The sequence below is a fragment of the Trematomus bernacchii genome, unplaced genomic scaffold (genome assembly GCF_902827165.1).
Source record: "Trematomus bernacchii unplaced genomic scaffold, fTreBer1.1, whole genome shotgun sequence".
Lineage (NCBI taxonomy): Eukaryota > Metazoa > Chordata > Actinopteri > Perciformes > Nototheniidae > Trematomus > Trematomus bernacchii.
In genome coordinates this window covers 5,476,078-5,586,921 of record NW_022987828.1, presented here as the reverse complement: position 1 = coordinate 5,586,921, position 110,844 = coordinate 5,476,078, and the positions used below count along the sequence as shown (strand labels likewise).

Genomic DNA, 110,844 nt, shown 5'->3' with positions numbered 1-110,844 from the left:
AATACATCTTATTCTTACCTTGAATATACTGAAGGCTACACACTTAAGTATTCTCCTGATGTCTAAAAAGAGAAGTGGGATGGAAAAAAACACAGCAGGTTTGAGCTGCACCTGTAAGGGGAACAACTTTCCAAAGAGTGCACAAGTTGCCCCATAAACATTTGTTCTTCCAGCAGCGTGCAGGCGGCACACAGGCAGGCGAGCAGCAGGCTTCTACACCACTGAGCAGTGAAGAAATCAAAACAACAGCGGCTGTCGCCCATCAGGAGAGAATGGAAAAATTACCAAATACACCAAATACACGCTTCAGGTCCCACTGATACATGCGAGCAGGATTTACCTCATGTTTTTCTCATGCCTTCCCTTTTCCCCCCTAAAAAAAGTATATAAAAGTCCATGAAATATTCCTGTTTTGGGTTAGGCTGCAGCAGCAAAGCGTGGCGTTGTCTGAGTACAACTGAGAGGGTCCAGTTCAGGGGGGAAACCCTTTTGACTCGAATTAAGGGGAGGCATACAAGAGAAGAAAAAAAAAAGGAAGGAGGAGGGCAGGGAAGAAAGTATTGGTGGTGCCAGACGCAGCGGCAGTAAGAAGCGTACGTACGTGCTTTATCTTAGCGGCTGAGTGTGTGACGTGTTATTGCAGCCTGCTCCTGGAGCTCTGCAAGCACCAAGCAAAGCGCGTCTATTTCTCTCTCTGTTGTAACTCACTGGCCCCCCAACATCTCACATCCACCCACTACGGATCTTTTTTTTCACCCCCTTATTTTTTTTCAGAGGGGGGGTTTGCGCGATTTGCTGGAGAAAACACATTGGAATAGAGACGTGGAGTCTGGCGAATTTATTTATGGTAATACTGTAAGAATTGCCTCTATTCTTTTTATCACTCCAAGAATTTCTTTCTCTCTGTGTCTCTCTCGGTCTCTCTCTCTGCCTCTCTCTCTTTCTCGGTGGCTGTCGTGCGTTGTTGCGCTCCGTTTTGATGGGAAAAACCCAGAAGAAGAAGAAGAAGACGGGGGGGATATGAACGGGCAGACCGGAGTGTAACGCATTTTATTTTCATCCATTGAACCATCTTGTTGCGCCGGACTTAGTGCTATCGGGAATGGGGAGTACTGATTCACTGGAGGGCTGCAGAATTTATTTATAAAGGATGTGGTCAAGTATGTTGGAAAAATAGCCATAGCTTCCGCAGTGTAAGGTAAGATTTCTATCGTCATTATTACAATTATTTGTTAACATTGCATGGAAAAAGATCATTTGTCATGTCATCCCTCAGTTTAAAGTTTAGTCTCCCCATGTTTAATACGTGCCCAGTCTATTCAACATGATGGCTTTGGAGCTTTCATCCGCTCACATTAGTCCAGGGTGCTTAACAGCTGATTTTTTAAGAGCTGATCTCTCTCCTAAGAGGCAAAAATCACTTTAAAGCGCCGTGCGTCGAACTGACACTGCATGAGATGCAGCCCGTGTCTCTATATTCAGATGTCCTCTCGAGACCCAATTGCTCATAGAAGCCCGGCAATAAAATCAGCGTCTCTTGACGACCGATCACTCGTCTCCAGAATACAGATTTTTGTGTTGTGTGTTGCGTAGCCTTGGCTATGAATCTTGCGGAATCATATGGATTAATCGCGACTAAAAGCTGATTTCACTAAACACTGCTGCTACAAATTCTTATGTAACTCATATTATCCTAATGTGGTCTGCTGGGCAGGTTTTTATAATTAAAAAAAATAAAAATAAGTTAGAGGCATACAATAAGTGCGATATTCGTTGGACTCTCGTATCTATAGCCTACTTCGTATATTTCAACGCCCACACACACACACGCACACACAGTTTGAGACACACGCGCACGTTCTGCTGTGACACTGCTCACAGCTGCATTGCCTGTAGGATTAAAGCAATCAGGACATCGCATTGCATTCTCTCCCTCTCTCTACCTCCCTCTCTCCCCCCACAAACGCACTTACACGCGCACGTAAACACACACAGAGGCACACACCACACATTCACACACACGGGCTCTTTATCAAATTGCATTGTCAAACATGTCAAGCCTTGAATTTTCGGAGACATGCAGGTCGTGTAGTGGACCGAAAGCGCGCAGAAGGAGAGAAAAGCCATGATGACCAGGCAAACGCAGAAAGATTTTTTTTTTCTGTCTATGCATTTGTCTTCCTCACATTATCTAACTGTCGTGTGAGGAAACAGGCTAAATCACCAAGAAAACCGCTTGATTTGAAAGAGATCTTGGTTACTGCATGCGTAAAAATGAGCAGTTGCATCCCTCAGCTCGTGGGTACGGCACTGTGACTTTGGATACCTCTTTCACAGTTTATCTTGTTGATGTCAGATAATCTAAACAGCTTTATTTGAATATCTCCAGGGATTGTGCCATACCAAATACGACCCAATTAATAACGTCTAAATGACTCACATTATTGCACCCAACCCCAACACCCCCCCAAATAAATAAATAACTTAATAAATCACGACCAAAGCAACCACAAGGTGGCAATGTTTGCACAAAGTACAGTAAAGAGGGAGGCAGGATGGAGATGCAAAATACATGTTGCTGAGGTTAAGTGCCCCCCCCCCCCCATTCCATTTTCATGATAGGGCGTGATAAGAAGTGTGTGAAGCACATCAATAAGACTTGACAGATGATCTCTATCAAGTGTGATTGATGTGCTTCACGTCCTCTGGTTCAAACATTCTCTTGTGTGACACTCTCCATCTCTCTTTGCAGGCCAAATGACATAGGATGAAGGCTGTTCGAAACCTGTTGATTTATATATTTTCCACCTATCTTCTGGTTATGTTTGGATTAACTGGTGCCCAAGATTATTGGTGTTCCACTCTGGTCAAGGGGGTCATCTATGGATCATATTCGGTGACTGAAATGTTTCCTAAGAACTACACAAACTGTACATGGACGCTGGAGAACCCAGACCCTACCAAATACAGCATCTACCTGAAGCTATACAAGCGAGACTTGGGCTGCTCTGAATATTCTTTGCTAGCTTATCAGTTTGACCATTACTCGCACGAAAAGATCAATGAGTTGCTGAAAGTCAACGAATCTATAGTGTACCTGTGCGATTCAAAGAATATATATGTATTTTTGCTGTACGACAAGAATTTCGCTCAACTACGGAGAGTTTTCCCATATGATTACAACGGATTGACAACACAGAAGCTGGATGAGGAGGAGAAATCCAATGTGGAGTTTTTGGTCTTGAATAAGGCGAGCCCCAGCCAGTTTGGCTGTCAAGTGCTTTGCACGTGGCTGGAAAACTGCCTGAAGTTAGAGAAAGGGACAGTGGAGACATGTGGGATCGTGTACACAAAATGCACATGTCCTCAGCATTTAGGCGATGGAGAATCAGAGAGCGTGCTCATGCTCAACAACGTGGTTTTACCTTTAAATCCACAAACGGAGGGTTGCTTGTCACCTCAACTAGAAGCTGGGCAGGTCTGCAATCTGAGTGCAGAAGTGAAGCGTCCTCCTAAAGAAGGTGAGTATCCACTCATTTTCCCCTAATGGTGAAATAGATGTAGACTTAATGGACTACTGTATGCATAGACGAGATAGTAATCATGTCAAATGTGCACGTCAATCACTCCCTTCTCTGCCCTTATTGCATGTTTGAAGTGTGATGGCCCATGAAACAAAGAGCACACATAGACCTTTAGACTGCAGTTGGCTCAGAAATGTGTCAACTTCAAAAACAAAGCTGCCAGAGGAGTTGGGTGTAGTAATGACCACAGCAGCACAAATCAAACCACCAACAGGGGGTCTTTTTTTTTGGTTGGACTGAGTTCAAAATGCACTATCATTGCTGTGAATTTAAAATGGCTGTTTTTTCTACACATCAGCACAGAGTTAAAATGGCTGCAAATCTAAATACACAATTTTTAATGTGTTATACATTTATGTCAGTTGTCATCTTTACAAAGATCAACAGTTGCCAATATGGACGCATAATTTGTTTTATTGGCTTATGGGACATGGAGCGACGGAGGCAGCAGCATCAGGTTGGATAACATTGCTCATGCAATGCAACATTGATTTTGGTGCTTTATCAAATCTGACATATTTAAATATATTTTGAAATAAAAGAGAAGTAGTATTTTCAGAAGCTGCTCTATTATATAGGGATGCTAATTGTCCAATGTTGCCATAGCGCAATGCAACGTGTTTATATGTTGGAATTGAGCGATAATTAACATCAAGTCGAGTGCTTACAGTAACAAAAATAATGTTTTCAGCAGACCAGCTTGCAGATATAATTATGCATGTGCACAACTGCATACATAAAACCCCTAGACATCCATATGTAGACATCTGAATGAACATTTAATATGAAATGATAATGTTAAGGTTATAATGATTCTGTTCATTAGTGTCACAGTGTAGCAGGGAGGAGTGTTTTGTAGTTACTGTGTAGGCCTTTGAATTGCAAAGGGAGCCCCTCTCGACACCTAGCTGCTTGCATATTAACAGATAGCAGAGGAAAAACCCCAGAGGAATATGCTGCATACTTCAGAGGTGAGGTGCGTTTCACCGTGAGACTTAAAGGAGGGGCATTCATCACGGCACACATAACCAAAAATAATGAGTCAACCTTTAGATTTTGGGGAGGAAAAATAATGATAGCAGAAATGTTATGGAGTTATCTCCCTTGTGGCTCTCACCAAAATAACAGTTGCTATAATAGCTCCCTTGAGAACAGGTGGCAGTTTTCTAATCAAGAAGAACATGTGAACATCGATTTTAGGAGTTCAGCCCTTTGGTTGACTCTTCCTGACTGTTACACCACATTTTTAGACAGGTTCTTGAATACTAGGAGGTACAGGTATTTTAAATGCTCAAGTTACTCTGCATATTTCTAAATGATTTATTAAGGGGCTTGCCTCCATCAAATCAGATGATAAACTCATTTTCAGAGTATCGTGCACCCACCCTTTCACTATAGCCCTTAAGCAATAATGCATACAGTTTCTAATTCAATCTAGCATTACAACTCACCCTGCAGTTAACAGCATCATAACGTATGACTCAGCTGGGTGTTTTTGGTGAATTATTTCATCATTTTATGAATCTCACGTTTAAATTACAACTGACTAGGAAGCATTATGCTTATTTCCATAGATTTGTTTTGCTCCAACATAACATTTGACATTTTTTTCTATCAGCATGTTAATAACGGCTTAAGAGCACAGCTTATTTTTTTTTCCCTCAGAAGATTTTCCACTAGCTTCTATTTATAGGGCCGGTTGATGGGAGGTTTGAATAAATCCGTTTTCATCTGGATAACGGGGAGATCACCACTGGGTTTAAAAGAGCACTGTGTCTCCCGTGGCATCACAGCGACAGACTGGGTGTTCCTGATGAAGAATAAAGCATTACAAACAGTCGACAAGGGCTCCATTTGATAACATTGCTTGTCTTTGATCTTCTCAGTTCCTGGTAGAGGACGGCTTCAGAGCACATCAAAGAAAAGCAGGGCTAGAGGTTGTATACTCCAGCCATGCCACTGAAATGCCCCTTCAGTGTTTTCCTGAGGACAACATAATTTTAAAGGTTAAAGCTCCTAACTATTTGAGGTGATTATGCAGACAAAGAACAGACCTCATTCTTTGATATGTGACATTTTGGAAACCAAAGAGTCACCAGACTACTAGGATGACTCATTTATGCAGTCTTATTTTTGTCACATTCACCCGTTTCAGGAATACAATTGTAAAAGAGAATCGAAAGGATTCAACACAGATTGAATTCGATGTCTATTCTCTTTTCTTTGTGTTTTGTGTTTGCCTGGTTTTCCTCCCACATCCCACGCATGCAAGTCAAGTGGGCTGCTGACTAAGGCGGTGTTTACACGAGAACGAAACGGGTTGTATCTGCTACTTTTCTCTCGCGTATAGCCCGTTCGTTCACACGAGGCCGTAACGGAACCGCGGAAACGGACCCCGCAAACGATAACGGGTCCCAAGGTGGATAGATCTGCAAACGGAACGCTCTGGGGGGCCAAACGGCTCCGTGTGTACGCCCTATACGATCATTTCCTGATAACGATGAAGCCATAGCCCCACCTCTGCTGCTCACTGCTGTAGCATGGTCAGTAGCTACTGTCAGTAGCTACTGCTAGTGCTACTGCTACTGACCATGCTACAGATGTTAGTGCAAAATCTACAGCTCGACCATGCTACAGATGTTAGTGCAAAATCTACAGCTCCTCTACCACAACCATCAGCAACAAGTGGAAATGGAGAATTACATGAACTACATGTTGCTAAATCTACCGCGGGGCATAAACAGAAGGGCAACCATGGCAACCATGCTCGGGGGTCTTCTTCACTGCTTTTGGTGTATTTTGTGGCAGAAGTACAGCGCCAATTACAGGCCCGGCATATGTACTACAGCGTCTCCAGCGCTTACGAGCGGTCTCGTGCGGAAGTACAGCGCCACTTACAGGCCCGGCATATGTACTACAGCGTTTCCAGTGGTCTCGTGTGAACGGACACGTTAAATGAGCCGAATGCGTGTGAACGGAAGACTTTTTTGCTAACGAATTTGGTCCGTTTGCGTTTGCGCTCCCGTGTAAATGGGGTCTAAGATACTCAAGGTGAATGAGAGACAGTCTACGTTAGCTCTCTGATGCCATGCTGATGTGACCGGGCTCTTTTTGGCTTTTGATCCAATGAATGATCAGATAAACTCAAGCTAGAGGGAATTTTTTTGTATTTTTTTATAAGTAAAAGCTATCAGCTGTCACATATGTAAATGTCCCTGCTGAATTTATACTGAAAAATATATCAAATGCATAAAGAGGCTGCAGATAGCAACTACAACCAGACATATTCGACTTTTAAATTCCCCTTCCCTGTGCAATCCAGTGCAGATGCCTGTGTTTACATGTATACAAGCTCAAAATCCACATATTCACAATGCACTTTTCAAATCATCCAGAAATTGAACTTGGCTCCAGGAGATAAACAACAAATGATGCATTGTCTTGTTTTGTGGCTCAGTATACTGGAATGTCCTCGGCTGCAGAAAAGTGTCTCAGTTTCTTTTAGTTTGGTTGGAAATTGAACGTTTTCAAGGATCAGGGTTGAGGAGTGTCATTGCTTGGGAGGACTCAGCTTTGTTGCATGTCCTCCGAGCTTGGATCTTATTGTAACTAAAATAAAATAAAATAAAAAAAGCAGTGAAAATATTGACTAAATAGATCAAAATCAATACCATATTCCCAAGAACCACCCAATTAAAACCCAAACTATATTGCCATGTTAAATAACAAATAGAAATGTGTTAAAAGTCATTGCTACACAATTAATCACTGTTGTTTTTCTCATGATTTCTTGAAGAATTAAACTATAATAACTTTTTTTTTTAAATTGTAGAATATAAAATGCAATTCAACCAAGCTACTCAGTGGAAATCTAATGTTAATAAACTGGGGCCAGGATGACATCATGGGGGGAGTTTTTTGTTAGTATTGTAGTAAAAAAGTACTTAAATGTATTCCTCATAAATAAATAAAATGGTCAGTTTATCACCATTTTCCAACAGTGTATGTTCTATATGTAGCTAGATACTTAAAGGTAGGGAAGGTAAGTTTGAGAAACCGGCTCGAGATACACTTTTTGTTATATTCCATGGAATGCTCTTAACATCCCGATAGCAATGAATATCTTAAGTGCTTTGACAAAAAATCCATAAAAAAAATGTCATCTGTGGAAGCTGTGATACTGTAAAAAGCACGACCAATCATTTTAGCCGGCCCGGCTAAAATAACTGGATGGCCTACCTGCCTGTCAGCCTTCCATCTGTGCACAAACTTATCTCGTGCCCTCATTGGTCATGTGCGCGTTCGTGTGTGTTGGAGGAGGGGCTCTATAAGGAAGTGGCAGATTTTCTCCGGTTGTGTATTTTCAAATTCTAGCGATCTCGAGCCGGTTTCTCAAACTTACCTACCCTACCTTTAACTCAGATATTTTACGTTTAAAAAACTATGTGAAAGGGAAATTTGAGTCAATTAAAATAAAATAAAAATAATTAAAAAAATATAAACTATTATAGTCAAGTACACCTTGCTGTTCTCTAATAATGTTGCTGAAAAGCCAATACACCAAGTAATTCCTTTAAAGTAAAACGTGCAATCATTTTTCACTCAAACCCTATTTAAAGTCTATCAGATATTTCAGTCTGTGTAACTGCACCCATCTCTGCCCTGACTTTCCATTTCTGTGTTGTCATTGACGTATACTGTAATCGTGGGCAAAGATGATAAATGTGACAGTGGCAGCAAGATGCTTTCTGGAGATAAGGCTTCATAATTTGTTTCAAACCTGATTATGCTACAAAGAACTGGAGCTCATATGCATGCAAAAATATTCAAATACATATTTTATGAGTCCACAAAGTAGGCCTCTAAATGCATTGTTAGTACAAGAAGAAGATTAGCATTGACTGTGACATCACCGATTTACAGAGTCCCCATATTCAGTTTTCTTCTTGATAGAAACACCAATTGACACATTGGTGTTACTGTATATTATATAAATCCTTGCTTTGTTTGACAAGGGGGATTTAAGTCAACCGTTACAGAACGTACAAAGAGGGAAAGGAATTTAACAACTCCCAAAGGTTTTCATCAAATCTAACGTATCCACTCAAAGAATAAACGCTGATGCTTATTTGTGCAGTTGCAGATGCTTATTTGATCATTGCGGTATCTGACGGCACAGAGCGCGTGCCATGTGGCAAATGGCAATAGGATTTTATTGGCAAATTAAATGTGTGTGAAGCGTTCTAATGCACTGTCACCCGCCAAAGTCCTGAGCACTGCAGCTCAGCCTAGCTGCCTCACATAGTGAGGCCTTTTATTCACTTTGGATCTCAGTCAAGTCACTCAGTAGTCACACTGCATTATGCTCACCCCCATTGTTCAGTACACTTGGAGGCCATTTTAGTTCCAATTCAGTGGAGGAGAGCGCTCAGTTCAACAGCACAAAATATGTTTAATCTTAGACATGCTTTATTTGTCTTTAACTATAGTAAATAATCCTAAATAGCCCATGTCCCAATTCCCCCTAAAACCCTCTGAGCCTACTGTAAATAATGTTGCCGTGAATTTTTAAGAAACAGCATTTTATTGCTGGTGTTGTAGCTCTACCTGTGTTCTTTTTTCTGTAATCAAATGCAGCTGTGTTGAGATGGAAATAGTAAAGAAAGAAATTAAGGTCAACACATTTTGCCTTAAAAAATTGAGGACATTGCAGGGTGGGGAACGTTCAAATGTGTTTCATGCAGCGATCAACAAGAAGCTTTTGGTCGATTCCAGTCAATTTTGAGAAACATATAAAGAAAGATTAGGTCAAACATTCCACCAAACTGCCGGATCTCAGAAATGGAAGTGAAGGAAGTCATGGTCAAAAATACATATATTAACTGTGTCTTCAAATGGCCAAAGACACGGTTTCTTGGTGTAAAAATTCATGAGGCTTGGAGGTGACTCCTAAGTCATTTAACGCAGTGATATAAAACCAAAAATAATTCTGCTAAAACCACTTACACTGGAGGCAAATGGGCTCTTTGGAACCACAAAAGTCTCTGTTTTCCAACCATTACATATTTATGATATGATAAAGTATATGGTCAACCACATGAGGCCTGGCATGGTTTCTTAATTTTGCACAGCAAGTGAAAGGATTAAAAGGTAAAAATCACAAGTGGCAATCTCTAGGAAGTGACATCCATAAACGGATCTGCAATTTCCGCTTAACATCATGAATGCCGCCAAAGAGAACAAAAACCTTTTCATTTGAGCAACTTCGAATCAAAATCGATGACAGTTGTGTATCTGCCTCACTGTCAAAATATGATCAATCCACATCACGCTATTGCAGCTGATATAATACTTAGTACGAGACACAACATGTAATTCAGATGAAATAATCTGAGAGTTACAATATGTAGTGAGCCTGCTTAACATGTTGAGGACAGGTAAAACTGCTGGAATCTCCATAAGAAAGCTTTTCAAATTTCTAAACTTCTTTTTTACGTTAAAGCTGTGACATTTCAAAAAGTCAAAAGTTGCATTTAAATTGAAATTGCACATATGGCTGTGTAAAATGAGTATGTATTTATGCATGAGGAATAGCTGGTTCTGTTCTTAGGTTGTACAGTACAATATATTGACATAGACATTGACTCAAATTGAAAATTATTCTGGGTATGTTGCTCATTCAATTTAGCACCAGCTTTGATGCTAACAATGTTAACCTGGCAGTGGGGATGGGGGGGTGATCAGCTGTGTATACTGTGGTTCATTTGACATGGATTTGTGCTGCTGTGTTTCAGCAGCATGGCAATTGAAAGTCAGAGTGAGACCCACTATATCCACTATATCCAGACTGTGTACTGCAACAGCCTCCGAATAATTAAAGGCTTGTGTTGTCACAGCTGTACTGCGGAGAGGGTGTTGTAATGAAATGCAGTACGCCTGGAAGAAAATCTAAAATACTATTTTGAGAAGTGTGGACATGATTCATGGTTTCTACACAGGAAGATTATTGGTGGCTACATATACTCAAAAATCACTGCATGATAACTTTTTAAGCTTAAATGTTCCAAAGTTGCTAAAATGTTTACAGTAGCTTTGCCTCTAAAGCAAAAATAATTACTTTAGTATTCATCTGAATCTAAAAAAGGGAAAAGTCCATAACTGTTATTAGTTTAATTAAGTTAAAGTTAAAAAAAGTAACTCAACATTTCAGAAATAAATGGCTCCTGTGAGTGTTATACCATTAGTTATTATACATTTTGTAAAACATTATTCAATAAAATAACTATATTTAGTCATTCTTGTTCTTGAATATATACAATAATTGCAGTAAAGGTCAAAAGTACAATTTGCTGTCTGAACTACAAAGTCAGATTAAATGGACTTAAGTAAAGTACCTTAGACGTCTTCTTAAAGTCTTAAAGTACTTGATTAATTCATTAATAGCATTATAGCCTTTCAGTTGAAATGAAATATCACAGAAAGTGCCTTTAAAATACCCAGAAAGGTCCAACCAGTGCATCAACCACAAGTGCACCTCCATCGTTTCTGCTGTGTCATGTTGGTGACAAATCCACCTCTTTAACTCTACTGTTTACAATAAATACAATTGTAGTGAAACCGGCAAAAAGCAGTTGTTGCCCATAATAACGTCATACTGTATTACAGTAGAAATCGTAATCAGAGTAATGGGTCACGTAACATAGTATCTAATTCTCTGATGTGAAGCAGCCACTCCTCTTGTCTTCTAAATTGTGGAGCGTCACCAGTAAAATCCCGCTTAAGCAATGAGGAAGTATGCGTGACGGATTTATCAGCGTGAATACTCCACCTATGTGCATGTTTATGAAGGCAGATTTGTGAGCCAGTATATGTGCGCTGCACCAGCTCCCACAACTATTCATGAGTTCCTCCTGAAAAATGCAGCAGATTCCCCCGTTTAACACTCAATCCCTTTGTCAACTCTTCAGCTTTCACCATACAAATAACACAAAGCAACAAACCTTAACTGCCAATGATTGTAGATGAAAGTATTGAATGAAATGAGGCTGGTTCGATACACAGTATAAAGGTTCGACATTACAAAAGAAAAGTGAATTTGTATTTGAGTATATAATCTTTTTAATTCAAATTGTCTATCACTTTGCATACTTATAAATTACTTACTTTTACATCTGAAACATACTTATTGCATGTGGTCTTGTGAGATTCAATGCAAAAAGAAAATGTTTGGCGTAATAAATAATTTGCAATGTTTAAGTCTTATGTAAAGCGTGTTATCCTATAGCTAAATATGTAGCACACGGGTGCTGCATATACTTTTCCATGATGGTCTTTGTCATGCTGGCTCAAGACAGTATGATAATGTTTCATCCCTACAAAAGCAAAGTGTACTTATCATGAAACATTTCCATATGTAATTGCATGTCTTGCTTTGACATCAGAGCACCCGGTCCCTATTTTGCAATTTATGAGTTAAAGATAAGTGAACCTTGTAAATCAAAGGAGCAGCCATCGTTGTGCTCTTGTTTCCTTTGACTTCAAAAAGCTTTTCTATATGAATGCAAACACAACACGTAATGAGTCTCTGTAGATGAAGAAGAGTGTCTCATCTTCCTATTATACAAATTTGATTTGTTCACTGCCATCATATGCATAATTCAGTAGTAACCATCATATCTGATTTTCTGCCATGAAAAGTATTCCTGCAGTCTCATTCAGGAGAAAAGAGGGAACACCATTTTTCCATTGGATCAAACCAGAACTGACTGCGAAATGAAGGTTTGGTATCTTTGCAGCTATTCGTCTCTTTGTAAAAAATACAATTGGACAAGTACAAAAGTGATTCTCGTGTGACAAATTCATTTGGAAAACAAAATCCTTCAGAGTGGGCTCAGCAAGAGGGATATTCATCCTTTTAAAAAAACATGAACATTCACACGAGTTACAGCTTTGCTCCACAGTTCTGAAGCGAGGGCGAGTCTTTGAAGCTCTTAGGGTGGATAAACACTGTCAGATGTCTAGAACATTTATTGTCACTTTGGAAATAGGCTAAAAAAATCATATATTCAAACTTTTGTGTGGGCTTGCTTAATGTTGTAAATGTTATAAAGCCCTTGTTATGCGGTGCCAGATATGTAAATGTAAATTATGCGCTGCGTTCAGCCTCTCAGTAGCATGTTCCTGCATTTCAACGCAGTTCGTTTTGGCCTGTCATTGGATGGCTATTTCAGCCCACAGAGGAGAGGCATTTGCATAAACATCCACCCACAAACCTGGCAAATGAGTCTGTCACTCAGAGATACGGTCTATGTGGTAAAGTGGAGGCAAAATCCTTTTTTACTCTCATGGGGCTTTTCTCAGTGGCAGCCCCTCTGCAGAGTATGGCAAGTGTCTTCATGTAGCTGTAATGGATGCTGCCTTTAAACTTACATGATCTAGGGCAGCATACACACTTACATAATGAGTGTTGCATAGTAATATCATGTCCTATGTACATATTCCACATGGAATTAAGAAGAAAAACTGAAACGATAGAATCTACATATTGTGTCAAATATAACCATCTATTACAGATCAAGTGCAGTTTAATGGAGGTGCATTTAACTCAACTCAGGTATGTTTTCTTTATTCCAGATTGTTCAATAAAGACATGAAACTGTCCTCCTGAGACTAATTAGTCAGGATCAGGAGACTCCAAGTGTACCATAGGCACCCTTTACTTATTTTATAGAATAGTCACTTGTCACTGATGGGGTCTGTTGCATCTCTACTGGCTATTGCTTTAGTCTGCTGCAGGCTGGTCTGACTACGGCCAGCCACTTAACATAGCTACACACTACTAAGCCCTTACTATAGCAACCAGTGCAGATGGGTTAACAATGCCTGAACATACAATTCCTAATCAATCTCTCACACATAGCAGTGTGGACAGTTCCTCTTTAAATTGGATATCAGAAACAAATTGGATCTTACAGCTGTCTGGGTATGGTCTTTTTGCCAGAAAGCTTTTATCAGCTGTCTTTGGTATTCCTGCCGTGGTTGTCAGGGCCTACCCATGCCATGACGTTCCTATCCCATCTTACAATAAGTGGTCATAACCATAGGCAATTAAAAGTCCTTGAATCAGTTTAAGGGATGATTGTGCTCATGAGAGTCTGCAGCCCTGCTAGCGGCTGTGCTCAGGCTTTGCACTAAATGGTAACCCTGGTAGCATGCTATCATTTACTGTATATCTTACAATGAAGCATAGCTGGGCTGATGGGAATGTCAGATATGTTCAAATGGGACAGATGAAAAGCCAAGGGATCACACAAGTCATTTGTAATCCATTCTCTATAGACCTTGAATATCTGTAACAAATGTCAAAGTATTCCAGCCTGTTACTTTTTTTATATAATTCACTCAAAACCAAGAATTCCATGTTAATCCATCCAATGAGATATTTAAGAAATTGACCCACCAATTGCCACCAACAGAGCCACACTGCTAGCATAGCTAAAAATGACAGTTGAAGTTATGTGTCGGAAACAAAAACGACTTCGTAGGTTGGGAAAAGATTGCTGTGGTTAACTGGCATCTTCCTCTTTTGCTCTATTTTTGAGATAACTGCTCCTTTTCACCTGCTTGAACAAACAACCTCTGCTTTCATTTTACCCGAGAGGACACTTTTCGTTGTTTTCCAAGATTCTCTTTTGGATCTCCAAAGTACCCAAATGATGAACGACTATTTCTGCCAAATGACTTAGAAACATGTTATTTCTCTATTTGAGAATTCAAGTTTCAAAAACATCCTCTTCCTTAAAGGTGGGGTAGGTAAGTTTGAGAAACCGGCTCGAGATACACTTTTTGTTATATTCCATGGAATGCTCTTAACATCCCGATAGCAATGAATATCTTAAGTGCTTTGACAAAAAATCCATTAAAAAATGTCATCTGTGGAAGCCGTAATACTGTAAAAAGCACGACCAATCATTTTAGCCGGCCCGACTAAAATAACTGGATGGCCTACCTGCCTGTCAGCCTTCCATCGGGGCACAAACTTATCTCGTGCCCTCATTGGTCATGTGCACGTTCGTGTGTGTTGGAGGAGGGGCTCTATAAGGAAGTGGCAGATTTTCTCCGGTTGTGTATTTTCAAATTCTAGCGATCTCGAGCCGGTTTCTCAAACTTACCTACCCTACCTTTAATATAATATGTATTTATTTTGTATTCACACTGTCCTTGAACTTTAAATGCCGTATCAGTCCAAGATCTCTTTAAACCGTATAATGAGAAAATCACACTCAATCAAATTTCGAGAAGGTCTACTGAAGTGAGTTTTATCCATTCAGCCAATACAGACACATATCAGATGGTTAGATGCTCTCTGCAGTATCATATTCAAGAGAAATAGCTTCAGAGCACAGGGGCCATAATAAAATATGACAGATAAATCAGAAGCACTTGGGAGATGGCTTTGGATTACTGGATCAATACCACAGCTATAGTCTGGACTTCCTAGACCTGCACTGTTTTAGCAGAACCTCCGTAAAAGCTTTTTGTTTTTTCCTAAGACATTGCTAGATTGTTGTTTTTGTTTTAGTACAAAAAACAGGCTACAATATATTTGAGAAATAAAGGCAAATATGACATGAAGTTGTACGAAAACATCTCTCACATCTGAAATCACCGTATTATGTCTCAGAACTTCTGATAAAGACAAGGGGCTCACACTGAGTATTTCAAGCTTTCTACTGTGAAACACAAATCATTTCCTCGTGATAATTCATAAACAGTGACAACAGTTGTAAAAAAAATTGCTGACCGGTTAATGTTCTCGCTTTGCTGCAGTGATGTAAAGGTGTCCTGAGGGTGCGTTCAGTACATTGTGACATCCCTGTGAGAAGCCATTACAGGAGCAACAGAGCATGATCAACCTCTGATGGCATAAAGTTTTACCTTTACCATTTGACAGAGGTGTTCTGTAATTGCATTCCTTATATGGAACATGCAAATGAAAAAAAAAAAAATGACCCAAAAGCTTGAATATATAGCGATGATCTGTTTTTTACACCTCCGGATTGAGGCTTTCACAGCTGACAGAGTTTGTTCTTTATTACAGTTTATATGTATCAATGTATGACTGCAAGAGGTCAACCCAGCAGAGTAAGGATCAGCAGTCCTCCCTTAATGATGGAGAGGTCCATCTCAGTGTGAGGCAAAGTGTTCATTACTGGTAACTGAAGCCCTGCTGTGGCCTTAGCATGCACCATGTCATCTCTGCACTGTCTGCTGGTTATTTGAATTTCAAGTATGACGTGTGGCAAGGCAAAGCTGACATATAAAGAGCAGCAGTAATTGTAAATGTTCTGCAAATGTCATCCATACTATGTAAACTAACATAGGGAACATATTGTTTTAAACAATGTTTTCCTTAGACAAATCCCAGCATTATTAAAAAATGTATTAATACATGCGAGTAGACTATATGAACAAAAGCATATAAGGCGTTTGAAGGGATGAAGAATTAATAGTACATTAACTTTCACCATTACAGCATTTATATTGAATATTAAAACATTATAGCGCATGTTTTACTCCTACAAACATTATCAGTATGTTTAATTACATTGCATATGATTTATTATTATTAATATTTTTGTTGAATATACATATCAATATGAAAAATGTTGTTCAAATCAAATCAAGTTTTATTTATATAGCACATTTTTAAAACGATTTTTGGTCGAGCCAAAGTGCTGTACATATAATAATTACCTTACAGTAAGGACACTTTACAGCAAATACAACAGCACAGTTTGTGCAGAATATCAGTATGAGAAAACGACACCCTCTGTCCTTAGACCCTCACATCGTACAAGGAAAAACCTCCGGAGAAAAAACCCACAGTTTAAGGGGAAAAATGGGAGAAACCTCAGGGAGAGCAACAGAGGAGGGATCCCTCTCCCAGGACGGACAGACGTGCAATAGATGCCGTGTGTAAGAGATAATACATTTTACAGCGTACAGTAGGTAGACCGAATGATTGTTGAATATATAAATATTATTATGAATAAAATACTGTAATAAATACTGTATTCTAACAATACGGTATTCTGTACTTTTTTTTTTTTCATCTGTTCGAAATAAAGATTGAAATGAAATGAATTAACTGTTAGCTGTAAGAAGTAATAGCTAGTCTGCTACAGCAGATGTACTGAAGTTACAGTATAATAATTAGAACTAAATATTAAACATTTTAGGAAATTAAAGGTGGGTTATGTCAATTTGGAGAAATCAGCTCGAGTGCGCTAGAATTTGAAAATACACGACCGGAAAAAATCTGCCACTTCCTTACAGAGCCCCTCCTCCAACACACACGAACGCGCACATGACCAATGAGGGCACGAGATAAGTTTGTGCACAGATGGAAAGCTGACAGGCAGGTAGGCCATCCAGTTATTTTAGCCGGGCCGGCTAAAATGATTAGTCGTGCTTTTTACAGCACCACGGCTTCCACAGATTAAACATTTTTATGTATTTATTGTCAAAGCATTTAATATATTCATTGCTATCGGGATGTTAAGAGCATTCCATGGAATATAACAAAAAGTGTTTCTGAAATAAATTACATACCCCACCTTTAATGGAACGCCACCTGCTCATTATATTATTGATTGCTATTGACATCTCTGTATTTGTGATCTTTGATTTGGTCATGGTAAATCTGCCCTCTGTTTGATCATCTCTTGGAAAAATCAAAGCATCATTTTTGTATGATTATTAGTAGATTATTTTCTACATCCACGGTTTTTGCTGTCTCCTGGGTAGTTTCTGCCACTCACAGTTTGAAGCAAATCAATTATGGCTGCGTGATAAATACTGTGTGCACTTCTGTTGTCTGTTTAGTCTTTCATTTGGTGCATTCAAAGCCACCTTTGTTTGCAAAGGAAACATTAATAGATCATTTCTATGTGTGAGGCAGTTTTACAACCCTTTGATTCTGTCTCTTTGAAACGCATCTATGAAAAGAGGTCATGAACACAGCTGCTGTGTGTATGCGTATTTTATCAAGCTAATGAATATAGAGCAACTGGCACTGAAGTGATAATGTAGAAAATAATCACTCTGTGATTGTTAGCTCGCCGCTGAGCAGGATATGGTTTCTGTCACTAATCATGAACAACTCTTGCAATTCTAGTTCATTATGACTGTGCATTAAAATTACTTTGCCATTGTCTCTTCTTGTACTATGCCGTTGTGCCCACTTTAACATTCAACTCACGTTCATAATTGTGCAAGTGACAGACTTTACAAATTTTACATTTGTATCGTAAAATAAATACAGTTATATAAAGTGCACTCAAGTTTCATTTGGTTTTATCCTAGCTTTATTAATACATTACTTCATTCGTTTTCATTTAGAATAAAATTGGTTATTTTATTCAGTTGCTCTCAAAAGCTTAATCGACACTTGTTTACACCAGTATCCATGGAAACTATTACTGCAAATGGATAATGCATTCAGAGTCAGTGGTGTCGTACTGTACAGTCTCTTTAATCATTTTCAAACTGATCCACAGTTTCCGTACACATACCAGCGCGCTCATAATAAAGCAAATGCTGCCTCTATGGTGAATATAAAGGTGACCCTGCAGTTATGTCAAAATATGTTTGAAGCGCAAATTAACTTTGCAGAAGGCTTTTTATGAGAATAACAGACTTATTGTACAACTCAAAGTGTACATTTAGATGTAGGGATGTAGGAAGACAACATGAACATAAACTCTTTCAGCCCATGTCAGGCCATAACAAATATCATATAGTACCGAATGTTGTTAAGCCTTGCTACATAGAAAACAGAGCGGAACACAAATTCAATTTTCCTCGAGGCAAACCTCCAACGCTTCAATTTATAACTCTCTTGCCAAAATAATCTTTTGTTTATATGCTTTGGGTTGCATTGTGAACTAATTCTCAGTTTTTGTTTTCTGGTATATTTCAACAATGTCATGTAGAAAATGTGATTGAGGCAAAGATTGAGGGGTGGTACTTGCTGGTGTACATGTACATTAGTGGTGCTGTTTATGTCTAGCAGGGGTTTGACCTGACTTCTTCAACCCGATACAAAAAATACAGCAAAATTCCCAATAGAAGCCAAAGTCCTTCGATGCATGAGCAACCAAAATGATAAGTCCCATTATAAGCCATAATTGGGGACGGATTGACAAAGCAACTTATTTGGCAAAGCTTATTTATGTCAACACAAACTGAAGAAAGATTGCTCTATATTAAAATGCTCTATGAAATCAGGGTTAGGCTAACCCTAACCCTACTAAACTTTCAGCATTAATGACTATTTATATGAACAGATATCTGTATTTCCCATCAATCAGCAATATGTTTTAAATGATGGGTGTCATGCATTCCCTTGAACAATATAATTCAATGTATGTATCATTTTCCGTTGGAAACACACATTACAAACAAAGTGCCCATTTACTTTTATAGCGTGTATAACCATAAGCCCAAAAAATGTGTGACATTACAGTTAGTGCTGCTGCAGGGCTACTCAGCGATAATAGAGGCATTTCAGGTTTCTTTAGGCGCAAACACCTGGACCCGCTCTGTGGATTTACCGTTCGATGGGCACATTTATATGAAAATGTGTATACCCTCCAGCACTTTCACGCAGCGATCGAAAGCTATCATTTAGGAGGTGCTTTGGAGCTTTGAGATCCTCCAGTTAAAGAGCTCTGCTCCTCAGACCATCTTGCCTAACCATCAGCTCAGCGGTGTCCAAAAGCCCAACTGTTGTGATGTTGTCTCAACAGTTAGTGAAGTGCAATAATTGCAGCTTTCTTCTCTGATGTGAGGTGACAATTAGAGGAACGGGGCGAAAGAAGAGGATTAGCTGTGAGAGTGAGAGAATACTTTGCCATTTGGCAGAGTGAACGCACACATACTGAATTGCTTGGGAAAAAAAATCAAAAGATTTTGTAAACATTGTTCTTTGTGGGTGTCAAGAGATGCAGCGTTGACATTTTTTCCCGAGTCGCTCCAGATAGGCGCTAAAGCCTGAATATATTTTCTTACTAACGCAGAGGCGTATTGTGTTGCCTTTTGTTTTCTTATTTCACTTTGAAGATTACAGACTTCGCCTTAGCTTTGCGACTGTAAAGAGTAATCGACAGAGTTACGGTCAGTGTTGTCTCCTATCTTTGACCCAAGAGACCAATAATAGAATAGTGACTGAAGATGTTGATTTTGTTATCTGTGTCCTGAGCAGACTGTGGCATTACAATAAGCCTCATAGGTCAGGGTCAGTGAGTGGATGCAGAGATTGCTCATCTTAATGTCAGCGCTTATCACAGGGGCATGTTATGAAGTGTCTATGTCTTCTTGTCCCTTTTATGGTCCGTCTCAATCCATGAGCCCTTACTGTTTAGTCCATCATGGGAATTTCACCCTCTGTTTCCCATTACAGACTCTACCCTCCACTCTGCTGTGCACTTAATAATGTGCACATCTTACAGAAAAGCTGATTGGAAATCTTTCTTAAAGAAATTAGCCGTGACATTTGTTGCTGGCACAGCAGTAAAAAGTGGACAACAGATGTTAATGAGTTACATATTATTGGTGGGTGTATTCCCACAGCACCAATGCTGGTAAGAGGAAGAAACAGATATGCAAGATTGATCAGGATAAACAGAATATTTAAAGGGCCTGAAACCCTATAGAATAAAAAGACTATGACGAAGATAGACTTAATAAAAACCATTAGTGCAGCCCTACATTTTAGATATGGTGGTCTCAGAGCAATGCATTATTTATTGCAAATAGATGTGGGTGTATGCGTGCATGTTTAAGCACAGAGGCAAACATAGTGAAAAGAGACTTCGATGAATGAAATAATCTACAATTTTACATTAAAAAGCATTTTTACTTTGAGTTTGAAAGAATGTAATGAGATAAAAGTCGGATAGGCCACAATAGCCTCCATGGGTCGGGTTTTCCCTTCACTCGCTTCTCTATTGCTTGCACTTGCTGAGGTAATGCTGTGATTGAATTACATCGGAAATGTTACTTTGGGGGCTGCTGAGCTCAGCGAACCACTTGCAAATGTATTTGACGATTCAGATATTAAGCCAGGAGTTATTTTGACAAAGCAGGCAAGTAGAAGTATGGATGGTATTGGTTGGATCATTATCAAAGCAGTGATATTGTCGAATGTATAAAATTGCAGACCTGGCAGTCAACTGGTGAAGGTAATGGTTTAAAATGTAATACACCACATTAACAATATTGCATTCAACCATTTTGGCTCTGCTGGGAATTAAGGCAACTCCGGAAAAAAAGATTGGCTGATAGTTTATTACAATAACAGAGGTGATGCATTGTCTTGAATAGATTTAGTTGGACGGACAAAAGTAAAATTATACAAAATACAAAAAAGTGTATAATCACAGATTTGCTTTGTAATTAGTACCTCACTGATTTGCCAAATGAGGCCTCAAAAATCCTCCTCTGAGCTACAATCTACTTCAACTAATTGTGTGTTGCTGTCTCATCGTCACCGTGTGCAAAAGGGTTTTTGTTGTTTTTGGTTCAATTTGTAATTTCCTAACCATGTCATGAAACTGATAAGAGAGCTCTCATGTGGGTTACTCTCCACCAGCACAAAACAAGCTGAACAAATGTCTGTGTATACTTTCTGCCCTAAAGCTACACTTGTCCACACAGAAAATCATACTTTTTTCTGGCCCTTAGGGGAGAGCATATTTGGATGTTTGGCCAGTACTTTATTTGTGCATGTCCTACAAATGCCCTCCATCAATTTTGTCTTATGTTCGTCTGACAAAAGCATTGATTTATTGGGCTCGCCGCATTTTTTGGACATTAACAGTGAACAAATCTCAGAGGGAGTGTTGGTTTGTGTCCATTCTTGCAGCATGTCAGGTGTGTAACTCCAAGCCTGACTGAATTCCCAGATGGACTGAAGCCATCAGAGCCAGCCAGACAAATGAATCTAAAGCAAGCAATGAGATTTCTACCCGACTCTGCCTTTCAGGACAGAACCGCATTGGTGAACTCGGTGTGAAAGAGGTATTTGGTCTAGACAGTGTCTCCCTGATTCTTATGCGCATAGCCAAGGCTTTGTTTAGGAGGCCCCTCACGTCCTGGGGTAGGGCAAAGCCTGTCAAACAGGGACTGTCAGAATACCTCCTCGCTTAACAAAAAGAGGAGCACGCTGATCCCATTTAATTATTCAGGACCTCGGACTGGCAAGAACAAATAAATGCCGCCCATAAGATAATGTCAGTGTTGGCTTCGACAGAGAGAAAACACCCACACAAATCTGTCACTGGTTTGTTAGTACTCCATTTTCTCATGAGATCTTTCAAATGTAAATGAAATGTCTCTGAAGACTACATGTTTTTTTTTATTTTAAAACTGTGAAAATCAGTAGCCATGTAGAAACAGTTAGTATCAGGCACAGTAGAGAACATAGTACAACCTGTTCTTGGTTTCTGGCCAAAATCATAAGCATATCTGTTCACACTGGGATCCTCAGCTCCACTGAAAAACCCATAGCCACCTTCTCTTTACACAATTAATTAAATGCAGCACAAAAGGTTTTGGTTTTAGTTTTTTTTGCCATATCACACACATTGCATTTTCATTCGGAATGGCGCCAATATATTATAGAATAAATAATACATTTAGAAGATTTACTGTATGATTAGGTTGCATCAGACTTCAAGGTCCCCATAGTAAACACAAATTAAAGCCTTATATAGAGAGGCTGAATTGATAAGGTTTTGCCTTTCAAATTCATTTTTTATTTCATTACTTCCACTGCAATGAATTACAGCAAGCCCAGAAACTAAAACACAGCTGAACTATTTTTGCCTTTAAAGTTTGGCAAAGGCACCAGTGCCAGATTTACATGAAAGGTTTTAAACAGCACATTTAAAACAGATTGGCTCATGGGCATTAGTACATCACATTATGTTCCCATTATAGTTTAACGCATCCCCATTGGAGATGGATTTCAGTCTCTGTTAAGCTTGTACTAGTTCTGATCATCCCTCGGTGCGCTCTGTTAGAAACTGCTAAAAATCAGCTCGTAGACAAGAGCAGAGGGAAGTTCGCCCTTTAAAGTCTACACTGTCAGATTGAGAGAAAAAAAACAGATCTAAATTATAAAGCCACATATTTTAGCTTCCAAAAGCAGATAAATGATGAAAAATAACACCAATGTGCTTGATAAAAATGTAACTCAAAAAGTGTTACATTTCTCTTCTACAGTATAAATATAAATTCTGTCGGACCAGTGGAGCCGAAGCTTCATCATATGTAATTTATGTTTCCATCGGATTGCAGTTTGGCTCATGATGGGGAACATGTTGTCTGAGTTGATTAATTGGCCTATAATTGTGGAAACAAACACGTGTGAGGAATGAATGCTGCATTATAATGCACTGGAGAAATCAGCTATTACTACAAGACAAGATATTGTGTTCAAGGTTTTTCTACTACTGCCGTTTTCAAATCCTAATTTTGATTTCCTAATGAGGAAGGTTAAAACTATGCCTAATTTAAAATGTTAGAGGTTGATTTCTACCTCCATGATAATTTCATCCAAAATATCATGAACTTTTCAAAAATCTAACAAACTACAATGTAATTAACATATTTATGTGTGTGATGACTTTTGTTCAATGTTATATCTACAGTTTATGGTGGTTCATAAGAGTGAGAAGAAAGAGGCGAGGAGAGGGCGTAAGATGCGTTAAAAAGGGTTTTGAGCTAGATTAAAAATCACAGTATATTGCATGTCCCCCGCGTGATGAGCAACCAGGACACCCTATGGCATGTTATATTTTGATATTTCATAAACATGTCCTATTATTAGCTTGTCCTCAAGCTCTTGTGACATCAGTCTCAGTGCAGCAGTCTCCCTTCATGTCTTGGCTTTGCCTATTACACTTGGTCTGACTCACCAGTGCTCTGCGCCTCCCAGCTGGCCATAGGCTGACACTTTCTTCCACCTCATTACCAGGAAGGCCAGTGAGTGAAGTGAATGTGCCTCCTAGTCTAGTTAGAGGATGGCACCTGGGGCGGTACAGTACCTTGGAAGACAACTGAGAAACCAGATATAATGAACCGGTTAGGCATGTATCACACAGCTGTGAGATTCTTTTTGATATTTCATCGTTACTTGCGCAAGATGAAAATACAGACTGAATTTCCATTTTTCAATATGCCTCTTGCAGAACAGTGATTTTGTCAGATGCTGGCCAGAGCAGGGATATTCATCCACAAAAAGCAAGGGGAATTATTTTCTCACAAAAAGGTGTCAGACCAAATTCATATTCTCAAATAATTCCCCTCTGAACTACACTGACTTTCCTCTAAGCATTTGCTTAAACAAACTAAAAATGCTACAATTTCCAAAAATGTTCCAAACAGATATCATGTCATAATATATTTAAGCGCTATCTCAAAATACTGCATGGAATGTAGTAACTCATGCACCATTAAACAAGTAATTTGTTGACTAAATGATTTGGGCCATGGTAATGCATGCTGCTGTTTGGTCTCTGTGCCTGTTCTGTGTACAGTTATCTTAGTCATAGCTCATTTGATTCTTAATAGCAACAAATATATTATCTTTTTTTTCTCTTATGAATCAGAACATTAATTATGTTTTGATATAATTACGTTGGTATTTTTGTTTTAATGAGCTATGGACGGAGAATAGCTTTTTGCTCGAGTAAATTCAGCCCTTTGATTCCAGTTCAAATTTGTATGAGGCTCACACCAAATGTGAAGTCATCTGCTGCACTTTTCATTATCAGTAGCTTGTTTGGAGCAAAAGCATAAGGTCACCTTTGTTGCTTTCAGGGGCCACGCCGGCCCTGCATTTGAAATGTTGCCATATTGTTAAAAGGGACTCAATTATGGATAGGCTGAAGCAAGCATTTATCATATTTCACATCCAATATTATGACATATTTGTCAGAGCATTAATTTAGATTAATGACGGGAGGGTTTTGGGTTATCTGCAGAGCCCTTGACAGCTCATCCCTCAAGAGTCATATGGTTTTAATGAAGATGGTCATACAGTGGATGAAAGTATAAGAGCTATTCAAATGTATTTAAGGTTGCTGTGAAATTCTGGAAAATGGCAATATTCTATAGGAAGATAGCCCTAACCTCCATCCAACCACGTATGTATCTGTGCAGAATTAAGAGGAGGCAGGTGCTCAGTCCAGAAATAAATAAATGAAACAGTGAGGGGGGAACAAATGTTCTTCAGATAAGAATAGATGAAAAGAAAAAAAAATAGGTTAGTTAGCAAGGGAACGGTAACCTCAGACAGCTTCAGTGACCCCGGTGTTCATTCTAATTTTGAATAATCTCACGTTTAAAATCAGCACTTTCCTTTTGTTCCATTGTTCACAAAGAGCCTTGTAGACACAAAAATGTGATAATAGTAACTCCCATTAAAAGCCTCTTTATTTAGGGAAGTCATGCGGGTGTTTGAGCAGTAGTTGTATTTGGTCTGTCTACGTGCTTTTCGCCCATCACCTCAGCTTCAGCACCGCGGCTCGCTGGGGAGCGCTTGCATTATTCAAATGCATTTTGTGTCTCCGTTATCTGTCATGCTGAGGGCTGTCAAGTGCCATAAAAAGGTGGGTGGTACTGTCATGCGCTTCCCGCCCTCTGTTGAACTGAAATGAACTTGACACAGAGGCAGGAACAAAAAACATAGGATGGATATTGGTTGTGAGTGTGGATGACTTGGTAGGGGCGGATGCATTCTGCCCACTGTCATACACATAACGGGGCAGCTGTGTGCTTTAAAGCACTGTGCTTATAATAGTGCATGACTCAGGGCTTTCAGGATGTCTGCTCCAGCAGCAATAAGCTACATGGTGTCATGCTAAATTAATCTTAATTAAACATGGTAGAGAACTTAAAATATATAGTTCAAGACAATCTGATGCTTTGAGCAGATATTTTTTCTAATTTCTAAATGAATGCTTTTTGTTGTTGTATTGCCTAAATGTGCCCCTTTAAAAGCTATCTTATATGAGGTAATTGTCTATAGTCATTAACAAATAGTATCATCTGTCTTTCTATATGCACACATTGATAAATGGCTGCCTGCTTTCAGGTTTATACGCCAGACTTCTGAAAAAAAAACACATAATGAAACTGTCTTTACTGATAATCCTTATCCTCTTATTGTGGCTTACCAGAGACAAAGTAATACCTAAAATAGCCCATACATCTCCCCCTGTGAGCCTCTCACATCCTTCCCTTTTTACTTGTTTTAAAGGCCTGCAGAGAATGTATTGCCCTACCCATCACCACTAGCCAACTGCTTTGGATTCAAGTCACACCAACTTGGGAGTCTCAATAAGGCCTCTAATTGAGCCAAGTTCTCATTAAAAGGAATTTCCAACCCTCCATTTAGACTTGATTTGCGGTCCACATTCCTACTGCTTTGTCCTTTAACAGAGAATTTCCAAAAGAAAGAAAACTTGAAATCAGACTGGGAGCCCAATTCCCACCATCCTGCCGTCAATACGGGCAGAGTGGTATGCACATTGGTTGACTTGGTTGCTTGGTAACAAGAAGCTACCCATGTGGTTCACTTTTATGCTACTTTGGATTTAATTAAGAAGCCCTTTAATAAGTGATACACGGGTTGGCTCATTTTGGACCTGTACTCATTTGATGCATTTGAGATCATCTAAAGTGACCCAGCTCAATATCACACAAACAAACCAAAAATGTGCCACATTCTTGAGCCAGAGGATTGAAATGAGTACAGTGTTGAAGTGCAGGATGACTCACTAAAAAACTATCACTTGGCAGGTTTTTAATCCTCAATGTAATATTGTTAGATTTCATCTACAAGCGAAAATGGAAACATAATTGCTCTTTCGGTAGCTCACATTAATACATTGATGAATGTAGACATTTTTTTGGAACAGATCTAAATCTAGCAGACATCAGAGCACTGAACCCCACTGAGTTAGCAAACAAAAGTCTTCTTGTTCCAACTCCAGAAGCCGCACTTTGTGCTGCTTGTGGCATTGCGGTCTCCTTTGCCCTCCCCTTTGCTCGCTCAGAGATGCTGCTGAATAGAAGAAAGGCGTGACTCTAGTGGGGTAAGAGGCAGGAGGGGGTGGATAAAAAAAGTATTTTGCGGGCATAAATATAGTTTTATTGGCTGATATTTGATTGATCGTTTGTTGATTTACCTCATTAACATCTGAATCAAGCTAAAGCATCCCCGAGCATTCATCATCAAGACAAAGAGTCTGGCACTGTAAAGCTGTAGTTAGGCACAGCTGTGCTTTGAGCTACTTGCTAATGTCGGCACACTAACATGCTCTTCATCGCAATGTTAACATGCTGATGTCGAGCAGTAGTTATTGCAACTTTTCGTTAGCAACATACTGTATATTTCAACCTCGTCATGGCAATACAAAGTCATCAGAAACCCTGAAAGTCATCTAGTAAATGTTGAGATATTGCACAAGATACGTTAAAAATGGTAGAAAGGAAAGGGATTATAAAAATCAATAGGATCCATCCTTGAATGTCTGTACAAAAAGTTCATGACAATCCATCAAAAAGCTGCTGACAAAGTTCAGTCTGAGCCAAAGTGGTTGACCAACAGACCGACAAACATTGCCATCCCTAGAGCTAAGCCGCGAGCAATGAAAAGAAGCATTCATGTACCACATAACTATTCCTTTCTTAAGGGCAATGTTATTTAAAGTGCTTGACAATACAACTATTGTGTTCAGTTGAGGTTATGATAATGTGTTATATTCTTATTATTGTTTCTACTCTGCTATTTCTCCCAATAACTAAATACTTTAATTTAAAAATGATGGCATACTAGATGAATAAATACTATCTGAAACATCGAAAAACCCAATTTAACCACTTTGGTTGTTAACCAATAACTAATTTGGCATTTAATGAATTATGTATCTTAAGTAGTCCCAGAAGATACTATTGTGATGAGTTTGAAATATCATATCCAGTATATTCTGTAATTGCTTATTTATTGAGATGCTAACTGTGCCGCCTGCTATGGAATATAATGAGAGAAAATCACCTACTGATTTGTGCTCTTGTGAGATTTCTCTTGGAAGTTACTTACGTCCGCTGCATGTGTCAAATGCCTAATATGTGAGGGAAAGTATGTGTCCCTCATGTGAGTTAAGAATGTCATTTTCACATAGCAGGATGTCTCATTTGAGTCACTCATTTCAAGATGCCAAGCCATGGTTGACCGCGGCATTAAGACAAGGAGAAACAGGAAGGCTCATTTGTAATGAATTATTGAGGATGCCATATAATGAATCCAGTCTCCTGTCTCTGTAGGGTACCTAGAGACACCGGAATTGCTCTAACTTCAAATGAATGTATTGCATTTTGCATTAACTTATAAATGCAGTCATGAGGAAAGTGTCCGGCTCATTAGTTTAAGCTATTTACTTGCCAATGTGTATTAGATAAAAAGCCACATATAATTTTAGTTTTGAAATGATTATCCTCACTTCAGAAAAGACCGCCACAGTCGTGATTTGCTTGGAATATTTGTGTTTTCATTAGTGATTAACATAGCAATAAATGTTATCATAAAATAAATTGATTGTTGTAAAGGAAAGGAAAGATATATTTATTGGATGTCATTTATTTTTTCATTAATTGTTGTGACAGTTTCTCAGTTAAGTATTATGGGAAGCAAACCTTAATTTAGTTTTACTCCTGTTGGGTATCCTGCCAGTTATAGTTATGTTTATTTTACGCCCGGCTGGCTCTGAAAAGAAGCCCTAAATGCGCTGGACTTTATTTTTTTTTTAAAGACTGATTTATATGCCCATATATTTTGCTAAGAGAATAGCATTATCTTGACTACTGCTAGTAAAAAAGCTTACCAGCATATAGATGTGTTTAAATATCAATGCAATCTGCTCCAGGAACGCCAGTGGAAATTAACAACAGGGAATGCTAATTGTTGTCATGGAAAATGGCTTTGTAGACACTAGCTGAAAATATGTTGCTTTTAATAGACAAAAACACAAGCAGCAATAAAATGTTGCCATGTGGGACTAGATGAATCAATAATGTTATGTAAGCAGGCCTATTATGCTCTCTCATGTTTCATCTACACAGTCTGGTTAACGTGTTTTAATACAGACACTTGATGGAGTGAAACCCAGCATTTTATATTGTTGATCCTAATTAAATGATAGAAAAGTTGCATTATTTTTGCATTTTTTCATTATACAGTAGTAGCTATTTTCTTCTGAACCAGACATTAAGTTAATAACAAACTGTTACTGTTAAAAAGTAGGTCTGTGAAGGTTTGCCAGGCCTAAAGCTAAAAGAAGAAACATCTGTCAGTTATATAAAATGCCAAACAAGGGAACATCTTGTATGATTGAACCTATGTGCCTTCTGGTGGGTAGCTCGCTGGTTAGGAAGGTAGGACTGTTTGGACATCAGCAGCTGTGTGGGGGCTGTTTGTAGGAGGCTTTAGCCCCCAGTAGTCTGTGTATGGTTTTCTCATTTTTATATCCATATTACAATAAGTATTTTGAGTTCTACCAAATATCTCATAAAAGGCTTTGTTAATCAGTGCTGTCAAAACCTCACTGAAGTTTTACATACTGAAAAATTATCTCAATATCAAGGACTGAGTCAAAGGTTGGCCAATGAACAACCGTCCCCCTCTCATAGGTGATTTCCCTCCCTTGATGCCACAGCGTTTTAGATGTCTGTCAGTCTGGCTCTTTGATTTTTAAGACCAGCAGAACAGCAACTAGACTGCTGCTGTTGTAAGTACAAGGAAACATTCTGTACTTCAGGCAACTAGTAAATGTGAGGTATAAAGTTTAAACACATGAATCAGTTTGACAAGTTAGTCAATCTACCAGTCATTCATGTCTGTCTGTAATCTGACACTTTACCCATAACCTAAAATGGCACCCGCTCGTTTTGTATTGAGTGATACTTTCTTGGCCCATATTGCAGTCTTGCTATGGCATTGATGTTTTACTACAGTGTTCACTGTATACAACATTTAACGGTTAGTGTGTAGAATTTGGTGGGATCTTATTGAAGAAATGGAATTCATAACTATGTTTTCTTAGTGTATAATTACCAAAACTCAGTGGGTGAGACAGTCCCGGAAGGCTGTTCAAAAGCTTCTGGAAGCAGCTGTGTGGAGGTGGGGTGAGGTTAATCAGGCATACATGAAAAAACGACCAGTTAGTTCTCATTACTAAAATCCTTTCTCTTGCCAAACCGAAAAATAATGTCAGAAAACTCTTCATGCATTAATCTCACATTTGTGTCACTTCTCCCAAAATAAGTTTTCTAGTGTGGCGTCTTCTTCGCCTCAGTGTAGTGTGCTAAACTGTGAGGGGCTTATTACCGCCCCGTGAGGCTCACTGCTCATTTACATTTGGTGAGAATTACATTTTGTAGTAGAGGGTATGCAAATGTATGTCTGGTTAACCCTCCCACATCTGTTACACACAACAGAGCTTTTATAGGAACGGTAGAAGGTATAGGCACAAAGCAAATAACTAAAATAATTCTGTTTTTAATTAAAGAACAGACAGTTACCCTGCAAAAAATATTTAAAGTGGTTTAACAGAAAATTAAAAAATGCTCCCAACAATCCTTACTCTCATTATTTGCACACATTGTTTAAATATTCAGCAAAATGGTCAGGAACTGGTCCTTTAGAACAAAGAAAAGAGCAGGACGAGGCCACATGTCTTCGAGCTAGTGTGATGTGTTTGGCATATCCCAACACTGGAAGAAATAAACAATGGGTCTCGTACCAAGACTTGCAACTGGTTCTGTACTGCTTACATTTTGGGGGTTTTCCTTAAGGTATGGCATAGCATATACCTGATTTTAGATAATAATAATTTAACAACCATAAAGCTCCCTAACACATATAATAATATGTTTAGCTGTTAGTCATTTAGTCATAACATTTAAAAAAGGACATGACAGTTCGGGGGTCTGCAAAATGATTCCACTGGTAGAACAGTTGCCTATAAATGTAAATGTACTATCTGCAAAACACAGATATTGTCATTTTCGACACATTTTTAAATGTTAACTGGGTCATACCTTCAGAATCAGAAAGTGGACCTTGCAATACAAATCCCAATTTCCCCTAACAGTCTCAAGTGATTTTCTTTCAGCCCAGGCAGCCATCCCATCATCTGAATTATTTTCATATATTAAGATTTTTATTTTTCCATGTACTGTTGCATTTTAGTTGTAGACATATTTAAGGGTGAACATAATGTGGCTTTTATCATTCTGCTCTTCTTTTTGTCTGCACACTGTAATTCTCCGTAAATAAAAGAATAGTACATCGTGCCCTCTGATTACCCTCTATTTTGATATCATCTTATGTCCATGGAGATTCAATTACTGGCTGAATATAGTTGATTTATGCACCATTCAGTGCCGCTCATTTGAAAATCAAGAAGAAATGTAGAAAATATGCATTCATCATTCCCTCTAAATGCCATAATGAGGTGAAATGATAGTCAGGATTCAAATGGTTCCATCATCCATTTGATGTACTATCCTATTTTACTGTGTAAGTAGCTGTGTGTGGAGGAAATTGTAGCTATTGATGTCCTTGAACTTTTGCCTAGTTAAATAAATTCTAATTAGATTAGAGCAAGGGAGTGCATGTAAAGACAGCTTTTTTTCCTTTGCTGATTGGAGTGAGGGAGAAAATATATGCATGGGACTCCCTTTTTTTGCACTGGAAAGCTCATCAAGGCTGCTCTCACAGAAGTGCAAGGGAAGTGGAATGAAATGGTTTTGTCAGCCGGCCTCGCAAACAGATCACAGTTTGTTTGTTGTGTGAGTAACACAGAATGAACAAGTGGCAGCCTTCATATGTGGAAAATGTTTGATGCATCACTCTGACTGCGGCATAAGTTTTGATTCTTTGCATGTACACACCCGCAAATCTTCAACGCAAGTATTTAAAAACTATTTATTCCAAGCAATTCAGCGATTTATTTTAACACTGTGAGTAACATTAATTTTGACATATTCAACCAAGCAAGATTATGTCGAATATGCTATAGCCATGACAGACTTTTCTGCCAATGAACTGCTTCACCTGGTACTATCAATGAATGGAAGAAAGAGATACGTTTGAAATCGACTCCTTTTAAAGCCCCTAGAGCACTTTTGGTGAGAGGCAGGAGACGTGAGGGCTTTGACTGCATATCAGACAGGTACATCGACAATAACGTGAACTAGCTGACAATAGGTCAGACAGGCTATTCAGCAAAAGCTATCGGGGGGCCTTTGGTGTCGTGGGCCTTTTAAACTCCACGTTTCTCTGCAGTGAGCGTGTTGCCAGCTCCCTCTTTCAGTTCTCTGCAGAGCACAGCTGAATGGACAGCGGCCATTGTGTGCTCAGATAATGCACTTCAATCATCCTTAATGTCATCACAGCCAAAAAGGCTCAGGAGCTGAGTCGAAGAGGCTTTATTTCCTCCCATATCCGAGAACAAAAAGTTGTAATAATAAAATGTAGGACTGCACTTGTTTTGCACCCTAAATGTACTGACCAGCTCTACTAAGACCTGTGTTTTGTGTATAAGGATAGAAATGCAAAAGGCTGCTATAGTTGATTCTGCATGCACATTTGAAGTGGCCTGTGGGGGAAAAACAATTTAGCAGTCATGTTAGGGTGATGCTGATTTAATTTACTTTGAGTTTAACTATTTTTTACATAACACTTAATATTCTGGACATGGTAGGCTGCAGGGAAAGCTTGTGGTGTGGTAATCAATTCCATATATTGGCCAACGGTAAGATGTTGAATGGCTAATTGACCACAGTAATGGTGCATGGCTATGTGGTGGTGGACGATGGAGACGTGCACATTAAAAAACAATTAATTTCCAATACTAATGTCACTCTTGGCTGCGTCTGCTGCTGCGTATAACAAGGAGCTGTCACTGATTAGTCCTTTCATACTTCATCTAGGATTTGATCCAGGCTATGTAACAAAGCCTTTTTGTTTCAATTGAGACACATACTTTAGCTTTCTTTTTGAAGCTACCTGATGGTGATCTGTTTTGTTTTTTGAAAGTATTTTCTCTCCTTGTTTGCAAAGCTCAAGGTCATGGTCTAGTCAATGACTGATATAATGTTCTGCTTCGAGCCACTGAGTCAGATTTATTTCACTCTTGTCTACAGTATATTTCAAGCTGCAGCAGTTATTCTTTGGCATCTCCACATGGCAGCAAGACATCTTTATCAAAGTTTCTGAAATCACAACATGACTTCAATAAACTGCAATCTCTTAGCTCTAATTATACTTTGATAGCGGCTGGGCTGGATTGGAAATTAATTTGATTAAAAAAAGCCAGCAAGTTCAGCCATCATGATTCATTTTGCTTTCTGGTTTGGGAGTGTACGCTGGCTGTGTATTCATTCAAATTGTGATTTATTACATCCAGCACATGTTCATTTATTCATGTATATGCACATGGGTACTCACTTTGAAATGGTTACAGTGCTAAGCAACCATATAGAAATAATGTAACCACACTAAGGCAATAGTTTGATTATCGAATCACAGTTAACACATTTCCCTTATAAAGTGTCTTAATGATGCGTTTCATAATCAACTGTATGCCTTGATTCTATTGATAAATGAATGCCGCTTTCACCCAGAACAGTGATGTTTTTGTTTTAAGTCACATTGGCGAAACAGCTGTTTGTACTCAGGCAAAGCAAGTTGCATGTGGTTGTCACCATGGCTTAATCAAGGAAAATCTACCAAAATTAAAAATAAAGTGCACATTTATGGAAATGTTTCTCTATTTGTTTACTCTCCTGCTCTTCATCAAATCTTATAATTATGAATATTGATATAAAGGCTTCTAGTGGAAAATAACCCAAGACCTCATCCCGGATACCAAAATAAAAACAACACGAGCTGATTATTCAAATATGAAACTGTGCCCTTCTTTCAGATTTCACACAATGAAATGCCCTGCTGAAATGACAATTATCCTCCACATAGACTCAGCATCATTTCAACAGCGCTATTCAGCATTATTTAAAATTACGATAATGCTTTTTTCTACTAATTTACCAGTACTTAGCATATCTTTGATACAGGGTTGCAAAAGTTTGAAAAAGAAGACAGTGAATTCATGGATTCAACTTCAAATGTGTACCCAGCAGTTTATTTTAGATGCAATATCCTTGCAGAACCTTTCCTACTGTATGTGGTTGGCAGTTTGAGGGAAAAAAGGGCAAATGATCATTTTGAGAAAGTGACATTTTACTGGGAGTTTTTTTTCTCTGTTCATAACATTGTGTTGCAAGTTTTTCTCTGAATTGCTCCGTGATTCCAGAGATCATCAAGTGGCTAAATCCCCTGCCTCTTGAACTAAATGCCCCATGTTCACTGATTTTTATGATTAAAGCATGACCATTAATAGAAACGATAATACAATGTTAAACCAAAAACAAACACATAACTTTTTGAGTAGAGAACTTTGTTTTACAACTGAACACATATATCAAATAAAAAACATAGTTGTTTTGAAATGGGAATAAGGAAGAATAATATATTGCAGCATAAATACATGATGTACTTACACAACCAAATTACAATCCAGTGCAGCCATGCATTGCAATTGGCAATAACTGGGATGGTTCTCATGTTCCCAGACATGGCATTAGAATCCATTAAACAAAATCCCTACTGCGCCACTGTCGTGCTCTTGTCTGAGGACATTTCAGCATCGCCAATGTGTCCTTGTAATTATTTTGGAGAGTGCATTTGCTTTAACATGAGCTTAGCCAATGAGCGAAGACAGGGCATGTTGCAGGCATCTTCCTCATGACTAACTTGCATATGACACAATGTTCCCTGTACTGATAGATGCAGGGTGGCAGTCTGTAGCGCTGGGTTTTACCCCCGCAAAAGGATCAGACATGATTGGTGCTGTGGAAAAGCTGACAGTATGAATTATGTAAGTCTCATTAGGGGCTGTTGGAAATGATTTATCTTGCCACAAAATATGGCCATCCAACCACATTAGCCTCCATTGTTACAGAGTCCATATTGTGTTTGGCTCCTTTAATTTCTTAGCTATACCATTTTCCGTTTATTAGCGAGTAGTTTCCATGGACGGCAAACCCATGACTCTATTAAATGGAAGGTCATTAGTCGGTATGCCAAGCAAAATGGCTTAGAAAAGGACAAGGTATGCTCTTTGAAAATTGGCTGCAGCCGCAAAGGTGCTAAAAAATGTGTCATGTTTCTCACTTGACAGATGCATTGCTTGGCTTGGTGGCATTGAGCTTGGCAGTGTGTTTGACTGCCAGGTCATCCACCAGGGTTGTGTGCTTCTATAGTGATGCCAAGAGCTGCCTCCATAGTCCCTTAGCAAGAGCATTGTAGTGCAGCATACCCCGAAAGATAATCATGAATAATTTACTACAGTATATTAAAATCATATCCTGCTGGTCAAAAAGGGAGAACAAATATCAATTTTTTTTTTTTGAGGCCAAAACTTACAAGAGAATATTTCATGAAATGCTTTAAGCAACTGACGAGTGTCCCAGATTTGAGAAGGCCTCAGCTTTTCATGCAGGATGAATTGTGTAGTTTCTATACTATTCATGTAACCTGACTTCTCTCTCTCTGAAATGGTTTCATTAGTAATCCGCTTCCATCCTTGTTTCTGTCGGCGCACAGTAGTCCTTTCAGTTTGTGTCCCTGCAGCAGCCCCACTTTTAGTCATGGGTGGTTCAGCAGAGTCGCTTTTTGAAAAGGCTGGTGATTTTGCAAGTTATAAGCTGCAATCTTGGCATTGCTTTCACTTAAAAATGCTCTATAGGCGGATCCATTTTCTGATAGCATCATGCAGCTGAACTGAAAACACGACACATTGCTCACATTATCATGCGGTGGGTACATCTTTGTGAAAACCCGGAATAGATGACAAAGAAATGAATATCTTCAATTGTTGTCTTTTCCAATTTCTTTCTTTTTTTAAAAATCAAAATGAAGTCTTTTGGGACATTGATAAGCAATTGTTTGCGAGCCCAGAAATGTGGATGTTGCTTTTGATTCTTGTGATGACAGATTATTATAGTATAGCTTAGACTGTGGAATATATATATCTAAACAGTGTGGCTCTAGAAAAAGATTCAATTAATACATGTTTGGATGAGTTTAAATGATATGAAGAGAGAATGCTGAGGCCCGTTCCCTGAAGTGAGCGGAAAAGAGGGGGAATGATCTGCTCAAGGCACCCAGCAACAGGGCTACTTGATGCAGTGCTTTGATAACGTCAGAGCTCCATCTAGGTTGCTTTGTGAGGTACTGCTCAATAACCTTGTGATTTAGCATTGTGTTGTAAATTATCAATGCAATCTGCAGCAGCCACTCATTTGTGTACACATCAGTAATACAAAATACATCTTCTCTACTAACAGCAGACTAGTTTCTGAGTGCTTGTATCACCACACTCTCCATTTTTAGGCGAGTTCACACGATGTCTCAATGAGGTGCAGTGGCAGTTGCATAGCATTCTAATTTGGCTTCAAGCTAAGTCATTAGGAGAGTCAACAGGAAGCAAACAGATGGCAGAAGGAATATGATGGATAATTGTACGTCTCAGAGGACAGTTCGTAATTTGTATCTGATTCTGTGCAACCCCCTCATTTTCTTAATGAAGGACTAATTGAGTTTTTTAGATTGGCTCAAGCATATGGTCGCATCGATGGTGAAGGGTTTGTTTAATGGCTGTAAGGAGAGACATTGAGGACATTTGAGAACACTCATAAGTAAGTTTATGAATGGTAGACCGATTTTCAAGGTTTAAGAAACACTTAAGTGCCAGTTTAGATTTGGAAGTGTTTTAATGAGCTAAAGTATGATGCATCTCCATTACGTCATAATCATCATCATATTTATGATTATTTATTTTTTATTTAAAGAATATACTTACTGTGACAAAATAAAATGTATTACCCTCTCTCCGAATAGTTGGAACTTTGCTTTACATATAAATAAATGTATTTTCACTGTTTTTATCTTTGTCTCTTTTATGTATTTTACTGTCATCATGACTGATTTTCTATTGTTTTTCTATTATAATGTTTATTCCTCTCTCTATTGTAATAAACTTGTGTTGATTGTTAATTGTTTATTTTGTAGCGAAAAGCACATAATTAACCATAACAGATTTTGAAAAATGTTCTGCTTCGATGTCTAGGTTTTATTACTTTCAGGAAACAAGCAAATAAAAAGGCGCTGTCGGAACAAACAAGATTTTGAAGGACCATAAATTATATTGCAACTGTTTTAGCATGTGGTCACTCTTGACTAAAAGTCAATGTCTGCTTTTAGCGTTTGGCATATTTCCATTGTAATTCCTGACCGACTGAACACAAGCCCAATATACTGTATCTATAACTTTAAGCATGTTACAACCCAAATGTATATCTTAAATTTGACCAACATTTGACTGTAGCTCACTTGAGACATGGTTTACAGAAAGTCAAAGGGAAGTAAGGTATTATTCATCCTGGTCTGCATGGACTGTCCGCCTGTCTCTACTTTGGGAACTCACACACTTTAAAGTGTAGTGGTAATGAAGTGGCTCTCATTAAGAGCTACATTTGTGACAGTCAGTCAGTCAGTCAGGCAGGAATGCATGGAGGGCAGGAAGCGTAGCGCCCCTGATAGAAGCTCCTCGTAGGGGCCTTTGAGTAAAGGCTCATTTCATGCAAGGGTAGACACGTCAGTCATTGGACATGGGGCTGGCTTTTACTGCCTTTCAATAAAATTACACATGGAACGCGTCCACACAGTGAAGATGAACCTGGAAATCGAATATCTTCCATTAGGGTGTCTGCTGCTGGCGTTATCACTGCGGGTGTGGAAGCCTAAAATTCTCTGCATGCACTATTCAAAGCCTCAGTGGTGATAAAGGTCATGGACCCTTTCATCCTCTTTGATTGTGTGTCGTCGAGTCTTTATTTGTTTGTAATGTGCGCTGCGAGTACTTGTGGGACATTCATTAAATCAAGCGTACGTTTGGCCACTAATTAAGCTTGAAAGCATCAGTGAGCTGTGCTGGTCAAAAAAGGCTTTGAGCCCACCAGATCAGGCTCACATGAATAGTTGGGCTTGGGCAGGAGAACACTGTCCAGAACTATCCATGTTTGCACATCTTTGACACTGTGATGAAGGCCTGTGCAGGCCACAGCACACTCAGTAACACTGTTGCCTTAAAATGGAGCCCTGGTACCCCCCTGTTATAACCTTCATGTATTGTCACCTGCTGAGGTCACAGCACAGTGGTTGCTAGATTGCACAGCCAGTAATTTGACCGGACATTTTGGCCAAAGGTTTCCATTGTTTTGGCTGCTTTCGGCTTCATCATGCAGTGCTGGCTATGCTAACAGATGCACCCTTTGAGATCAGCTACTAAAGCTCATTCAAACCAAAGAGTTATAATCCTTTCCACTGCGCCCAGACACGATAAGATCAACTTGCAAAGCAGTGTGACTCAAAACACCAGCTGCCAAATTACTTCAGTTTCTTATAAGTTATATAATATGTTAGACCTTAAATGTCTAATCTTATCCCTCACCTCTTTATTATTCTCCTGATTTGTTAATAATCCCTGACAAAAAGGAAGAAATGGCTGCTGTTATAAATTGATGGCACAGCACGGTTCTGGCTTACTCCTTTAAAAATCTCTACTGCCTCCACTTTAAGTAATTGCAGGTTTGATGTAGCACAGTGTTACTGAATAGAGTGCTAATTCTGCTTCTTACTTCAGCATACTAGGACTTTTTAAAATTGTAAAAACTGAGCTACAGGAAGGGGTGTGTGTGTGTGTGTGTGTGTGTGTGTGTGTGTGTGTGTGTGTGTGTGTGTGTGTGTGTGTGTGTGTGTGTGTGTGTGTGTGTATTTTCAGGTGTCTGTATTTCTTCAAAGTAGACAAATATCAAAGTTTGATTGTAGTTACTTATATCTCAGATACAGAATACTGGCAATTTTAGTGAGAGGAAATCATGTAGATGGTAACATATGATGCTGTTTGTATATCAGTATGAAAAGGAAAGTTAAGAAAATAAACAGCATATACGAGTATATATTTGACCAGGGGTCCCTGTTTACAATGTACACTGTATCTTTAAACAACTTATTTATTCCAGTATGATGCAAGTTGCTATGATATTAATTATGGCCTTTAGCCTCACTTTGTTCAGTAAATACAGCACACTGTTCATTTACATCATTTCCATTACAGTATCCGATATATAGACTAGCTTATGAATGCTTTCTTTATATGCCAATTGTTCCATCAGTTCTAACTAATTTCATGCATTTACTATCACTATATACTGAATATAAACTAAATTAGGTCTGCTTCTAAGCAATTCAGCAGCAACTTGTTCCCCCCATTGGATCCAGACTGTTGTAGATTATTTACTTTTTTAAATGCTTGCTGGAACACGCTGCGTGGATTTGACCTTGTGTTAAAATGTGTTGCCTGCTGGGAAAGTAAAAGTGGCCATTGCTGATCTGTCTGCCAAGGTCATTGGAGTCATTCTGCTCCATATTTAAGGCAAATCTATTTAACCTTTCATAAGTATTTCTAAAGAGCAATGTCACTGTTACTCAGCTGTGTCAATCCTGCTCCATTTATTGGTCACAATTAGAACTCTATAAATGTCATTCCTTAATTCTCAGGCTCAAAATGCATGCATAGTCATCGTTTAATTCCAACAAGGGTATCTGCATGCAGAACAAAGTGAATGAATCTGTCATTGCACAAAAGGAAAGAACGCTAACAATGACGGATTTCTCTGAAAGGCATTGCCCCGTGCTGTTTGAGCTTGATGGATATCAATAATAAGTGTTCACTTCAGTCTTGTCTGAAGGGCAGACACCTCATTCATCTTAAACTTAATTTTCTTAAAAACACACTGTTCTGAATACTGGCCAGAACATGAAAATGATACCGTCTCAAACTGAGGAAATGAAATGACAGGCTAAATGCATCATCTGCGCTTTCTGCCTTGTAATACAGTGGGAGACACATTGTTTTGGGCTGCTTTGAATAATGGCAAACAGTCGGCCACCATCAGGTATTAAAATGCAGGTTTGTCTCTGATGTTCACGTTTACAGTATATAGCTACGGAATTGAATTAAATCAAAGTAGTTCAATTATACCGTTGTGCTTATTTCTCCTACGTTTTCTGATGTCGTGTTTCGAGATTCTTCTATTTTCCATTCTACCTTCAGGCTCTACGAAACGCAATGTTAGGATTAACATCTTGGCTTTGTGGCATCAAAAGTGATTCCAGTCTTGTACAATTAAAACTGAGACTTATTATGCACAAAATTACCCATTTTTTATTTGTGTACTAAGAGATTTAGCTTTTTTTTTTTTAATAGCTTCCTGTCCAGATTGATGAAGATATAATTACTCAAGCATCAGTGATGGAGAGATGAATCTGTGAGGATGAAAAAACTCTATTTAAAAATGTGTGAAGTTTGATTTATACAATGTGTGCTCTGTAATGAGTACACAGTAAGTTACTGACATCACGCTTAATGACATTTTTATAATCCTTTTCATGTTTCAATGCTTGTGTTGTATTGTTCATCACAAGCCGCATAGAGCTAGATGAGATTAGGTGTGACTGACTGCAGGGCCAATATAAATGTATAATAGGCTGAGTTGATCAATGTTTTGCCGAGGCAAATCATTTCCAAAGGTATGATGGAGTTACGATCAATGATAGGCGAGGACGGTCGTGTTGATTAGTGTTTAAAAAGGACAATGTAGAATATAATAGCCTGCAGCATTATATACTGTAGGTCCTCCTTCATACAGACATGGAACAATCTACTTATATTAAAGATGCTTCTAAAAACAGAGAACTGGGTAGTATGTAGGGCTGCTCGATTATGGCAAAAACCATAATCTCGATTATTTGGGTCAATAATTGATATCACGATTATTAAAAACGATTATCCATTTACTTTGAAAACATCAATTTATTGGAGAAAAAAAATGTGAACAGTATGTTTTTAACAGTTGATTACCCTGAACTTTAAGTATAATTCAACTGAAAAACCAATTAAAAAAAATGTAATTTGAAAAAATAAAATAAAAGTAATAATAACAAAATAATCGTTTTATTTCGATTACGTTGTTTTCGTAATCGTTGCAAGCCATAATCGTAATTGCGATTAAAATACGATTAATTGAGCAGCCCTAGTAGTATGTAATAAAGTGAAATTCATTTACTTTAAGCCCTGTGGCCTTGTCTACGTTTGGGCTACAACTGTTGCTATGTTAGGGGTTACAGAACAGTAGGAATGATAATACAATTTCATTAATTGTTTTTTGCATTTTATAATGTATCTTAAAAGTAAAAACAATAAAGAAAATGCAAAGCCATTTTGTATGTATTGTCTAGCCCCACTGAGCCAAGTGGCATGAAAGTGCCTCCATATGCTTATAGCTCTCAGTGTTTAGTTTCACTTTCATCAATTCATCAAAAACCAGTGAGCCCTGCTTTTTGTATGATTTCCTGCAACGAAGCAGACATGCAGGCCGACTAAATCAGACAACCCTTTTATTCTGCTAAATGGGGAATTGGTTTATGATCCAAGACACCGCAGGGTAGAGCAGAACACAGTAAAGAGGTAACATGTCAAAGTATAAGTAGTTAGCATCGCACGACTGAACGCTAGATTAACTGCCCGCTGTTTGTCCAACCATCAGGGTACCTGCACACTTTTTGGTCCGGCACAGACTCCAAACAGTGTTTTCTGCTTAAATTGAGCAAAACAGATGTGGACACGATCAAAACAGACTGAAGGACCTTTGAACGCGCTTATGAGGCTCGTTACTTTGTGCAGTCATGGTTCCTGAAGATCCAATCAGCTTCAAAAGGCTCCGATGTTTGTTTCTACCTGGCGGCTTCCTCTCCTTTCATTAAACCCTCGAAATATTCAAATTTTGTATGCAAACACAAACACAGCTTTCCTGATGCTATAGTGGGAAGGGATGTTGTTTGAACACAACCAAGTCTTTTGGTCTTGATTTATTTATTAATTTTCCTTAATCCAATCATGGAACATGTTTGTTGATATCATTTGGCTAATGCCAACAGTCTGATGCGTGGATCAGACAACTGTCTTTTCATGTACTAGAGTGATTTACCGTATAATTAGTCCTAAAATTTCAGCTTTCAGTGGAACATGATCAGATGAGATGACAGATTTCTCCCTCTAAGCCTCACTGTGAGGGAGGTCAGTCTCTCTAGGCTTACAGTCTGCTGTAGGGAATAAAGGAAACTGAGGCTACAAACTACATTAGAAGAGATGATTCAAACATCCCCACCATCAATGGCTGATGCATTGTATTGTCTAATGTACTAACATAAGCTATGTGTGAATTTGTTGTTGATGCATCACCTGCATTGCAAATTATAAAATCACCTCATAAGGACCACACTGTTGAAAGTAATGCTTTTGTTCAATTGAAATTCAAAAACAGTACGCATCAGCTTTCTCAGTAAGTAAGATACATATAACAAAGAGTGTCGATTTACTTAAAACAGCTGCTGCAAAGTCTTAATTAGATGCAATACTGCAAGCGTCACTTTTCTCAGTGTGGCGTCGGAACATTGTACTCATTGTCCCTTTACGGGAAACAAAGAGGGCATGCATTGTAATGAATACAGCTCAGAATACATTTGTCGAATTTAAAAAAAAACGCTCACAATATTTACGACTGGGTAGACAAAAAAGAAATCCTGCAAAGATGACAAACTGTTGAGGAAACTGTGGATCAATAGCATGTTATGTCCATGACCCCCTCCTCTGTGGCTTCCTGATGGCTTACACATTTTTACTTTCATTCTGTTTTTCTTTTGTTTTCTGGGTGTGCAGGAGGGTGGGGAGGGAGGGAGGGAGGGTGGGGAGGGAGCGGGTCTGATGAAGTGTAAGAGTTTTTTAAAAACAATGTGAGTTTATCTGCATGTTTGTATGTGTCTACGCTGTGCTTACAAGCTCAATTAATACTTCCAACTCACCCTTATAAATCCGTTGCATTGTTCTATGCCCTAGAGTCAAGGACAAATTAAATACAAACTTGTGTGGTCTTTGTTTCTAGCCATGTACTGCAGTTGCTTCGAACATATTGAAAAGAGTATGTAATAAGCTTTTGTTCTCAGAAAATCATGTTTAAGCCTAGATTTTTATATGAACCTCTACTTTGTCCCATAGAATATGGAATGATCGGAGAGCATACAGTAAAAAGTCAGCGGCCAAGATCAGTTCATGACACAAAGGCCCTGCAGGAGCAAGCTGAATCTGCTAAATTTATGGCACAAACTGGTAATACCGTAGTTATGTTTCTTTACTTTATTTTGTTAACTAAACTTAATTTCATCATGCATGCTCTCTATTGTACTGCACCTTTTAAGTGGAAATGTTTTGCATTATTATTTTTTCATTCTCTATTGCTACATATGAAGTAGGAAGATACATTTCCCATTTCTCTTAGAGTATTTACTTTGAATATTGAACATAATTGGGTTTTGTGGGTCTGTTTGTTTTAATGTCACACAGTGAGTTGGCAAGTGGGTTACTCGTACAGTATATTCAGAGAACATTAATTAAACAGCAGTTTAAAACTAAGACCCTGATGTAGCTAATTATTTCCTCCAAGGCATGATAAATTAAATGTCATTCGATGAACTGATAGATGCTGCCCTCAGAGATAAAATGAGGCTTTGTTGCTTAATCAAGTGTGGCATCCAATAAATTAAAAACAGAATTTATCTAAATTCATAATGAGTTTTACGACCTTAGCATTTGTTTTTATAAATCAGAGAGTATTTCAATAAGTGACAGAACTATTAAAGCAAACCTTCATTTTGCTTTTTTATTATTTAGTTGTTTTTGCCTTTTTTCCACAAGAAACATTGAATCCCAGTGGGTGGGTTTAGATCTAGCTGAGACTTTTTTATATATTCTTTTGTTGATTTTTGGGAAATGTTTTCTTTTTTTCATGTGTTGTTCCATTTAAATTGCTGTCATCATTCGAAAACTCCTTTCATTACCATCTTAATTTGCTACACACCATACATACCTATACTAACATATACTCATTAACACCTCTCCATTTTACACACGCCCTAGGTATGTTGTTTCCCTGTCGAGTCGCATCGCTGTGCTTTTCTGTTTCTCATTCTCACACAATTGACTCTCCCTGTACTGCCTCATTTAACAAATTGATCCACCTTTCAGTCTATTTTATGATCTGCAAAATTAAGGGCAGGGTTTAGATCCCTATTTGGCTGAATCTACATGTCCTCGATAGTACATGCTGAGAAACTACTTTAAAGCATATTGTGCTTAAAATTATTTTACGATTGATTTGATGACTTCCAATGACATAAATGTATTCAGAGCTGCAATTGAAACTATTCCTCACATTAAATGACATCTCTAATGCATAAAGCCTCAAAAGGAAATGAATACTTCACCTGAGGGTTCAACATAATCAAACACCAATTATTCGGTGACTACTCTGATGCAGGAATTTGATTGTCCATTCACTTGTCACCAAATAATTTATTCCTTTTTTCATTTAGGCTACCATGGCTTTGGAAATCATCCCACTGCCTCATCATGATAATCCACTTTATTTAGCATTTCATGGGTTTTTGACATCTGACCCTTTTAGACAATGAAGATTGAAAGGCTCAATGCTGTTTCTTCTTATCTTCTCTAATCTTTTTTGATTTAACTCTAAAGATATCTTGAGATCAATTTAACAACTATGATTCATATATTTACTTATCTGGAACCAAATGCAAAATGTGATTATTTAATTATAATGTGAACACATGCAGATTTAAAGTCTACTTGCCAAAACCTTGCATGTGCACAAAGGCCTGGACAATAGAAAGTCCACTCTCAATCTGTGGCTAAAAAATTTATATTTCTTCTGGGTACTCGCAGTGATTGAGCTTTGAGCCACATTCACACAAGTGTAAATGGCTGTGACCTGCTGAATAAAATCAGCTAACTTTTTTCATTTTCCTCCACCCTTAGGAGTTAACAACTTAAGATTGATCATTTTTTTAAACAGTCTCCTTAAACACATAATTTTCTCCACTGTTGTCAAGGTAACTAGAAAGTTTGCTGCAGTGCAAGGGAATCCATATCTCAACCTTCCGAACTAACACCCATCCAATTCCATTTTATTTTTCTCCGACGTTGTCCTTGCATGTACCCATGTTTTTATGACTTTTTCCTTTGTTTGTTGTCTGCTTTGTTTAAACATATTATTGGGTTTTATAGAAATGCATGCTGTATTTTCTTAAGGATGAAGTGAAACAGTTAGATGTTACCCTAATAGCTACTGTTATTTCTATATAATCATAGCTATGCCTTCACTGTGATCTTTGCATAAATGCTTATTTTGATGTAAAAAGAAAATCTCTCCTGAACTAAAAAGATTATTGTCAATGCAAATGCTTTCTCTATGATTGTAAAACACTTTATTATGCTACATACAAATGAAATCAACTGAAGAACTAAGCCAGTATTTATCAAAGATCACATAGAGGTAGTATACATGTACGATAGTTATGTAAATCGTAAAGCCCCCACTTCACCCCAACGTGCCTCATGTTGGCCGCTCCCCATTTGACTCAACCCTGCCAACCTTGCCCCGTACTGTAAGCCCTGCACAAGGACCATATTGCTGCATTTAACTAGTGTCACCCTTCTCCCACACAGGTGAATCAGGTGCAGAGGAGTGGTCCAAGTGGAGCTCATGCTCTGTAACATGCGGTCAAGGGTCGCAGGTGCGAACAAGAACATGTGTCACACCATACGGAACACACTGCATCGGCCCTTTAAGAGAATCAAGGGTTTGCAATAACACTGCCCCTTGTCCAGGTAGTGTTAGCCGCAGATTCTTGAATATTAATGTTTTGCTCATTTGTTGTGTGTAGGAAGAAATGTGTTGCTGTGTTTTAACAAACTTTTCAATGTCTCTTATTTAAGAATGTATGATTACTGCAGTTATTATTACTATAATGAATCTAATGCTTTATTTTCTTTGATGTTATTTTGTGAATGTGTTTTTATTATCACGTTTGTGTTTTTCATTTCATTTAACTGTGAAGCGATTCATCAGCATTGAAATGGTTTAATGACATTTGGTTCTGCATCGCGCTTGGGGAGCAGTAGATTCTGATATGTTGTCAGCTTCATTTCCTTGAAGGTCAGCCGTACATTTTTAAAATAGCTTGGCAGTATTTCTGCAAACGCGCTGGAAGGCATTTCTTCCTCAATCCATGACGGCAGGGCAGATGAGTCACTGGCAGGCAGGTATCCGAATCAGATGCTTCTCTGACTGGTGGTTGCAGCGCTAATGTTTGTCTGTATGCGGACAGAGTGTCGTCCTAAACAAGTCTACCTTATCCAGTTTTGTTAACAAAGACAAATAGAAGGGATGAGACTCTGTACTCATGTTTTGTTAAGGTATTTGATGGCACTGGTTAAGGTAGTGCTTCTAAATCTGCACCACTCTTAGGTGATTATGGCTGGTAAAAAAATAACTACTGCAAGCTGCATCCTCGGACAAACTGATCTATGATGTACTGTACTTCATTTTTAGATGTGTCATGTGGAAGTGGGAAGTTGGCAGTTGGCAGTTGGCAGTTTTCAGAAGGGTCACTCTCTAACTGTGCGTGGATATTAAGAGCTAGAACGAAAATGAGTCATTTCAAAGAGCAGTTGCCTAAATACCAGGCTTGGTGTGTCTCCTCTTTTGCCATTATTTTTAGCCCGGACAGCATTAAAGTTCCAATTTCTCAAAAGCTACACAGCCCAATCCCAGGTATATGCATTCATTTGCATGAAGAATTATTCATTTAGAGGCAGAGCTGCCCATTCATTAATATCCTTGATTTATTTTAAGACCTGTAGACATTAGGCATTTGCTCATGGCTTATTGTAGATCAAGAACTTCCCTCCCCATCAACACTTATCACCTAATAACTGGGCCATAACACTCTGGTTCAATTCAAAAGTAATTTTGACTGCGTTAGAACTTCTCATTTTGGGAGAAAATAAAAGAGGGAGAGGCTTTTTAATGTATAAAATGTCAGTATTGTTAATTTATTGTATTGTGTCATTTGATTTTTGAATTAGACCACTGCAGTTCTGTTTTCTCTTAACTTAGGCCTAGTTATAATAATAATAATAATAATAAACTAGCACGGGGATATCAAAGTAAGTTTTGCCTTAAGTCATCTTAAAAAAATACAGGTTATAAAGCACTCCAATATCCCAGACAGATCAATTCCCTCTGTTCAAATTGTGAGTAGTATGCCAAGGTGGAAAAATACCTCCAAAATAGCCTATTAAATAACAGACACATCACAACCAGTCTAAAAGCAACCTTACCTTAGAGTCAACCGCCGAAAACATCATAGTCATGCATGAACAATGGATCAGGCGCTGCAGGCTGAAATCAGGTCTGTTGTTGGACATTCTGGGCCTCCAATCCCACTTGTGATCCGGCTCTTCCAACACAATGCTTCTGCCAAAATATGATAAAACTTCTGCTTTACAATATAGGCTATTCCTTTTACCTGAATCATCCCCTTTTTTTAACCAAACCATTAACCCTCAGATATGTATTATTCTCACAGAGAATTCTGGAGTAGTTTTGTAGAAGAAAGCAGTCCAATCCTATTAGACTTTTTTTACAGTAAAGGATTTACCTGCAGTGCCAATGCTCACATCCAATATAACATTTGTTTTTAACTATAGCACAGAATACAATACAAAAGAAAGACAAGGTCAACATCCAGTATTGTGATGTAACTATCTAAATTATTTAAACTCACACTGCATGGTTTCCTCAAAACACTGCACACTAAGTGCAAACAGCAATATCAGGAATACAACAGAGCATTGAGTCCATTGCGTCATGGGTGGTGTACTTTCAAAATGGCTAGACTTACTTTCATTTACTTGAGTTAATATAATTATTTATTGTTACAAACATTTCGCAATGTGTGGTTGGGCTTTCATTAACTTATTATCGTATCAGTCAATGTGAGAACACTAAATAAATCGCTATCTAATTTAAAATAGTTTTGCACTAGAGATATAGTTCCCTCCATGCCATTAAAGCCCACTGCCACCAAAAACACATGTAAAAGCCATACCTTTAAATTCTCATGCAAATGCGTTTTCTCAGCTTGTTAAACTAGCAGAGTAAATAAAACAATGCGCCAATTAATCGAGCATGCGCAGACGCATTTGTAACGCACCTTCATACAGGAAGTCAATGCATCCGCAGATTTATTTTCAAAATAAAACTACGCTAGCTGTGCTAATGCCACTGAAGTGTGTTACTCAACGGCAAAGGTAGCGTTTCTGTGGGTTTTAAATGTGTTTTTGGCGACAGTGGAGTTATTGTTGCTTCAGGCTTGGGCTGTTGTTTGATTGTGGTTTTGTTATGGGATTTGTTGACAAGAAGCCTGGTAAATGGATAAAATAACGTCATAATTAGCATGTAAACAAAGTTTAAACATGCAAGAACATAAAATAATTTGAGTGATTTTTTTTAATCTATTGTAATTAATTCAATTATTAGACCGTTTCTTTTTTTAGTCATCAACTTGGTTTGAATGCAGAATGTAGTTACCTGGAATAAACAGAGTAAATTAAGCAGTATTAGCTTCCATGGAAACAAAACAGGCAAAAACGGCAGGTGCATTACAAACTAACAGAAGAAAACACTTACAACGTTACAATCTATAAAATATTACAATAATGAAATCTGATCATAACCACATCTTATTTCATAAAGAAACAAAGGAGGAAAAGTGCTTACAAAATATTACAGACTGAAATAAGTTATTTATTTTATTATGTACCAGTTAAGTTGGGCACCAGGGGAAGGCTAACAAGTGAAAACATTAAAACCTCACTGGAGTGATATGACAGAGATCAACTAAATCCCAGTTTACCTCAAATTAATGAAAACATTCTTGGCAAAGCATTTACTTTGTCCACCAACTTGTGCTGGTCCAATCATTTCCCCTCTTACAACACAGTAAAATTCCTCATCGCTACCCCAGTAAATTATGGCTACAGTTCAGAAGAAAAAAATAGGAAGCAAAATCCTATTCCATCACTGATACAGAAGCTTTGTTGACAGCCTGCTTTGAACTTGAAATGTTCAAAGTAAATGCTTTAGCCACCAAGGGACACTTAGCTAAGTGCATCAAAGCAGCGCCTAGAGGCAGGGCCTGGTACAGACACTAACCCCCCTTATGGCAGACCATCAGCTTGATCCCAATATCCAACTATTCTACAACCGATCCTGAGATCCAACTAATATACTGCAGGAACATTAAAGCTATAGATAGTGAGCCCTCTAAAGTGGACAAAGTAGTCCTACATACATTTCCAAAGGTCTTAAACCCCCTTTGTATTCCATATCTCAGTGTTGTTTCTGATTGTATAATTTAAGCTTTATTTAACCAGCTAGGAAACTTTTGGTAGTGCAGTGTGATTTTGGTTTGATACAATTTCAGTCCCCTGAAAGCTTGTTTGGGCGCCTCAATTCTGTCAGTAAATTCACTTTATCCCTGGTATAAAGAAGCCCGATGCTTTTGAAACTAATAACAGAAGTTCAGCTTTTACATTTTGAATTGTATTCATTATTTGAAATTGCTCCTACATTTAGCAACACTGCAACTGCCAGGACAAGGCAGGAGGAGACTTTTTGCTCTCCACAGAAAAAACTTTAAGCCAATAGCAAATATTCTCTGCAGTTCTTTAATAACTCACCACACCGTCAGCTAGAACCCAGTTAAACTTATACTCAAACCAAATTCAATAATCGCGAGGAGTGATGCCTGATATTGTTTAAAATTATATAAAAAAAGTATTTTAAAAGCATCAATTCCAATATATGTATTTTAATAAGAAATGTATGAATATTACACATTTACTATATTTTTTTGAAGAAAATTATCTGATGTGTTGTTCAATAGTGTAAATGCTGAAAATGAATTTGAAAAATGTAAAAATTATCCATTTAAATTATAAGTTTGTGAAATGATTAAAAAGAAACACTATATGCCAGACAACATTATAGGCTCTGAAACATTTAAGCATAATTTGCTCAGGCTCTGATGAGGAAACACCATATTAAACATGTCAATAAACATTTTCCCCTTGGATTTGGGCTGTCTATGCTGATACTGAGTCTGGGTGGCCATTTTATTACGAATCGTAAAATGTTGGCAGTTATTCAGAGGTCTGGAACCAGGTTACGGGCTGTCTGCTTTGAGCATTACCATGATAAGTATGTTGGTGTAACGACAGATTTGCAGAACCATTGTCAGCCCACATTAACCTGAAGGTTCGCAGCTATTAGATTCCCAGTCAACCAAGAAGACTCAGCAAACTGTAACGCTGTGCAGACCTGCTGCTCCGACACCCACACCTTGAGAATCAGGCTTCCCATGTTAAAAACTGCTGTGTTAAAGATTGACATATGTATCATATCCTTTGCCTTTCCTGTGGCTAGAAGCATTGTTAGTGGGATGGCATTTATTATAATGTATTAAATGTATGGAGGTGATTGAAGCTTGCGGCTGAGGCTTTGTAAAGCCCCGCTGTGTTTGTGTGCTCAGTGTTTCATTTACATTAGTTTTGATTGATTTTATTTCATTTATTGCGTGCAGTTTTTGTTATGGGTGTGTTTATGCAATAGCAGAGACAGAGACATTGATTAGGCCTGACGCCTTTTCTGTGCCCGCAGTACACGGTGTATGGGAGGAGTGGTCACCGTGGAGCCTGTGCTCATTCACATGTGGCCGGGGGCACCGCACTAGGACTAGGAGCTGTGCCCCTCCCCAGCATGGAGGCAGGGCCTGTGACGGACCTGAGACCCAGACTAAGCTTTGCAACATAGCCCTATGCCCAGGTATCGTCTATCTGCTCTGTAAATATATTCAAAATAACAATATTTACAATTTCCCCTGAAGGCATCATGATGAATGGTCTCATTTCAAAAGATCAATTTTTGAGAATGGTAGCAGTTTACCTTATATATTTCTATATATAATCCCCAATCAATACAGAGCTTCAAAGGCGAGTAAAAAACTGAAAAGGAGCCAGGTCTGTGATGCGTTTAAAGAAACAGTTCCTATACTGTAATGCGGTTTAGGAAACCCTGTTGAGAGTCACTAGGCTAATACTCAAAATCTCCTACCCATAATTGCCTGTGAATGGTAAGCAGATTAGTAAAGATGAATTATTCCACACAGTACATGTTAGCTTTGCTCTTGTAACAGACTACTTGAAAAAAACACTGTATCCCTGTTGCTTTCCCTCTGCCCAGACAGGGAAAAAGGAAGACAGCTGACATACAGTATAAACTCTGCAGTTTTTGCCCTTGGCATTTAATAATATAAATCTTAACATGATGATATTGTAAACACCTTTTATGTTTTATTCTCCTTTTGCCTTTGGCTATGTTGGGAATTCTAACGAGAGCAGGAAACAAGCAGTACAATTCTCGAACGATCTTCAAGTAGTCATGTCATTTTCTTTCTGTTTTTTGGCTTCCAATCTGAGAGAGAATAGTGATCTGAATATCTCCTCTCATTTCTGTCTGCCCTCTTTTTGCCTTCACATGGGACATGCTTGTTGGGTTGTGGTTGGTGCCTCAGTGGACGGACAGTGGCAGGAGTGGAGCTCTTGGAGCGATTGCTCGGTGACCTGTGCCAATGGCACTCAGCAGAGGACCAGGCAGTGCTCAGCGGCCGCCCATGGGGGATCTGAGTGTCGCGGTCACTGGGCAGAGAGCAGAGAGTGCCATAATCCTGACTGCACAGGTAAAATCCTGAGCCTCTTAATTCTATATCCGCTTTGATGTCTAAATACGAAATCATGAATTAAATTGAGGGGGAAAGGAAAGACTCAAAACAACCCGTCCCATATTGTCCTAATCATCATCAACCTATATTATCATAACTATCAGTTTAAAATATAAAAAGCCACCAGATTTTCCTGAAATGTATTACTCTTTCTGTTGCGTACTGAAAGGCTCTGCAGCAAGAATCAAGCCATGTTGTAAGAATCAAGAATAATGTCTAAGACCATGCTCGATCAATTGGATTTGTGAAATCCATTTAGATATACTATGCCTTTCACATAATTCAGGGTTAGCTGTCGGAACTGTCTGTCAACATCATAGATGTATTAGAGGCTTGACTATGTCAGCTTAGCGGTCTCCATCAGGCTTTGAATTGTCTGATCATATGAAGGGCCCGAGCACTCTCATAATCTCCTGATGCAATTTTCACTGTAACAGCCTAAAACAGCTGGCTTTGTTTCACTGGTATGTGTGTGGCGAAGATATTCCTCTGAAATATTTTTAACCAGTCAACCTTTATGCTCTCTTGGTCCCTTTTAAATGTGCTTCTGAATGCGTATTTCCAATTTGTGCTTATGATAATGAAGCAGGAGATGCTGTTGTTTGCCTCACGGTGCGATGATGCATTATACAATTTATTCATTTAATGAGGCCTACCTATTTAGCAATTCTTATTTGTTTGCGGGGTGAAAGATCAAACATTCGTGATACAAAGCCGTCTAAGCCTCCATTGAACACGTCAGCATGTGTCCATGACTGCTGGAGGCTTTGCTCTTCTCTGTAGAACAAAAAAAGAGTTCATTACAAACCACCCAATATGTTTTTCAGAAGCAGTCAAAATTATCTTTGACTTTAAGTTAGTGTGCTTCAAGGCAACAGACATTCTTTTGAATGAAAAACAAATAACTTAAATATAGAAAAAAAACGGACTAATGACTACAATAGAGGCCTGTGTAGGATTTTAATCAAAGGTATTTTTTTCAAGATTTAAAGATTTTCTTCAGGGCTGCTGGCACAATGAGCTCTTTGTTAACCATGAGCATGCATCTGTCTGAGGAATCAGCTGCTCTGAGGAGGGGCCGAGGCTTCACTATCTGCAGGGATTTGATCAATGTCTTGCGAATAGTCTTAGCCAACATGTCACAATGGTCTCGGTTTTGTCTCTCTTTCGGATACATCCGCGACAAAGGTTAGTTGTAGGACATGAAATGGCCCCGCATGTGTGAAGGAAGTCGTAAGCGGAGGTTAAAATGAAAGTGTGTTTCCTGCTCACTGCGCGTTGTACCTTTCCGTTCAGACAAGGGCATGTGATTTACTACATTGCTGAAGGGGAGCATCTGTTTTTTTGTCTAATGCACAATTTAACAGTGTTCATTACAAGGGCATAAAACATGCTGCTGGTTTGGAAACTGCAGCATAAATGCCTTTTAATATTGGCAAAGTGAATGGAATAATCACCACTCACAGTGCAGCTTCTTTAGCCATAAAACACACATTCTCCTGATTATTCAAAGTAATCTTCAAAAACTGTATGTAGAAACAGAATGATTGGATAGCAAAAATAAATACATAATAATCAACTCATCAATCAAATAAAAGCTTCCATTACATATAATAAGATATACACATGTTATTGTTATGCCACTGAGAGTATGTGTTTCTAACAGAGGATGATTTTGTTCCAGCTAACGGCCAGTGGAATCCTTGGGGTCCGTGGAGCGGCTGCTCTAAGTCGTGCGACGGCGGTTGGAAGAGGCGAGCGCGAGTGTGTCAGGGGGCCGCGGTCACTGGGCAGCAGTGTGATGGCAACAGAGAGGAAGTCAGGAAGTGCAGTGAGCAACGATGTCCAGGTGAGCCAAAGGATAATAAGACTAAAAGCTGAATGAGAGTGAGGAGATGATTATCTCAGAGTGTATGACATGTTACATAACAGATTCTGAAGAGGAGATGCTTGTAAGTGGCTACAGAGGAGAGATGAACAAGTATGATACATTCCAACAAATTAAGTCAGATACTGCTGACTTACTCATGAATGCAAGTATCATCAAATCGTATTATGTGATCTTCAATTCAAGTTCCTTTTTGAAGTGGAGTCTTTCTCTTAAAGTCACTTAATAATACTGTTCTCTGAAGTAAATAAAAGAGTATTCCCGAAAGATAAGTTATTGTTTTAATTATAATGATCATATCACATCTATGCACAAATATTGTGATTAAAGAAGAGAGTACACGTATCATCAACAGCATACTTGTATTCAACAATACTATACCGCTTTGATCTCCTATATTTCCATACCTCCGTGTGTGTCATATGAAGAAAGTGTTGCATCATAATTGGAAATACTGAAAAGCTCCTTGAGCCATGTAGTTACATTTGTATCACTTTGCTTTTAAGCGCCGTATGAGATTTGTCCGGAGGAATATGCAGTCTCAATGGTGTGGAGAAGGACGCCTTCAGGAGAACTGGCCTTTAACAGATGCCCACCCAATGCCACAGGTAAGGACAAGAGAAATTACTTTATGTATTTGGTCTATTGCCCCATTTCTAAATGGGATAGTCTTTTTTTACATTGTGATTACCTGTCCCACCTACCCTAAGGATGCCATTAACATTTGAATACATTTTAATATGTACAGTGTGAAGTCAGCCTTTCTCTTTGATAGGTATACAGCTGCTTCATTGATTGACCATAATTTGACTTATTTTCAAGGAATTGCAGTTTGAATCACTCCAAGAAATGCAAATGTCACACTAGAATTACGCTGCAATTTTACACTCATTTTAAATTGTCAGTGTTTGAATACACTATACAATCCTACCAATAATGCTACATAATGATGCATAACACTCAATTTCTGCCACCGTAGAAAGCTGTCCCTCAGTATAGAGGTTATTTGGTGCAGCAAATGGATTTTTTTTAAAACCATGATTCTGAGAGCATTGTTGAAGAAAAGTGCACGGAGGTCTGTTTTCAGACATTAGGCAGAAGCTTTAATATGTGCACGGAGGAAGGAGCATTAGAGCAGAGGATGTGAGTTCTCCACTGGGGCGAGACTAACACTCAGCTTTAAAAAAAAAAGAAAAAGAGAAAGAGCGGAGAGGATGAAAGGAATGCATCCTCTGTTTAAGCTGATATGATACCGGGTTGCTTTTGTTCTTGTTGAAGGTCAGTTCGCCAACAAACAGACAACAGGACAATGATGTGCTGTTGGTTGCTAAAGTTACAGGTTGGGTTGACACGTTGAGCTGTTTAAATTTAAACATTGAAGGTGTTCTGAGTGGACATTTCCTCTACAACCATAAAATGGCTAACTGGCAAACTAGATGTAGCAGCAAACACACTGTCATTCACAGATGGCTAACCTGGGGCAAAGTTACGAAGAGCAAGATTTACTAGCCTGACATTGGCTTTCCAGCTTGACATTAGTTTATATGGTTAATAACAGTTTGGCACCACAAAGCTGTTTTCAACTCACAGTAATGTCTTTTTGTGTAGCTTTATTTTCTCTCTACGATGTTGATGTAAATTTAACATCCCTGCTGATTAGGAGTATAATTGACATCAAGATGTGGCTTCATTTGCCAGATTTAGGTCAATCTGTCAGGGTTGAGACATTTGGCGAAATAATTTGGGTTCCTTACTGAGAAGTATCCTATTAATATGTAAAGTAATGATATTTAAAAATGCGGGTGTGGACAGTGGACATTAATAATGAATCAATCCCACTTTAATTTGCTATATCAGGGGTTGCATTGACTAATGTAATACAGAAATGTGTGCACAATGTAGTGTTATTTTTCGATAATCACACAATAAGTCATACAGTACATTAAAGCAGACCTTAGTTGATGGTCTCGGTACTTCTGTAATCACAGGATGTGTGCACCCCAATTCAAACACACAGGGTGCCATATTACTCTACCAGAGAGCCAGGTCCTTTGAAGCATGTGCAACAGAAGACCAGTATCATGATAAAAGGCTAAAATAACAGAGAGAATACATTGTTCATGTTTAAGCACAGTGCATCCCAGGGTCACTGACCAGAGGGGGGTCAAAGAAAACGATGCTGGACAATAGTTCAGGTTAGGTCAAGTTTATTTGTAAAGCCATTCATCACAGTTTCCGTGTCAGCGGCTTTCACAGAGCCCACATTATGAACCTATAAGTGAAAACAGCACCACCCAACCTTTGACTTGTAATTAGATCAAGGTCAAACTCACATAACTCCTAATTAGAAAATGTGAAAAGAAATAAAAACGCCTCACAGACAGATCTCCTGTGTCCACGACAGTGAGACAAGTAATGGCAGCTGCGAGCAGGTAAACAAAGATGAAATATTGATCAGCAAAGGCAACAAAACAAAATGTGCGACATGGATGCAGCAAGACTGCTTTGGTGAAGCATCAAAATGTGTTGGGGGGGCTTCAGCGCCCACTCAGCCGTGGTCACTGTTTTCATCAAGGTCAGCGTAGGAACAGCACCCAGGGCAGGGGCGTCAGCACCACCACGGTCATCATGGATGACAACTGCCACCACAGGCGAGAAGGGGGTAAAAGTCGAGAGGATACACACACACACACACACACACACACACACACGCACACGCACACGCACACACACACACACACACACACTCAGCAGATGGATTTGTGCACTATGGATCACACAAAGGTTCATACATTGGTCTTTCCAATGTTATTAAATATGCTAATTTATGCATACCTTACTGATACTCCCATGTAATATTTACCCGGCAGTAGAGATTCTTCTTGTCAACATTATGCTCTTATTTATATGCCTCTCGCATTAGATCCCCAAATCTCAATGATCAATTAAAGTTTGAGTCACCCAACTGAGAGAGGAGCACTTAAAACAACATAACCACATGTTATTAACAAACCCTTCACAGGTTAATGTGGAGAAAGATGATGTTTAGCAAACACATGAGACAACATCATTGAGATTGATTGAGGCAATTTTGTTTGTGACATTTAAGTCTTTCATTTTCTTGATGGTATTGGTGGCAGAGGTTTGAACGCTTCTTTCTTTCTTAAAGTAGGAGATTTTAGTTGTTTTTCCATGAATGGATTCAGCAACATTCATCTTAGAGTGCTTTTAGACATCGCTTGTGTGTTACTCCTCTGTCAGTAAACACTATTTTGGAGAGCATTGTGTGAAGAAGAAACTTTTCTTTAGTACAGTAGCTGCAGAGTTGAGGACGCTGAACCTGTTAAGCCCGAGAGACCCCGGTACCGGGGGACTCCCGCAACATCTTGCAGGAAACAGTGTCTGAGGGCATCTTAACATTTAATAAACTATGAATGTTTTATATCCATGTAACGGGAAGAAACTCATCTAACTGATCTTTTTTTATTTATTGTTTTTTAAAACCCCACAATGCTAACGCTGAGCCTCTGAATTAGCAACGAGCGAAAAATGCTTACAGATTTACTGCACCGAAACCTTATTATTTATCCTTTCTGCACATCCAACCCATCGATCTGATCGTGAGATGACACAGAATCGATGGGTACATACATTATCACTCTATGATAAGAACTTGCGACTTTATAAACAAAAACAGACATCAAAACATGTGGCGCTAGGTAGCTAAAAACGCTAACATGGCTTACCTGTGTCGTTGTCTGGTCAAAAGTGGTCTTCAATGGCATTAAAACGATAAAAACACTGCTGAAGTTAATCCATAGGTTAATCTAATGTGTCTGTGTCCCTTTGAAATTATTTCTGATTCTGATTATTCTGATTTCTAATCCGTTTCCAGATGTCAGAGCGAGAAATAGGTTCACTCTGATGAAATCCTGCATGCGCAAAGCCCCCACCTTTTTATTTTACCATGTGTGTGTGTGGGGAAATTCCCCTTCGATTCTATTGGCTCTAACGGTCAGAAAGAGATGTCAATCACCAAAATCGACCACTGGGTTCCAGAGAAACGGTAAAACCCCCATGTCCACCCAAATCACCTCAGAGGTGGAGTTTCTTTTGCTAAACCTCTCTAAAAAGGTCAAATGTCACTTGTTTTGCATCAATCTTGATACAGGGTACTTATTATATGTTGTACTTTGGATTCCTAAAGCTTTTAGTCTACCTTACCATCATCCAAGGGTAGTTTTCACTATAAGTAAAAAATAATTTTTGGACGGACACTATTATTTACAGTTTTTTACTATGTTCAATCTGAATTTTCTTTAAAATAAAAAACATCTATATTGATTCTGACTTTTCTACATCCAACTCACAGGTTTATCATTACTTTGAGAAACAAGATTATTAATTTAACCGTTTTAGAAGGGAAGATATGGTCATTTGTTCTGGGAATGTCATTTTCGAGCCTGAGACTTGAAAAACAGGCTCAGGGCTTAACAGGTTAAAAAGGGACTGGGACAGATCAATGCCATGGAGAACTGCAGCCTTGATTTTTGATCAAGCTAGTCTTCATTGACCAATATTTACATATTCAACCTACTTTACATATATCACTGAGGGAACAAGAGATGACAGATTGGTGCAGAATCAAAGCAAAAGCCTCTCATCGCTCTTCTCTGACCTTTTTTGATCCCACTACGGACATGGATCCAGGCCAGGAGGGATCCAGTTCTTACTACCTGAAAGAATATATCTATTAACCTAATGCAGATATTAAATGAAGATGGGACCCTTTGTATAAAATAAAGTCTTCATCTCTTTTTGACTGTTATTCATTTAAGCATATCACAAAGGCGCTTAAAGGGTGCTTATGAAAATGTTTTAATATATTTAATTTTATACAGCTAATAAATAACAGCAGTATTTTTTTTAAACACGTTTTTTTCCCCTGCTAAAAAGCAAGGAAAAAAAGAGCTCTAGTCCAGGCATTTTACCTTTAAATTGTTTTGGCCTCGGGCAATTTATATGCTGTTATGCTGCAATCACATCATAATTGCAAAATGCAATATAATCCTAAAATAAAAACAAACAGCAGTTGATAAAACATTGTCTCACCATTGCTTCTGATTCATATATTTTTATAATCAATAACAAATATTTGTATCTTGTATTTTAGGAACTTGACCTCTTCTTACTGCTTTGTGTCATTTTTCCAATTCCCCATTAGAGCGCAGTCTTTCTCCGCTTACAATGACCTTTAGGAATCTCAGAGCCACAACTGAGGTGAATCCCTAATTTCTAGGTAGCAAGCCATCATAAAATACGTTCTTTTTTTGTGAGTATGAGCTCCTGGAAGACAATTCGAATAACATTGTGAAAACATTCTATTCTAGGCCGGCACCAGGACTGTAAAAGTGAACAAAAACAGCTCAGGTGGAGCCATTTTGGAGGGAGACGTATGCTCAGTGTGCCGTAGAGCTGTGGGCTGTCTCATAGTGCTGCATGGGCGCTCCCGGGATATAGCAATGTTTGGTGTGCACTCATGGCATCTCCAGGTAGTAGCAGTGGAAAGGGTGGGCGTAGGAGGTGTGGCTTTGATCTCCCTCTGTCTGTGTGTGCTAGTGTGTGAAAGACAGAGAGGGAGAGAACAAGAGATAGCGATGGGTTTATGTGAAGCACCAATGCCAGGGGAGATGTTTTGTACTGTGGGAGTTTTTCCTCAGGATGTCAAGCACCTGTGTTGGAGCGGTGGGGTGATGTGTGAAGTGCACTCCACAGCAGAGAAGGTGTGATGTTGGACCCTGATGTAGGATGTGTACAGCAATGTGGGTGGATATTGGGTGGTTCTGCTATTTTGGGATCACTGTTTAAATGCCTGACAGCTATCATAGCTGAGCTGTAGCATGCTTGAATAAGCCCCTGTAAGTTCTATTAACACACAATATGTATGTATGGAAAGCAAAGTGGCCGGGTCTTATAATATAAACCGGTTCTGTTCAAATACTGCAGCACTCTCCTTCCAGAAACCTCTCTCCGTCTTTCTAAAATGTGCTTCAACTTTACTGCAAAATGTAATGGAATACATCAAATTTTGATGGTGAGTGATGGGCACCAGAAGGGGAGAATAGGGAAAAAGATAAGTCTTTCATGAAAATAATTAATACCTCTGTCTTCTTCTTCCTTTTTTGTCTCTCTCCATCTCCCAACTCCCTCCACCACTTCCATCTGCCTTTCTTTTGCCTCGCCTTTGGTCTTAATCCCATACCCCCCTCCCTCTCCACACTCTCATACGCCTGCATCCTCATCTCCCCTCTCCTCCCTCCCTCGCTCTGTCTCCTCTCCAAATCTGTCGCTGTCTCCTTCCCCTCTACAGGCACCACTAGTCGACGCTGCTCTTTGGATCACCGTGGTATGGCCTTCTGGGAGCAGCCCAGCTATGCTCGATGCATAACAAATGAATTCAGATACTTGCAGCAATCAGTAGGTGCAAAGTCAGCTTCCTTTCACTGCCTCTGTTTCCAATGCATCATAAATTACCTCCGCGGTGTTTTCCCCCTCCCCCTCATTCCCATCACACCAGAGCCAAAGATTAACCACTTCAATAGCAGAGCAGATTTAAACACTGATTATTCCATCTTTTCTGTGTAATACATAGTCATCCTTAATTCCTTTTAGCGTTTTGATTTAGTTGTTGGTATGTTCTTATCTGTTTTTGATCACATTGTAAGGGAAACTCAGTGGAAAGTGACCTTGTACTTCTCAATAGTATCACTTTTATTTACCAAAATAACCTGGTGTGAAATCTATCGCTTTCATCCGTTTTTCATCACATCGACATCTGGATCACAATGAAAATCAGTTTTTTATTATAGTCTGCCTCCATTTTAGAGAGCTTTATTTAATAACGTTTTTGCTTTTGTGCGTTTGCCTTTAGTCTGGTAACACACTTCCACTAGAATGGGTAATTTGGTAACCCTCCATCATAGATAAAAAATAAAAGAATTCATAAGAGCTGAGATAGTAGATATAGCCCTGCACCTGTGAACGTGTATTTATGAACATAAACCCTGTGCAATGACGTGAAATGTCATTTCACAGTGCAATTTATCCCTAAATGTGTGTCTTCTGCTCCAGTTAACTCTTTTATTCATATTGGCCTTTTTCAAAACATCCGTGAGGCAGAATACATCCCAGCCTGGCTTAGATATAAGTGTCGCATTAAGGGCCTCAGAGAGTGCAGTCTTTCTTCCTGATGTTTGCACTCCATTTAATCCAAATGGGTAGTTGAGCGTCTATCTTGCCAAACCTTCAGAGGACACCGATACCCCAAGTTCTTTGTTCTCCTGTTTTTGGAGGTTCAGGGGCACCTTGCAAAGGGCCAGAGGATGCTGGCTGGAGATGGGATGTCCCAGGTCACGAAGAATCTGCTGGACCTCACCCAGAGGAAGAACTTCTACGCCGGGGACCTGCTGTCTTCTGTGGAGATCCTTCGTAATGTGACGGAGACCTTCAAGAGAGCAAGCTATGCGCCTTCTTCAGATGATGTGCAAGTAAGTGCGCAGTGGGCTGGTTTTAACACTAAGTGACATATAAATATCCTTATCCATGGTTGCTCACAAATCGTGACAAAAAGACTGGACAAGAATAATGTTTTAGTGTGTTCTATATATGAAGGAAAACAATGTTTCGTAACATGTCTGAAATAGCACAAAGGCTGACGAACGCTCAGCGAGACTCTATTGTATCAAGAGATCTCCCTCCCCGCCCTAAGCTGTTTCATCTCATCATGTTGGGGTTGACTGCAGTCTTGATCCTCTTTATGTCAATAGGATGATGGAGATTATAGCTAAAGCTCCACCTCCATCACCAATAACATAGTTTATGTCCTCAGAGCTGTGTCATTTTTAAAGACGCCCTTCCCAGGCCTCTTTGTGCTGTTTCAATGTCTTTGGCTCGTGCCGTTTGTTAGAGGGAGCTAAACGGGGAAGGAAATAAATGTTACTCGCTATTTGGTGGGAACAGCAGAGCAGGCTCTGAATATTGCATTTGTTTTAATGAAAAAGCCTTTTCTCCATTATAGTGTTTTGTTGAGTTTCTAATCTGTCTTTGTTGCTGCAACGAGCTTGTTTTGTTATTGTTGTTGTTGTTCTGCATAGATATGTAAGTAATAGTGGCGGAAATTGGAAAGGCAAGATTCTTGCCCATTAGCCATTTTCGGTTTTGCAGTTGAAATGATTTCTGCTTAAATAATGTGAAAGTTGAGCTAGTTATTAAGACCCATAGCACAGTGCTGTTTCCACTGATTATACCTTATTTTCAATAAATGATAGAGGATATTTTTTATACCACAGAATGTTGGGTGCAACACTGTACAAAGCAATCAGTATCAGTGATTTTAGATGCACGTCATCAATTTGAGTGTCTTTTTAATGTGATAGGATTTAATTGGTTTGGTGCTTTACTTCAGGTTAAGATGAAGGTAATTGAAAATGTTGAACTCTATGAATTATGGACATCCAAAGCGCAGTGATATTTGGACTCCAAAATGTCAGGGATCCTTTTTTTTTCTTTTTCTGCACATTTATCAACAGTTTCCACTGAGCTGTACGGTCTGCTGGTAATATTCCTGCAGAAATAAAACCCAAATGTGCTTCCCATGGATGGGCACACATAGGGCCCATTTTCCCACCATAGAAAATCTATGAGATGTGGAAAGCATCCTTTCTCCGGTTATTATGAGAGCTCTATAGTGTGTGTGGGCAGACAGCAGAGCAGTCAGCCAGCCCACCCCCTCCGCGTGTCTCTGAGCTAATGCAGTGTTAAAGTGGGCACATTACCACCAGAGGGAGCATAAGCATTCAAGTAGAAAACAAGATAGCCTGTGTCAAGAGAGAGAGCCACTCCCTCAGGCACAATGTAGACCAGACGAAATAACAAGGCTAAAGATCAGACAGGGGTCCTATTACTACTGCAGGCATGCACCCCCTGCAGCCCCTGCCGCAGAAGGAAGACAATCCACACAGCTGCTCAAACATTCCCTTTCATCTTTCTTTATGACTGCAGCTTCTCTCCTCCAGCATAATGTGTTTGCTGCAAGCTGCAGGTGGTTTGATGTGTATTTGTGTCAAGATCTTTTTTTCCTGATGACACCATAATGGCGTCATTGTCACATTTCCTTTGGGCTATTATGCCCTGCAGTGACCGTTATGATTATAGAAATCCCTGCGATTGCGAAATGTCAGTTTATTATCCATAATACTCTTTGAGTGCGTATATGATTTGTTCATATGTCATGCTTTTATAAAGCATCTTGCAGCAGTGCCTCTAATACGTCTTTGTGGGGTGTTTGACATATTTTTCCGTTTCATCATCTCCACAGAACTTCTTTCAAATCATCAGCAACCTCTTGGAGGAGGAAAATAAGGAGAAGTGGGAAGACGCACACAAGGTAAGCACAGCGCTGTACGCAGAGTAAATAATTCAGGTTTCTGCATGAATGTTTTGTGTCTAAAATAAACTCGCTTATCTGCAGTCGCTTCGTCTGAGTAAAAGCAGAGATAAAGTAAAGTCAGGTTCGGTGTAGCGAGGATGTTACACTTACACATATCATTGTGAGAGGTCATTTTGCAGCTGTGACATCTGGCCTCATTTCGAAAGCTATTTCCTCAGAGCTCCACTTGGTGGCAGCAGCACTGCCACAGAGACTGGCCAACGTTCACACTGCAGGACTCACTCACTCCTGCGTACTCAACGTTTCACCCAGCTGGTATAGATCGCAGCAACCAGTGTGATTATAACATCATTTTTGTAGAATTACATCATAGAAAAAAACAGTTTTAATGTTTAATTGCTTCTAAACTTATTGCCTTTTCTGTATTTCTCTGACATTGTGAGGAAGCTCATTCAAATGGAGACGCAGTTAAATAAAAACATAGTCTCATATCAAACACAAATTGTGGGAACAATAAACTACAGTAACGTACTGTAGGCTAGATACAAAAATGTGTACAGAACAGTGCACTTTCTTGCCACCGTGTTTATCCAAGGAGATCGGCTTCTGGCTACGTCCTCTGTCGGCCACATCTTTCAACTCGAGAGGTGGCAAATGTTGTTTTCAAAAAAGTGCCACTGGTGTCTCAGACAACCTGAAATCACGCACATCCAGTCTCTGACAGAGATACCATCTGTGATGGACGGCGAGCCCGCAGAGGGCATCTGCTCCGTTGTCACCTTCACTGGTAAATTGACTTAAATTGGGTATATCACCGGCACTGACACATGGCTGAGGGGTGTCTCAAAATCACCCGGGTCTCTTTTTTTGTCTGCGTTTCCCCACGCTTGACTTTTACTTGGATACAAGGGGAAGGCACACAGTTCAAAGTCAGTCTGATGTCTCTACAGGCAGTAATTACTGTGTACTCAATGCAGCTTTAGTTTTGCAGGACAAAAAGGTATGTTGTCTGTGAGAAGAGCTCACAAATGAGCAGCTTCATCAATGCGTCAGAGATGGAGACAGATAGATCAGAGGAAATATAGGAATAGGAAAAGTTGTCTCTGTGATTGAACGCCCAGAAGAGATATGTGTTAATTATTTCTGTCGTTATTAATGTGCCTGTCCGAGGAGTGCTGCTGCTTCAGATTCACCAAGAGGACGTTGGTTAAACGACGCTGTCTGATTTCAGCAGACAACGACGCTTGGACTTCACAGCTATCAATTTTTCTCACTTGCTGGCTTGTGGTACATTAATGAGTGTTCTGAGCTCACACTGCACAGCACCCACACACTGTGTGCTGTGGGCATTCAAAACACTCACATGAAACACCTCACTATGAGGTTTTACTGGCTGCGGAGTTGGCTCTGTCCAGAGATCACTATATATTCACCTCCTGTCACTGTTACCATGGCAAGGAAAGGAAGAGCTCTGTCTATAGATCCACCACTGCAGCCATTTCCCTGCGCTGCTTTCACATCTCAGGGTTGCCATGGAGACCAGCAGAATGAACATGACTGCACTGTGCGTCAGACATGCCGGAAGGGGCGACGTGATGTGCTTTTCTCCCCCACCATGGCTCTCACTCTGCTGTGTCAGAGGATCTCAACTTCAGCATCACTGGCTTAGCAGCAGCACATGTGGCGGCATGTGTGAAACACACACACACACACACACACACACACACACACACACACACACACACACACACACACACACACACACACACACACACACACACACACACACACACACACACACAGGGGGGAAATAGCTGCCTCAGGTGTTTGTTTGAAATCAAAAGTGAGGTGTTAATTGTTAATTGTAATTAAGTGCCACTCACACGCTTTTTCACACGCAACATCAACATTATGTGCTCACACATTTGTTCAAGTCCTGCAAAAAAAACATTGTGTGACACAGCTCTCTTACAGACATTTTGAATTGTTAAAACAGTATTGGTCTGTGCAGCTGCACAGAATGTCGTCATTTATGCCACAGCTACACAGTACTAAAAAAATATTCTCAATATCGGGGTCAAAGGAATGCAAAACTGCTCTCCACCCCATTGAAGCCTCTTATTAGATTCAACCCATCCGAACTAGATCGGCAGCCATGACAGTGATCCAATCTTTTGAAGGTCAATTATCGGATTAGTGTGCCTTTGATTTATCGACTTGAGGAAAGAGCTGACGGGACCAGCAGTGTTGCTGGTCGTGGACATGAAATCCTGCCTCTGCATTCCCCCACTGAGTGCTGCTGTCCGTGAAGCGTCACATGAACCCTGGCAATCACCCTTGAGCTGGCAGAGCCTTTCAGAAGAGGAGCCAACCAGCAACTGTGTGTGCAAACACGGGGGTTATCGCTCTGATGCTGGTGTCACATGGTTCAATTAGGCTGCATTCAATCCAGGCGTTGCGGTGAAAACACCACTCAGGTATTGCTTTTAAACTTTGGTGGTGGGGTGCCAAAATAAAAGAGAGGCCTGCAGCAAAGGGTTAAAAAAACGTTTTGAAAAGCAGGATAAACACAACCCAACATCACTCTGTGTTGGCCAATCACGTATCTGGCGAACCAGAGCTGTACACCACCGCCATGAGGGAGTTCAAAGGCGGTAATTGTCATGCAGTCACTTGGTGCTAAATGGGCCATTTAAGTGACATTCCAACATCGCAGCATAACCCTGCGCTAACTGCTGTAACGCCTGATTTAATGTGATCTATCTACCCACTGCTTTATATGACCGTTTGATCTGTAAAGTATCAGAGGATAATGAAATCCCATAAAACATTCCCAGAACTCAAGGTTACATATCTACATTGCTTATTTGGTATTTACAAAATGTCAAATCGTCACATTGGATAAAGTGAAAACAGACACTGTTTTTAGTTTTAACCTAAAGACTACTAAAACTACTACTACTAATGATGACAAATCAACTATCGAAATACTTTGTGATTGTTCTAGATGGTTCAATTTCCATTATATGACATTTGGATACATTTACGTGAAAATACTGTGAAATCAGTTTCAAACCACAATACATTTTAAGCATAATATAAGTATGTCTAACACTGTGACCCATGTGCTTATTGATCTCCTTTTCTTCTGTTTTTGTTGTTTATTCAGCTAAATGTCCTTTTTAATTGTGTTTTTTTAATGTTTCTTACAGCGTCTGCGTTTAACTATATTCCTGAAGTTTATTTACAATATGTGTGTGTAACCTGCTTTTTATTTGCTGTCTTTTTCCATTCTTCTGTCGTGCTACACACTCCCATCTTTCCACTGATAACAACCGTTGAAATTGAAAATGTCTCCTTGGCTCTCATATCTCGTCCAGATCTATCCCGGAGCAGTGGAGCTCATGCAGGTCATCGAGGAATTCATCCACATCGTCGGATTGGGCATGAACGATTTCCACAATGCCTATTTGATGACTGGGAACTTGGGTAAGAATCGGCCCTCTTCTCCTCCTGGCCCTCAGGCACAGAGTTTGTTTTCTTGTTTATTTCCGCATGACACGGACACACAATCCCTGCCGACTCCTTGTGTCAATTTCTCCACCATCATTAATTTAGGATAAATGGTGCGTGGTAAGGGTGGGGGAGTAAAATTACTGCTAATCAATAATGTTAATTAAAACTGAGCTTGTGGTCTTAATATGCTGAATTATTATGAAAACACTTAACATTCAATCCAATATCATGAGGGTGCAGTGAAAGAACCCCCACAAGGCAAACACTCTTCTTTAATAGAGTTATAAAGACAATCATACACACAGCACTCCTTAAATATACAATGTTGATGCTTTACTGTTATTTTAGATGTTATTATATGCTAAAGACAACTGTTTTTGTCTTCACTCTATTGTCTTCTAAAGCCATTTACTTTTCTTTTATTGTACATTTTCCATACAGCCATAGTTTGTTCCCCAATAATCAAAGTATGCTTGTGTCATATTTGAATGGTTAGTAAGTATTTGTGGTGTTGTACTGTACTGCAATTCTTTGAGAGAGACATCATTAGCAGAGCATAACCTTAAGTATGTTGTTCAGAAGTGCCGTAGCTTGAAAAGAGATGGTTTGTCAGCTCCTTTGAAAGATAAGCAGTCATGCAAAGTAAAATATTGTTGGTGTATCTGATAAAGGGCTATACAAGTGGAAGTCAAATTACAGGTTTTTCTTTGCAGCTGTAATGAGCTTGAGAACATTGTTGCTGCGCCACTGATTGTGGACCAGATTATAACTCCCACTCTTTAAGAAAAAAAAAGTATTTTAGCAACATTTCCATTCCCTGATGTTCTGCTGGATTCTTTTTCTTCTGTCGCGCAGCCTTTTGGATGATCTGAAGTCTCCATGGCATTTCATTTCTTACTCAGCCATAACTGGTGTCTTACTGAAATGGAATAATAGAGCTGCAGTCTTGTTTTATTCATGCAAGTGAATGTGAGCATGTAAAACCTTGTGATTGCTCTGAAGGAGCAAGGTTTCTTCTTCATATTCTTTACAATACAGTAGCTAACATTTGACCCACTTCTAGCAAACACTTGCACTTGGTGGCTCTTTATGGTATATAATCTCTACAGTATATGGATGAATAGGTCGCCCAGCCAGAAAAGCATTTCAAACATGGCACAATGAATTCACTCATCAAAATGCCATTACGAAGCATCATGAGAAGCAAATTAAGTAATCGGCACTTTGAAGTAAGGCTTGAATGCATACCGTAAAGCCTTAATGACTTATTTCACAGACGTGAGAATATTTCTGTTTCCTTCTCCTGTATTAGTATACTTCCTTCAATTTGGCTTAATGATAGTCGTCCCTCTTCAATGGCAATGCCCACTCTTTCTGCCTGAGAAAGCATTAACACATGACCCCTGATGTATGCTAAATATGCAGCCCATTCTGTGAAACTGACTCTAAATAGACAGTTAAGTGTTTTTATCCAGATTTATGGAAATTCCTTGAACAGCCGTGTGAATCGCATGGCTCAACTTGGATATAAAATACTTGACCCTAACAATATTAGTCAGCCATATGACAGTTGAACCCCCGCTTAAATCTGTGGCACTGCAGATTAAACCCGTGTCAGACACAATACCACAGAAAATCTTTGGGTAAACATGAAGTGGTGATGCATCTCAGCATTGGTTTGCAGTCCTAAAGAAAGCTCTGACTAATATCAGGGCTAATGTTCTTATAGTGCTATACAGGAATTATCGCAATTTCTGTAAACATATTTTACAAGAGACTATTTTCTAATAATTTCACATTTAAGAAGGTTTTTAGTTTGATTTTAAGTCAGATTTCTTTATTTATAAATACATTTTCAAGTTATGTTACTCTGTATATCACTGCATTTAAAGGGGCATTGATAGAAACATTTGATTTGACTGAATTGAAAGTCAATCAATGTCATTTTTAAAACAACTGACATCATGTTTTATGATAGATAACCTACAATAAATTAGGAAATTACTCTACAATCGATGGTCATTTAAAAAACAAAACCTAATAACCTGCAGCCACTGGAATATATTACAATTATATATTTAATTTTAATAGGATAAATAAGGTTTTAATGTTGAAACTTTCTGACTCAGGCAATATTTTCACTAACATTACCCTAAGACAGACATGGCATTTATGCATCAAAAATAAATAATAACTTTCTGAAAGAAAGCAGATTGCAGTTTGATGTTTTGCCTCTTCTAGTTCTCCTGGTGTGACTGAACTATTCCTGATTACTTCATGCACCTTTTAATGAGTTGCAGCTATGTTGCTTCGTCAGTTTTACTAATAAAACAGACAGTCCGTCTTTCCTTAAAATGTATTTAGTTGAAATACACAAAACGGATAATTATAACAGTTGTAATATCTGAGTAATCTGCGATGTATGTACAATTGGACAAGGTTGTACATTATTGGTTTGGACAAGAGCGATAGGTGGGAGGTCAGAGATAAACATTTAAAAAACATGTTTTTAAATAAGCAGCCTTGAAAAATATGTTTGAAAATGGCTAGGGGGCAGTTAGTGATGGCTTGTTAAAAAGCACATTATGTCCCAATGAACTCTTGGAGAACAAGAGCAAAGAAATGGTGAAGTGCAGTATGATTATTATTTCTGAGATGCAGGACTGAGGCAGAAATATTTCTGAAGCAGCTTTTTGAGAAATGATTGGAAGACGCAGCAGTAATAAGCTGCCTCTGGCTAGGATAAAGCAGAACCCTCCTGCTGCTGTGAAAATGTGAAGGTGTTCTAGCCCAAGAGCTCAGAATAATGTTTTACCTGTTAGTTGAAAATGTCAGGACAAAATAATTATATCAAAAAAAAAATCTGACTTTAGTCAAAAGTGCATTTATATAAAGGTGCATTCAAAGGTCACCTATCATGCAAAATCCACTTTTTCATGTCTTTCATATAAACATGTGTCCCCTCTGTGTAAAGAGATTCTGAAAGTTTCAGGAAAAAAGATTCTCTCACTTTTTGTCCTGATCCATTTATATAAAAACCTGTCTGAAAATGAGCTGATCAGATTTGGGCCACTTTGTGATGTCATAACGATTTTTTTGGCTTGTGTAACCATTAGCCAATAACCAACCAAGGTAACAGGTATATTTTTACACCGTATTTGGAAAATAAGTCAATATACCAAATTCTATTTCAATTATACATAAATAAGAGATGGATAATAGATTGATCCCTGGACACACAGAGGCTTTGATAGTCAGACACACTGCTCTCACTACAGTGCTTCGTTGTCCACGTGGCTCTTTTGATTAAAAGAATGGGACGTTTTGTGGACCCATCGGTGGAAGCCAAGTGGAGAGCATCTGGCTGAGTAAGATATTGCGGCATCATTTCGTCACTAATTTATGGCAGCCTCTTGACACCTAGATAAATACTGGCTGTCACCGCTGCATCGTCCTCTGTCCTCCTACTTTTAGTCAAATAACCTTGATTGCGGAAAGCTCTTCAATCCGGCAACTTGTGCTCTCTCCTCACAAGCAAACACTCGGAGGACAAAGAGAAGCCTGGTGAAAATGAAACTCCACGTTGGCGCTGAAACACATCATGCCCTTTTGACATTTGTGTTCGGGCCGTCTATTTTGAGGCTGTACTTCATGGAAGTGATTATTATGACACTAATAATGATTAATTGAAATTACACACAGACAAGCGACAGCTGCGAACGTTTATTAATTTATTTTCCATGAACGCATTCAGACGTAATGAGCGGTGCATTAATTCCCTCTTATGATAACGCGCCATACAGAACACTCTCGGTGTTCAGGAGCATCACAATTCTGCATTATCACTTTATTTGTGCTGCCTATACCCATCAGGCAAGTGCAAAGCCCCATTTACCAGCAGGATTACCCAGGACTCTGAAAGACAGCCGCCATAGCCCCCTGTTGTGTTTCACAGTGTGCCCCGTGACTAAAACCACCAACACACACTCACACACACACACACACACACACACACGCTTCCCACTGCTGCCTCTAACATCTGGTGCTGTGAACAGGACCCGTTGCAAATGGCAGGTCTCGCGGTGCTCTGTGATTTCGTGCCCGCTGCTGGATCATCCCAAACACACAGACACACCTTCTGTCACAGATCTCACTCAACACGGAGTCTTGCCGGGAATTGTATTATTGGCACAGCACAAGTAACAATAGAGGTTTTGCATCAATGAGGATTAGCCTCAGATTCCCCAGCTGACTGGGACTGGATGTGATACCAGGGAGAGAGAACAGTACAGCGTTATCCTCCTCTTGTAATGCTGAGGCCCTTCCCGTTGATCCTGGGTATTTTCCTTGTCGCTGCCTCGGTGCACGGACTGGCACCTCAGCAGGGAGCGAGAAAAGGAAAGAGTGATTAAGGAGATTTCAGTTGTGGCTTTGATTTTGCACTTAGCGGTAAATGTGTAACTGAACGCATTAAAAGCCCAGTTGGAGATTATCTGACGTTTAATTGACCTGCACATTCACAATTCAGGTTGACAAATGAAAATAGGTTTTTCTGTGTTTTGTCACTCTGTAAACATATACTGTAGGCCTGGGCCAAAAGAATATGCCATATATGCATTGACCAATATGCATTGCTCCATTGTTCAGTGGTGTTAGATAGAGCATTAGGGATCTGACTTAACTTGGGAGTGATAGCTGACTCTAATCCTGTTTTGAATATGGGTCGCAAAAGTGTTGCACAACCTCTGCAGGATGAAAGGACGACATACAGTATAATAGGTTTGATTCATGTTATTAAAGAAAGAAAACCCATTCAAATGGCAGCATTTCAAAACAATGAGCTGCAGCCACTTAGCTTAAAGACTCGAAAAAGGAGATCTAAAGCTAGCCTGGCTCTGTTAGAAGTCACTGGTGCCAGTAAAGAAAGATAAAAAAGAAAAGATAAGAACTAATAAATAGTAAGACAATATGATTTTACACAAAGTTTATGCAGGAAACATAAATACTCACTTAATAATACAAAACACATACTGCACACGTGCATTTGTGTGTTTATGTGTGTGTCTATCCTTTAATTCTTAGTTCATAGTGACCTGCTGTGTGTACGAGACAGCAAAAACATCTGCCATGTGAAAACATTTTTATTGCAGGGCGTCGTTTTATTAACTGGAACCAGCATGATTCTCCATGACACAATCTATAAACTCATAAATACTCTAAAGTATATCGATCATCAGTATTTCTTCTTTGGTGTGTTTGTTTGGATTCTGCAGTGGCCAGCATCCAGAGGCTCCCCGCAGTGTCTGTGATGACTGACATCAACTTCCCCATGAAGGGTCGTAAAGGCATGGTCGACTGGGCCAGGAACTCGGAAGATAAAGTGGTCATCCCCAAGGGCCTCTTTGTTTCCCAGTCAGCAGGTATGTAAGCGTTTATATATCAGAGCCACTCTACTTCTGGTCCAACATGTCTTCATCTAGCAGCTGTGATGTGTACACATGCTCCTTGTACTCTACAACATTTATACTACATAATGTTTAAAGTTTAATTCCAACTTCCAGTAACATTTCCAGAATCTGCAGAGGGCACTGTGGTAGAATTGTATGATTAATGCATCGTAAATAGACAATGATAGATTCTCTAGCCACAGCTGAGCAATGAGAAATAAATATATGGACATCTCAGCAAAAGCTGAATGATTTTAGTGAAATTGCGCTGTCTGACTTACAACATGACTTGCATACAGACACATCAATCCTGTGGGGAAGGTCTTTTCTATTGTTTAATGCTACACCACCCATTGTTTTGGGAAAGTGAAATAATGCTACAAGCCTTTAAACACAGCCTGCTTGCCTGTGCTTGTTCAGTCACTGAGTTTCCCATCGACTCAGCATTTTCAGCATCCTTTCAAACTCTGCCAGTCGCAACTGTATATCCTAATCCAGAGCCAGATGATTTGGTTAATTGGTGTAATCAGTTTTATCCGGAATATATCAAAGATAACAAAGGATTGATTAGGAATCTGTGCCACGTGCCTAACCCCAGCCACTCTCATTTGGACCGTGTAAAAAGCTGATTCGATAGCAAGTATTTTACTGGAGTCAACAAAGGCTGCTGGAAAAAAGTTACACTTTACAGTAAGTATAATTGGCAAAAACTACACTAAGAACTTGCATGCTTACTTACTGTAAACCAAGAAGTGTCACTTCCAATTAAAAGTGTTCTCTAAATTATGAAAATTCAGCATGTTATTGGAAGGAAAACCCTACAGTATGTGCATTTTGAATATACACTTTTATTCTATTCAAGCAACCGTGTCAACATGAGGTTGGAGGACATTAAAAAGAAGGGCTATCAGTATAAAACCTGAAAATAATGTTTATTAATTGTCCTTCTTTTCGTTTACAGATATGGAGGGATCGCCCGTCTTCATTTTGGGAACAGTTCTCTACAAGACTCTCGGACTCATGCTACCTTCACCAAAGTAAGGGCCGCATATCTCCCTGTCTGCATTTTCTGGTCTGGTGGCTAGAGGAAATATGAGGCAGATTTAGCCCCTCCAGAGGCTGCAGGGGTGTCCATTTTTATTCAGAGTAGTAGATCAAAGCTTAAAAACAGGGCTGCACCTGTCTCCATTGTCCCTGATATGTTCCATTTGAAAGACTTGAAATTCAGAAACTTTCCTTTACTGCGTTTGGTTTGTATGGTCCTTTAATAGTCCTTAGGGAATAAGCTCGGGATATGGCATGTATACAACTTTTTAAAATTAAAGATTAGTGTGCTTTTAATGAAACATAGTCACTGTAGCATGGAAAATTTAGTTAATTAAGGAGGACATTAGTGTCTGGAAAAGCAGCGGGACGTTGCAAACAAACACCTGGTGTCACACCCCGATCAACAAGTCCCAAGGACAGAAGGGTCATTCCAGGCCAGGCCAGCTGTCACAGGTGGAGCCCCCCCCCCCCCCCCCCCCCCCCCCCGGGCACATGTGGAGACGAGCCCATAATGGTACCCTGAAGCCCGGGAGGACGAGCAGATCAAGTGGCAACTGATTTTGTTCCTTTGCCAAATGTCAAGCTTGTGAAGTTTCAAAGAAGAACATAACTTTTTCACTGCCAAATGTCAGAGGTATTTTTAGTGCATTAAAAGCAGAGAGCTAAAGAACTTCTTGTGTGAACAGTCAGATAAAGATGTTCTCAGCTCGGGCAGCGGGCTGCTCGGACTTAACTCTACTTTCCTTTAGATAAGTTGACATTGCTCATACTAGTGAGATGCTCTCATGGATATCAGATTCTAATATTAAGAATATGTTGTCAACTGTACAGCTGGAGATGTGTTTTTTTTTATAAAAGCATAGATACGAAGAGAAAAATATTGTTCAGTTCAGACGGGCCTTTGATTTCTACTCTCTGTTTCCTGCTTGGATGTTTTCAAAAAGCATTACTGGCAAACATCCTGAACAGCTGCTTGAAGTTTAATGGGCAGCTTTTTGACATCCTGCCTTCCCTGATATTTGAGTTCAAATTCAATACAAACTGCCCTAGAGAAAATACCTTCGACTATTATGCAATTAGTTTAAAAATGTATTCGAACTACTGGCACTCTACTTTTGATTCCAGGGCAATTTTAGATTCTTCTTGCATAAAACCTTTTTAGAGACCTTAAATCCGGTTTGATACTAGTGTTCCTTATAGATCCCACATAAGTCTCACTGACTCTACACTTAAACCGTACCTGATCATGCTTCTGCACAGAGCACGGAAACAGGTATTTAAGGTCAAATCAAGGGTTTGAGTCTTTGAACACTGGGAATGTTACTCATCTTGCATACCAATAAGCTCTGTGTACCATTTGGAACTCAAGAGGATGGCCTATGCTTGACTGCGTTTGCCCCTAAATGACATGCAAACATTCTGTGTGTTAGGAACTTCAAAGATGTGTCTTATTTTCTGTGATTTGTGTTTGACTCAGGAACCACACTGTTGTGAACTCCAAGGTCATCGCTGTGACTGTGAGGCCTGAGCCAAAAACGACTGAATCCCAACTGGAGATCGAACTGGCTCACCTGGCAAATGTAAGCACCGCCGTTTTTTTTTACATTAAACACATGTTGTATGAACAAATGAGTGTTGCTCTCTGTGTTAGTTGTGGTATAAAAAAACGACTAGAAAGTCTTTGTGTCTGTTGACTGAATATTGCAGAGCACATATAACTCCCATCATCCGACACAATGGTGGTTAATTGACTCGATAATTAATTTGCAAGCAGCCGGTGTCAGGAGAGCGTACCGCAGTCAGATAATTACATGGACAATCCCTTTTATGATTCAGGCCTCTTCATTCATCTTGGAGATAAAGTGCCAGGAAGTCTGAACGTGTCAGCAAGTGTGTGTGTCTGTGTGTGTGTCCGGAATATGTGCTGTATGAAACACAAAGATCTACAATGAAGGACAGATATGCCGTAGATGTATGATGATTATGATGGTGATGATAATGATGATCAACTATCATCATAATTGACCTGATAAACATTTTGTCCTTTCCTTGCCTCCCAGGGAACAATGAACCCTTACTGTGCGCTGTGGGACAGCAACATCATGTAAGTGGGCATTCGCTTTCACTTTTCAAACTCTTCCCATGTATCGCTGATGTTGTTGTATTGCTTTTCTATCACGCCCCTGAGATTGGGGCTGTGTGCGTTCTTTCTTCAAATATCTCTAGTGCACTTCTTGCAGCTTCTTCTTACTCTAATAAGCTGGGTTAGCACAGAAAGAAAAGCTTGAGAAGATACACCTGCAAGGCAACATTTGACATTAAACCCTTACTAGGGATGGGTCAAAATAATAGGAATACCAACATTCCAGCTGTAAATGAAACAGTTGTGAAGCATAATGTGATATGTATGCATTTCTGAGATTCACATGTTTATTTTGACTAACATGAATCCAGTTTGTGAAGTTTTCTTTTTACCTTCAAACTCTGAGTCAGTGTTTGTAAGTTTTGCAGTGTTCCTGCGTCCAGCATATGCCGTCATGATTTCATCTTATCAGAGCACCATATGAGTCACTCCTGACTGAGTCATAAGTTTACTCCTATGAATCCAAGTTTTAGAGACTTGTGTTGTGCACGGAAGTCTTTAAAAGTGTACGTAGAGTTACAAACAAATGAACTTAATCATTGGTTCTCAACAGTCATCTGAAAAATCATTATTTCATAAGGAAAGTCACAGAGATACAAATAGGCTGGGTAGTCACTGCCTGAAGTGGTGGAGCCATAAATACTGCAGCATTATGTAACATAGCAGGGGGAAAACTCCCCAAAATCATGAGGACATATACAAAACACAGCTGCATTGGCAAAAAGAAGCACCACACCACAAAGTAAAATGTTAACGGAGACAAAAGAAAGACGTGACACAATCACAGCAGAAGTTAAACATAAGCCATTATGGAAAGGTTTTGAATTAGGTTGCAATATACTAATAATGTTTGTTTATTCCTCTGTCCACAACCTACACATCCACACACCCAATGAATGCTTTTCTGAAGCTTTTGGTCATTGCTGAAAAGTGAGTGAGTTGGACTTGTTTTGTCTGAGGTTGCTGTCCTGATGCTTTTAAATGGATTTGATGTCACCTTGTTTGCGGTGGAATGATTTTCTCGCCTGCCCCGTTAACATTTGACACAGCAATGTTCTTGTCACAGTGTCACTTGATAAAACGAAAGTTGTTGGAGCGTTTCCTCTCGCGGAGACTCAACCTCCTTTGCTACTTTGCAGTGAGGTCTGTTCACTTATTTAGCTGAGAGGCAACGATTTACTAATTACACTAAAACAGGAACAGAAGCTAATAGCTGTTGAATTATTTACAGCTCTAAGCTTTCAGAATTTCATTATGGCAAACCCTGTTTTGAACGTTTTTTGGCCAGCTATTTTTTATATATTGCATTCTGTTATTGTCTCTGGATGTTTTAATTGTTACAGGAAGATACTTATTATCCTGTGCACAAGGGACACTGGAAAAATGCATTTCCCATAATGTTATGTGGAAGAAAACATTTGGTGTCAGAGAACATTGTTGAATATGGGGAATTGTTGCAGTATATGATTTGTTTTTCTGCGCTAACACACTAGTTTATCTCCTACCTTTGCATTTCTGATAATAATATCATTCTGACAGTAACTGCGCAAGGCACGTTTGCTTTCCCTAATAGTCAATACCTGTTTTTGAACGCAACTAGGGGACCAGTTGTATTACTGTAGAAGGCACTTAACGCCACATCCACTGACTAAAAGTGTTGCTGAATAAACAAGAATCTTTATAATTTCATAAGTGTTAATGTGGTACTTTGTGGTGTATCTAATCATTTTTGAGAAACATTTTGAAAGATGGCACATTTATGCGTTGCTCATTACTAAAAACAGCCCTACACGTTAATTATTTAGTGTGTTTTGGTGTGTAACTAAATCATTTTGGATGAGCAGTTACTGGAAATACTTTGGACCTCAGTTTTGCTGTGGTTATGGGAAACAGCAGTTGTGGCTGAAGCATCTCAGTCAACAGCTTGTACAGTAGGAGGATGTTATTCTTACTTTCAAATAGCATGTGAATTGTGCTGTCCTCTATCGTGCTGCATTTGAGGGCAACCGGTCTATTTTTGAACAGCAAAGTTACAACTGGGACAACTCTGCTTCATTCTCTTTTACTCTTGACTTTCACGAAGCAAGTGTTTTAATCGCAGCGTTTATGCAATAAGTCGTTGAGAGTGGCATGATTATCATGTTCACTTCAAACAGTCGACTCGTTCTATTACACAATAGCTGCCACTCTCAGGACTCTCATCGAAGGGGTAATAAGCCATCTGTCAGCCATGTTGGACCAAACCAACAGAGAGTGCTCACTGTAACAATTAGCAGAATGAAGAAATGTTGTTCACTGACTCGTGAGGTCCAGATTCAGATCATGTGAATATTTAAGACTGGAGGCAGCCACAGTGAATGTGCGAGGCTGAGAGAAGCTGCCACACCTGAGCCTCTGCTGCTTTACTTTCACAACAGGGGTGGAAGCCCGAGGGGTAAACATGGTTACGTGTGAACACGAGGAAAGACTTGTGATTTGTCTGTTTATGTGCTGGGAATATGAGAGGGACACGCTGTTCAACTCTACAAAGCTGCAGCTGATATAGCGGTAGAATCTATACATTTGTCTTTTTCTTTCTGTGCTTTTCCCGCATGTTGCTATGCAGAGGGAACCAAATCAGTGCATTTGTAATAAGGTGCTGTTAAATCTTAATAAAGGCAAAACTAGATCATTGGAATCTTCTGTTTTTAGCATACGGGAGCAATAGGAGAGAAGGCAATAGTTCTTCATGTTTTTCATACCCAGAAATACTGATGTGAGGACCAGGTTTAATGAAAATAATTTGACATATTAAAGTCCATTAACTTAAAGGAAAGAAAGCCAGCCGAATATTTCATTAAATTGTAAATGGGCATTAAATTGGGCAATTCTTTATAACCAGTATTGAGTAGTTTTATAAAGTATGATAACAAAAAAATGCAATTACTTTTGTTAAGAACAAGATGCTCCTTATACCTGATACCGGTTGGAAATACATCCACTACAGAACTGTAATTAGATACCATTTTGAAAAGGTTCTCTTTTCAAATGAATTACAACCTTTGAGTGCTACTTGTATGATCAGTGGCATTACTCTCAAACACATTTGAATGCTGGATTCTTGTAATAGAGTATTTTCAAACTGCAGTATAGGATCCGAGTGAGCGTTTCACATCATTTACAATATTAAGAATAAGATAATTAATGTGAAAACTGACATTATCTGCTTCTTTTTAAATACTGAAACACAAGTCTTGACAGAATAATTAGTTGTCAATAAATCCTCATTTAATTATTTGCAATTAAAGTAAGATATCAATCGGGATATTCATGATTTGACTCTTTTTTAACCCAGAGCACTGTTGCATCTGGCATTGGCTTACAATCAAAAAAGAACATGAATGCAATAAAGAATTAAACAAAGATAGGAATAAACATACCTCTGTGCAGCTCTCAGTGTGAAAAATAAAACATTGGAGAATCCAGAGAGCCAATATGATCAAGAGAGCCAATATGATCAAGTCTCCACAGCGCCGGGTGTAAACAGGTCAGATGCATACACTTTTATTACTCTTTGAAATGTCAATATTTTCAGCTATCAAACAAGCCTGAAATTGCCAATATCCCACCACTGTGCCAAGGGAAAAATGTGAAATCCAACACAGTGATTTTAGATCAGCTGACTTCCCTGTAGTGTTCAAATATAAATATTTGGGGGTGATAGATCCAACTACCCAAGATACATAATATTTTACATTTATGTGCAATATCTCGGAGATTAAGTAACACTGTGAATGCAGCATGAGTTTGAATCAGATCACTTTGTAGCCGATTTTAAAGCTCATAACTCATTCTTATTTAAATGGTAAACATAAGTAATCTAATTTTGAGCATTGTAATCACTTGCATAAATTCTAGCTCCTCAGTTACTCCAAACCGCCACTAAACTTGCAGGAAAATAAAATTACAGAATTACATAACGAGCTAGTTTGAGCCTTTTGGCGTTATCCTGCAATTAGATGCTTTTATAATCCTCTGAATCCTTGTAAAGCGCACGGGGAGCCGAACGAGAGTCTTTCTGACTTTTTAATCGCAGATGTTTTTGCTTCCCCCTCTCAGATTATCCACCAAAGTCTTATCGAGGACACCCTTCATTATTAACGTCTTTTAAATCCTGAAATAACTTTCCAAATCAGACTTAACAGCATCTTGACCCCTCTTTAAAACACACGGCCTTTTTACTGACTGACATATTTATGACACCTATTTCTTATGATCTGATTCTCCTTGTTTCTTGCTTCCTCGCTAAACCTCTCTAAAGGTAATACATTATATCACAAAGTCACGATACAGTATAACCAAACAGATTGTAATCTTTATGGCCAAACGTGTATAATACATTTTCCATACCTGCAGTGGGCTGAAGCTCGGACCACAAGATTAGGGGTTTACTTACATATTTGTTTTCTTCTAAAGTCAATAGAAGTCAATTTAGATGATTTACTCGCAACACGCAAGGTCACACACTAAATAACAGTGGCCTTAACCCTTAGATGCACGAGTGACTGGACCCAACACTCTTCCATAAGTGGGTCTAAAAGGACCCGTATTAGAATAATATGTGTTTTTATGCAATCTTTGTCATTCTGGTTAAGAAAAATCTCTTAAATAATATTTAGTATTATATTTTGGTTCACACTAGAAATATTTTATATTTAATTTTTCACTATTTATAATTTTAGAAATGTCTTTTACATTTTGAAAAAAAACGTTTTCCCATAGGATTCCATAGCAAATGCATGCGGGTCAGTTTTGACCCACTTATGGAAGCTTGGGGTACTAATAAAAAAACTACAATTTCTTAAAATGTAAATTAAATGTGAATGGCATGATATCCAAAACATGTTTTTTGAGGAATAGCTGGAATATGAAATGATACATTTTTTTAATTACAAAGATACTTCAAGAAAACCACCTGACCGGGTCCAAAAATACCCACTTATGGAAGCTTGGGGTAATAATACAAAAACTACAATTTCTTAAAATGTATAACATTTAAATTTAAAATTAGAATGGCATGATATCCAAAACATGTTTTTTGAGGAATAGCTGGAATATGAAATGATAAAAAAATGTAATTACAAAGATACTTCAAGAAAACCACCTCACCGGGTCCAAAAAGACCCACTTATGCATCTAAGGGTTAAGGATATTTAAAAAAAAAACATGACACAACACAAGACACAAGACCAGGCACCACCAAGTAGCTTATTGGTGGATTTAATTTCGTGTTAATTCCAATGTTGAAAATAATAAAAGATACATCTTAAATGAATGATCAATGGAGATTGGAACTATTGGTGGAAAGAAGAAAAAATTGTTTATTCAAAAGGTAAAAACAGCTGCGACAACAAAATATAGTCATTTAAACTGATAGGGAGTCAAATAATACTATAATTGAACCTTCTTTAATGAATGATCTCTAGAAAGAAAGATCAAGTGCTATGGAGTTCATAACATGAATTTTCCCAAGAATGCTCTACTTTCCGCAGAACCGAAGCATATTAATCATTTATGCGTTAAGGTGTGAGAAGCAGCTGTTGCAGCTTCAGGTTCTAACAAACATCTGGATATCCTGGATTTGAGCCAAACAGGCTGCAGTGAGGCAAGGCTTAAGAACCAAGAGAAACATTTAGTAGGTTCTCCATCACCTTGGTTCTTAAAAATGTAGATCATCTAAACGTCAGAAGATGCACGAGTTGGACACACTTATATTTCCAGCTTTGCTTTGCTGATGCTTAGTAACAAACAAACAAAATCAGGCTTCTCACGGACTGTTGGACCGAAATGAGAATCTACTGTCATCAGGTTCGGTGTACTTAAGTTAAGAGCCACTTAAGAAATCCACAAGTTGTTTAAACAGTAAGTGCACCTGCAGCTGGTGATATATATTTAGGGCTTTACTCCGGCTTCACTTTTCAGTTAAAGTTGTTTTCGATTTAAGGTTCACGTTCTGCAATTCTGTTGAAAGCGCTCTCTGATGGTTCCCTTCTTTGACGTCAAGCTTCTTTGACATCGCCATCTCTGAGATCAGCAGTTGTCAAAGTTTTTCACATCATAGACCCTTAAATAGACACATTCTGGCTAAAGACTCACACTTGATCAGATTTAGACTTCTGTTGTTCTGGCTCTGTTTTTGAACAGAAACCGTCAAAGCTGCAGATGCAGAGACGATAATGGCGAGACTTATTGTAATTCTTTGTTTTGTGATGAAATTAAACTGCTTCTGGTCTGCTTTTCAGTAATTGCAAGGACGTTAGGAGGCAGAAGAGGTAACAATGTGGGCGATGTTTACAGTAATTCTAAGCTTCGCTCCGGCAGAAACCATGCATTAGTTGACAGCAGGACGTTTTGCTGTGTTTGCGTGGGAGAGCATACACGATGGTGTGAGTTAGGGTAAATTACAAGTACACCCTGAGGTAGGGCTGAAATCTCATTATCAGTCCTGACTCAATTCTGTTTGCCTTCATTGTTGTTTTTATATAATGCCAATATAACATTTGTGGGTTTTATTTATACACAACAGTATAGGATTCATTTGGCAGGTTTTACCCTGTAATGAAGAAACAGAGTTGCAATACTTTTTCACAAATGACATATCTTATCATTTTTCTGACAACTTAAGCAAACTGATCCGTCTACCTACATTTGAGGGGTTGCGTTCCAATCATGATTAATTAGATATTCTTGCTACTTCCAAAAAAAGCACTCGTTTTTATTTTCTCTTCTTTCAGTTAACGCACGCAGTTTGGCCCAGAGGCTGATATGAATTGCCTGTCATCAAGAGATCCAAGATTGATGGAATCATTTCCCGGCATTGCTCCCACCCTCTTCTGCCTGTCATTGTGTCTTTCTAGACTTTATAAAATTGCCTAAAGGGCATCGCCTAAGGCAGTCCTTTAAGCCCTCAGCCCAGCGCCTGGCTAATCATAAGTGGGCATGTGATGAATTTAAAGAGCTTTTTGGATAGTTATCCCCCATTCCTGAAGAAATACTATATGTTTAACAAAGCAGTGTTATATCAAAAATGGTCATGTAGAAGAAGAACACGGACTAAAAAGCAGCAGTCTGATATGTTAGTCTATTCGGCTGCAGCAACCTGCTTAGTTGGACTATCATGAGGTCACAGAGCTTCGCTGTTTGACTCTTAAGTGCACTGCTTGGAAGTTTGGCTAAGTTATGGGTTCAGTAATAAGATCTTTATGGCTGCAGGAACACCATCTGTCAAAGTTCAGCAAGGAAGACAAACCTAATTGGAGTTTTGAGCACACGTCTATCAGTTTCGGCGGGACACAAGGGTTTATACACTGAACGTGTGTAAAACTTTGTGGACTTTGTATGTCACTCTGCTGTCATCCTAAAATTGGAGCACGATCGAAATCTGTCACACAGGAAGTTTGACTAGAAAAGTTGTCAATACATCAGTGCATGGATAGAAAGTGGTCAACCAAGGGTGTGTGATGAATGTCATGTCATCTGTCTCACTGTGGTTAACATCAGCACTGACATTTTCTCTAGGGGGCTTTTTATATTCGGAGGCCACCAGGCCCCCCCCCCCCCCGATAAGGTCAGACAACATATCAAACGTGGCGTACATAAATCCCCCAGGCAGGCATGTTCTCCTGTCTGCCTCTTTCGCTGGCACAGAAGGGAAGCAAAGATCTAAGTCAAAAAGTTAGGAAACACATTATGTCGAGGATTGAGTTTTCACCGGGGGGGGAACGGTTCATTTATCCCAAAGTTATCAGGATTCAGCATCACTCAAGCTATCAATCTGAGCACAACAAAGTGTGCATTGGAGAGTGAATGTGACGAGAGTGTTGTGAGAGTGTAACAGCAGCAAAGGGTGATCTCATGTGGGCAGCTGTGTGAAGGCTGTGAAGCTTGTTGGTCACACAGAGACTTCCTCACTACCCATCTCTGTGTCCTACAGGAATCATCTGAAACAATGACAAACCGGCACTGCTATTAAAGGAATTGTTCCCTGACTATGTTCTTTATCTTTTGATTGCGCTCATACATATTACAGAGTTTTTTTCAGGCAGGCAGGAACCAACAATCATGTTTTCTTTCAAAGTGGAAACTCACAGATAGTCAAGAAAAGCTGAAAAGCTAAAACAACTAACAATAAATGTCATTATGAATTAATTTGCTGTTGATTTTTTAGATTAATGTGTTGTCAATAGAATGTATGAAAAATGGCCATCCTAGTTTCTCAGAGAATATGGTGATGTCTTTGAATATCTTGTTTTTTCACTCAAAACCCAAAGATATTAAGTGTAATGTGATATAAGATGGAGAAAAAGCAGGATCTGCATCCTTTTCTGACAATCGATCAATCAATTCACTAATCATTGCAGATCTCTTTGTATTCTGATACAATGTTCTGCTTATGCGGCAGTTTGGGCTTCTGTCAGCCACATTTGATTTTTGTCAGTGAGTGGATGTCACCATCGCAAAGCTTTTTGTAATCTGTCTTTCCCCCCGGTTCTCAAAGAATGGCTCCTATTCTGGTACCACACTGGGGTCCTTGTTTCACTCACAGATGTCTATTTATCAGCAGCCCAGGTTAATGCCCGGCCTTTCTGTCCTATAGATCATGCACTCATCAAACTAAAAAGAAATGTTTGATATATTATGCATATAAAACACCTCTCTGTGCTTGATGTGAGAGTGAATGATTCATATTATTCAGTGCGGCTCAATAGAGTTACTTATGAGGACTTGTTTAAGAGCCTGGCCACAGACGTTCATTCATCATTGTGCGACGTCAGTGTTCAAACCTTCCTTTATGAGGCCAGCTAAGAAATCCTTGAAACTTTAAATCAGCAGAATGGTGCGTCATATAGACCTTTATGGCGTGAGTTGGCGCACCACAGCCTGCAGAGAATATGGGCTCTTTTCATTTACCCTAATCCTGTTATGTTACTCATGTCATTTAGTACTAAAACAAATGTTTTAGTTGCTACTGTACATGAGTGTGCTTAACTACTGAATAGACCTGTTTACTGGTTACCGTGTGCAGGCTGGAGTGAACAAGCATCAGTCGTTTGCACTAAACAGTCACAACCCAGTTAAGAAGAGAAGAGATGAGGGGGTGTGATGTTGAGAGTTTTTTTGTATTGTTGCATTGCTGTGTACAGACAGCTCAGAGTACTGCTTGGGAATGTGCAAAGGGCTCACAGTCCCTTCCAGGAATAATAAATATTGCAGCCATATTGATCAAATGACAAGGCAGGATTGCCTCACACAGCAGAGGCCACTTGGCACACAAATCAACAGCCAGAATGCTCTGTGTTGTTCTAAATCACTGGTATGACTCTTCATATCTCATGGGAATTGTATAGCAGGGGAGTGAGCAGACAGCAAGGTGTCTTTCAGGACAACAGGTGTTTGTGACACGAATCCTAAAATGAGGCTATGTGCTGCGGCAAAAAAAAAAAAAATCTGAATATCTTCGGGAACATTAAGTTTCCACATTTAATCAGAATCGTCTAAAGATGTGAAATGAGTGGGGGCGATAACAAATGGAAGAGAAGCGCTCCTTTCATTTCACCTACTAGCGGTGTGAAGTGGAGACTGGCTGCAACCATTCGCGCTGCTTCCGCGGGGTGGTATTAGTTCTGCAGTGTTTTTTTATGCAAAGCTCTTCGCGCCGAGCGGCGACAACTTTGGTGTAAAATGATTTTTAGGAATAATCCAAAAGCATCATGTATTCCCGGCATATCCTTAGACCTGCAGGCGAATAAACAGATCCTGCGACAGCGTGCGTTCCTTTTCTCATTGTATCAACCTCCCCCTCTCACCAAGCACAGAGGAACGGAGTATCAATCTGATGCTGTCCACCGTTTCCAGGGTGAAAATCCCCTTAAGGAAGCATTCAAAAGCTGCTAATTAAAACAGTTGAGGAGGGGGGGAAAATCAACCGAAAAAGGAAAAAAAGACAGGGGGCATTGAGAGAGGGGGGGAAAAAGGAATACAGTCGTTTGGGAAACATCTAGAGGAGTCACGCAGACAGACATGCAGGTAAATATGAGCGCTCTTATCTCTAAGCTTTATGAGGGAATAACGCTGTTTTCATATCACGCTTGTTTTTATGTGCGTTTAGAGAATCAATCAGAACCGGTCTGCTTGGACAGCTCCGTGCGTCCTCCCCCTCCTCCGAGCCTCTGCCTCTCTATCAGCTGAAATGCTGCTCGTAGCCACACAAGAGCCGTGTCGATGTCTCTGATCGCCTATTTATTTTTTTATCTAACAGTCTATACGGCTCTCTAGCTCTCGATTGAAGTAAATAATTAAATAGGAGACGCGAAGCGCTGTGGATAAGTCTCGTGAAGTCGTGCCACCGCTGGAATTAAAGCTCTAACTGCCTCTGCCTTCTTCTTGCAGGAACGATTCTTGGGGAGCCTGGTCCTCAAAGGGATGTAAAACGGTGCTCACAGATGCATCCCATACAAAATGCTTATGTGATCGTGTATCTACCTTCGCCATTTTGGCTCAGCAACCAAGAGAAATAGTAAGTAGGCTATTGATTTGTTATTCAGTGTGGGCTTTATAGGCCAATGTAAAGGAGAAACGCTGCCTGTGTGTGTGTGTATGTGTACCTGTGTGTGTGTGAGAATGGAAATTGAATCTTTGGTGTGCTAATCCTGTTAAGTAGTAATTCAGGGGGATTGTGGGGGTTGTTAGTAGTTTGCACATAGATTTAGATAACTATGTGTGCGCGTGCACGCCAGAGGGTGTGTGCACCCATCAGTTATGCTCATATTTGGTCAGGGGGAGGGATACAAGTTGTCAGATTTGACATGTTTCTCTTGTTTTCCTCTGTTTACATCAGGAAACCTGACCTATGTGGGGGTATTTTTAAAGCATGTTTTAAGCTCATGTGCTGAAATTAGATAAATGTAAAGGCCTGTAACATCTTGAGATGATAAAGTAGAGAACATTGAGAAGAGTGCTTACACCATGGCCTCTGCATTAGTACACAGTAGGAATTTCCCTATCACAAATACATCAAGTATCTTCTTCTCTATCAGGCCTGAAGCATTCAACAGCAGAATGACAATCGTTCATTTAGCCATACAAGTGCAGTTTTGTGCTAACAGTTAACTCATGACTACTGTATGTAATGTATACAAGCACTCACAGTGTGTCTGGCTTCAGGCCTGTGATTGGCCGCTCACATGATTTGATATATGCCTGGAAAACAAACACAATATTTTGTAATGCACTTGAGCCGGTAGTTTCCAGTGTCTCTGCTACAGAGATAATGTCCCGCACATAGGTGGATAGACTAAACTGCTTTCAAACCCACGCATGCACTTCAAACCTCACAGTATATTAAGGAGCCCACAGTGGACTGTTTAGATTGGTGGTGGTTTGTTTTGATTGGTTCCCTCTACGGGCAACAATAAAGATTTACCGTCCTGCATTGACAACATCCCACCTCCCACTGACTGTTGTTCTTGCTCTGTCTCCCCCCACAGAGCATGGAGTACTCAGGGGTCCCATCTGTGACATTGATAGTTGGCTGCGGTCTCTCTTGCCTCTCCTTGATCACGTTGACCGTCATCTATATTGTGCTCTGGAGGTAATTGCTACGCTATAGGAGCATACACTGCAACCATGTTCTGTTTTTAAAGTTGGTTCATTTATATAACGCCATGTTTGTTTCATCATTGTCTTTTCTTCAGGTATATTCGCTCTGAGCGATCCATCATCCTGCTCAACTTCTGCCTCTCTATAATCTGCTCCAACATACTGATCCTTGTGGGACAAACGCAGACGCACAATGCGGTAAGTGTCATTTAAGGATTGTTCAACTCAAACTACAAAGCATGAAGGTTTACAGGTTTTTAAAGTAAGTTGGGATAATGTGGCAGTGGACAGATCCAAGAGACACTTCACTGTGGCCTTGTGGTCTGAATAGAGTAGAGAATAGAGTTTTGTATCGGCCACTGGGTGCATTCCTTTGAAATCTTCAGGGTTGTATGGCTTTGGAGATCTGTATAGTACAGTTTATTATGCACAATATCATCAGGTTCCTCAGCAAGATTTCAAAAGATAAACAAAAGCAGGAAGTAGATCATGTTTCCTAGTGAATTTGAGGCATACACTTTTTTTGAAAAGGGCTAACATTTGATGCAATAGTGAATCTCACTCTACAGGCCTAATCTTAAATATAAGTCCTTATGTATAACAAATGTTGGCTTTGTCATTGAAAGTGAAACAAATAAATAGCAGTCACATTATATCCTATTTCCAGCAAATGACCATCTTCTTTTGGGTCTCTCGCGGACCAGCTTCTCATTTTTCATCCAAATGGAATATTAAGTGTTTCTAATGCCTCTTTAAGATGTCGATCCACTTTGCGTTGGCTCAGGACCATTTGTGTTACATTGTCCTCTGGTAAACTTGGGACAACCCCAATCTGCTGGCGGCGGGACAATAATGATCTTTAATTGCAATTAAAAATGCGATGCCATAAAGAAAACAAAAAAATGAACAAAAGAGGACGCTCAGATCACTTTGAGATGAAATCATGCCAGTTTCATTGCCGTGGTTCAAACGTGAAGCGCTGCATAATAATAAGCCTATTTCAACAGAGCAGCAAGGCCGACATGATGCACACCAGAAGACATGGGACACTGGTCATAAAAGAAAATAAGACTTATTGCAATTATAACCCTGGAATGGGGGAGAAACGTTAAACTTGGCTATAAGAAATCAAATCAAATCAAAATGTATAATTGCCCCAAATCACAAGAAATGGCTCAAAGGGCTGTACAAAGCAAACAAAAGCAAAGACAAACACAAAATACAAAGGTCATAGCATAACAATTATAAAAACATTATACAACATTATACAACAACATAAGTATTGCCATGTGATAAAAAGTGTGTGACTGAGGTGATGCTAATGTAGATGGAAACTAGGTGATGGAAATTAGTTGACAAGGAAGACAAATGTGAAGAGATGGGTTTTGAGTTTGCTTTTAAAGGAGTCAACGGAAATAGCTTCGCAGAAAATAAAAGAAGCTCTCATATTGGGATTTGTGGCGTGCATTACTGAAATGACCCATTTTGTGTTCAGTTGTCAATTAGACCTTAACTTCAGAATGAGTCAGCAGTATTCAAAGGGGCAACTTCAATAGTTATAAAGAAGGACTTCTTCCAATAAATACGTATCACTTCCTCTATCGTCTAAATAACTGGCCGGTACACAAGTGGCTAATGTAAAAGATTGTTTGGCAAACAGCAGTTGGGATTTACAAGCTGCCCACGCAGATGCCCTTCTCAGTCATTTGGCAGAACTACAATATGACACACTGTCCGTTTCATTGTGTAACCATATTATCGCTGTACCTTTAGACTGTATGGTTAACAAGGAACATTGTTTTTTTTTTTTTATCCTCGTGTCATTACAACCCAGTGTTTCTCCTCATTAATCCGTTCTCTTCAGTTTTTCAGCTCATTAACATGTCTTTGGGCAAGCTTACATATCATAAGTCATAGATTTAAGTAGAGATCAGCAGTGCATGTAAAACTGAGCCAAAAATCTTTTTAAATGCTTGCAAAAAAAAAAAAGTATGTTTTTCCATTAGCTGTTGATGTATGAGCTTATAGGTGTGACCTATTCTCGGAGCAGATATTGAACCCTACTCATAAATCATATTTTTATTTGACTATTTTCAACAAACAATTAATTATGAACAAATTAACTAAAAGAAAAATGGTTGTAAATGTGTTGGTAAACAACGCCTGATTCCTGGTGACAGTATAGATTAACGGACATAATGTACTAGCTGAAACCATTCATCAGAAACTGAATTGGCTCATATTGTGCAGAGCATTTTTAATCTGGTGAAATGACAAAGAAACAGATTCCACAATTTGCAAGTTCATCTGTTTCCTTGCTGGCCCTTACATTTCTGGCACACAGTAGAACCCGAGCACAAAGCTTCGGGGCATTTTTTAAAGCTGAGCTGATTTGAAGCCTTGTCAGATTTAATCAGGACTCCAGTCATCTCCTGTCTTGATTATGAGGACCACCACTTAACATGGAATACTCACGTGGCATGCTGCTAATAGGATATCTGTCTCTGAAATCTGCAGAAAGATTAAGTGGTTTTCAGCAAATCCAAGGACATACTAAAGATGTCATTTCAGCATCTCCCAGAGTGACTCGACAAACTGACTCATCCACAGGGTGCCGGATTGAAGAAACACTGACTAACTGCTTTGTAATCTGCCAGCATTTTTTGATAATTAATGGCACGTAAATAAATATTTCTACTTGATTTGATATTTAGTTTGAGCTTGTGGATCTAACGACACTGTAACATGAAAGGGTTGTACTAAGTGACGAACCCATAAAGAGTTCTTTTCTGAGTTCCCCCCAGCTCCAGCTCCATTGAGCATGTTAGCATCTTTTAGCACATTGTTTTGGTTTTACAGCGCTGCAGTTTTTGTCCATCAGAAGCAGCTGTTATAAATCAAAAGATCAGATTCAATGACAGATTAGATTAGAATCTGTAATGACCACACAGCCAGGCTGGTGGAATTCGTGTTCAGTGCAGATTATTACAGCTTGTTCCATACAATTCAACATACAATAAACAGACAATAAAAATTAATTAACACACAGCACAGGGCAAAGACATACATCATGACAGACGCAACATACAGTAGTGCATTAAGAGCCATATATGAAGCTAAAAGCAGATACAATATTTGACCCGAATGCATCATGGAGCCAGAAACTCCAAATCAATTCTAATAATGTTTTGCATTGGATTTGACACATTAGCCTTATAACTTTTTTTTTAAATGTCAATATTGTATTCATAGATGTAGTTATGGCCCAAAAAAGTCATTGATGCAGGTTTCTTTTTGAAGCAGATGTACAATCAAGTTAAAGGACTCTATTATTATATGTTCTAACTTTACAAATGAAACATAGAATACTTTGTTGTTGATTTATTTTCCTATTAGGAAAGCTGCATTTATCTTGTCAGTCTTTGCGATGCTGAGGATACAACTTTCAGGGCAATTACTTGTTCACATTGTTCTGTTTTGAATGTGTCCCTCTTATCTGTTGTAATAATATTTGTGAAGTATTTCATGAGTTTGATCAGACAGTAGAACCCAATGTTTGAGCGGTAGGCCAGCCAGAGGAGGAAACATGGCTCCTGTGTGGGTTTAATTGCCATGCTGCCATGACACTGCCTCACTTGTTTTTCCCCCATCTTTTGTAAGAAGTGCATATAATTGGCTCCACTGTTTTGTGGATTCAGACTAGCTTATCGTCTAATAGAAAATCATCTCTTTGGTGTGGAGGTGTCCTCTGGGAGCACAAAGTCAGTGAGTCACCTGTATTTGCTTTTCCTTTGTCCTCTGTCGTTATTCATCTTAGGAAGAAAACAAAAAAGGGGAATTAGGGAGTATGGCTGTAGGAGGGTATGTTCCTATAAATTGTCTATCCCTATTATGAGAAAAAATCTATAATGCATTAGGTGGGTGAAAGTCAAGGTAAGCGGGGTCAGCTAACACATTATTAGCTTTGTAGAGGGATTCACTTTTGTACAGGTAGCTCTAACACGTCGTAAAGTAAGGAGCATAGTGAGCTGACATAGTTGTTCCTCAAACAAGCGTTGTACTAATTATGTGATATTATCTCGTTTTTGGACATCTGAACCTCCCGAAGTGTCACAATATAACAAAAGATGACTACAGTTCCTAAACGTTTGTATGAGACATTTGATACATAACAAGCTCAAGGCCAGATATGTACTGTATATACACAAACTGCAGCGTGCCTATATAAGCTTGAGTTTATTTTTAGTACAGAGCGCTTGACCTCCCTTATAGTGAGGTGCAGCAGAGAGTGATATAAGCTATCCCACGTTCCAGTTACTTCTAGTAGCATGATGGTGGAAAAGTAACATGCATAATCCACATGCAGCTCATGCAACTACATGCGTGGCGGCAGCTTTATAACGCAGGAAACCTCTGGTAAATAGAATAGAATAGAATACAATAGAATCCTTGATTGTCATTATACAGGTACAATGAGATGAGTAGAGCTACTCTAAAATACAAAAAACAAACAAGAGACGTACAACATTCAGGAGAAGACAAACAACAAGCATTCAAGTGTGGGAATATACCGGTTTAAGTAAAAATAAATATGTTTGAATGTGTATAAAAAAAAATATATATATATTGTGTCAGTAAAGTTCAGGAGAATAGCTGTATGCTTTGTTTTCATCCTTTAGAGTGTTACATATCGAAATAAAGTAGGCAGAAGTAGAAGTGTCATAATTACAAGCTATCTATCGAGCAGTAAGTAGCCATTTTCTGACTCTCGCGGCAAAATCGATGCATTTCTGTCAGTTTCTCTTTGTGGTTCAACATCACTTTGCTGCCACCACTTTGTTGTCTGTAGTCCTCCACCCAAGCACCTCCTTTGTAAAGCACTGGTGCACTTGTTGCTTGATTTTAAAGGAGGGTGCTTCAATCAAAAATAGCACCAGCCTCCACCTCCCACACGGATTCAGGAAAATAAAAGCAACATTGGATTAAAAAAAAAAAACCCTCTACTATAGATACCGTGCCATTAGGAGCGTCTCCCAAGCAATCATCTTAAGTGCTTATTGCAGTAATAGTCATATGTATTCAAAGTTAACTGTATTCCCATATGATAAATGAATGCGGCAATAAATGATGGAAATAACTGAATGATAAATTGGATTAGCAAATAAATAATGCCGGGGGGAAAATAATGTAATCACCATGTCAACATTAGTTAAATCCAATTAGGAGGGACGGAGCTCTCAGCCTCACTGTGAGCAAAACTGAAACTGCTTTTTTCAATGTTTCGCTTCAATAATATGTGACTGCTGCTTTCTTTTTTTATTCCAGTGAACTGTCATTGCAATAGGAATCAAAGTGTGAAACAGTTCATAGCAATTAGATGTTCAGTTTTTAAAGCGCAGAGGCCCGTCCCAGACCTTTAAGTCTGAGTTGATTCAGTCCACAGTGAGAAATGACTTGAGATCTCCCGACCTGACATTAAACTTCTATTATTGAACTGTCTTAAAGAACACCCTGCCAGCCTCTACCCTTACCTTCATGTCTATCAGCTCTCCCATGTTACAATGTGGTCCCTTCGTCAGTTTCTCTGTTTCCATGGATACTGACACAGTGTGCTCAACATCTCCAGGCATTTGCCTTTCTAAAGGGCAGTATGAGCTCTGGGTTTGTTTGTGTTTTTGCTTATGTCCAACCTAGTCTGTCATAATGTCCTCATAATGTACCTTTCCTTGTTTTCAAATGCAGTTTTTTTTTGGAGGACTAATGAAGCTGGGTGCTATAGGGATCCAAATGAACCGTGAAACACAACGGTTGCATATGACCTGTTTCCAGGAAACAAGGCAGGCTCTATTTTCAGCACCTTGGACAGCACATGAGCAACAGCAACACTGGAATTAGCTCTGCATGAACAGGCAGTATGGCTGCTGCATACGACACACTGTTTCCCCTTCCACTATTGTCTCCTTCACTCCGTTTTTTTGTACTTTCATGTTTACATAGGAATAATCACATACTGCACAGCGGTACACTCACATGCAGGTCACTGAATTCATTATTCCGCACACAGAAAGGCAGGAACATTCTAGATGTAGCTATGAAATAACACGGTATATATTATTTCTTATTCACAGCTTTTGTACAAAACAGATCTTGTGTGTGATTTCAACCAAAGCAGGTGGTCGTGTGCAATGGGAGCTTCGTATGCTTTGATTTGATGTGTTGATAAGATATTTTCATCTCTTAACATTAGCAGCTCTAAAGCATTGTTTCTGAGTGATATCAATAAGTATATCAATGACCTGTTTGTGTTACCTATAACACTATTCACACAAAATGTAAATGTCTGCCAAAACTGACTCATATTAAAGTATATTATATTTCAGATTTGGCCAGTGCTGACTATGACTTAGCAGAAAACGTCAATTCGTATCATCATCTTTAAAATGTACCTTTATTTTGCAATTCCCATGGCAGGTTTGTGTCACCATTTCTGTCCAAGCACACTTAGTTCCTACAGAGCCAAGTCATATTACTGTTAAAACATATTTGAGATGATATAGAGTAACTGATTGTGTCAAATGGGCATGGGATATGGTTGCATCGTGAATCATCTCAAATACAAATGCTATTAAAGCAGACTTTGTAATATCAGGAAATATTTGCCTCCTTTCAAAAGGAGTGACATATCGTCTTGTGATAAAAACATCTCTACTTACAGAGTATGTTTTATGTATCTTATTAATGTAAGTAGGATGAATGTGTTTTATAGGCCACTCATTTTATACAGAGGTTTCTTTAAAGTCGGCCACTGAAAAACTTCAAACCAGCCAGTAACAAGAAGTATCTGAGACGTTGGCCATATGGCGGCAGGACATACTTACACCTGAATGCATCCTACTTACACTTTGATCAATATTTAGGGTTACATAATTGGGATCCCTCATGGACGTAGGTAAACAGAATTCCCCACTTCTGGCACATGAGGTAATGCAGGATTACTGTCTCGTGTGAACCCCGTGAACACTACAGGGGACGGATGGATTTAATGTGGTTTCCTCAGTGGGGATGGTAGTGGATGGCACATCTCGCAGTATGGTGTGGACGCCCTGGGACGAGATGATACACTTCAATCTTCCCCTCTTTGTGCACCATCGCTCAGATTACCACTTCTCCACACTGCAGACAATCAGAACTGGAGAAAAAGCGTAATCTCGTCTAACAAATGTCAGCGTGCAACGACACGATTCTTACAGATCCGCCTTTTTTTAAATGTCTAATCCTCTTCTAAACAATCGCATTTGGAGAGGCCTCTCGGTGGAACAAAGATGGACCGGCTAATGAAGCTGAAAAATGGTGCTTCATTGTCGAGCCTGAATGCAATCTGCTGTCTCCGCCGCGTGCATTCTGTATCATTTAAGCGGTGTTGTGTCTCTGTGTAAAACAGTTGACCTTGGCTCACATGCCTCCAGGTGGGATCCCCAGCATACTAATGAGGGTGAGTGCAGAGGAATGCTACGCTAGGCTCTCTCTGATCTTTACTACTGCTGCCACCTCTGCTGCTGCAGTTTAAACTGACGCTTTGTTTCATTCACTGCACAGGAAGGTACTCCAGTGGATGGTCTAGACAGGGAAATGCTGCCAGTGCTGCAGGGATATGAGGAAATATTAATATGATCGATTTATCTGCACTTGTGGAATCTGCATTAGTTCCTATTAATGCGGGCACCATTTCTCCAAGTTGTTTTGCACGTACTGCAGCCGATATACAGTATATCTCTGACTCTTTTTTCTCTTTGTATCAACAGGGAGTCTGCGTCATGACAACAGCCTTCCTGCACTTCTTCTTCCTGGCATCGTTCTGCTGGGTCCTCACCGAGGCCTGGCAGTCCTACATGGCAGTGACGGGAAAAGTTCGGACCAGGCTCATCCGCAAGCGCTTTCTGTGTCTGGGCTGGGGTAAGAAAGCAGCATGTTTCCCTAAACCTCTTCATTATCTCCCATCATCCCTCGCAGCTGCCGTTTCCTCCCAAGGTCTCTGGCCAAGGTGTCTTTCCAAGTATGTGTGTGTCTTTTTTTCCGTCCGCTGTTCCCATCCTCTCTCTGTGGGGCAGCCAGATCTCCCTCCTGTCGGCCTCTTTGTTGTGATGCTTTTGTGCTCCAGTCAAGCTCTCTGAGGGCCCGATAAATGGACCGGCCTTCAAGAGAGACCGGTGCGGCTCCAGCAGAGCAGGTTGAAATGACCTTATGTCTGATAAAGAGTGTGTGAGTGGAGCACTTACACTGCGGAGAACACACCGTGTGTACAGTACAACCTCAGAAAAGGCGTAGGAAAGAGAGAGGAAATGCTCGCAATGGTAAAATGGAGTGATTTATCATGATTATACATATTCTGAAATCCTTTCCAATTCAATTATTTGTAATATTAATACGAATCCCAAATGAAATAGTTAGTACCCAACATAATGGTTTTAGTACCCGTACAAATTCTAATCAGTCTGGATGTCAGATACTTTATTTCCCTGCCTCCCACGCTCTGTTCCTGACTCTTGAGTGTTACGTCACAAAAGAAGAAGCTATTGCAAGGCCACATATCTGTCAAGAAACACAGGCAGATCAACATCTGTATCAACATTTGAAAGATTTTAATGTGTTTCTTCATTTGGTAAATGTCAGTCTGTATGCTCGTCCAAACGTTTCGTTTCTTTCAGTCTGCTAGAAATCTCTCCTTAAAAAAATAAAAATCTATTTGATTATGAAAGAGCCCACACTCATTCTTCTTGTTACCTAGCAACAAACAAGGCTCTCTTAGTCATTGCAGTGCCACTGCTTGCTGCAAAAGAAAATGGACAAAGGCTGTTTCTACAATCACATGGATTTTTCTAAAAACGCCCCGACAGACAGTTTGTTGATAAATAATACAATCTATATCATTTTGTATGATAATAACAAAGCATTATTTAATATGAATGCTATTTTTCACTTAAATCCTCCTCAGATTACCCTCTGTGTTCAAATAGAAGACGATAAACCTTTTTAGAACAGATTTACAAAGTGAAACGCAGCACGCGGTACCTGTTGTCTCTTAATTCAGCCGGTTTGAAGTGCGGCGTCTCCGCCAGGCTGTTGCCAGCACGATGATTCATGACACGCTTGTGTACACTCTGCACTCTTTACCTCTTCAGCACTGCAGAGAGACACTGGATGGCCACAGGGTCTTCGCCTCGTGCCTCCGGGAAACTGATTACATCAATAGCACCTGCCTGCGCTGCTCCGAGAGGAAAAAAGCGTTAATATTCTGAGCACACAGTAGTAAGAAGAACCGACTCCATTACACCAATCCATAATGAGGAGTCATAATGCAACAGAAAATCCCTCCATATAAAACATGTGTGGAAGGCGGGGACATTTCTTACAGTAAATTGATGAAATGTCACAATGTGGTTTCCTGGACTCAATGCTCTGCTGCCATTTTGTGGAAGCACAGTACAGTACAGTACAGTGTGTTCTCCTCTGCTACTTAATGGAATACTGTGCAGCATGTTGATTGAAATATTGAAATGCATCATATACGTCTCAGACGATTGTATAATCTCATACTGTAGCATCTAATGGAGTGAATATGCGCTTTTTAAAATGGCTGGAAGGCAGAGTCTGACTTTTTCTGCATTGAAGTGAGCTTATGCTTCTCGAATAACTATTGATTGTTTTCTCTTTTCAAGGATTACCAGCTCTAGTGGTTGCTGTTTCAATGGGATTCACCAAAACAAAGGGCTATGGGACACCTTTATAGTAAGTGTTTCTTTTCTAAATTCTTATTTATATCAACACTTAAGGGAAATGAATAAGTGCTCCTGCAGTGGCTTAGTTATCTAAACAGGGCCATAAACAAAGTCCCCTCGACCCAATCAAATTTCAAAATAGCACAGCAAGACCCCAATTCTGTGTGACTTGTATCCCTGCTGGATACCATACCCATAAACACTGCTTAAAATCTCTTTAGCATGTTATTACCCAGTGAAACTTTGGAAATAGAGTTACAGCATATGGCACTTCTCCCTTGACAATTGAGGGGAATACAATTGTATGCTGGTGTGCACCATTAGCTCTGATGTTGATGCCTTGGAGGGAGTTAACAGTTTTTTTGTTCCTGTTTTCTCTGCAGCTGTTGGTTGTCTTTGGAGGGTGGACTCCTGTATGCCTTTGTTGGACCGGCAGCTGCTGTTGTTCTGGTATGTTATGTCCAGGTTTAACTTTTAAATGATGAATAGATAGGGGATTTACAACAACTACAGCTAAAGTTTGAGGCATCACCTGAAGAAATATATCCCAAAACACAAACCTTGCGTGGCTTAGACATCGTTTGTACGCAAACAAATCAATGTGCGGTCCTGTAGATGCTACAGTATCAATGTGGTACATTTGCACTGTGTTACAAAACGACTAAATGTTGCTCTGAAAATGCCTAAGAGGAGGAACACACTCCGCTTTCAAAGTCAAAGTAATGAGCATCCCATCAGGCAATGTGCTCAAGCAATTCCCTTTCATTTACCATAATGGTGCTCCATGTCGCTGTGAGGTTATAAAGTATTAATGCATTAGATTTGTTCAGAATCTAATATACTGGGGTATTTTAATCATCTTGTATTTACATTGTTGTACTGAGAAAATTACACCAAGAATGTGATTATGCAAATCACTAAATCTGTGTCAGAGGGACAGAGGACGCTGAATACTGAGTGCTTTTTTTCCTTTGTAAAACCACTCTACTGTGGTGGGATTTTTTAAATAAGGATATTTCAGATTTCCTTTTTAAAAAGCGACTAAACGACTTAGTGAGCTGAGCTTTAAATGCACAGAGGCGCCCAAGTCTTGCTGTGCTTTCGTTTTCAAATGTGATGAACCTCAGAGGAACATAAGCTAATCTCTGTAGAAACCGCAGAAAAGACCCTCTGCCGTGTGAGAATGATGTACTGTATTGATACTAGAACATCACAATACCATTTCTCACAGACACAAAGGGTGATGGGGATGAACTTCCCCACATGTATTAGTATAAATACTTAATAGTGTCTTCATCTCAGCTCAAGAGGGATTTGATATAAAGGAATATCTAAAATAAGTGTCTACCCAGCTGCTAAATCTGTAGTGTTATATTTGCCTAGGTGCTGCTAATAATAGGTGAAGGTGCCTTTGAGAAGACGAGTGTTTCTTGTCAAGCCGATCTTTTCTTCAGGCTGTTGTTCTGGGCTGGGTATCCAGGGCATGCCTCATCCCTTGGCTGAAATGTCACAGAGAGGAACAAACAATAGAAGCTAGAGGTCAAAGCTCAGCGCAGGCAGAGAAAATAAAAAGCCCAGCGGGATAATGACATTAAATCAGACGAAAAATGTCAAGCCCGGATATTACGCGATATATTTAACATCGGTTTTAAAACAATCTTGTTTGCGAATGTTTCATTGTAAAAGCTAATGTTTCCTTTTCTCATTGACAGGTGAACATGGTGATCGGTATCTTGGTGTTTAATAAACTCGTGTCCAGGGATGGCATCCTGGACAAGAAGCTGAAGCATCGAGCAGGGTATGACAGCCAATCCTTGTCAGTACCTGCTTTTTTTTCTTCTTATCATCATGCAAAAATACAAATACGCTTTGATATTTCTTTCACACACATATGGAGATTCAGACCTGCTTTTCGCGCTGTTGAAAGGAAATGTAGAAGCATAAACATAAAGAGGTCAGATCTCTCTCGGGGGGGGGGGGGGGACGTGGCTTCCTATTGCTTTGGCAGAATCAGTCCACGAGATGAAAATCATTAAATCGCCCACACATTGGCTACGTCTGCTGTTGCTAACATGCTGGGGGAGAATTTGAAAGTCGGGGATAGTGGCTGTTAGCGTTGTTTGTCATGCTGTTGTCTCTATGTCCCACAGACAGATGAGTGAGCCCCATACAGGATTAACTCTCAAGTGTGCCAAATGTGGTGTTGTATCAACAACTGCTTTATCAGCAACTACAGCTAGCAATGCAATGTAAGTGCCTGTCAGTGTCTCTGAATCAATAAGACGATGCTACAGGGAGTTTCTGCATGTAAAGCGTGTCCACCGCTACAATTTAAACCTTGCAGTCCACTGCAGCGTGAACTGATGTTGCACTAACATCTACAACACATCCGAGCTATAGTACAGGGATGTGTTTTACTGTAAACGTGTGGTGTTACATGTCTATTGTACAGCTTACATCACTACAAGCATGCACATTAAAGCCCTGGAGTAAAAAAAGGCTTTGATGGAGATATGGACTTTGTACTCCAGATTTGATCGTGTTGTCGATACCGATACTCGTGCTTTTAAATGCGCTCTCTTCCCTTCCTTCTCTCAGGGCGTCCCTGTGGAGCTCCTGTGTGGTCCTACCTCTGCTGGCTCTGACCTGGATGTCTGCAGTGCTCGCCATGACGGACAAACGCTCCATCCTCTTTCAGATCCTCTTCGCTGTCTTTGACTCGCTGCAGGGCTTTGTCATTGTGATGGTGCACTGTGTCCTACGGAGAGAGGTAGAGGAAGTCATGTTTCTTTCACCCATGATCACTTTTTTCTCTGGTATTCAGGTTCAAATGGAGATGATTCTTTTGAAGTTATCACAACCAGGACATACATTTTAAGTGTTTTTTGTTGCATTTTGGGAAATACACTATAGTTTCCCTACTTGACAGAAGACAAGACCCATTTACAAAACAGTAATGAACTTCCAATTGCTTATCTGTTTAAAGCATGTGATACACAGCATTAGTGTACATGATGAGAAACGGATTCCCTCTGTCTTTAGGTCCAAGATGCATTGAGGTGTCGGCTCAGAAACTGCCAAGACCCAATCAGTGGAGACGCAACAGGAACCTTCCCTAACGGGCATGCTCAGATAATGGTAGGCACATTTACTCTCTGTTATCTGACACCATTTGCTCCTCTGTAATTTAACAGACCTAATGTTCCCTGATTATTTACAATACACATCCAGAACTCCTTTTCCCCCCATTGACCTTAATTTAACTTGTGCTCTTCATGCATTCTTTGAGTTCATTATTATCCAGCTTTAATGTAGCCTCTAAAACATGAGGAATTGTTTTCCATAGCTTCATCATTTTCCACACAACGCTCTTGCAAAGCTGCAATTACATGCAGGGTAGACATTTGGCCTCGTGATAAATGGCATCAGCTCCCTTTGGTTTTCTTAGGCCCCGAGCCCAACACTTTATTTCCATTTGATTGAACTTACAGGCCGTGTTTGCGATGCATCTTTCTCATTTCCTCTCACAGGGTAATAGAGGACTGTTCCCTGCCTGACCTTTGAAATGGGACACCAGCCCTCTTCATCTAGCACAACGATGCCGATGGCACATCATGGCAATGATCGGCCATTAGTATTCTAATGCACCTCAGAGAGAAATAGTTCTCATGATAGCACAATGGTGTCAAGGCCCCCTAATTCAATGCAGCCATTAGCAGCACCACATACATGCAGCTAATGCATCCCCCCCCCTATAGATGTGTTATTGATATATTGTTAGGATGCAGAGAAAAAACGACCGCTTTGCATTTTACTCAAGCATTGGGAAATACAAATACAAAATATATATTCTATCATTATTTTGCGGCTGGCTTTTTCCACATGAATGTTTTGTATTCACACAGTTTACAGTATAAAAGGCTTCAATGTTTCGCGATACTGACCTTTTGACTGTCCTCTCTCTACAGACTGACTTTGAAAAAGATGTGGACATCGCCTGCCGATCAGGTAAAGAACCGACAGCCTTTTATCAACAGCATTCTCCTTGCCTTGCATGTAAAAAAAGAAAGAGGATAGACAATAAAAATAGCTGAGGTTACATAACAAGCATCAAACCCCACAGGAGACTTTTCTCACAGTTACCAAAACACTGACTTTAATCTGAGAACAAAACAGTATGAAGAGAGCTGTTGGATATTCACTTTAAGCTTAACAGCACTAAAGTGAAGAACATCAGCTTTTCCCATCCTGCATGTTTTCATTATGTAGACACTGTCGTAGGTGCTATGTGTTTCATTCCAAGAGGATGTTCTTCTAGTGGGAGTGTATAACCTCCTGATTCTTGCGTCTAGTTTTTGGTACTTTAAAGCCACACTAATTGTTTGGAGAGATGATTTAATAAAAATAAATATTCCTTAGAGATTGTGCAAGTGATCCTGCGTGTATCTAGTGGCGGTAACTTGGCACGAGCATGAGAACTCGCCTTTCTCCAATCCCTTCCGAACCAATGAAGAACACATAAGTGGATCTGCAGGGAATAACAGAGCGGACCACTATTAGGAGCTTTCAGAAACACAGCTTGTTAAGAGACGGAAAAAAGGTTGTCTGGCTCTTTTGACCAAACATTACTTCATGCCGTGCAGTCTTGTAAAGCTAAAGTGGACTTACTCGATACAAAAAGGCAGAGCTAACAGGTGTCATTCATAAATCATGACCTGAATCAGCTGCCAAGAGAAAAGCACTTCACAGATTACTCTCTGGGGTCAGCAAATTTAATTTGCCTGTTCACAAACGGGGATTATCATCGAGTGCAGTGGAAATATTCTGCTGTGTCACTTACAGAGTATAAGAGTAAAGTGAATACCAGACTCAGATGTGTTTTCCCCATGTCAACACTGAGAATTAAATTAGACTGGAACAAAAAGACAAGATAGATCTTTTGCACTCCTTGTAATCTGCTTGCAGACATTTTGTGAACAGACAACATAATTCCTACTGATTCACGAGGAGCATATTAAACTGCTCAGTTTGGAGGGCGAGTTGTTCTTATAACTGTAAAGTATCTCTGAATAGATAGCTGCTGTGTAATATTCAGTGATTCAAAAGGTCATCAGGACCATTAAATTATGATAAGGCTACATGTTTTATGGCAGGGAAAATGTCAGGATGCAACTTTATTTACTGTTACATCCTCCAGAGATACCTGCTGTTGTGTCCTTTGCCTTTAGATGAAATGTCACACTAAGCATTTATTAGCAGTTATTTGTCCTGTCTGCAGTACACAATCCTTTGAGAATTGCTTCATATTGACTTGAATGTCTTGTTCTTGTGTTCATATGTGGGATTATCTCCGACAAACTGTGACACAACTTTCATTACAGAAAAACATCAACTAATGGGTGTATCACTCTGCCCTGCAGCGCTCCACAAAGACATGGGCTCGTGTCGCGCAGCCACCATCACAGGCACCCTCTCCCGCATTTCTCTCAATGATGAGGAAGATGAGAAGCTCCCCGAAGGCCTCAACTACTCTACGTTGCCTGGCAACATCATCTCCAAAGTGATTATCCAGCAGCCTTCAGCTATGCACATGCCGATGGGTGATCTGAAAGAGCAGCAGTGCATGGTCGACAGTAACGCTGAACTGCGCCGCGCTGTGTACCTGTGCACCGACGACGCCATGCGCCAGAGCGACCACGACATGGGGGGCCACGACATGGAGGGCCACGCCATGCAGGCCCAGATGATGGAGACGGACTACATAGTCATGCCTCGCGCCTCTGCGGTAGTGTCGGGGTCGGGCACCCTCCTGAAAGACGACAACAAGATGAACATCAATATGGATACGCTGCCACACGAGAGGCTGATGCATTACAAGATGAGTCCTGACTTCAATATGAGCCCGTCAGGCATGGACCACATGAATGTGAACCTGGAGCAGCAGTATCCCAGCGCTCCCGAGCAGATGCAGAACCTGCCCTTCGAACCGCGCACGGCTGTAAAGAACTTCCTCGCTGAGATGGAGGAATCTGCGGGGCTTTCTAGGAGTGAGACAGGGTCCACGATATCTATGAGCTCCTTAGAGGTACATATGTTCGTGTGGTTGAAGCACAAAGGAGTCAGAGCTGCAACAAACACCTTCAAATACACCATTCAGCTTTTTTAATGTGTGTATCTTCTTAGACAATTATTAACTTCAGTACTTCCTGTTTTATTTTCACAGAGACGAAAGTCACGATATTCTGATATGGACTTTGAGGTACGTAAAAACATTTATTCCGTACTACATGCATCTAGCTTTTTTTATGCAGAAAAAAGCCATTTATTTTGCAGTTGTGTTTGTCATTTGATTTACTAGTACTTGTTGTGCCTCTTAAGCTTATTGGAGTTACAAAGCCTTGACTCAATGAGATTTATTTACCTGCTGTGTAGTTAAGGTAAAAGCAAGGCTGTCAACTGACAAACAGGGCAACAGTTCTCATCAACATTTGTTCCTCCTCCATCTCCTCCATCCATTAGCTATACGTTGATTTTCAAAAATGTATGCTTTTTAAAGTCATTTGCACATTTCACATCTGATTTCACCACTGGTTTCAACAATGATTATATTGGCTTGCAAACACATTCAAAACCCCCTTTGGCAGGTTTTTAGCATTCCTTTGCAATTATTTAAGCAGGCTTTACTGCATATATCTTGTGCGCACTTTCAAAGTAAAGGAAACATGAGGCTTCTGGCAGCGATTTTGGTGTGGGGTGCATTTTGTTTTTTAGCTTCGATGCACACCAACCCATTAAATGGAAGTTTTGTGCCAAGGTTTGATTATAAGGATTTCCCTTACGCGTACAAAACCCCTAAATGACTCAATTCGTCAGTAATGAAGAATTATGTTGAATTCAGATACTCCAGACATGGCAAATAAAAATAGTTTCAGGATTTAACTGTCCCATCCCTCTAACTTTAATTATATTGGTGTTTCCTTAATTTTGGCAGCCACTTGTATATATGCAGAGACAAGTAGATTTGTTTCAAACCTGGCCTATAAGTAAATTACCATGACACTAATAAATTGATCAGAGTTGGAGTGGGTGGAGAGGAAGATGCTTTTCCATTATTGGCTGTCAATACCAAAGAAAAAACCCTTGCCATTGCAGAAAGTCATGCACACCAGGAAAAGACACATGGAGCTGTTCCAGGAACTGAATCAGAAATTTCAAACCCTGGACCGATTTCGAGACATACCAAATATGGGCAGCATGGTGAGTAACAGGAATCCAGTAGGGTGGCAATCAGCCAATTAAATAGACTCCATCAAAATAGCCTTTTTTAAATATCCAGTGCAGGACACGTAATGTGTGATTGTGCAAATGAGCAGTTACAGTATGTGTAGCTGTACTCATGTGGCAGTGAACCTTCCTATACATAGAGGGCCTGCCAGCAGCTGGCGGGGGGGCGAGTGAGGGGGCTGCCCCCTAAAAAAGGCACTGAAGCATTTTCTCCACAAGGCCAGTGTCAGGGAAAAGACCTTTAGTAATCTTGTTGCAATAGAGTGCATCCATTCCAATGCAAGGCCATGAATGCACTTTTATTTACATGCACATTTATCTACTTAGCAACCCCATCATTTTTCCATTAATGCATGGCAGATTTTTTAACCTATCAACATCTATACAAATATTACCTCAAGTTCACTTTTCTATTACTGCAACTGTGTGTGGGAGGGGGAAACTTTTCTTCTTTGTCAAGTCAGAAGTTTTATGAGAATTTGTTCTGATCTTGCTGCAAATCAAAAAGTCCCACCTTCTGTCTCCACACCTGGCGGGAGCTGTGGACATCGGGCATGTCAGCAGCGTTGCTTTTTGTATTCAAGGCAACAAGTAGGAATTGGACTAGTGACCAAACACAGCCAGACATATTAGACAATGTCAGGCAGACTTTTGGCTGCATGTAATCCTTTTTTCACTCACATTTCATCCCTACAGCACTATGTCATTTGAGGCCCGTTGCTTAGTTACCAGTGCAAGATCTTTTATATAAAAACAGTATATTGTCACTGCCCTTTTTTCTTTTTTCCCCCCAAAATGAATCTACCACAGAGCTGGCTGCAGACATTAGTATCCATTTTATTTTCCCGTGACTGGGAGCAGCTTCTCTTCCTTATTCGTGATAGCGACTGTGAGATTGTCAATGAGAGCACATTTAAGTTAATGGCTCACACATGGAGCCCATACAGTGCATCCATTTCTGCGCTTGGGGAAAACACCATTTCTTAATGACTCCATGATAAGCATGGTCACATTTAATACACTGTCATTATCCTTTGTTATTTGATGCTTTCCACAGCATTAATCCATTATTTTCAATTAGCAATTGTAAGGAATGCATTCAATGCCCTTTTGAATGAACTGACTTGGATGGAAATGTCTTTTTTTTCTTCCGTTGTAAAAATACCAGTCTAGCCGCAGAGGAAGTCATGCCACTAATATCACACCCCACTGGCCATGTTCACAGGACAAGGCAATGCCAAACAAGAACCCATGGGAGAGCTACAATCCAGCCTGTGAGTACCAGAATTACGCCACTATGAATGTACTAGAATCTGACACCAAGGACTCACTGGAGATGACACCTGCAGAGTGGGAAAAGTGTGTCAACTTACCCTTAGATGTCCAGGAGGGAGACTTCCAAACAGAGGTCTAGAGGGCGACGAAGGAGGAAATGCAAACTAGGAAAAAGGAGGAGAGCGAGATGTATTTTGCACTGAATAAAGCAACAGACTTTTCTAACAGCCTTGGCATACATATCTGGATTATACGAGTGTGGCAGGGACATTATGTGCCAATACAATATAAGGACTGAGGAGAGAGAAAAAAGAAAAAAGGGAAAAAAACATCAGTGTTACTTTTTGTATTCTCACTAGTGTACTTAGTGTGGGGCAGCCTGGTGTACAATATTTACCATCATGTGTTTCAAATTATCTGTTGAGGAATTGGCTAAAAAAGGTAATCTCTCAAGATGAAACCTCACAAAGCAAATGACATGCCATGTCGTCCCAGCTTCATTGGATCCAGTTTTGATTTCATAAAACTGGATCCTGGAGCACAATGTATATATTTATGCAGGTTTTTAAAAAGTTTATAACAGTCTGTTTGGCCATTACTACACTTTTTACTTTATAATATAAAACATGGGAGGCAAAGAGGATTTTTCTGTCATATTAAAATGAATGTTTGTCAAGCTACATTCTTCATTGCTTTAAATGCAATAAAGATAATACTCACTTTTATATAAATAATATATTTCACAACTTTAATACTGCAGAATCTGCTTGAAGGATCCCAGCAAGCTCTCTCATCTGCAGCTCTGTATAAAATATTTAAAAACAAAATGTTGTATGGTGTAAATAAACTTTTGTCTACATATGTTTTACTTGTGCCAATTTATTTTAATGAGAACAAATGCCAACCTGATCAAAAGTTATAGCGAAAAATGTTAACATTTGAAAAGGAATGTAAATAAAAGAGGAAATATGTTCGTACTGCTTCAGAGGTTGTGTCAAGTTTATGTGGTTTGTTGATTGTGGAACTCATTACTCACTTTGACTTTTGAATGTATGAAACCCAATGAAGGGAATTTGACTGGATATGAAAATACAGCTATCCCTGTCTGAGGATGGTGAACATTAATTGGACCTATGAGATAAAAACACATGATTGACAGTGTCCTATTCACTCGAAAAATGCAAATTGTCTAAAAGTTCTCTTCAGTACCTCTCTGATGATTTGTATCTCATGTTAGTCATTCCCTTCATGATTTAGATCCTAGCTGCAGTTAAAGGTGAAGCACTGTAAAGTTTCCTGACTCACCTCATATCTGATTATCTCTCACACTCTTATCTGATTTCTGAATTTTGGATAGGAAACATTCGACTCCTAATAGGTTTCTGTGGCTCCAGAAGGCTCACCTGATAAGATCAGTTAAGATTTGTCTGGGCAGACAGGTCCAGACAGAGCACAAATGGAAGGAGGGTGTGAGGGCTTAGGGGAAAATCTTGTGTGTCCCATCTGGTGGTTTGCGGTACGGCTGACACTTCGGCAATGAGAGTCTCTGTATGAGTCCAGCCTCTAGGGAGGAGGGGTCCACCAGGAGAGGAGGAAGATAGGGAGGAGGTGAGGTGACTTTGATCGGCCCCATCAGTGAGGATAATGACAAGAGGGAATACAGGGGAAGATAATAAACACAGGCTAACATTAATGAGGACTCTGATGACGTCACAAAATACATGTAAGTTGATCACATGCAGAGCTCTGTCTAGACATAACCGTCTGAATTTACAGTGCATTTAGTTTTTCTCTACCAGACATAATGAGGTTAATTATATACTGCTGCTTGTTAGAGGCTCTGTAAGAGATTATTTTCATTAATGTGAAAACGTCCAATACATAGACCCATAAAATGTATAAAAATATATATACACTCTTTTAGAAACTGCATTTATTAGCTGCTGTAAGAGGACTTTATTTGGTGCAGTAAATGTATAATGACTTAGAAGTTATATTGTTCTAAAATAACTGTATTCTCTTCCTACAGACAGACATTACACATAACATCACCATGGCCTTCTCAGGAAAGCACACATCATTAGCTTTGAATGCATTTCTTTTATTTACAAGCTATGCAGCTGTCGAAACTTATTTTCTGCACCAAAATAATAATAATAATAAATGCATAGCTGACAGACTGTTTCATGCACAGAATGAATATCATTTGGAGACAGATGATATCAGACATGTTTCAGTGCCTCCAGAGATAATTTATGTGTGTTTATGACCTAATGGTAGCCGATTCAAATATGGAGCTCTTAATGTGTACAGAATTCTGCATCAGCTCTACTGGGTGAATTGTTTCAGTCAGATCTGTGTAGTGACTCACCAGCATCGGAGCATAACACATTTCACAATGCACATGCAGAAATGAAAAGGTTTGTCCACATTTCTTGACAGATATATTATTTATTCTCTACCAGAGATGGCAAAAGTACACACATCCTTTACTCAAGTAGAAGTACAGATACTCATGTTTAAAAATACTCTGATAAAAGTAGAAGTACTGACTAAACTTCTTTACTCAAGTAAAAGTAAAGAAGTATGGGTTTCGAAATGTACTTAAGTAAAAAGTACTCATAACTACCATCTGTTTTAAAGAGTAAATTACCTCCCTTTATATTAATAAAACAATAATGTCATTGTTAGCTAATGAATGTTTCGATGCTGAACAACGGCAAACGTTTTCATTGGTCCCTCTTCTTTAGAGAAGACCAGGAAATGATGGATACACGGATCGTGTTAAACTCAATAGGCACGCAATGACTCTAAATAATAATGATCACGCCACCAAACACAGATTAAAACTAAAGTAACAAACCTGTTTTGAAAATGTAAGAAGTAGAAGGTACAGGTATTTGTGTTCAAAATGTAAGAAGTAAAAGTAAAAAGTCGTCAGAAAAATAAGTAGTGGAGTAAAGTACTGATACCAGAAAAATGTACGGTACTTAAGTACAGTAACGAAGTATTTGTACTCCACTACTTCCCGCCTCTGTTCTCACTTATGTGTTAAAAAACTGTTTGCAGAAAGGGTTTTAAAAGGTCTTGTGACAGACATGCAGTCATGTTTTTTCTATCTATGTGGTAGTTTCATCCAACAGTACGACACAACTTTTCGAAACACAATTCCCTTTTTGTTTTGACAGCCTGCAAATAGGGCAAATAGGTCTCCAGACAAATTACTCAAATATTCATTATATTCTATACCAACACTTCCTGCAGTAGCCAAGTTCAAATACAAATATTAATAAGATCTGAGTACTTTTACTCAATTATTGCAGGATTTTTGATTATTTTCCTGCTTTTTTTTCTTCTTTTTTTCACTTTTATTGTCATTACACAGTACAGGTACTAAGTAACAAAATGGTTTCTCTGCATTTGACCCACCCTAGTGTTAGGAGCAGTGGGCTGCCATTATGAACGGCACCCGGCGAGCAGTGTAGGGAACGGTGCCTTGCTCAGGGACACCTCGGTAGCACTTGGTCTTGCCGGGACTTGAACTGGTGACCTTCCAGTTGCCAAGCCAAGCCAAGCCAAGCCAAGCCAAGTCCCTATGGACTTCGCCAAGAGTATTACGACAAAGACTGATTTATGACTGTCATTTAATGTTCATGCAGATCTTTAAATACAAATTAAATGGTCTTTGTTGCAAATGTGTGTTCGACCAAAAGGTCCTATGTGTCTGAAAGTGAAAATCTGTATTATTTAGTTGTTGGTAAATTGTGCAGGGACGTGTTGACAAGCCTGGTGGACAATTCATCATCTGGGAATGAGTGGCAGGCCCCACAGGCCCATAAGAGCTGAGAGGTTAACCTGCTGAGGGCCTGCAAACACTGAATCAACGTAATCACATTGATCCCTGCGTCACATTCTTCCCTGGAGGCATGACTGAGGGGTAGGCAAACTGTTCGCCTATCAAGGGCCTGTCAGAGGAGTTGAAGCCCAGAGGAAAGACCAGGGGCCACCCAGAAATCACAGAAACCATCCCGAAAAAGTGTTGTGGAGGACATAATGACAGAGCAAAAATGGTGTAATGTTCAAGTTCACCTCCATCAATTGTAATAACTTTGGCAGTCCACCGACTTTATGTATGGTGCCATGTTGCGTGGTCAAAATGTGTCAATGACTTTTATGAATACAAAACAATTGGCATCCACCACAGGATGCCAATCTGAGGTGTGCTCTGTGTGCTAATTAGCCAACGCTAACATGGAAGACAGTCAACATCTTTAAGAGCAAATGTTAAACATTAAGTTAACACTGTCCATGTAAGTGTGTTTGAATTACAGACATTTAAAGAAATCACGTCAAATTGTGTCAAAGGAGATTTATGACTCCAGAAAGGAATGGCATCCACCTCCACTACATCGTGTTTGCTAGCATCAGTGCTAACTAGCAAACGCTAACATGGCAAAGATAGTCTATATGCTAACAACATAGTCTACATGCTAACAACGTGGCTGATGCAAATCTTGCTAACAGTTGTCCGTTGCTAAGGCTAATTTGGCATGAAGGTTTACTCAACATATCGAGAATTAATTATCTAAATCCTTCTTTTTTTTTCAACTCTGACAGTATAATTGTAAAAGTTACAACAGTCTCTTGAGCTTTTTCATAGGCTAGCAAAACATTCATATCCAACAGGGAGAACAACTGCAGGGAGTTAGGAGTAAAGGCCCAGACACACCAGGTGGCCTAAAGCTACAATTAAATATAAAACTAGAACTGCACTTTCCAGTATTGTTGACCTTAAATAAAAAGTTCTGAAATGAAACTTTGTAGGACTCCACAGGAGGTAGGCTACTTACCATGCACTGTACGACGATAAATTATGTTCCTTCATCCTGTGGAGCAGAAATATGATTGGTAAAGAGGCCCCTGAAAAAGCTGTAAGCCTTCTGTTCTGTAGCCTAATTCCTCTCAGTATTACTGTACTTCAAATAATCATTATATGAAAACAGGGTTTGCCTCAGTAAAAATAAACTTGACTTTCCTCTTTGTCAAAAGCCCAAAGAGTGGACAGTTTTGATTTGTTTTAGTTTAGTTTTTTGGAGTTGTGATGTCGGATAATCAATTTTTTGGAATTTGTAAATCCTCAAGGCAATACACCTGTTTTACTTTATTTCAATTGTCTAACTAATAATTAGTTGGATGGCCAGGCGTGACACACACTGGCACCTAACCAAATTGAGTCTAACATTCCATTACTTTCTTGGTCTAGTGACTACAGAGGTATAATGGTATATATCTGTTTTTGAAATACAATTATTTTTAAGATCTGAAACATTATTTTAAAATCTCACCTGCTTACATCATACTGTAGGGCAGGGGTGTCAAACTCAAGGCCCGGGGGCCAAATCCGGCCCGCGACTTCATTTTATGTGGCCCGCAAGAGCTTGCAAAGAATATAATACGTTTATTATACGGTTACATGCTACTTTACAGTATATCTATATATGTTCATTTTAATTAATTTCTTATTTTATAGTTATTTATCTTCTTTTCTTTTTTATCTTTGATTTATCCTTAATTGTATTAATCTGTGTGAATCTGTGCTGTCCTGTTTTTCAATCTCACCCTGTTGCTGTTAAACTACTGAATTTCCCCACGGGGATTAATAAAGGTCCATTTTATCTTATTTTACAGAAGCAGGTTGCCCATAAACTATATGTCCCACA

At 39.4% G+C, this 110,844-nt stretch overlaps 1 protein-coding gene across 11 annotated transcripts; it reads left to right on the top strand.

Annotated features, from left to right (window-relative positions):
* Nucleotides 1-828: 828 nt before the first annotated feature.
* adgrb3 (adhesion G protein-coupled receptor B3) lies at nt 829-106,105 on the top strand. 11 transcript variants are annotated; one of them, XM_034152208.1, is made up of 31 exons: nt 829-1,198; nt 2,753-3,521; nt 42,959-43,069; nt 45,485-45,646; nt 50,544-50,708; nt 51,457-51,621; nt 53,348-53,512; nt 54,058-54,159; nt 59,922-60,028; nt 60,910-61,098; nt 62,928-62,996; nt 66,380-66,488; nt 71,789-71,935; nt 72,924-72,999; nt 74,487-74,589; nt 75,070-75,113; nt 85,581-85,707; nt 86,678-86,781; nt 86,885-86,987; nt 94,592-94,742; nt 96,506-96,575; nt 96,949-97,015; nt 98,278-98,381; nt 98,716-98,814; nt 99,164-99,335; nt 99,608-99,703; nt 100,534-100,573; nt 101,947-102,650; nt 102,789-102,824; nt 103,718-103,822; nt 105,018-106,105. In XM_034152208.1, the coding sequence occupies exons 2-31, from the start codon at nt 2,768-2,770 to the stop codon at nt 105,261-105,263; spliced, it is 4,692 nt and encodes a 1,563-aa protein (XP_034008099.1). In that variant the 5' UTR covers nt 829-1,198; nt 2,753-2,767; the 3' UTR covers nt 105,264-106,105. The 11 variants fall into 11 exon arrangements, with proteins under 11 accessions (XP_034008099.1, XP_034008102.1, XP_034008100.1 ...); XM_034152211.1 differs by having other exon boundaries at nt 60,904-61,098; nt 98,278-98,363; nt 101,986-102,650; XM_034152209.1 differs by having other exon boundaries at nt 60,904-61,098; nt 98,278-98,363.
* Nucleotides 106,106-110,844: the final 4,739 nt, after the last annotated feature.

Bases quoted from the DNA above. Each gene is read 5' to 3' on its own strand.
- adgrb3 (XM_034152207.1), top strand. From the start codon at position 2,768: ATGAAGGCTGTTCGAAACCTGTTGATTTATATATTTTCCACCTATCTT. The intron at 66,489-71,788 runs GTAAGAATCGGC...TGGATTCTGCAG, and splicing joins TTTGATGACTGGGAACTTGG to TGGCCAGCATCCAGAGGCTC. The intron at 103,823-105,017 runs GTGAGTAACAGG...TAAAAATACCAG, and splicing joins TACCAAATATGGGCAGCATG to TCTAGCCGCAGAGGAAGTCA.